Source organism: Gavia stellata, chromosome 2 (assembly GCF_030936135.1).
Source record: "Gavia stellata isolate bGavSte3 chromosome 2, bGavSte3.hap2, whole genome shotgun sequence".
NCBI lineage: Eukaryota > Metazoa > Chordata > Aves > Gaviiformes > Gaviidae > Gavia > Gavia stellata.
This window is the reverse complement of record NC_082595.1, coordinates 106,125,137-106,269,315: the sequence shown is the minus strand read 5'-3', so window position 1 is coordinate 106,269,315 and position 144,179 is coordinate 106,125,137. Positions and strand designations below refer to the sequence as shown.

Genomic DNA, 144,179 nt, shown 5'->3' with positions numbered 1-144,179 from the left:
AAAAACAAGGGTTAAAAGCAAGTAAGAAGAATGTAAAGAAGATACTTCATAACAACTGCACCTGGCACTTAGACATATTAGAGACAAAGACTGTCTTCACTAACTCTCTGCTAACTAGCAATAACGATTAGCACAAGGATGAATCGTAGAAAAATAGAATGGCCTGCCAAAATAGTGCCCTGGAGTTAACTTGTCTCATTATAATCTCATAATACTAAGGAACACACCTCCTAGCTAGAAAAGCCCCAACCCAATTAAGCCCCCTAATCTCTGAGCATGCATGGTGAATTAAAAGAGAACTGTAACTTTAAGATGAAGCAAGAAAAGTATTAACGAATAGTTAATTAAGGGGTAGAACCAGTAGGCGTAACTAACTTTGTTAACTGTTTTAAATGCCTGTCATGATTTTAACCCTGTGTGCAAGCTTTGAGGAGAAATCCCCTTGTACCCAGTGCTGCAATAAACATGCCTGCTTTATAACTCTGTGTGAGTTGTGAGGTTTGTTTCCGCGTGTCACCATGAAGGAGATGACTTTTCTGGAATGGTCTTTGGACCTCTGTTTTCCTTACCACGTGGCCTGTATGCCAATGGATCATCTGCAAGAGATCTCAGAACACTCTAGTCCCGAAAAGCACTTTGTGTACAGCATCAGAGGGGAGTATAGAAAAGGTTTGTAATAACTTGGAATTAAAATCTATACTTGTTATCATTTAGATATTACTTGTTGGATATATCACAGTTTGTTGTTACGAAGTAGCTGACCTTGACACAATTAAAACTGGAACCTCAGAAACATGGCAGAGTTTTGATGACTTTTTCTAGATGAAGAGTTGGTCACATACATTGAATATTCAAGAAAACTATAGTGTGGGACTCTGCTTCTGCTCTTTTCCTTCTTTTTTGTCTTTCCTACAATACAAACCAACACTTACGACTGCCTTTGGGTTTTTTCCATTCCTTTTAATAGCTATTAAAATTTTTCCATGGGAAATAAAAATAGAAAAAGCCTTGCCTTATAATGTAAAAATCTCTTCCTGTTCCCCACAAAGGCTTGTTGATGCAGATATCTACTTTATATATGTATATAATGCCATATATATGGCATTGTGAATAATTACAGAAGACAAGGAAGAAAAATGACTGACTGGCACATGATGCCCAATTTCTGGAGCAGAAAAGCTCCATCTGTGTCAGGGTCCATTTTCTGGTGCAGAAGTCAACTGGCACAATCTGGAGAGATCTATAGTATTAAAATAAGGTATTAAACCACAAAATCATAGGATTGTAGACTAATTTAGCTTGGAAGAGGAAGGTGACTTTTGGAGGTCAGGTAATCCCAACCCCTTCTCAAATAGGGCTATCTTCAAGGTCACTTGGGTTTCAGAGGGCCATTCAATGTCCAGCTGAGTTTGAGTGTCTCCAAGGATGGCAATTCCATGACGTCTCTGAGCAACCCGTTTCAATATTTGACTACCCTTATGCTGAAACTTTTTTTCCTTGTATCTATCTCATCAAAATTTCTCTTATAGTTCTTTGTGCTCATTGTCACTTGTCCTTTCATTGTGCACCTCTGAGAAAACTCTGGCTTTATCTTTATTCCTTAACCCCAATTAGACTGTGGAAGTCTGCTCTGAGATTTGCCATGTAGTTTTCTTTTCAGTAGTCTGAATAAACCCCGCTTCCACAGCCTATCTGTGTATGTCATATGTGTCTTCGGCCCCTGACCATCTTAGTGACCCTCAACTGGAATCTCCCCAGTTTGACCATGTCCTCATTGTACTAGGAGGGGGAGGGATGTAACTGTACACTACGCTGCAAAATTTGGGCCAAAACCATGCCAAAGACTGCTCTAACAGGTTGTTAGTATAGTTAACCAAGTTCTGGTGGCTAGGCCTGGCCCTGGCACTAGGATGACGATATAGGACAAATGAAACCAAAAAGGCAATGGATATGGTGGGACTGTTGATGGAATAAACACTCTCTCTCTCAAGGAGAAGTGTTTTGGTCATAGTGGCCGTTTGTCAGAGAGCTAATATAGCACAGCTTTTGTACTGTATTATTTACAGCTTTATCCACAGTTTTTCAGACTGTGTTCACTACAGAAAGGCAAGGAGCTCAGAACCAGAGCTGAACCAGCATCCACACCTCTGCTCCATGAAAGTACTTCGTACGGAAACTTAAACTTTGTAATGAAATGACAACGTTCTGAGCTATTTTAAGAACGGACAGTTCAGAGAAGAATACATTTTGGAAATTTTGTCCTGAAATGATAGTTGAGAGGCATCACATTATTATCCTTCACTGTGGATAGAAGCCTGAGCCCATCTTATCTATCCCAGAGTCCACAGCCATGTAACTCTCATGCTGCAAATGGCTCAGGCAGTGGGCTCTCCTACTACAGAGAGAAAAAATGTAAATAATTTTCAATCAGAGTTTGGGTCACTGCAGAATGTCAGCAAGTTTGATCCCAGGTTATGAAAAGCATGTGCAGATTTTTCAGGTGAACAGAAAACTTGTGAAATTTATCTTGGGGATGGTTTATATGAAAAACAATGGGTAAATAATAACCAGATTTCTCTGGTTTATCATCTGTGCAGCTCTGTATATTGGGCCACAAGGAAAATGTGTTAGCAAATAAAAAACCCAACAATTTAGAAAGACAGTTTGTCTTCGGAGGAAAAAAAAAAAGCTGGAACAAAAAGAAAACTGGGCACATAAATAAACGATAAAAACAAAGAAATGAAGGTACAAAGTTAGATTTCTAGTTTTTCTTCTTTATCTGGAGCCATTTTCAATGTGGAATCATGGGTAAGTATATCCCCAGGAGACAAGTGGTGTTTTCTGTCCTAAATCCTTCTTTTTGTAAACAACGTAAAATATTGTTGGCTGATTTATCAGTCACCTTCACACTTCGCTACAGAGGATGCTTTGTGCTTAACAAATGCAAAGAGCTCTCTGCTGTTTGGGCTGCCTGTTTTCAATGTAAATGTGAAGACATATGTTTGCTTTTGTTTTTGACCTTTCTTGGTAGCTTCTGCAGCTGATGAATCTAAAATGACAAGAGTCTTTCTTCCCAGTTGATATTTCTGCTAAAACTTTGGCTAATTGTAAAACATGAAGGAAAACAGAAGAGCTCTGTAAAATTGTTGCATTTAGTAACCTCAGTATTAGCCATTGATGTCAAAACAGGATGATCAATTCCTGAAACAAAGATTTAAAAACCTGCTAGAGAAGAATCTGAATTTTTAAGAGTAGAAAGCTATTTCTTTCTAACTCAGGACTATTCTACTACATATACCAGGAGAGGAGTGCATATCTTGATTAGGAATTCATATTTATACATAATGTATAGAAGGAAAGCATGGATTTTAGCATCATTTGGAGATTCCAGAGAGTTTAGTCATCACACAGAAACTGTGCTGAGCAATCTCATTGAAGCAGTTTTTCATTTGCAGCCATTACTACTGAAGACAGTATGATCTGGTATACTAAACCCAAATGCTTTGTATCAATTTTTCTCTGCATTTACTAATACTGACACTAATAAATGCAGAATGCAGAACACTATATGAGGAGAGTATCCCAACCCATTTCAATAGGTGTCTCAGCTGGCAGGGGAGTCTGAGCAATGGCTGCGTACCTCTAGTTAGCCCCTTGGCCTTATGTCAGTCCCAGGTATCTAAAGACAAAGCAGGATTGTAACCACCTCAAAATCCTTCCTCACTTACCGTGATGCAAAGTGACTGACTTAAAAAACTGCAAATGATTAAAATATGACCCTGTTTGGATACTTTTCCCCCCAGTTAAATAAACTAGATGGGAACCAGGTCACTTGACTTAGGGACCAACATAGGGGATTCATCGCACTTAACTTTGCAGGGGGGGCTCATCTCCATATTCAGACCCTTGCCTGGGTGTCTACATGTGAGGAGCTACACCAGAGGCTAACTTCACCCTAGAGTAAGCACATCAGTCATGGCCACAGTTGCCTAAGAAGAGAATTCATCCTCCCCTTTGAGAACTTCTGTTCCCCACAGACAGAAGTCTTCTGGTTACAGTCGCTATAGAGATCCCAGTAAAAATTCTTACTTTTATTCCCAATTTCCAGACAAAAAATAATAAAAGAAAATTGATGACCTTTTTGCAAAACACTGATCCTTTTGAGGTGAAAGCAAAGGCAAGAACACGAAACAGAAAAAATAGGAAGCACTGAAGCTTAAATAATATAAAAATGGTTTAAATAATGCTGATTTTCTAACATTATTTCAAATTTTAGGGCTGCTGTAATTATCTTGTAGGTGTCAATTTGGAGAGGATGTCAGAAAACTGATTTTCAACATTGCAGTGTTATAAACTGTGGCTCAGAAACTATGTCATGACCACTCCTCAGTTATGCTTTTACAGAGATGAGAGATAGTAGGCTTTCCAAAGTGGGGTTAATGGACTATTTGTGTCTGCAAAGAGCTACCTGTCACATGGGGGTGATCCTACATGCTTCAAAAGCAAAGCAAACAACAGAGTATAGAGGAAAGGAAAGTGAAACAAAAAATAGTCAATGTGATAAACCTTTCTTTAAAAGGACAAAAATGCAACTGTACCCAAGACACTTAAAATATATAGGTACTTTCTGAAAATTACTTCTCAGTGTCAGGAGTCACAGTGGCATGAGAATTTTCTATACCTGTGAAAGGGAAGAAAGCAATAGGATTTTTTTTTTTTTTTTAATTAACATGATCCCAGCAAGAGAGGCTGAATTTCTGATATGGGTTGTTAATGCCAGAGCATTAGATCTCTATAAGGGAGAGCATGATAAGAGCGTGCATAGTAATGAATGATTTAGGGGTAGCAAAGAGAAATCTAAAGCACAAGGCTAACGAGATTGCCAACGAAATCAAGTAGTGGCAAATTTTACACTCTGGAATAGGATTTTTTTTTTAGATGATTTATGGTCAGTAGAATTCATGCTCTCAGCAGTACTATGTGGACCATAGTGACCTTCAAAGACGGACTGAGTGATTGCAAGGATAACAGGAATAGCAAGAGAAATTCTAGTAAATAAGAACAAAAAAGGCTTTTGTTAGAGGTTTTGAATCTTGTCTTCCAGAGATTTAATTTTTCTTTAAATAATAAGAGATCAGAAGAGATTTAATCATGGAGATAGTTTACTGCACTTTTGTCTGCTCTGGTGTTGGTGTTCTTTATTTTTGGTGGGGTTTTTTTGCCACCTGCTTCTCAGCAGTCTCATGCCTTGGATGGACAGACAGCTCTGGAGCCTGCCTTAATGCATTTAGCTCCACTCTGGTACTAAAGTGCTCCAAAGTGTTCCTTTGCCTGCGGGTGAATTGCAGAGGGTGTTCAGACCCTCAGCTGGGATCAGATGTATTTTCTCATCCTTTTTGTCCCCTCCATATAGTTTCCAAATTTCTAAAAATCTTTCTAAAAGAATAATTGCCCTTGAGATCTAATCTTAAGTTGTATATCCAGGAGCAATGGTCAGCCTATGGCGCTTGTTAGAACATAATAGCAGATGCTGCAATATTATGTTATGGACTATTGACATCATAAATTGCAGTGGTGAATTCAAAACTATTATTGTCCATTGTATCAACATAGCTAAGGCACTTTATATATTCTTACTTAGTGGGGATTCACATTTTAAAATGGATATAATATTGGGTAGGCATATTAGTGGTCTGATGGTAATGCAGAAATTGAAGGCATTACTGTTGATAAAGAAATACTGGGGACAGGCTTTGCTTGAGCTTAAAAAGATATCAGATGGATTTACAATGTAGTACTTTTTGGCCTGTGTAGTCAAAGGGTCAACTTGTGATCGGTACTGCACCATTTATGAAATGGCATTAATCCATAAACCCATTGTGCTAAATGCTGTACTTATCCAGCACAAAGCCTGCTCAAAGTGCTTATGATCTCAACATGAGGACGAGGGACAAGGGATGAATACAGGCAGGCTGGGAGCAGATGGATGAGGACAAGTGGGCACTAGAAAGTAGTACATAGCTGTTCAGCATGAGAGGCCTGTGTTTCCACACAGTAGCACTCCAGTTACTGCTAAATCTTTTTCATGGGCACTACACCAGGAATGGTTTCCAAAGTAGAGGCAGTGAGGTAGTTTTCAGATTTCTGGGATGTTCTGCAGTTATTTCAAGAGCCCAGAAGAAAACTGCAGCAGGTCAAGACTGTCTCTCAAAGCCAGAAAGAAGGTTGTTGCAGCTAGGAAGAGCCTGGGTCTGGTTTTGGTTGAGTGGAGAAGGAAATAGTATTGCATCATGGAGATAGATGCAAACAAGTCTAAGCAAGTTTGGAGCCTAAAGAAGTATCTATCAGATCCCATGTAAAAGTGGCGGCTGAATTTGTGTTCATAAGTTAAGGGGATCAGGAGAGTGGAGACTATCTTCTCCGTAGAAACCGTACACTTGTAGAAACTGTGTGGGTGTACACAGGAAAAACTTGCCATGTATGGATTCACTTTCTTTTATTCTTTCCATAAATATCTGCCCTGGCCGCTTTTTTAGACGGGGCATGTGGTTAGATGCAACTTTGTTGTAGGCCAGTGCAGCAACCTCATGTTCTTCTGGTGCCGGCAAGAACATACACAAACATAAGGAAGTAACTTTTGCCTTAGACAAGATGTTTTTGTGTTGTAGGCTGAACTATTTTGGTTTCCATGGCATTTGAGAGAAGATAATGTGTTGATTTAGGCCTGGTTTAATACAATTCACAGTAAGGAGTTGAATTCACTTAGTACATGGACACACAGATACTATCCGGTTCATGAGTGAAGAAGCAGTCCCTAGAGAAGAGCCAGGAACAGAACTCTAGTTTTTTTTTGGTTGATCATTTACATCTTAGCAAGGTACTGCACAGTGAATGACCTTAATTCCATTCAGCGAAGGCAGATGACATTTTCGTACAGATTTTGATCAATGTGATGGAAAAAGTTTAATGTTTCTTACCTTCTGCGTGTAATGTCTTGAGGAGGAATGGCAGGATGATTAAAAAAAGATTTTTCATGTTCAAATGAATGGAAAATCTGAGGCCAGAATTTTTGAGAGTTGGGGGAAAAAGGAGAGACTGAGAGTTAAAAATACCATTATCATTCTGTGCATGTTTCTTGTCTCAGCAAGTTCAAAATCTGCTATTTAATTCCATTTACCTTATCACATGCAGCTAATATTCCTCGCTAAAGTGGCCAAGAAGATGTGGAAAGAAAACCATCAGACGTTAATTCTGTATTTCTAACTGATTATATCTGCTGAAATCAAGGCCCATAGAAGCTTTTACTTTGGATGTTAACAGAAGAACAAAATTAGTATTCATATTTCTTTTCTTCATTTTGGTGAGATCCACCCTTGCACTATATCTTTTCCATTTTCCTGCAGGTCTGACAAAGACCTTCTGTTGATTAGGACTGACAGCCTCAAGACTCCAAAGTCCTAAGGCTACAATTTATTCAGCAAATCCCTTTGCCACAACATCTAAGAGGATCTTAGATGCTTAAATCCAAGAGGATCTGATTATACCAGACACCTTATTCCCATCTAGTAACTGCTGGGCATTCACTCTGTCTTGCTGGACTTAACAAGTCCCTCCCATATGAGTTAAGCTTATGTGGCATGTATGTGTTTTGGGTAGGACTTGATAAGGAATTTCCCCTCACTCATGGAAATCCAGAGCCTGGATTCATCTCACCTCATGTAGAGCAAAAATTCAAGCACTTAAGTTAGAAGCCTTGTCTCTCTACTTTCTCTGGGTACTCAGTGGAGAGAGATAAGCATAGGATAATCCCCCTGGCACAGCTATGCTGCTTTCAGAACCTTGGGCACATGCATCTAAAAATGGCTAAATTTGAAATTAATGCCAGGTTAAGCATTCAGAGAGATGACCCTGTTCTCTGTTTTTTACACATGCATCAACAACCATTTTCAGTCCCCAGCTGTTTGAATGGATCTACATAGAGCAATGAAATGCATTGACACGGGACTTTGCAAATGCAGCTTGATCATTTTATTTCACATGACTGTCCCCAAAGAGAGAAAATACATGCACAATTATTTTCTTTATTTGACAAATCTTTAATTAGAAAATCAGTCTTTATTATAAAATTTCACAGGCTGATAAATCTTGGTCGGTTATAGAGAGAATATTTTTTCTATGAACCTAATATAAAAGTTAAAATAAATAACAGCATTCATCAGATTATCTCTCCCTCCCTACTATGTTGCTTATTACAAAAAAAGCCTATAGTCATCAACTTTTATTTAAAAATTATAGATGTATATTGCAGCCTTTTATGACTTGAAGGGATGATATTAATATTTGATGATTTATTAATCATTTTCTGTGACTCTGACTGGCAGGAGTGGAAATGCAGCAGGCTTGGATCTAAACCCATACATGGAATTTTAATGTTCTGAACTCAGCAAAACAACTATCTGCAGGGGAGCACATAGTCAAATTTAATGATTATAACACTGTCTTTTTAAAAAGAAAAATCCAAGTATTGATTAGCATTAAAACATTAAAATTGATTACACAGTAAAGCTTGCAATTTTACATACAGTTTTTGCACCAGAATGCTGCTGACGTTGTGCTGGTGTGTTGTGCTATCTATGAGGTGTGGGCATGCTTATGAACCAGGACTCTCCAGTTGAACACCGTAGGGCTTCCATTCACGTGAGACTGGCATGAAGAGACTTTGACTAAAGGTGCAAGACTGTAACCTCGACATTTTTATAGAACTGCATTAAATGACAAGATCACTACTTAACTCAACCATGCACCAACATGCGAGGGTACTTGAAAAAAGCCCAAAGTTTTTTTACTGTATGTTTACAAAGCAGCTGCTTCCCTGGAAGGAAGTGTCCAAGTGATGAAATGGAATCTCATGTGAAAAATGAATATACAGTATCTACACTAACTTATGCTCCTCAATAAAATTATGAACAGGTTATCATTCATATCTAATTAATAGAACAGAGTCTAAAGTCTGGGATTTTGTATCTATTTTGCATAGTCCATTTAATACCCAGTATTTTCTTGCTTGCATGATCAGTGTCTAAAAGAAACAGTTAAATAAATACACAGTCATTTACATAATGTCATAGTTTATTTAAAGCATTTTGAAGCTGAAATGATTAAAAGAGGACTGGGTAAATTACTTGGCAAACTGCACATAATTTATTATTACACTGAGTAAGTATATTGCACTGGCTAAAATATTCACTGTTAAATTACCAACTTTTAGACACTGTCTAGATAGTTTGCTGTGATTTTGCCTTCCCCGCCCCCCAAAGCTGCAAATAATTATACAGTTTTAAGTCTGGATTTTGATGGAAGCCCTACTGAAAATAAATAATTGTTGTCACCCCAAGGACAGGATCAGCAATGAACATAGCAATAATGCAGCTCTTCTTGTTAGACACTTCATTGCTGATTCCTCTGCACGTATCCATACCTCTTCTGAGGTGCATTTGTCAACACATTCTCAGATTTCTCTCTCAGCAGGCTTGTTCCAAAGCCCACTGATGGTCATAAAAATATTCTTCTTGTTGCTAGGCTTCAGGCAGGTCTTGTATGTGCCTCATCTTGATCGTTGTAGTTTTTCTGCTACTCCCTGGGAATAAGTTATGTTAGGTATTTGGCTGTACCCATTGTTCTGTCTGTTGGCTGCTGTCCTCAGAGGAGACATACTCCAGAGAAATCCCTTCAGAATCCCAGAGGACTGATTCACCTCACTTCACCTCACCTCTGCAATGTCAACATCTATGCCTGAACTAGACCTCCCAAGCTTTCTTCCTCATCAACAGAAAGTAGGTACTTTTAGGGCACACTTCATTTGTCCTGGCTTTTTTTCACCTTTGTTACAATACAATGGATTGTGCCCAATGATTGTGCCAAACATGGACTTTACAAATGTCCTTACTTTGGTCAGAAGAATCCCAGGCTCTCATGTTGGAGTCTTGGTTTGTATTTATATTCTTGTGTTGGAAGTTTTAAAAGCAGTCATCGTTTATTTGTCAACTGATCAAGGTCAGACAAAGTTTACCTGCAGAAGCCAGTGAGGTTGTTTAGCTCAAACATACGGAAAAGTCTGATTTTAACACTTCAGGAAACTGCCACCTTAAAATTGCACATAGGTTCCTAACCACATAATTTGCTGGGGGATGAATTTGTCTTAGCTAAGAAAATACAGGTGGGTAGGAGATTCCGTCAAGAAAATAGACTGAAATTGGGATCACTTTTTTTGCTAACTAATCATCATCAAAAGAATCAACATTATGGTGTGCAGGTGGTTTGGCTAAACATGTGGATGCATTTCAAGCTCTTCCACATGTTTCAAAATGCTGAATGAGAAGTACTGTATACTTAAAAAAAGTAAGACAAATCTTACATATTGGAACTTTTGATGTTAATGAGACTGAAGTTTGGGCTTCATTGTGCTGGTGTTCAATTTCAAACATGAAATTGAAGAGTTTTGCGTTCAGAAGGTAACTTCATGTAATAAATGCAACATAGTCTCCCTTCTTAATTTATGTCCTGAAATTCAAAAAGAACAAGGAAAGGTCAAAATAAAACAGATCAGAAAGCATGGCATTATCTCCTCTTTGTCCTGAAAATATCATTAATAACTGAATGGATATTGGAAAGATTTGGACTCAAAATAGAAGATTGATGGAAGGGACGTTACCCTGGGGATTATGCTAGCATTTGTCCTTGTATTGCTATTCAATCTATCTGCCTCTGTATAACAGGCTATGGTTACTTATATTTCAGTCAAGTAATATCAATAATTTTGGAACTAGCCCACTCTTGTTCCCCCTGTAGCTGATGCAAAAACCTGCTGAAGTCAGAGGGAGTATTTCCAACAGTTTCCGGAGGCTGTGGAGCAGTCCTCAGTGCAAGCAAATGAAATGCAAATTGTGACAGAATGAGCAGAAGTGGGAGCCTGTATCCAAAAGGACTCAAGTCTTAAAAGCTATCAAGTAACTAATCCTCTTATAAGCCTTTGCAGGAGTCAAACTGTTTAATGTATATATATTTTAGCGATGGTCATGTGGTGAAAGTATGCACAGAGCCTCACAAGAGGCTGTTCAGCAAGCACTAGACACACTACCCTTATAAGAGTATAATCTAAACAATTTTACTAAAACACTGGACATTTTAATGCTGAGCGGTAACTAATGTTGGGAAATTTTGGAGCACCAAAACAGAAAACTAAGAGTTCCTCCTTTATGGTGTGCATTACATTCTGTCTGACCGATGCATGAGACGTCACACTTTGCAATGCATGTGCTGAGAAAGCAGAACTGTTTGCTGATTCATACTGTAAATTTTTATCCCCATGGAGCATGAACTAAACTCTGGGTCATGAGCTAGTAGAATCTATAATTTGATTACAAACAGCTGTTTAAATATATATACACACATATAAAATAATCTTTTATTTACACTTGGCAATAAAACATGAGGTTGCTCATCCATTATTTATCCCTGCAGTGGAAAACAGGAATAGGGATGCAAAATGCCACTGGATCTTTTCTTGCTTGTGCTGTTCAACACTATGTTCTGAAATAAAATCCCTGGTGTCCCTCCTCCCTTAAATTTTGATTCAGAGCAATCAGCAAATCTGCTGCCTAGATGGGAAAACACATGGTGCTCCTTGCCCAGGCTTTCAGGCACAGAAGAAATGGTATCTTGCTCCTTTATTTTTGCTATCACCTTTTTTCAGTCTTTCTGTTGAGCATAGTCTAATTCCACTTGTCACAAGAGAAAACCTAAAAAAATTATGAAAGTAAGAGGGAGATCTGAGGGCTGAATTTCTGCTCATTTTTTTTGCCACAAAAAATCCATTGTAAATGTTTTAACTTACATTTTAACAATATTGGAGAGATATCATACAAATAATACAGTGTGGGAGGTTTCATGGGCAGCTATTACCAGCACCATCTCCTTATTTCTTCTGCCCAATTCTGTCTGTCTTCATCCATTTGTCCTCCCCAGGGTTGTAGCTGCCTCGGTGCAATCTTTAGTTTTTTTGTTTCAAGACAGCCCAGAGAGTGGAGTCCTACGAGCTCTGCTCTACAGCTAACGGTTCAGCACAAACCAATTTCTAGTCTTTGGAAATTGTTGTTTTATCAGCACTTGCTTTTCTTGCAAATTGGGGTTAAAGGTTGGATTTTACTGTTACTATTGTTATTTAATATATAGTAATTCTTACTCTTAATTTTATTCTTAAATCCTGGAAGGGATGGATTTAGAAATATTTCATTTTGATGTGTTTGAAATGGGATGGAGCATTTTAATATTTCAGCCTCACAATACTTTGTTTCAGTTTGTTGAACTTAGATTCTTTCAGTTCTTGTCCTTGGGACATTAATCTATAACTCCCTGTCATGGCACACTGCTTCCTCTTAGGTGTTACAGTTTCAGCATCCTGACTGGCTTGGAGCTGGGCTACCTCTCCTGCAATGCCAACGCAAGTCCCCTGGGTTCCAATGCTCCTGTGACCCCTTAAGGGGGACTTATAGATACACCACCTTGGCACTGTTTGACATGTGCCATTTGGCTGTAGGGCCTGACCAATACATGGTGGAGAAATAGACCTTTGTACAATAACTCTTACAAGATACGGAGTATCATGAGCAAATGGGGTTTAACGCTGAGCTGGTGTTGAGGAGGCAGGTACTGCATGTGATTTGGGAAATCTTACCAGCTCTGCTCATGGTTAAAAGCCTTGATGGGAGCAGAAACTCCACTGCTACCTTGAGAGCTTGACAACAGCTCAACCAAGGAGTTTGGTTGAGCTTCCCACCTGTGGCCACTGTATTTAGTATTTGATCTTTGTTCAAACTTTACACAGAGAACACTTCACAGGTTATGTTGCTGAGTGCAGTGTGATGCAAGACTTACCTATAAGAAATGAAAAACTTATCTCTTAGCACCACTTTACACAAAGAACAGGCCTTGGCTGTGTGCAAATACACATGCAGACATTTACACAATCCTCTCAGGGCAAGAGACATTTGCACTGCCAGCACATAAATAATTGTATCCTTTGCAGAAAAAAGTTTTCAAAAGCTACCGGAGCAAACCTGCCTTGTCCAGGAGAACCTTGTTTCAGAATTAGGCAGAGTATTTATACTTTACTTACAGCCATGCAAAAGTGTTCACATGAATATAACTCTATGGGCAATGTGCAAAAGCAGAGATATGCACATTGAGGAGCACGTGAATATCTTTCAAGAAGGCATGATGTCTCACAGGACAAAATAATTCGGTGTACTCACTCAGCACAACTCCTTATAATTCCTCCAAGAAGCTGCTCATGCAGATTAAGAGTCTAACAATGTCCTCTTATTCTGTTGCTATCTACCCTCCTACTCAGTTGCTATCTACTGTATCTTCCTTCACCTCCACAATACACACTTCACTGCGTTATCTGGCATTTCACATTTTATCTCTGATCTGGCTACATCAAGGCATTATGTTTCTAGGACTGTCAGTCCATCAGTTTTCGCAGCTACTAAGATCACATAAAAAGAAAAAAACTTCTGTTACGCTCTTACCCAAGGTCTCAGATCTGGCTCTTCACACACTCTAGAAATTTTGAATTCTTTTGTTCCTATTGATCTTAGAGGAAATAATGGTATCTGGACATAATAACCCAAGAGCAATATGTCATGTTGTAAGTTTTCTCTCTGCCATTCTTGATGACCCTGTGGATGTATTTATTGTGTCGTCAAGTTTCTCAGATCCCTGTGGTCTGCACAGTCCCCTCGTTTTTCGAAGGGTTTAATTTATGATGCTGATTATACCAGAGATGCCCGTAAAAATATATTCTTGATAGTGACTGTTGGTGTAGAACTAATTTTTCTCTTCTGTCTGCTTTACCTAATTAAAAAGTAGGCTCCTGATTTGCTTTGCTCTGCTTAAACTTTATTGAGTTTCAGGGCACAGTGAAAAATTTACTCTTTTTCTTGGCTTATTCGGCTAAAAGGTATTCAGTGACTTGACATTCTTTGTTCTGCTCTTATTGATGTGCTTTTCAGCTTCTGATATCAAGCATTCAGATCCAGTTGTTCCTGAACTACAGAAGTCAGAAGCACAAATCATATGAGGGCACAGTTTTGCACCTAATTTCAAACTCTGTGGTGAGTGAAACCAAATCCCCGGGTCCAGATTGTCTCCATTTGGGAATGACCTAAATGACAGTGTGGATGTGATTTATTTCTCAGATAAGCAACTCTGTAATTTTGAGGTGTAATCCAAAGATTATGGCTGCATGCTGAGTCCTCTTTAGTCATCAGTGAGATCTCTGAAACAATTCCTGATGACCTGAGACGTGTCTGGGCAGTGCAGGGCACCTGCAGAACAGAGGGGAGGAGGGCACTGTGCTACCTGAATATTAGAAAGCTCTCATTTGTACGGGTTGTCTGCCTTAGCTCACATGGGAGGGGCTTTTGTAAAGAGAATTTAATTCTTTCTCAACTATGTCTGCTCCTTGCCTCCACTCCACTTACATGCAATTTCCAGAGACATGTCCTGTCCATTTCCCAAATAATTTTCATTTTGAGCACTTAAACTGTGATGTAATCAGGATTAAATTTTTGCTTGGACTAATCTTCCAGAGTACAGACTTACTGTTTTTCAGTAGCTGATCATGCAAGTGGGTCAGCTTGGGTAGAGCTCTCTGTAATGTGACTGATTTCAGTGAGCCTCTGTCTGGATGTAGGTTTGGGTCTTTGTTTTCTGTTAAGTGAAGGCAGACGGTTGAGACATCAAAAGAATTCTGGCAAGGTTTTAAAAAAAAGCCTCTTTAAGTTGACTTTACCTGCATCAATAGTGGAAACTATACCTTACTTTATTAATAATGAATGAATTTTTAAAAGATTAATGCATTTATAACTGGCTTTGCTTCCCATTTTCTTCTGTAACACACTCTTCAGAAGCAGTGAAATGTAGTTGGTCTATTTCAGTTTTATTTCTAGGCAATTTCAGATTTTTTGGGTTCTCCCATTAACACTAGGATGGCCAGGATATTCAAGCACGGCTAAGTTTTTTTAAATCCTTGATTAGATATCCCTTACGGGGTAAAAAAGTGGTGAAAGTACAAGCTCTGAAAAACTGGCCTCTTGAAGCTCTCAGTCTAGGGAGCTCCACTAACGAGGCAATCTCAAAGGTGCTGTACAGCCAGGCTTTTCAAAGACTTTAGAATGATGAAAGTACATTTCTGCTAGATTTTTAAAAGTATCTAAGCAGTGAGCCTCAATGGGAGTTGAACACCGTCTTTAGGTATCTCTTAAAAAATCTGCCTCATTCCCTGACTTTTGTAGATGTTGGCCACCTTGGATCATTAGCAACCTTTATGGAGGTTGCTTATACTTCTGTCAGTGTTTCAAGGGGGGTTATGTTACATTGGATCTTCTATTTTGGTTTAACCACATCTATTTTTAGCAAGTCAACACATGAATCACATTTCCATGAACCAGCTGTCGAGGGACTGCTTGTTAGACTTTATGAGCAGGAGATCCCTTACACTTCTGCGGTCTTAAGAGAGCTATTCCTCTGGGAATTCCTCAGAAGAATTAAAAATAGAAACTTGGCTAATTGACAACATAAGTGCAAAGTTATGCTGAGGAGATGAGCTATTTATAACAGGATGGCCAAGATGACACAGAAAGACCGTGATGTTTAGAGGCCATTTCTGTAAAACATCCCGATGAAGTCTTAAAGAAAGAAGGGCCGCCTATGTTTGAATGCCAGGGGGTGAATTAAATGCTTGAAAAATGGGAGAATAATAACATACAGAAGTACACAAAAATCATATGCTACCAAGCTGTCAGTTGTTACCAATTATATTCTCTTTAAACTGAGGCTTTTCCATTATAAGGATGACAGAAAAAATATGATAAAGTCACCCTTATTTGTATTCCATCCATGTACAAATTGATTTGGGGAAGAGTTTTAGTGTTACAGTGCATTATACACAGAAATGGATACCTTTTCATTTAGAAAGTTGTCTGTTATCTCTGTGGCTGAATATGGATGGGAAATATGTACCAGTTATAATCTTAATTTACATTGCTGATAGCAGGAAAAAGGATTTCAATGAAAGACTAATTATTTTGCCTTGTGGATGTAGCACGGTACCTCCCAGATGCAACTCTCATCTGAACTGTCTCTAAATATGAAACCTTGAATTTAGCTTCATACAGAGCTCTCAGAGGTCAAGCCCTGCTCCCCGTTGACCTAAAAGCCAAGGACAAGGTTGTGGCTGAGCCTAACCATTACTAGTCATGTCACGTACCGTAAGAGATGCTGTTGGTGGTGCCTTTTTTGCCCCCAGCTATATTTCATAACCGATCACATAGGATATGCCTTGGGGAAAAGTGACAAAGAAGGCTGAGACAGTAAAATGAAGTATGCAGCTCCCCTGCTGAGCCAGGGAGTTGAAACAACCTATGCATTTCCATCCATCACAAGCCTGCGACGTCACCCAGAGGGCACGGGGTCTATGTGGGAAGGGGTGACTTGACTGGTTTGGGGTGTTTGAAGCTCTGTGGAGGAGGGAAAGATAGATAGGGAGGCTGGAGAAGACATCAGGGAAGTGAAGATGTAAAAATAACTAAGACTGCAGTCAGACTGGGCACGTGGTTCTGAAAAATGCCTATGGGAAACTTCTTGGTTTGAACCGGGGGAAAAGAGGAGACTTTCTGTGAACCAGAGAAGCTCCGTTCTCCTGCCTGGAGGCAACGTCTTTCTCATGCCTTATAGGTGAAGGAGGAGAACACTGAAGAAATAGCTGAATTCTTTATTGGTTTCTCCTGCCAACAGAAATGACTGCAACCTCCAAAATTTGGATAATTGCCAGGAAGGAAAAGAAAAAAAAAGTTAAAGCTCTAAAAATAGATTTACTCCTCTCAATGTCTATTAATCTTTTTGTCGGCTGCTGTTAGACGTTATATATGTAGGAAGGGAGTGAATTTTCCCTTGCCTTCTGCAGTTGTAGATTTACTAATATGCTTCAGAGACGCTCTCTTTTAAGATGTACTCTAAGAAAATGATTAGCACAGCGAACTTCCAGCCATTTGTTGAGAAACATTTGCAAGCATCTTTGAAAGAAAATGCTGCATAACTCTGAAACTCTCTATTCTGAAAATGCTAGAGCCTGGAGAGGTTTTCTAGAACGGCATTTCTGTATTGCCACAGGTGCACATTTTGTTGAGTAGTCCTAAGAAAGCAGATGCTTAGCAGTATTTTTCAGGGATTTGGTCAAATCTGTTTCTGCTGACCTCTTCTGACATCATTACCTTCAAACATAAGTATTTATTCCTTAGGTATCATGACTTTGAGCTGACACAAGAAAGCATTGGCTTCCCAAAATCTCGTGGCCCTTTGGCACAGAAGGAACTAGACAAGCCAGGTAAAATTTGAGCTGATCCACACACACACTCAAGGGATTATATTTTGTCAACTACTTAGAACAGAGTGTGATCCGTACAGTACAAGAGAACACAGGCAGAGATATATAAGCCGTATTTACCTTATCTGTGGATAGAAGAAATATGAGCCTGGTGTATACGATCAGTCGTAAGTCATAAGCTTCAAATTTACAGTGATAGTTACTCCATCATTATCTTTGACATTATTTCCTGGGCAATAAAACCCGTTAGATACAAATATTCAAGACTATCTGAAAACCAGGAAAAAAAGGCTCCAGCATCACATGAGCTGAAAAGAAGGGGGTTTAATAAATTCTGATTTGCTCTGAATTGTTTCCCTAATTTTATCATCTGTACCCAGAAACATTTACTCTTCTAACAAGAAGCCAAGAAGAAAAGGCAACATGGTTATAATATGACTGCTTCTTTGCATTGCTAAATTCCATTTTTAGCTTTCTAGGTTTTTTTTCCTCAATCAAGAACAAAGCAAATCCCATTTGCAACTGGTCTTTATTGCTGCCTTAGAAGGAATTAAATATCCAGCTACTTACAGTTCAGTAAACTCCTCAAATCCTGCATGAGCAAAGTGAACAAAGCTCATAAGCACATGCTTCTATCCTACAGATGCTGGTGAGATGTGAGCCTATGCTTGAAAGATATGAGCAAAAGTATGAATATTTGTGCTTGTAAAGCTATGCTGGGTTAGAGATGCCAGTGTTAGTTGTAGAGGATCAGTGTAAAGCCACTAGATCGGTTCTGAAAATGGCATGGTTGTGTTGGTGTGATGTTACTCACACGGTAGCCTTATTTCTGAGCAGGAGTAACTAGCTACAGCACAGTGCCATGTTGACACAGCTTTGCATCTACGCTTGCAAAGCCACATTGGTCTTCTCATCATTGCAACACTGCTCAGTGTAGAAATACTCTCTGTGAGGCTATGGGTTTGTACAGACTTCGAATTCAGTAAATATTTCCCTTGCACTCTGTAGGATGAGTCTGAGTAAACTATGCTTATATTAGTCAGGATGTTTCTTCTACTTTATGCCCCGACTTGGCTATTTCCAGCTTTGTCAAACTTGGATCAAAGACCAAGCAGTTGCAGCTAAAGTGATAAGCAGAAAACCTATCAGCCATGCAGCAAAGAGGATGTTTCAGGACCTTGGCATTGAGTTTTGAGGACTATTAAGATTTACTCCAGGGAAGTGTCAGTGCTGGGAAGTCCCTGAGAGCAGCTGCAGGAGCTTTCACAGAGTGCAGGGGAAAAGCTACTGTAAGCTGTAATACAGCGCTGATTGCAAAAAGGAACAACTGTGTTGTGAAACTGAGTTCCTCTACTTACTCCTTCGGCTCAAGGGGACTGAAGACTTTCCACACCACATCAGTGATTAAGCTCTTAAAATGCCATGGATTTGGAAAGGGAGGAGCAATGATGCAAAGAACATGTTGCCTTGGCTCATTCCTTCCAGTACCCTCAGTACTCTGGTATCCAGTTCTCCCAAATCACACAAAGCAAGAGCATCTATAGGATGAAAGTAAAGGGCTTGTGCCCTGGATCTTGAGCTCAGTATTTTTGTGTTCCTCTGTCAGGAATCAGCTGGGTTTCCAATCTCTTCAGTTGAAGAATAGGAGAGTTTGCAATGGTTCTGAATGAAAATGTAGTAGACGCCTAATATCAGCACAAACTTACACAGTGGATAACATCCAGAATAGAAATGACCTCCTTGTCTATCATAGCTCAAGAAGCGTTATGGGATTCCAATTTAATGTGATAAAATGTCATCACAAACATGAAATTCTAAAGCCATCACGCAATAATAATAACTAGCCCATGGCAAGCTGCTCTGAATACTAAAACAACTATAAAAAGTGAAAATTCTCTTAATTAGCAAAGATGCAGAAAACGTGTGAGACTGACTCACGGCTGGGAAGGCTCCAATTAACCTTGCCCAGATTGAGATGATTAGGAAGGCAGCTCCAATTGTGTAAAGGATGTAAAAACTGCCAGTGTGGTACTAGTCTTGTATTTTTCCATCCCTGGACCTGTTCTTCAGTGCTACCTTCAGGCACATCATCTGTTAACATAAAATTGTTTCCTGAACTGGCTGCCAAAAAACAGACCTAAATCCAGCAAGCCCTGACGATACTCTGCAAACCTTTTCAGATATTAACTCTTTCAGTGAGTATGATCTGTACAGCAATTTTTCTGCCTGGATGTCACACAGTTCTGTTCAAGCTCTTGTTCAATGCTATTGCAGGGAAGTCTAGACTAAAAGGATTGGTGAAATTCCCACCCCAGACTAATAAAAAGGAAGAAACCATTTCCTTCCATACAGTGGCATCTCATGGACACGACACCTTGCACTGGGTCTCTGATCATTGTGTTGTTGTAGTTGAAAAGCTGCCAGTAAGACTGATCTTACTCCTAACGAATTCAGTGGCTGCTTCTCATTGACTTCAGCAAGGGAAGATCACACCACCTCCTTCAGATTCAGACCGCAGGAGTACTGACCTGTCCTGTCCTGCCAGTCACTGTATAAAACCAGAGTGCTGCAATGTGTGTGGAAGCCACAGTTTAATTTAGCTTTAACAGCAATAGCATAGTTACTACTGATAATGGGGCAACAGGGATTTCTGCACAAAACAATCACTCAGGCACTTACTCAGCTTCTCGGAAATGTTTTGTTTGCATCCCATACTCTAAGTCAGATATGTCTGTATGAGCTGCAGTCATATTTCCGCTATGCATCTTAGGAAAGAGTTGTATTCCTTTAAAGGAGAGATGGAGAAATAGCCATCAGCACAACTACAGCATTCCCAAGCAAAATGTAAATTACGGTTAGAAATCCAAAAGTGATCATGAACGAGATGGGCAGAGTAAAATATGCTAAATTTTTTCCCAATCTCTAATGCTTCTACATGCACCCACAATCGACGAGGGTACAAGTCAGTTCATTGCACAGCGGCACCACCAATAATCACAGAATCATTAAGGTTGGAAAAGACCTGTAAGATCATCAAGTCCAACCATCAACCCAACACCATCATGCCCACTAAACCATGTCTTGCAATGCCTCGTCCACATGTTCCCTGAACACTTCCAGTGATGGTGACTCCACCACCTCCCTGAGCAGCCTCTTCCAATGTTTCACCACTCTCTCAGTAAAGACATTTTTCCTAATATCCAGCCTGAACCTCCCCTGGTGCAACTTGAGGCCATTTCTCTTGTCCTGTCACTTGTCACTTGGGAGAAGACATCAGCACCCACCTCACCAGAACCCCCTTTCAGGTAGTTGTAGAGAGCGATGAGGTCTCCCCTCAGCCTCCTCTTCTCCAGACTGAACAACCCCAGCTCCCTCAGCCACTCCTCATCAGACTTGTGCTCCAGACCCCTCACCAGCTTTGTCGCCCTTCTCTGGACACGCTCCAGCACCTCAATGTCCTTCTTGGAGTGAGGGGCCCAAACTGAACACAGGATTCGAGGTGTGGCCTCACCAGCGCTGAGTACAGGGGCACGATCCCCTCCCTACTCCTGCTGGCCACACCATTTCTGATACAGGCCAGGATGGCGTTGGCCTTCTTGGCCAGCTGGGCACACTGCTGGCTCATCTTAACTAGCTGTCAACCAGCATCCCCAGGTCCTTTTCTGCCGTTTCTGAACCAACAGCTCAGAACAGATCTAAGGTCCATCAATCAACACACCACCAAAATCCATACGGATCCAATGTTGAGAGTACAAGGGAGTTATTTTCAGGAATAACAACAATGAAAATGGACATTTTTTTTTGAGAACTAAAACTGAAAAATCAATCTGCACTATAAAAAGGAACTAGTTGAAAATCTTATTAATTGATGACCATTTAACTTTAGTCCGAAATTATGTATTTATGGGTTTTTTCATATTCAAATCCATGTTACCTTTTATTTCTCACAATGAATTGATCTGCATTTCCTTCTAGTTTTTCAAAAATTACAAATAAAAATTACTGGAACTATTTTTATTATTTTTAGACAAGAACTAGCTAAATATCTGGAATGGGAACTGCAGTTTTCAGTAAGAATTGAGCGAAGACTAGAAATAAGCTGCTACAAAAAACTAGAAAACAGATCGGCACAGCTGTCTTTATCACTGGAGGGCAGTATAAGTACCAATATAGGCTAAAATAGCAAAACCCCAGTATCCTTAACTGAGTGACTTTATCTACCAGAACAATAGCTACTGCTTCTTTATGGCAGCCAGCTACAGACAAGACATCCTACAGATAGCAGGTCAGACCTGCTACTGAAAGACAGAAAGACAGTTTTCTTGTCATCAATTTTTCTTTTTTGTTAAAATTTCCCAGACCAGACCTGGGTTGGGAGAGAGAGAAACTCTCCCTGGCCAGAGATCTTCTGGAAGTGAAATTTGTTTGCAAAATTCATATTGAGCTTTTCTCTAATTTTAATAACAAATAGAGTTGCAGAAGCCCTCATCGTGTTATGGCTACTACCAAACATGAATGCAGTCCCAAGACTTTGGGGTATCTCTTTTATAGCCAGGCATACACTACCCTTGTTTTGGAGCTCAGCAGAGTTTAAGGGCTTGCTGGTTGAAATGAGACTCTGGTTGTTTCATTTTCAACATGCGCAGAAAATGTTGTCAAGCTTTTCTACATCCTTGGCAATGAAGAGGAGAACTTCATGCCACAGTTCTGGACTACCTTTTCTTAATCATAACAATCTATGAAGTTTCTGGACTAGGCATTCCTTGGAAAACAATGAAAAGAGCACTTTAATTCTCTGGGGTACCTTTGTTACTTTGGGTCAAATCTGCGTCCTCCCTCCTGAAAGTGAAACTAGCACAGAATCAACACAAGTAGAAACGACAGTACCCAGTTCAGAAATAGTGTTGACGACTTCTGGTTTCATGCAAAGCCAGAGCCTGTGACACAACAGAGCTCTCTGCTTCATTCATCTTGGCTGGTGTGAACATCTAGTCACAAGTAAGACTGTATAAGTAGCTATGACATAATAAAGGAAAAATTCTTTTGTGTTTCCCCTTCAAATAAATCTGACAGAAGAAGAAGAATAGAGAAAACTGTGTACTTTACATCAAATCAGTTAAATCCAATAAAAAGAAAAAATGGAAGAAAAAGAAACTCTTATGGCAATGTTAGTAAATTTGTTGGTTAAACATTTCACATACAACAGTCTTAAATCAGACACAGAAACTTGAGGACAAAGTCCTCAGTAGGTAAGGAAGTGTACGTCACTTGGAGCTATACGATTCAAGCTGACTTATATCAGCTGAGATTCTTGGCTGTATGAACAGGAACCATTCTGATAAGCTAATTAGCTTGATTTCCAGCAGAGCCTGTGCAATGGATTGACAAGAGGGCATCTGACATGGAACCAGCACAGATATGTTGCTACAGCTGAGTGTCTATTGTGTAGGTTGCAGTATTTGGTAGTCCTGAATTTCTAGGCAGAAACTTGGTAAACTGCTGTAGTTTTACTAGTGATTTGCAACATGAGCCGTACAATTTTGATGACAAAAAATATTTCAGCTGAAATAATTTCATGACTTCTTGCAATCCAGCTGAACATCCTCAGTATTATTCTAGTAGCATGTGGTTTTTGCACTCGATGTTATCCATGTTTGGCAGTGGAGATGATTTGCAGCTCAGAAACACAATAAAGTTACCACTTCACCATGTGAGATGACAACTTTCCTTTCACCAAGGAGAGTTTCCTCAGCAAAAACTAGCAGAGGCAGTTTTCTAGCAGAGTCCTTTTTTCAGTGCTTTTTGGGGCCACGAGCTGGAAAACTCACCTGGGGAAATGGTGATTGATTTAGAGATGGAAAATAAGTGTATCTGTGGAAAACAGCCTGTCAAAGAGGGACAGGCCCTCATCCTGGGTCAGGTGCCCTCTCCAATATGACTGACAAGGTCATGTCCTCTGATCCTGCACCATCCCCTCGTTTTCATTTGAAAGGAAACCAGGTCCATGGGTAAGGACAGAGTCTTAGTCCTGTAGGTTCCCTCTAGAGAGGGTACCGAGGACCAGGACTTCAGGGTACAGCCAGACACTTCAAGGAAAAACCCAAAGGTTACCATTTGCACTTGATGGGAGAGGGATTTCTGCGTGTGAAATACATGATTTAATATGTCTTTCTAAGCTTACTATTTACTCAAGCATCTGAGAGATGCTCATGCTGCTACCTTCATTATCAAGAGCAAGAGAAGTGATAGCACAGAGGCAGGGACAGATCTCGTAGCCATGGAGCAGCGTTGAGCACAATGTGGACAGGTTCCTTCAGCCTTCCCAGAGATGGTTAGAGAAAACCTGAGAAAACCATGCCCCAGAGAAAATTTGTGCCTTTGCATTGAAAAGGCTTGAACGCGCAACTCTACCACTGAGGGAAGAGGAGCTGAGAGCTACCAGGGCTCTGGAGGAGGGGGGAGAAGCCTGAATGTGAAAGCAAGAGAGAACTTGGTGAGAAAGGAGCTGTTGGCATCAGCGGTTGGTGAAGAAAGGAACTGGGTTATGTCCTATAGCGGCCATTGTCTAGTCAGCTCTGTCTGGGAAATTTAAACATTTGGTTGCATTTAGCATAGCTTCAGGGCAGCTGCGAATTGTCTATCTGCTGATAGTCTGTGAGGGACCATATGCCAGCTCAGGGTTGCCAATTGCTCTGACCTGTTCTTCCCAAGCCCTGAGATGCCCTGCACCTCTTGTGAGGAAGTAGGTGCCCAGTTCCTGGCACTGCTCAAGGTCTTAGCTCCACATTTGCTCTTAAAAGAAACCCTGTTAATTTACTTTAAAACTAAATGTAACGAAACAGGCACCTGACAAAACGGTCCTGTAATATGCATTAATACTGAGTATCTTTCTATTAAAGAAAGGGAAAATTCTAATATTTAAGAGTCATATATTTTATTGAAGATTTCAGTCTTTCAAAGACATAAGTATTTGGTATAGAATTTCAAAGACTGTTATACAAATATGGTCATGGTATAATCTTGAAAAATATTAACAGTTTCCAGCAACAAGGGAGCTTTATGAGGGAGGAAAACCAATATTGACTTATGGTGTTTATTCGTAGCATAGTAAAGTTGCCTACACCTGAGAAATTCCAGTAGTTAAACACCTAATGCTAAATTCATACAGAGAAAGGTTAAGCAAATTCTTCAACTTAAAGAAAAGCTGACCATTATGGACTAAAAAACAGAACAAGCATTACATGAAATTAGGGGGCAAATGGACATAAATACCAGTTTTAAAAACCGACCTTCATCTTCCCTACAGTACTTGCTTAATTCAGTCCTTTTTGTAGTGACTTTTGGCTTCTCACAAGTGCATTGTTTGCAATGCTCCAGTCACCCAGCTGCCATAATAACCCATCTTAATCCCACAACAAACAAAGTGAACCGTCAAGATGATTATTGCCCATCACCCGAAAATTATTTATCAACATTTTCATTGCAGTTACAATGAACAGAGATGCCTCAGAGAGGTTAGTCTGACCCCACGTTAGACATGCTGTCAGGTATATGAACTGGTTATCCTAGGCTATTCACCAGCTCTGTTAGCTGCCTTCAGATGCGTGCAAAGGCCCCGTTCTCAAGCAGCTATCTGAGCTAGATGAATTGCAGTGCCGATTTCTCTCCTTCGACTACAGCCTAGGAGGGGAGGTCTTTGATATCTCATTCTTACATGTCCCTTTCCATCTGGTTATGTGCTTCCATAAAGTATTGGCTACAGGCATCAGAGGGGAAGACTTATTTCATGAAAAGACACTGTTTGTCATGAGACTCTTAAATGCTTATAGGGCCTGTGTTTCTATCGAGCTCATATTTTAGGGCAAAGTTTTTACACAAGTATTGTTCTTGTAAGAAACAGAGATCAGTTACACTGAACCTTTTTAAGGATGTTGAGGAAATGTCTGCTTTAAGATCCTCTGTCTTCTTTTCAGATCAGAATATCTGCTTATCCCAGTCCTAAGACTGGCAAAGACTTATGGGCATATCTTATATACGTCTGCTGAAGCCAATGGGATTATTCACAATGTTTACAGCTTGGCAGTTGCATCTGTTTTTGCAAGAGTGGGGACTTGATTTCTTTTCCTGGTGTACATAAATGTTCCTCACCAGATGCAGCCCAAGGACATGTGTAGAGTAATTCTTCACTTCTGCCCCATTCATGTCACCATTTACATTTAATTTAATTAAAAAGCAACAGATGATGCCATGGCAAGTTTTATGCTAGGCAGAAAGCCAGCTTTTGTGGGGTTTTTTCTTTATTGGCAAAGCTGGATTTAACTTCATCAAGCAATTCCTCTCTTATCCATAAGAGGCATATGCAGCACTTCTCCAGGGTATCCCTTGAAATAAATAAAGAATTACATTAAATGAAAAGTTGCATTTTTTCTTTTAAAAATGAGCTTTAACATCATAAAATACTGTGTTCTCATTCTGAGTCAAGTATCTTCTTGTTATTTTTCCAGGAAAAGTGCTTAGCAAGGCTTTGTTCTTGCCTGAGTGTTGTATGACTGTAACAAATCAGTAAAATGTCCCTGAGATGTCTCACATCAGGGAAACTGAAACCCTGAAAAATGTATGTGCTTGGCACGGTCTTTCTACGTGTTGTGAAATTGTTACTATAATTGCAGGATTTAGTATGTTATGGGAAAAAGGCCTTTTCTTTTAAGGCCTGTTTTTCTGCAAAGCTCATATTTAACTTGAAGCACAGAGATAAGTGCATCCTTATTTAGCTCAGTACTTAAACACATGTTTAAATTTAAAGAGGTCCCAGTCCATGAGACTGAAGAATTTGATTAAACGAAATAATTTGCTTGAGTGCTTTGGCAGGTTAAGATCTCCAGAAGTAAAATACCAGTATGAATATAAGCTGCATTGGTGTAAAAAGTTATAACTTGGCTAGTAAACCAAACAATGTCAGGGGTTGCTCTCTGGCCAAGAAGGAGGATGTCTGTCAATGTCCATATTATTAAACTCTCTTGTAGTCTAAAAACCAGGTAAATGTAAACAAGCTGTCTGGTTGGAATGGTCCCTGGGCCGTGCCAGCACCCAGACTGTGCCTAGGAATTGCTGGAGAGAGAGCTGGTTTTCCGGACCAAAACTATGCCAGGGACTTCCCTAGGTATCTAATAGTTTTGAAGATTAAATACCAGCACCTGTGTCATGCCATAACCTGGAATCACCTCTGAATGTAACTGCCTTGGTCTTAAGAGGTTGCACCCTAAGTTCTGTACTTCAACTGGCTTTATCAGGCCCAGGACTTACAACAGGTTTCATGGTGCTGTTCAGAAGCAGTTTGTTTTATACTCTGAGGCAGTGAGAAGAGAACAAGTCCTTGTTCAGGGCTCTGAAGTTCTCACACAGGTATAATAACTGCAGCTAGGCTGGCACCTTGGTCACTCTTTGCTCTTCCACCTCACGGTGGAAAGCTGACCTGGCTGCAGAACTGAATTTTCCAACTACCTCTTCTTTTTCTGTAGAGGCAAAATCACACATCCCACAAATACTACATATTTAGTATTTGGGTCTAGACATTGGGAACGAGGGCCTATGGCTAAATAGGTACATACTAACACTTCTGCTGTGCCAGATGCTGCAAAATCTCCCTTGACATGGAGCTGAAACCAATGGGGTTTTCTGTAGGAGATCAGTACGCCAGTGACCTTGAGCTGATAAACACGTCTATAAACTAAGGTCATTGGAAGAAAGCCAGGAGGAAAAAGGGAACTTAACAGGGTAGAGAACAAACAAAGGAGTAAATAGCTTGTGTAGCCACAGCCAATGAAATATTGCGTGATAACAGCTATAAGCCAATTAAAGAAGCAGAAGAGGCGCGTGCATCGCGCGTGCATCACGTATGATCAGTTGAGAAGGTATAAAAGGAAATGTTGCAAAACAATAAATGTCTCCTTTTGCCATCGACTATGGAGTCCGTTTTTCATTCCCTCAGTTTTCTATAGGAGAAAGTCTGCTTCTGGCAGACAGGATGTTTTTGTAGGTCAGGAATTATCTTTGGTGTGATAAGCATGAAAAAAGTTCAGTCCTTATTGATGAAAGGAAATAACATCAAAGAAATATCATGCCAGAATTGCAAGAGAAAGAGAAAAACAAATGTTTTGGACCAAGATTTCTCTATTCGTGGAAGCTTTGACTCTCTATTCAATTGTCATTCCTATTCAAATTCCCATGTAAAAAATTTCTATCCATGACTAAATCTAAAATATTTCATGTCCTATTCTCAAGAGGCTTATTGAAAGAGAAGTGATGCTTTTTGTCCTTTACAGAGGAACTCAGTTCAACATCCAACATACAGCTGGGAAACTGAGAAGCAGTCTTACCCTGGGATATATCCCTTCTCCAGCAAAAGCTGTGCTCATCTCTTCTTGATTCTAGTACATAAGCAGGGTAGACTCTGATGTGTGCTCAGGAGAACTATACAGCTAATACTGCTGGAATAGTGGTGGGGAGACCATTATCAATCTGTGTTAGAAATACTGCCTGGAGTATCCAGCAGGCTGATGCAGAGGGGTTGAAGTTAAGCAGGACACTGCTGAGGTACCATTAATTTTTCTCTAGTTAAAGCTGTATCAGCATTTCCAGTAGAATACTTGTTTCCAGAGGCTTGTATAATTCAGCCTGGAAAATGTGGTCTGAACAGAAACTTGGCACAAAATGTTCCAAGCAGGGGCAATATTTTCTTTTCAAGGGCATGAAGAAATACCCATTTATTTTTGTTTCTGAGACAGAAAAGCAGTGAAAAGCTAGGCATTTCTATGATAAAAGCATGCTGAGAAAAAGAAATGCCTACAGTAACAAGAACTAGAAAGAGCAGAATTTTATGAGATAAAAAGTGCAGAAACATGGAAATTTAGGCTTAATTATTTTCTGAGTTTTCTCACAGACACTTTTCTGTCTGAAGAAAGTTTTTAGCTATTAGGGTGCTGTTGTAAATTAGCTAGTTCTGTACCAGAGTCTGCACTTTGATGCATTCAAGCATCTTCCATTTATTTCAACAGGGTTATGCTCTCAGAGTTTTAAAAAATAAATAGGAAAATTTTGAAGAGGTTGAGAGCACACACAGAAGATTAAAGTACAAAATAAGTTGAGCTGCAAAGGAAAGATAGCCTCAGGGAGCGGGAAAGAGGAACTTTATTTTCTTTAATGAGGAAGCAGGAAGAAAACGAGAATAGTGTTGTGGGTACATCAGAGAGGAAATAAAGAAAGCAAGGAAAGATGAAGTTCAGAACTGCTTCACATTTACTTGTTTTCAGCAGGATTTTGATTACCTGTCTGGGCAAGAAGGCCAGATCCCTGTGTTTGGCCTGAAAACCCACAACCCACCTCAACTTTGTGGTTAAGCAATGGTATTTCACACCAGTATGGGTAGGATGAGCATCCAAGTTTCACATTGGATCCTTTGCTTGTAAGCCATGAAGGAGGTAGAAACATCTGGGGGAAAGAAGGCCTTGAGGATTAAAAGGAAAAGCTTCCAGGAAACTTTCTTCTACCTGACGGATGTGTCAGAAGAAGCAGTGTCACCTCTCCAGTGTTGGGCAGGGGAGGTGATGTGTGGGGCTCTGTAGTGAGAAATGGGGATTTCTCAAAGACCACCCCTAAAAAAGCCCCTAAACTCTTCTTGGTCAAAGGTGTATGCCTGTGAGCTGCTGAGATCACAAATTCCAGATTACTCCTGGGGAAACTATGAATGCTGGCACCCAGCACCAGGTAGGTATATCTGCGTGTCTCCAGGAGATTGTGGTGTTGCTGCTCGGAAGAAGGCAGAGAGCAAACAATGGGGGTGTGCAACACCTGTGCTTGCAGCGTGTTGTGCACCTTTCAGCAATCATTCACAGCTTCCTCAGGTAGGGAAGCGGCTCTGAATCTCCTCCCCAAGGGTGTGTGAAACCCAAGATGGGGATCCCTTCCTTGCTGTGCATGGAAAACAGGTCATGGAGAGGCCCATGCTGAAGTGGGAGAATCTGCACTCACTTGGTCTGTGACGTTGCTTTATACAAGACTACGGTGAAATGAAGCGTTTTAGGGGATGGATGAGCTTCTTCCTGTATTCAGTTTCGTTGCCTGTTTAAATGCCTTCTTGCTTGTGTAAGATAGTATGGAAGAAGAATCAAAGTTTTGACTGTCTATAATTTGCTTACACTACCCTCCAAACAACGTTTCACTTGTTTTCCACTTCATCTTAATCTTCTGAGATAGCCTTAACACAATTTTTTATTTAAAACCTTGTTGGAGCATGCGCTGCCTCTTTGTGAAATATCCTTTTTCCCCAATGCTACAACACGTCTCTTGCTCACTAACTGCCTAACTTTGCTTCCTTTCAGTGTTTCCTAGGACGTCAAATAAGAGCTTGAGGTACTCAAAAACCTAGTGTTGCAATGAAAAAGAACTTATTAAAGTTTATAATTACAGAAAAATTAATAGAAGAGACCTAGCATGGTACTTGTATAGAAAATAAGCCAAGCTTTTGTCATCGTGAAATATGGAATAACTCCATTGAAATAAATCTTAATTATGCTAGAGGCACTACTCAGTGTGACTTAATTAAGAGTAGAGCAGTGAGAGCTTTTAGGGAAAAAAGAACACTGATTACACAACTACTTTACTTCATATTTCTTCCTTCCCCCCTGGTTCTTTTCCTTCCCACTGGAGAAAATTTCAAAATTAAAGTTGTTCAAGTGAACTCGAATAGATATTAGCATGTGTCAGGTTACATCCTAAAGAGGAATTGTTTGAAGTAAAAGATTGAGAACTGTAACCCTGAAGATAATCTCTTTAAATTATAGCTGCAAGATGCCATACACCCAAACCTATCTTGGCCATAAAAAGTATGTTGCTTTGTTAGGCAATAAATTTATGAAACATCAAGCACTGGACTACAGAGGCGAAGACTTAACTCTAACAAAAAAGTCAGTGGAATAGATTAATTAAGGTTAAAATAGCCCACATGGGAAAGTGTAAAGAAAAAATTACAGAAAGAAAATATACCTTCACTGCAGCCTCCTGAATGAGGCATGCACCAATGGCTATAGAGTATAGACAGATACATTGTTCAACAAGCATACCAAGAATGTAAGACGTTCATTTGTCATGATTTCACTTCTCACCGGATAGAAAGCATGCAAAGCCAGATATCATGGCAATAAATCTGTTGACATCAACAGAGTTATCTCAGCAATGAATCCAAACCAATATACTTTGAGGGAATGAAACCAAACCACGTAGGAAATGCACACAGGGTTCTTGGCAGCTTATGTAGACCATATATAAAACCAGACATTAAAGTAATACGTGCAATATCCCAGGGGACTTACGGTATCTGGAAAAAAAAATGTATAATGAAGATCCAATATGCAGCATGTATCAGAGTGTCAAATTGCTTTGCATGGGCTATGGCCTTTCTTCACAGGTACTTATGCAGCTCCAGCTGAGCTGAACAGGTGCTGCAGAAAAGGGTAGAATTTATTGAAAAGGACTGAAAGCAAAATAAGCAAAAAAAGGAGAAGGAATGAAAAAATACGGACTCCCCATCCCCAAATGATTCCAGTGTGAACTGAATTATAGCAGAAAATAATCTTTTTTTTAGCTTGAGATGAAAGTTTTCCTTGTTCCACAGAGACTGACATATCTGCAGGAGTAACAGCTGCAATGGCCTTTCCTGGTGGATCTGGAAAATGGTTGATAAATAAAGTAATAAAACGACACCCATGGAAGATCTGGTTTGTTTCGTGCTCCACTCCTTCATTCACGTAGAAATAAAAAATTTCTAGTCCCAGAGTGTAATCTGTGTATCTTGTGCCTGGTATATAAAAGTGCTACTGCACATGCATGATATTGAGAGAGAAGCTGGTTTGACATCTCATCAAACTCTAGCGCATTTGTGTGAGCCCACCTTCGATATTGACATCTTCTGATTTCTTAGCTCACCACTCTCCGCTAGGGAAATTCCAGTAGCAATTTTTAAAAGATCTGTTCTACATAAAAGCCTCATAAGCCAAACATAAAATTTGAGCTGAGTTATTCCTGGGATTTATCCCTAAAATAGATGCTTGGGAAGCAAGTTCCTAAGGTTTTCTTCTTTTCTCTTTCACTTGATATTTGGTCATTTTAAGTGGGGTTAATCTCATCAAATCTGGATGAGTCTGCATTGCCAATGCCTGCATCTGAATTAATCATGCTGAGCTTCCTTTATCACCAATGGACAGAAATATGCATTTTTAAGGGTTTGCTTGATTTACTCCTAATGCACAGCTGTAAAATGGGTCAGAAGTGCCTGTCCCTCTCCTACAGCCATAAAGGGAGCTCAGATATAAATATCTACAATGTCAATGTCCAAAGTTAGATGAGATGAATCCTGACTTTGATGGCTTTGGAAAATGCTATTTTCTTCAGTACAATGCATGACAGAGATTCCTGGGGTACATCTGGGCAGTACAAGTAAAGATCAGCAACTTCCCCTGTGGCATCTCCAGAAGTGATACCCAAGAGTCACAGCCGTGCTGCAACAATCCAGGTTTTGTACGGAGAGTGAAGGAAATGTAAGAAGGTATGGGAAGCTTGACATTCATAACTGACTGTTCTAAAAAGGATGGATATTGCACAATGTCTTCAAGATGCAAATCAAGGTTGGTAAATACTTCCCAACTAGAGGTGCATCTGAGCCATAACCCAACATTAAAACATCCCCTGCTCCTAAATCTTACTAAACTATTTAGATCTCAGTTTTGCAGCTGGCCCTTGAGTATCTTGGATCAAACCAATAACCTTCATTTAGCTACACCTGAAGTTTAGATCTGGATTCAAACTTTGGAAGCTTTACCTATCTAGAAAGTTTATCTTTCTCTAAAACCTGTTACATGCAAAAGGTCCCTTGAACAATCAAGAGCTTTGACCACTCCTAAAACACAGAGGTCATTTTTTGGCAAACGGTAATGGCAAAGTACAGAAAGTATAGAGAAGAGGTGCGACTGCATTCCTTGGAAACAAGCAGCTAATGAACATCAGAACTGGCGTGCAAATGGCTTTTTGTGCTGCAGGTGAATTTTCTCTGGCTCTCCCTAACCTTGAAACAGTAGGAAGAGGTGAGAGACGTCACAGAACAAAGAATCAACTTCTTGCAGAGGGCTTTTTAGTGAAACATATGTACACACCCCCATCAGCAAACTCTGCAGGTTTGAGGCTGAGTTAACCAGCCGCAAATAGACATGTATACACATTTTGGAAGGCAAACAGCTCCCAGACATCTTTTATAGGTACCCACAAATAATACAAAGTAGACATAAACACTCTATATAGTGATATCTTTACATAGTGTCCTCATGGATACTATATATTCAGGAAGACTTTGCTCATGTAGGTGATGCTATACCATACTCCAGAGAGTAGAAAGCAAGCCCTTTTAAAATACTGAAAGGGGAGATGGACATGGCAAGCTCCAGTGCAGAACTGGGCCAAGAGCAAACTGAAATGGCTAGATCTGTTTTCATCCCTTCTCTTGGGCTACTAAGCTGTATAGTTTACAAAGTGGAGAAAGTAATTCATAGTTCTTTACAGTACAATTTCTAGTAACTGCGGATTTACTGCACTCTCCTGTGAAATTTCAACTGCCATAACAAAGCTTTATGCTGCAGACAATCAACACTCAAATATTTCGGAGTAATAATAATAATAAAGACATTTCGCCCTCTCCTCCCCTTCCCACAGAGGACCAATCTGTCTTTTTACAACTAGGGGTTGATGCAGCCCCATGCAAACCTTAACAAGGTCTTTTTTTTGTGTGTGGCAAGTATTTGACTGACGTTTTGCTTAAAGAAGGGGAAAATCCCACTTTGTGCGGCACATTGCAGGGACTGGCAAGCATAACCCTTCATCCATTGGACCAAATATGTAACGATAATACTGTGCGGGTACTCCAGAGCTGATTCAGCTGTTACACGGTCACATTATGCCTGTGATATGCAATCCATCATTACGTTTAAAGTGCCTGCTTGATTAATATTCAGCATTTAATGTCAACACTGAGTAATTAGAATTTAAAAGTGTTACACTGCAGGAACTGCAAGTACTGCTGCAGTGGTAATGGCCTGGGTTAGTTTTGTGAGATCTGCTAGTTCAAGGGGAATTTAATGATTCAGAAATACCCAAATGTATGTATGGTATTAACTACCAGCTGTGGCCTCTTGGGATAAAGGTCATGTGTCACATTTAAAGAAATTGAATGTTAAATTTCCAAATAGCTATGATTATTTCTTTTCCTATATAAACAGTACCTCTGTCTCTTAGCAGTATAGCTTTGCCATCCATGTTCACAATAACACTCTAATTGTGGTGTCACAGATATACATGGTATACTAGAACTGGGAAGTACTTTGGCTTAAATTTTTTTAAACATCTACTTCCCAAGTGCATAGGTTTTATCTTAACCAACCTGCTCAAGAAAATAAGAAAAAAATACCATGGCATTTTTTCATCTCTCTTGGTCTTGTTCCCTTTTCTCATTTGAAATGCTGTTGGTTTTTTCTTTTCCGTGGACAATTTAATCAAAAAAAATCTGTCTTTTTCCCTACTGTTTACTTAATGGTAACTCTTTTTTTCACCTTTGCTTCAGTCCTACATATCACAGATCAAGCAATTCCCATTAGAGCTACAGGTTGAGATTCAGGAACACTTAATGGCTAACAGACTCTTCCCTGGTGGAGAATGAGAATTCAAAGGAAACAACTGAGATTATTTTTACTTTCATTATTTTTGTTAAAAAAAGTTTGCACCTTGATGTGTCATGAATACCCCTCCTTGATCTTCCTTTGCCTTGTCAGACCTGGCCAGCACAAGCAGCTGAGATCTTTGCTCTATTTTCCCTGCATCTCTGTGCAACACTTTTTAAAAAGAGAATATACTATGATTTTTTCTACGCCTTTCAGACTGCTGTAACATGATCAGGATTCTCCTGAATCTCTATGCATTCGATCTCTTCTCGTTCCTTCCTTTTGGCCCGTTTCTTTTTCTTGTGGTGCTTTTTGGAAGGTGGGAAAAAGGTTAGAAAGACGGGCAAAATAACAAAACAGTGCAGAAGTGTGCAACTGCCGGCAAGCAGCAAGCATTTGAACAGTGTGAAGGTCAAGTTTGAAGGCACAAAGAGAAGGGGAACCAACCCAATAAGAAAAGAAGAAACGTTCTGCAAAATGGCTGTTCCATGCTCTTGGAGGGAGTTCTTTATACACTGAGTTCGTGTGTGCTCAGTAGCTAGTACAAATGTATAAAGCAGGGGTGCACAGTGATCTATGGCAAAATTCAAAGTGTAGATAAGGCACAGTATAGAAATGCAATCCATGTCTACATTCCATAAGGTCATCAAGCCAAGGACACCCAGCTCTATCGAGGTGACACTGAGAATTAACCAGAAATTTCCCAGAGGATGGATAACCAGGAAAAAGGTCAGTATTAACACCAGCAGGATGCCAAAACCAGAAATCAGGACAGGCATAGTTACTGATAAACCATAGTGGTCCATGAAAACAAAGGTAGGATTGAACACAATGAACTTGATGCTCTGTATAAGAGAGAGTGGCCTCAGCTTCTCCAACAATTCTACTGCCTCCCTCTGTGTGTTTTCACTAGTCCTGGCCACCAGGTACAAACGAGAAGCAATTATGTTGTTCTCATCTCCAGCTTTGGAGAAAATGATGTCATTTTTGAAGTGCTGGAATTCTGGCTTTTTTAAAAAGGAGCTCTGGAGGATGCTGATAAAGTCACTTTTGTTGGTTGCACTAATGTTACCCACTCGAAGGTATTGGTAATACTGTTCAATCCAGGACACTGTATTGAACCCCTGGCTTAGAGTTTTTAGGTCTTCTTGAACAGTGCCATTCCAGTACTCCAGAGGTTCATAAATGTAGAAACCTATCACTGGGCTGTAGTTGCTGAAATACTTTTGCTGTATGAGGGCATAGGAGACGCTTGGAGACTCACTGGCAAGAAGGTTGATAATGTTGGCTCCATCATTAATCTGTAAGCACCCCATAAAGGAGAAAGAGGCATAGATGAGATACAGTATCACCACAAATGGCTTGACATAGATATTGGTAATCCACTCATTGTAATGCTCTCGGAGGAAATGCTGGATAAAGTGATGCTGGTATGGGTTGGTCTCATGATGAGAAGTATGCTGATGGCCATCGTTCATCATGGTCTGGAACCACACAGGTTTCCGGTCCAGGTATTCTGCTGAAGGGATTTTACAGCAGAAGATGCTGTGATAACGGTTCTGCTCCAACTGGCCAGCAAAGACCAGGCAGGAGCCAAAGAAGGAGAAGATATAGAAGTAGTTCAACAGGATGGAGACACACATGTTCTGGCAAAAGACTTTTACAGCTTCAATGTTGGTGAAAGGGCTTGCACCCATGCCGAAGGCTATGAAATACAAGGAGCTTGTCATTGTGTAGGAAACCATGACATCTGAGTAGGCATCTGCTACTCTGTCTTTGAATGGCAAATTCTCTCTGGTTCGACGCCATCCTGAAAGAAGTTCAAACACTCCCTTGGTTCCATGACCTGAAATGAGAAAACAGAGTATATACATGTGCATATATAAAGGGGGTCCCATAATTGTCCAGGTTTTTCATCCTCCAGCAGTCAAAAAATTTTGTCAGCTAAGTTTTGTTATGATCTTGCCACCAGTAAAACAAATGGAAAATTATGAAGTGTCTGTCTAAAGCTAGATACCAGAATTCATATGCAGGTGCTTAAATTAACAGCCTGATATTCTGAGAGTCTCCATGCTCAGAAATGCAATGATGAAATACCCTTTAAAAGACACTCATTGACTTTAATAGACATTGAATTAGTTCCCAAATGGACTGCATATATAGGACAATGGAGAACATGAAGTTTAGTTCAAGTCCAGGGTTCATTCTTGAAATTCCTTGTGGCATCCTACTACATCTTTCAAGGTTTAAGGGATTCAGTTTGAAACACTTAAAAATGCAAGTAACAACATTTTCTTCCAGAGAGTATATATTAAAGACGTTATTTGAGAAATGAATAGGTGTGACCAAGAAAGAAAGAAAAATAGGGAAAATAAGAAAGAAATATACTGCCATTAAGTATAAATAACCAGAATAATTTGTATAATGGTTCTTTACCTACTGAGTGAAATTGGAACTTCTCAGTGATAGTTCACAAGTTTCCACACTATATGAAAGTTGACATTCTGGTGATAATGATGGAGAGTACAGTACTGGCTAAATCATTGGTCCACATTAATTGTTTAGAAAATGTATGACGTTTTTTCATGATTATGTCTCCCTCCATCTCTCTTTCTTTCTCTCAGCTACCCAGAGCTCCTCGTGGTGAGAAGGAATTCCCTTAGCTCACATGAGAGGACATTCAGAAAAGTCTCAGACATGGTCAATGCTCCATGACAGGTTCTTACTTTGTATTCTATCCTGAGAAGTATTTTAGGGGTATGATTTTTTAATAAATTAAAGCTTAATACAGACTTACTTTCATTTTACTCGTCACAGTCTGGGAAATCTACAGCTATAAAACTTTGGGACAGAATGCTAAACTTGAAGCTAATCCTACTGGGAAAGTTTTAACCTGTAAAAGTTATTCATTGTGTATACATATTCATATAATTTATATGTTGAATATATGTATATATACACACGCATATTCTTTTATTGCCAGTTAGAGAATTTCAATTTTGGGGAAAATATAAAAACTAAGATTAAAAAACATAGCCAAAAGGGTTTGACTTTCAAATAAAAATTTTGGTCAAGAATTAAAACCACATATTTGGGTTTGGATGAGAAAGAGGAAAGCTCTCTGCTCTTTGGATCTAACCCTGACAAAATTCTGGACAAGGTAAGGAAACACTGCTGAGCAGAGAGAGAAGTAGAAGCAGATTGCAGATGTTCCTGCCTCTGTTTGTGTGCCTTTACTCTCTGCAGTAGAAGAATTGCATGCAGCAAAGCACGCCCAAAGGTAATTTTCTTGTAACAAAACCAGAAATATGACAACAGGAGATTTGCAAATAATGAAGTGTGTAATAGTGAACAAAAAGTCTGTTGAGTTTGTCTTTTGATTTAAATAGTTTGGATTCATATAGCTGCTTATGTTGCTCAAAGCAGACTCCTGACAGCCATTCTAGACAGGGAAAACTACTGCATAAACTGTTGAGTTCTGTGAATGTTACCTGTTTTACTGCAAATCAGTGTCCCCAGTGAAAGATAAACATACAGTATTACAGAAGTCTTGCAGTTAGCAAAAAGCCTGTGTGGAAATGAATCAACATCTTAGTTCAGGAGGGACCTTGAACTCCCTGGTAAGTTTAGGGTTGAGTCTGTTCAAATTCTCAAGGCACGGCTGTTTTACACACTGTTACTTTTGGACCATCAAGCAGAAAGAATTGGCTCCTTGGGCTGAGTAAAGCTGCAGGGTCCAGTGACTTGGATGCAATTTTACATTATGCTTTAAGCAAGGGTGTAAGTAACTGGCAGGGTGTGGACCAGGCTGGCTGGTCACCACTTCCAGTGCCCATGTCCTGGCATGGCTTAATTTAATGGTATAAGAGCTGTGTTTCATTCTCTTTTGGGGACAGGAGAGTACAATGATGTCTCTCAGATGTCTGTGCTCACACCCCCTCCATCTACCGATTGATTTTGAATGGTTCTTTTCCAGACATTCCTGACAAAGGTACCTTTACTGTATGACTTTACCACTTAAAACTTGTTCATATCCCATATGTCTGTAACACCTGTCCTTCTGAGGCAGTTCCTGACCTCATTCTTGCCCCTTCTCTTACAGCTTTAGGCACCCGTCTTCTTTCTCTTTCTTCTTATTTTCCTCTCTTATGAGGAAGGCTGAAGGGATGAGTAGTAGCACAGGATTTCTGCTCCTATTTCTGGTGTCATTCCTCCCATCTCCCCATCCCTTTAAGACTCTTGACTGAAGGCAGAGGTCTTACTGAGCGGAGAGTCTGTTTTCTACCTCAGTTTCCTCTCTTCCCCCCACTCTCCCAGGTACCCTGCCGTGATCTAAGACTAAGGGAATCCTTGGTCTACAGACCTCACATTGGAAACACTAATTTAGGGTGTAGCTGAGACTTTGAGAACATCTTTCCTCTCTAACTTCTCTCTTCTCCCTTTAACAACACGATGGTAGCCACATTGGGTCGAACCACAGGTTGCTCTGCCTGTCTAGTTGACCTGACAAAGTGCAGGGATAGATTTTCAAGAAAAGGATGTTGGAAAAGTATAGAGTAATTCTTTTCCATTTCAGCCTCTGGGATTTTTACATTCAGCCAAAAGGCTTGCCAAAACCAGAGTCTGTATTTGCAACATCATGTTTGGAAGCACTGAGGGACCTATATTCATCTGTCTAATCCATTTCTAAATGCACTCATACTTTGGCCACCACAGCCTCCTGCTACCAGAAGCTTTAGAACTTCATTATTTGCTGAATGAAGGATGCTTGTTTCAAACTCTCAGCCAGTCAAAGTTTACGGCTGAACTAAGCAAAATGTAAAACTGTTGGGCCACAAACAACGTCTTTAATAAAACCTATTCTATGCATGCTTTCTTTGTTCCTGGGATCTCCCATCTGAATAGTCCCAGCATCCCTCACCTTGACCACATGTCCACAGCTAGGCATGTGCTCCCTTGCTGGCTCTCTAAGATGTGTGTACTAATTTGCCATCTTGATGTTACGAATAAAATATAAAATAGCTGAGTTCTGCCGTCCACGCCTTGAGAGGAGGTACTAATCTGGGATTTTTTTCCTCTTTCTAGGTATCAATTTTCACAAAGCTTCTAGGATTGCAGTAGTCTCTCAGATCTCTATCCCTCATCTGGATGTGACTGAAATGGGTCCATTATTTGCAGGCTGTTGTTATGCAAATATATGGGGAGAATAACTACGGGAGTCTCTTGTTAGGAATCAGAGCTAAAACTGACTGGCAAAATCAAAAAATAAAAGATTTTGAAAATGTTTAAACAGTTAGTGTGGATCATTGTAATACTTTTAAATTGGAAATTTATGAGAATAAGTCCTTTTGCAGAAATGGTTTAAGTTATGATGGATTGGCACTTCCCAAAGAAGCCTTAGGTGAAGCAGTGTTCTACCAGCTCTATCAACAATTTACAGTAATATTGACTTTTCTCTGCTTATTCCAAAATCTCACTTATCTGCCCACCTGTAAGGTTATGTTCACAGCTGCATCTTTAACATGTTTTTATTGTTATTAATTTATAAATTCTACTGTATCACATTCTCAGTGATGAGTACCTGGGTGCATTTAATCTTAAGGTAGGTACGTAATGACCAATGGGCAGCGTTTTTATGGTGGAACACACACATATGCAAAGACTACCGGAGTACGCACTAATGCATATGCACTGACTTGTGTTATTATTGAAAATTAAAATACTGTAATTAAACTGTAGACTTTTTTCCTCATAGAACAAGTAGTATCTTAAGGAAATAAAATACTGATATTTGTAACATCTTTGAGGATGAAAATTGGCAATAATTTTCTAATGATTATTATTACACAAATGTAAAATTTCCACTTATCCTCCTTTTACAGATAACTTCTGCTCTATCACATAAATACAGGAATTGGGGAATACAGTGCAGTAATTCCCTTGCTGCCACAAGAAGAAATATTTGCCTGGCTGGTTTTCCCACATCGTTACTCTGATACCAAGTTTTCCAGTGAGCCTCTGTTGTTCTCCCCAGATAAGTGGGTCTATTCCCCCTTCCCACCAAGGACACAAATCCATTTTTTTTTCAGAATTGGACAGAAACCAGTATTTTCTTGACATCTCTGATGATTCAAACACCACAGTCACTCTGTAAAATTCTATTCCTTCAGCTTCATCGCTAATGTCACTGACAACACTGACAGTGGAGTTAAGTTCACTGAGCAGTCCTAGGAAGGTTCACAGGGTCTTTGGCTCTGGGTCAAAACTGCCAAGTTGCTCTAGTACTAACATGACATGAATGAAGTACAGCAATTTTTTATTTGCCAGACAAGCAACGGCCTATGACTACTTAAGAAGAAAGGCTAGAACGGAAATTTTAAGTCCATTACTTGTGAGGTTAGGAGAGCAAGTAAGAGAGGCTGCAGAGAAGGTGGAAATAGGTAATGCTTTTTCTGCCTCAATTTTCAAAACAAAAGGTTAATTATGAGCATATATTTAAAATAAGTTTGAAGAGGATAGGGTTAGAAACAAGAAGAATGAAATAACAGATTAAAGACCACTTGATTCAGTTAAATTTATTCAAGCTGAAAGAGAAATGAGTCAATTAAAAGCTGAGCCAAAGCAATCTCTGAACTATTAGCAGTCACCTTAGAGAATGAATGTATATGGGATGATCCAAGAAGAACGGAGAGGAAAAACATAGTATCTATCTTCAAAAAGGAGAAAGAAGAAGAACTGCAGAAGTTAATGTCCGTCAGCTTAGTTCCTATCTTAAAAGACGATAGAATAGGCAACTGTAAACCAATTTACCACCACTGAGAGGATAGGAAAGTGATCAGAGAAAGCTGATATAGATTTATCAAAACCAAATAATCTCAAGAAAACCTAATTTCTTGCTTTGAAAAGTAACTAGCCTAATGGAAGGAAGGAGAAGGAGGCAGGCTATCTATCTCAATAAGGCGTTTAATATCTTTCTACTGGACTTGGTAAGTTTTTAATACTATTGTACTTAGTATTCCGACAAGCAAATTAAGGGAATACTATCTAGAGGAAAACATGAGAACTATGTATTCAACTGATTGAAAATGTGCACCTATAGAGTCGTTTCCAATGATATACCAATATTTACAGGGACATTGTAAGTTAGATTGCACCAAAGGTCCATCTTGGGCCTGGTTCTTTTTGATATTTTCCACCAATGATATGGAAACTTATGGAATTTGTGTGTGAGGCTAAACTGGGGAAGAGTTCCAACCCTCTGTAGAGCAAGACTTTAAACTTGGAGAAGTGGTCAGAAATCAGTAAGATGAAATTTAAGGAAGATAAATGCAAGGCACTTTGTGTTAGGAAATCAAATGAAAAAATGCATAATAAGGACTAACAGGTGAAGGAGAAGTGAGACAGAGGATTGTTTAGAGCATATGGGGAACTTCAAAGGGAATAAGTAAAAAATATTATGTTATAACATGTAAAAAGCTGAACTAATAGTAATAACACATAAGATTTAGGAGGCAATAATTTTGCTTACTCATTATGATGGAGGCATAAACTGGAGCACTGTTTTGAAATGGGGCATGATGTTTTCATAGAATCATAGAACGGTTTGAGTTGGAAGGGACCTTTAAAGATCATCTAATTCCAGCCCCCCTGCTATGGGCAGGGACATTTAAAAAAAGAAATAGTAAAATTAAGCTGTATGCCTTGGAGAATAAAAAAAGCAAACAATAACCTGTTTGTGAAATATGAAAAGCACAAAGAAAAGCTGAATGAGTTAGCCTTTCCCCCCTATAGACCAGAATACCAACAAGGACTCAATAACATTCAGGAGAAAAAAAGTTATTATGAAGAGTAGAGCAATCAATTCTTTCTCATTTCTGCTGGGAGGGGCACAAGGAATCATTGGCTTCATTTGCAGAAAAAACAATTGGCTTAGATATCAGAAAAAGCAAAACTTTCTTCCGCTATGGTTCATGAAACACTGGAACACACTATCTGAGGAGATTGCAAAGTCCTCTTCATTGCGAGTTTAAAAAAAAAAAGGTTAGCTTAATAAATGTTAATAGAGGTGTTAGGTATGACCTCTCGTAGTGCTGTGAGGTGGATTCTATGAAGATTCTGAGGTCTTTTCCATCTCTACTTTTGTATCATCACACCAAAATTTGACTTAAGATACTTAGGATTACTTAAGCATGAAAACCAGTCTACCTTCCATGTTGACTTAGCCAAAGCATGCCTGTTCAGCATTTATCTGTTGCTTCTGCCACAACCTGTCAGCTTCTTGGGATATTGTGGTGGGTTGACCCTGGCTGGACACCAGGTGCCCACCAAAGCTGTTCTATCACTCCCCTTCCTCAGCTGGACAGGGGAGGGAAAATATAATGGAAGGCTCATGGGTTGAGATAAGGACAGGGAGATCTCTCACCGTTACAGTCATGGGCAAAACAGACTCCACTTGGGGAAATTAGTTTAAGTTATTACTAATCAAATCAGAGTAGGGTAATGAGAAATAAAGCCACATCTTAAAAACACCTTCCCCCCCCCTTTTCTTCCCGGGCTCAACTTCACTCCGGATTTTCTCTACCTTCTCCCCGTGAGCGGCACAGGAGGACGGGGAATGGGGGTTGTGGTCAGTTCATCACACATTGTCTCTGCTGCTCCTTCCTCCTCAGAGGAGGACTTCTCACACTCTTCTTCTGTTTCAGCATGGGGTCCCTCCGATGGGAGACAGTCCTCCATGAACTGCTCCAGCGTGGGTCCCCCGCGGGGTCACAAGTCCTGCCAGCAAACCTGCTCCAGCGTGGGCTCCTCTCTCCACGGGGCCACAGGTCCTGCCAGGAGCCTGCTCCAGCGTGGGCTTCCCATGGATTCACAGCCTCTTTTGGGCATCCCCCTGCTCCAGCGTGGGGTCCTCCATGGGCTGCAGGTGGATATCTGCTCCACCGTGGACCTCCATGGGCTGCAGGGCACAGCCTGCCTCACCATGGTCTTCACCAGGGGCTGCAGGGGAACCTCTGCTCCGGCGCCTGGAGCACCTCCTCCCCTCCTTCTTCACTGACTTTGGTCTCTGCAGGGTTGTTTCTCTCATGTATTCTCACTCCTCTCTTCTCCGGCTGCTGTTGCACAGTTGTTTTTCCCCCTTCTTAAATATGTTATCCCTGAGGTGCTACCACCGTTGCTCCTTGAGGGGGGAATCACAGTTTTTTTTCCCCAGGAAGAGATGAACAAGGCACATGGAGGTTTTTTTCTTCCTTGGCACTAGAGAGACCAATTAATCTGGAAAAACTGGGCTTGTTTTATTTAATCGATGCCCCACCATAGCAGGGGCCATGGCTATTAGTAGCATATTGACATGACTTCTTCTCTGCCTAATTAAATGTTTTAAGACAATATAGTTTATTTGGGTGAAACTTAACAGCCTGTAGTATTCAGAAGGTGAGCCTATGATCTAATATTCTCTACTGGCCTTAAAATTTATGAAACTATGAACTTATCCAGGTCTATTGATTTGAAAATACACCCCATTTTAGATAGTTTAGGCTCGCACAATCACTTTTTCACAGAGGAGGAACTTTCCATCTCAACACAGTGCAATGTAGGATGCATTTGTTCTTCTGCTTAATCACTAATATTAGTATCCCCATTTACATTTAGAAAAATGAAGCACAGATTAAGCATATTGGTCACAGTCACCAAGGATCGTCCACATTTCAGAAGGGAAGAAGTAATAGAAAGAATGATTAAGCTACTTCTTCTTGAAGAGTCAGTAAATCCTTGGGGTCCTTGATGCAGAAGGCAAAAAGGATTTGAAGCTTGGTGATACCTTAGCTAGTATTAGGATATATGAGGAAATGTGTGCCTTAATCTAGATTCTCTTCAATAAAGGTAAACCTCAGGAGAATGTGCGCCGGCAAGAAGTGGACCTTGACCACAAGGCTGAGTAAACAACTTCCCAGCTTGATTAAGGATAAGGAGGAGATAGAGTATGCATTTTTTAACTAATCTAAAATATAGGTGGGAAAAGTGTGGTTTTCATTTTATATCTCTCTATGTACCTCTAAAACAATTGTAATAATTGAATTGTTCACACAGCTGGATTGCTGACCCTATCTTCTTTGTTTAGTTTTCCCTTATCTGTTATGCTGTTTTAGTGGTAACTAGGGTAACTAAGGGCTTCTGATGCGGCAGGTGAGGGACTACACCACTCTCACAGTGGTTAGTGGTTTACTCTTTCTTCAGAACCTCAGTACAAGAAATGAAGTAGGACCTCACCCTACCAGTAAGATGCCTAAGATGGTTCAGACTTTGGGGAGAGAGGGTCTAACTGTGGAAGCAATGCACCACTGACTTGCATTGTCCAAAGGGAGGTGTTTCCTTGAGTCATAGGGATTATCAGTGATATTACAGTATTTATACCTTCTGAATATCACCGAGCTTACAGCAACAAATATGTAAACTCCACTCAAGATCTGCTGATGAATGTCCTGCAGAAATTTTGATTTCACTAAACATATGATTCTTCATCTCATTTGAGACATGGCATTTTGTGATATTACAAAGCGTCTAAACAGAGAAATTAAATCATTCTCCTTGTGATGCCATGGTATACACATTTTTTTCTCTAACCAGATTTATGCAGACATGCTGACAGAGGGGTTTACACTCTGCTGTGCCTTTGAAAAGTATACATGGTAGGACTGTTCTTTCAAGTAACAGATCCCTATCATAATAAACTGGCTAACTTACAGAGCTGGGTTTTATAGCAGAAGTGTTCAAGTGCAGTGAAACCTCAGCCAGTTGAACCATGCGTCTTTAGCAACAAGGACCTCAGGGAAATCTCCAGTGTTACACAGAGATTTTGGTATTGCTGGATTTTAGCACCTTCGACAAACACAGCAAATGCACTTGAAGTTATCACAAATATCATAAATGAAGTCAGTTACACCTAATAGATATTTTGATTTCTTTAAAAATATTTCTGCCAGCCTGTGGCCACTTTGCAGGCTTGAACACATTACTGGCTTGCAGCTCCCAGGTTTTGGTGTGAAGTGCATTAAAAAAATAACAGTGCATCATGGGGCACTTCTAGTAAACACACAGACTATGACTGATGCCTTCATGTGTGCTCCAAGTGATTGCATTTATTCCTGCTCGCATGAGCATTTCTAAAAGCCTTTTAAATAATTCTGGGAATTGCTGATGAGACCAAAACAGTTAGTCTCCTCATGGGCATTTCAGTGGAGCCTGGCAGATAGCAACCCTGTGAGTGTTTGAGGTCGAAAAACAATGTGGAGAGAGGCAAACATTTGATTTTGTCTGGTGTTTGCTATATAACGGCATTTCAGAAGAGCTCAGTATCAGCCAAACACTGCTCCCATAAAATATTGCCATAGCTGTGGTAGCTGATCTCCCTCCAGTGACTACAACAGGAGAGGTTGACTGCTTTAGCCGAAGTTTACCTATTTGTATGACTCTCCCAACAAAATACCTCTCTCTTTTCACCTGTTAAAAAGGGAGCTGAACCAGCTAGTTTAGCCTAGGAGCCTGACTTTTTCAACTTCTAAAATTATGTAAGATTAATCATATCTTCTGTCTCCATCCTGTTTTCTTAATTCCTTCGATTTTAGAAGAAAGTCTATACAGAAACATATGCGTGCAGAAGAAAATGATGTTAACGATGTACCAGTCATTATGGGGTCCCTCTGTTAATTTGCCTTCCAAGATCCTAAGCAACACCTATCTGTAAATTGCATTAATACCAATCTGTTGGAAACACAGATGAAAAGTGACCACTCACTTGCTCTTTTGATCTCCTTTCTTTTACGTGCTCCCTTCAGCTAATCAGCTCCACAGTCCTTCACAGCCCCCTCACTCTACCCTTTCCCATCCACCTCTAAATAAATGTTGTCCCAGACAACATAAAGAAGCCCAGACATGAGCAAGCAGCTATGGGAACTGGGCTAAATCTCATGGCGACTATTTACTTACATGTCACATCCCTTCAGCACATACTCAATTTTTCATCATTTTCTGTTTCTCATATTGCAGACTCTCCAAGGCAAACACTGTTATCCCTGTTTGCACAAACACCAGCACAATGGGACCTTGATCTTGATTTGAATTAAGAATAATTAATGCTAATATGAATTTGGCATCTCTGATTTTGAATCTTATCCAGTTTTGGATCTTTCATATTGACAAGGCCTTTCCAGAGCTTCACCATAAGCAGCCCTGGGTAGAAGCCCAGGGTTGAGCACTGGAGATGAGCCAAAGACCTGCTATTCCAGATGCAAACATGTTTCTAACTGAACCATAGTGACACCACTTTGTATTCAAGGTTTGTTTGCTACAGTTCATTTTAAGGTCAAATTTTACAATTTTTCACGCCTCGAAGCTCCTCTTCTTCTTGTTAGAAGGAACTGAAATATTAAATAGCAACTCCCCTCACCCCATGCATTGAAACAGAGCTGAACATGGAGAACGTTTCAACGGATGTGATTAGTCATCAGGCTGCACACCTCATTATGTGAGATTTACGTTTGAGCTAACGTATACTGCTTGCAAATTGGCTATAGAGTTGGAATCCTGCTTAGTTTTCTGCTGTGCTTAGCAATGAATTAAAACGCTTTTCACTGTTTCTCATCTAAGCCTTTTAATGAACGTTGTAAACAAGGACTGCACATAAGGAAAATGCTATTCACTCATAGGAATTTAAGTGACATATAGAAGACAAGGGAATGAATATAGATCAAGCTATTAATGAATTTATTATATACTCATTTATGCTAAAAGCATAGGATGAATCTGTGACACTCATCAGAACACTTTTTGTATCACCTGCATTTGATAATCCAGTAACATCCGAAATAAAATCAGATGAATAAGGTACTAGTGAGTCTCAAGAAAGGAAAATGCTTTGATCAAGTGTGGATTCTGGCATCCAGAAAAAAAAATCTCTATTTGAATCATTATAGAAATAGTGAGTTTGGTCGTTTGCTACTTTCTGGAAAAGAGAGAGCAATTGTGGATTCTTCAAAGAAAAGCAAAAAAAATGCTTAAATAGTTGGAGAAGCAAAAAAAAGGTGTGAGTGAATATGTGTCCAAAAAATGACCGGTGCATTTCTAAGTTTGAGCAAATAAAGAGAGCGCACGAGTGTTTGAAGAGAGTGGGACAAGTTTCTGGAGTTACTCACGAGGGAAATGTATAATGTTTTCAGTGGTGGGACCCAGTTATGAAAGCGGAAAACTTTTACCTTTCAGTGACAAGATGCATTTGTCTGCAGAATCTGAAGTTTCTGAACTGCAGGATGCCAGAATGTAATGAGCAATAAGCAGGAAAAAGTTCACCCTTCACTTTCCCCAGTGAAATTTGTCATCCAACCAACCGACATCCCCTTGCTTGAACAGCTGGAAACAATCCTGGCCAAAGCTTTGTGGGGTTTTATCTCCCTTTGAAGGGGATATATTCTGTCTGATTGCGGATATTTCTCATACATCCCCAAAGCCTAATGGGGCACCACCTTTTCACACTGGCTGAAGATCTGGTCCTGTGGTTAGCTTGGTTCGTGGGGTTTGTAATACACTAAAGAGCCTGAGTGCTGCACCTTGGCTGAAGTAGCTCATTTTCGATTGCTACCCCAGGGCCAGGTTCTAGCTGGGAAAAGCAGGGCTAACTTCTATCTTGATAGTTAATGCAGGTCAAATCTATTCCTCCTCTAATAATTTCTATCTGGAAATTACTCCAGCCAGTGACACTGTGGTGCAGAGCATAGCACGCCTGCTCTTCACTCGGCTGCTGAGATTTCCATCTAAACTACTTATCTTGATGTAAAAACACACCTTTTCTGCAACGAACAGATAGCTCCAGACCAAAGAGAATGAACCCATCTGCTGACAAGGTGATATTTTTAACAGCACTGTTAGTGCAGGATTTGCTGACATTTGTTTACTTCAGAAAAGGGATGGGAAGGCAGAGCAGGAGGCAACGTTAGCCTTTCGCTTCTGTTTGCTGGGAGTGAAGGAAATACAAGGGACTGACTCAGCCATTTGAAAAATAGGTATTAAATCTCCCTTTCTCTTCCCAAAAAGCCCAGGGTCTGCATTGCACAAGAATGTGAAGGAAGGCTGCTCTGCTGCCCTTGCCAAGCCCGAGATGGCGCTGGGGAAGGAGGCATTCGGTGCACTGCAGTGCCGGGCTGCCCGCGCCCCGCTGCAGCAGCTCTGGCTCAGGTCGTCCCGCCGGTGGGACTGCTCAGCCAGGGAAGTGTCCTCCCGCTCGGAGACATAGGCAGCTGCCAAGCGGCCGATGCAGCGATGTGGCTGCGGCCCTACGTTGCGATACACAAGCTGTGCTGCTCACACAGTAACGCTGTGGGAGAGCAGCAGCCTTCTCCCATATTCCCAGCTTGTCCCTATAAATTTACCCTGGGGATCGCAGGTTGCAGATCCAGGATTTGTAGGTTGCATGTATACCATTTATCAAACAGCAGTGCCAGGGAATGCTGTAGAGGCAGGAAATCATTCAGCCGAGCTGCCAATGGTCCTCAGCATGCCTTTGCGTGGGCAAAACCCCATCCCTGGACCTAAGAGTTTCCTCTCATTAGAGAAAGAATGAAAAGCAAAATGAACCAAAGAGAGAAGAAATGACTTATCCAAATGACTTGAATAAACACCTACTCCTTATGTTTCATTTTGCAGCTCCATTGAGAAATTACAACTGCAACATACTGATGCTGTGCCTGCTGCTCCATGATGCTTAGCTAGACTCATATCAAAATTGTTCAAAAACCTGTAACACTAATATGGACCATTTGGGAGGTTAAGAGGACTTGTATACATTTGTGGAGGAAAACTGCATGGAAAGGGTCATTAAAGTCAGAGACAGCACATTGGGATGCGGAAGCCACTGAACCAAGAAGCAGCTGGAGCCTGGGGGAGTGTTTTAGGAAAGTGTGACTTTACACTTGACCTGTTGACTCATTTTTAAAACACTTGCCATTGGCTACTATCAGAGGTAGGATGCTGAGCTAGATAAATCCTTTGGCGTTTTGGCCTGAATCAGTCTGAATGCTTTTACATCTCCATGTATGCATGGGGCTGACTTAAAATCCATATGCATGTGAAGAATGAATTAAAGCTGTGCAACTCTTCCAGCCCTTAATTCTGGCATTTAAGTTTTTGACTTTACTAATTTCAGTCTCGTAGTAATACCATTTAGAAACCTGTCTTTAAATTGATATAAATACTTGCCTCATTCACTGCATGGTCTCAGGTCCTATTTACCCTCACCATTTGTATACAGCACTGATTACAAATTGATTCCTTTGCTGTGGGTTGATATGGCAGTGCATGCATCAATTCCCACATGCACTACATACATTAATGAATATCATGACTTCTGTGAGATTGTTATGGGTATTACACCAATTTTATGGCAGGGAAATAGAGGCAAAAAGAAATCTAGTTTTAAAATATCACCAGGATCCATCAGCGAGCACTTAGCATTGACCAGGCCTTGCTGTTCTCATGTAACACAGGACTTTTATTGCAATTCATATGCTTAAAGCCTGATATGAACCAATACATGCATATGCCATACTTCGGGGATTCATACCTTGGGTGTTAGATAAGACACAGAAGTAGTAAACTGTGCAAACTAAAGGCATCTGTTAAAATATGTTTCTTTCCCAATTTTGAAGACCGCACCACTGCTGCTTTTTCCGCAAGCCCTAGACTCCTTCCCTTGTTGCTTTTCAGTCTTTTCAAGAGGCAGGGCTGCAACCAGCAAAGGCCTCCTTCCCTGCATGGCTCTGACTCACCCCCCAAATCACTGGCCAGAGGACCCCATGAAGAGCTGGAATTAGACCAGCAAGCTCTTTTCCCGTTTAGTGGTGCATGGCCTCATCTTCAAGCTGCTGCTCATAAAACCTGGTGAAATGGTTGTAAATAAAGCACAAGATGAGCTTTCTTTTCATGGCAAAACTCCCACAGACATCTGATATGCCCAATGCTGGCACTGAAAATACGAGTGGGCTGGCTTGTGCAGGACTTAAGAAAAGCCTTTCCCAGTTAGGAGCATTTAGCAGCTCATTAATGTATCTGAAACCTGACCTTTAGCAGTCTGGCCCAGTGGGGTATAATTAAGCTTTTGACTTAATTATTATGCTGGCTAAATTCACCATAGCTTTAAAGCAATATATAAGAAACATTTCTGTTTTGGGGAGGGGTCCTTTTGCTAAGAATACCATTGAGCCCAGCTGGCTACCCACCCTTTGCCCATTATTATTTTGGATATCCATAATTTCAGATGTGGATGATTTTGAACATGAAATTAGTTTGAATGTGTACTTTCTTAATACTTCAAGGAGGGCTGGAGAGGCAGTGCTTTCTCTGATGAATCTTTCATTGTGCATAGGTCCCTACAGAGGTCATTGGAGATTCCGAATCTGCATCCATTCTAATGAATTAAATATTTCTAGGGTTAATTTTCTGTTATGGAGGCCGGCAGGTGCAATCTAAGCATTGCTATCATATTTTACTTCTTTAGCCTCCAAAATAGAATGACCACATCCAAACCCGAATTTGCAACTGGGAATTATTTGGGACAATGCCATGGACAGGGCAAAATCATGGCAGGGAGCAGGCAAACAATTTAATACCATATAGACAGTCACAGCCCTGGACCTGTTCTGTTTTCTGGTAAAGGCTTTAGCCAAAGGGTCATGCTGTTCTGCCACTGCACGTGCACAAGAATCGCATCGATGCTGAATTTCCTATTTCTGTTGAGGTGCCTAACTTTCATGTTTATATCTATAAACACAGGTGGGGGTGTCTTAGTCCCTTTGTGGACATGGGAGAAAGCACAAGATGCTAATTCAGTGTATCATTCTTTTATACAGATGGCTACACTGGTTGAAAGTACTTAAAGCTGTACTGGTGGAAGGGAAAGGGGCTGCCTTACTTTATTGGATAACTGGCACAACAGTATATCACTAGTGCCAGCTTTAGGACCAAACCCACAGAATCACAGAATCACAGAGAATCATTAAGGTTGGAAAAGACCTGTAAGATCAAGTCCAACCATCAACCCAACACCACCATGCCCACTAAACCATGTCCCACAATGCCATGTCCACACGTTCCTTGGACACCTCCAGTGAGGGTGACTCCACCACCTCCCTGGGCAGCCTCTTCCAATGCTTCACCACTCTCTCTGTAAAGAAGTTTTTCCTAATAACCAGCCTAAACCTCCCCTGGTGCAACTTGAGGCCATTTCCTCTTGTTCTATCACTAATAGCACCTTGGTTGTTCTGAGCCCATCACTCCCACTTGACTTTACCGTGTGCATTCAGCAGAGTTTTTAATGGCAATAGGAACTGGGGAGATGATCTCTGCCTCTCTTTTCATCTGATATGCTGATTCAGCTATCCTTCTTCTCTAAAAGTCTCTCTGATGAACAGGAGATTGCCCCTTATAAGAAGCCCACTGCTGTGAAAGAAAAAAGGAGGAATGAGGAAACTTCTAGATCAAACTCCTTCAAACTCTCTGGTTTTATTGCTTTTGATACACTTTAAAAAGCTGCATTGTCAGTCATTGCAATGGGAGTAAGGCAGAGATAACCTGAGCCCAGGCTACAGACCACATTTAATTGCTTGGTAGCTGTAACTAAGAGATGTAAAAAATCTGGAGAGAAGCGGCCTGTTAGTTTATTACCAAAAGAGGGTTTTGCTTGCTAAGCTCAGAAGAAATAAAATTATAATCTACACCAGAAGCAAAGCACTGACTGTTCTCAATGAATCACTGATCTCATGGCATGCTTCTTTTTATTACTTTTATGTCAGCAAAGCTTTGTGAGTAGCACTTCGCAATGTGCTCTCAGTACATTGAATTTACTCAGAGAGGCAAATATCAATAAATATAAAACGTAAAAACTATATACATAAATCCCTGCGATTTAAATATGGGACAGAATGCAAAGTTATGTTTTGTTTTAAAAAGAGATTTTAAGATTGTTTGCCTCCTACAGGAACCTATATATCAATTTATTTTAGATGATTGCTTCTGAGAATGTTGCCCATTCATCCAAACTATGACATTGCAAATTGCTGTTTCTCTTCAGTTTTAAAGAACTAGAAGTGATTTCAGATATTGTCATGAGTTATCATTATAAGACTGAGCCAGAAATTTGTACAGTTTCAGCCTGTATCTCTCAAGCTGATAAACATTTTATAATGGTGTTTTCATTCATAAGGCTCCAACTGCACTGTACAAACTGAAAGGATTGCTAAATACAAACTAGAGCACTGGGGCAAAAGTTAAAAAAAATATAAGAGTGAGGAATAGTAAAGTTAATTTTCTTGCAGTATCTGGGGTCTGTAAGATGTGCACTGTGTTTTCCAAAGTGTATTTTTCAAGAGATGTAGTAAGTTACCGAAGTTTACCCATAAAAAAAATACTACATAATCTGCATTTTGGAACCTCTTTTTAGATACAATCTTATTCTTACTTCTGTAAATTTAGTATTAAATATTTTTTATTTAAATGGGAAAGTGAAACCTTCACGTAGCCATTCTCTCACCATATGCGGAGTTCTGCTGCTCTAGCACCAGGTTCCTGCAACCCCATGCTGTTTCCTCAGGATTCGCAGCAGCACCTGGGATTCCTCTAACAGCTCCAGTTATTGGTGTCCTGGGACTGTGCAAGGATCCAAACCCTCAGCTGAGCAAAAAGAAGTTTTCTACACTCTTAATTTGCAAAGGAAGTCCCCAAATTCTGACACCAGACTACCAGGAGAGCAGAAAACAGTCACAAATGTTACTTTCTTTTTGATTCTTCTCTTCCCCTTTGCCAGTCTGAGAAATTTAAAGCCAATTTCATGGTGAATTCTGCTACAAAACTTTCACCTTATTGAAACTTTTTCTGGGCAGTTCAACTGATTTGTAAGCGCTTCTCATGCTTCTGGATAAATTCCAGTAAACCAGAATTATCTTCTTTCTAATTAGCAACTCTTTACTGTCTTAAAAGTTATGTATGAAAAGTAAGATATCTCTTTCTTTTAATGTATCTTTTTTTCTGCCTGAATGTTATTTAAGCAGTAAACCAAACCTCGGCTGCTATGATTTCAGCTGGTAATGCCTCAGAGAAACCATATAAAAAGTTTCTTAGTTTTATAGGGTATTATTCTGAATGATGGGGATTTGCCTCACTGAGTAGAGGCTATATGTTTCCTCACTGCCTCCTTCTAGGGAAAGGCAGGAAAGGAGTTTTTCTCTTACTTGCTTTGTCCCACAATGCCTGCGACTGGCCAGCATGCCCATACCAGCTTGACAGTCACACGTGCACTTCTCTACATCAACCACATCTGCCCTTGGTGACTCTCCACATCACAGGAGGAGAGGGAGAGGCCCATGGACTGAAGATGGGCTTTGGAGGAAGAGATTTGGGAGATATTCTGTGGACGAACAATTGCAAAAAAGGTCATTTTCAACCTTTTGGAGTCAACACATCATTGCTAATTTTGCTGCTGCGACCACCCCTGCTGTTGCCAGGGTCATAGGAAAAGAGCTATTGCCAGAGATGACCCTGCCCTGGAAGAGCTGTGATCAGCTCCAGCCTGTGTCACTGTCACAGGCTGCAGGGGTGTAGGTCATCTCCCTGACCATGGGGTGTCAGGGCTGGCTTGCTCTCCTCGCCCAGGCTCCTCATTTCTGCTTCCCTCTTTTCTCTGGGGGTGAGAGAAGACTCACCTGCCCTTGCGGGAGACATGGAGAGTGAATTAAATTGTGACATTTGTGGAAAAATGTATTTGTGAGAAACAAGAATGCGGTTGAAGTTGATGGTATGGAGGCAAATGTAAGGGGTCAGGGAAAGAGCTGGAGGTGTATCAGGGCTTAATGGACCTGGGAAGACTTTGGAGCACTGTGGGAAAAGGTAAAGAAGCGAAAGTACTTGGTGAGGGTGGTACAGGAGGAGGGTTAGGAGTATTGTGAGGAGGTGTGGAGCTGGCAATGCAGGGGGCCACAGTCACAGCTACCTCTGTGTGTGGTGATGTGAAGCTGTTCTGCTGTGCTTCATGCTGGGATCTCCCAGTGCAGTAGTCATCAACCCTTCCTTACTGCAAACTGCTACATAGCAGAGCACATCTTTCCAAACTAGAGTGTATCTGACCTACCTTTCGTCTCTTTAGATTTCCAATTATTTGCAGTCCAGCTTGCTTCAGTCCTCCAAGCGGTCTCCATAGATAGTGCAATCCACAGTGAATGGAGAACTCAATATGATTACATCTACATTCTTAAAGAAATGAAATCAGGGACCATCTCCTGGTCTGGGAGTCAGCTGCAGAAAAGGACCTGGGTGTATTGAACGACAGCCGGCTGAAGATGAGCCAGCAGTGGGCCCAGGTGGCCAAGAAGGCCAACGGCATCCTGGCCTGTATCAGAAATGGTGTGGCCAGCAGGAGTAGGGAGGTGATCGTGCCCCTGTACTCGGCGCTGGTGAGGCCGCACCTCGAATCCTGTGTTCAGTTTTGGGCCCCTCACTGCAAGAAGGACATTGAGGTGCTGGAGTGTGTCCAGAGAAGGGCGATGAAGCTGGTGAGGGGTCTGGAGCACAAGTCTGATGAGGAGCGGCTGAGGGAGCTGGGGTTGTTCAGTCTGGAGAAGAGGAGGCTGAGGGGAGACCTCATCGCTCTCTACAGTTACCTGAAAGGAGGTTGCAGAGAGGTGGGTGTTGGTCTCTTCTCCCAAGTGACTAGCGACAGGACAAGAGGAAATGGCCTCAAGTTGCACCAGGGGAGGTTCAGGCTGGATATTAGGAAAAATTTCTTTACTGAGAGAGTGGTGAAACACTGGAACAGGCTGCCCAGGGAGGTGGTGGAGTCACCCTCCCTGGAGGTGTTCAAAAAAGATGTGGACATGGCATTGTGGGACATGGTTTAGTGGGCATGGTGGTGTTGGGTTGATGGTTGGACTTGATGATTTTACAGGTCTTTTCCAACCTTAATGATTCTGTGTAAAAAGTGGTAACAATAACAAGTAAACTCTGTAACAAGTGGTGTTCCGCAGGGGCCAGTACTGGGTCCAGTCCTGTTCAATATATTCCTCAATGACCTGGATGAAGGGATAGAGTGTGCCCTCAGCAAGTTTGCTGATGATACAAAACTGGGTGGAGTTGTGGACACACGGGAAGGCTGCGCTGCTCTTCAGTGTGACCTGGAGAGGCTGAAGAGTTGGGCAGAGGATCCTGATGAAATTCAACAAAGGCAAGTGCAGGGTACTGCACCTGGGGCAGAATAACCCCATGCATCAGTACAGGTGAGGGGCTGACCTACTGGAGAGCAGCTCTGTGGAAAGGGACCGGGGAGTCCTGGGGGACGACAGGATGACCATGAGCCAGCAATGTGCCCTTGGGGCCAAGAAGGCCAATGGCATCCTGGGGTGCATCAAGAAGAGTGTGGCTAGTAGGTCGAGGGAGGTTATCCTTCCCCTCTACTCTGCCCTGGTGAGGCCGCATATGGAGTGCTGTGTCCAGTTCTGGGCTCCCCAGTTCAAGAAGGACAGGGAGCTGCTGGAGAGGGTACAGCAAAGGGCTACAAAGATGATTAGGGGACTGGAGCATCTTTCTTATGAGGAAAGGCTGAGGGACTTGGGTCTTTTTAGTCTGGAGAAGAGAAGACTGAGGGGGGATCTTATCAATGCTTATAAATACTTCAGGGGTGGGTGCCAGGAGGATGGGGCCAGTCTTTTTTCAGTGGTGCCCAGTGACAGGACAAGAGGTTACGGGCACAAACTTGGTCATAGGAAGCTCCATCTAAATATGAGGAGGAACTTCTTTACTTTGAGGGTGGCAGAGCACTGGAACAGGCTGCCCAGAGAGGCTGTGGAGTCTCCTTCTCAGGAGATATTCAAAACTTGCCCAGACACCTTCCTGTGCAACCTGCTCTAGGTGACCCTGCTCTGGTGGCAGGGTTGGACTAGATGATCTCCAGAGGTCCCTTCCAACCCCTGTCATTCTGTGATTCTGTGATTCTGTGTGTGATTCTGTGAGTCTGTGATCTGGTCATAGCCTTAACACTGAATCTCTTTTCTCAGACTAAATGGCTATGTCTAAATAGTTCTTGACTCCCCAACTATGTCTAATAGTTGGTTAGGAAAATGTGAGTTCGCCCTGACCAAAAGCATGCCAGGGACCCTGTAACTGTACAGAAAACAGGGATCCATTGTCCTGCCCTGCCCGCCCTCTGGCATTGTGATTTTATAGAGGCAGCCTGAAGGTCATCCCAAGGATATTCATTCCACCTAGAGACCCTGAGCAGATCTGTTTATTTCAGTTGATCTATCTTTCTTTCCTGTGTAACTTTAGGTATTTATCTGAGGTGTCTAATCATCCTAAGCTCCCTCTGTAACCAGAGAGACAGACAGAGGACAACCTACCTTGTCTATCCAGAGATCTACAGGTGTTTGTCTCCTTCCATTGACTTAGAGGGAGCTTGAGAAGACAGAGCTTCAGATGTAGACAACTCAGTTATGTCAGGTGGGAAGAGTCCAGGTGTGTGTAAATAAAGACTAAGATTATCTCTTAGGAATTGGCTCATTTGTTGAGGTGGGGATTTCTACCGAAGCCAAGGAGGCAGCTGGCAAAGCTGGATTTCCACACTGTGAAGTGGTCAGGCAGATTGTTGCATTTTGGCTGTTATGTGTTGGTGTTGTTTTCGGGGAGTATTCTGAGACCTTATAAAAATGTGTGCCGATATGAACAGAAAGTTGTTGTGGACTTGAGTTATTACTGTTAGGAGGTCTGCCTTCTCCATGCCAAAAATAGCTAGAAGAGATGCCCTTGCACAGTAAAGAGAGCAATATCTGATTAGCAGGGAATAAAGCCACGGCATCAGCAGATCATACAAATGTTATGGTTGCAAACTGCCAAGAAGCCTGTCATCAATTAATTTTCTTGCAAACCATTCTGCAGAAAACTCTTCTTTGCCTTTGGCATTAGCAGAAAAATGATGGCAGATTTTATTACTTCTGGAACAGCAGAATAGGAGGCGGTGTGTCCAAGAAGAGTTGCCAGCAGCCCAGATGAAGGCAGGGTATGCTCATGTATCTCCTCTCTGTCTGCTTCCTGGGGTTTCAGGTATGAACTGAGTAGAACTGAAAACAAAATGCTTATTCTCACTAGTAGCCCTTTTATCTCTCTTTCTTTTTCTCTCTTTCTTTTGCCATAGGGGATTGAGAGAACTTGTTCAATTGCTTTTCACAGATTTGCTTGTTCAGATCTAACTTTCTTCTTCTCCAGTATCTACTCACTGGTAGCAGGGTGCTCAGTGACACATGCCCTTGTCCTCTGGCACTTGGTGACTCCCACTGCAATGATTCTTGGTGTGGCAGGAAACCCAGTCCCAGCCTTGCTGTGAATGATTGCAATTCTTCTGTGACCCCCATTTTTGTCTGCAAATGCAAAAATCTTAATGCTGGTCAGTTAGCCCTGAGCTTGCCTTAAACAGAAGACAAACTTCTGATGGAAATGACAAGTTCTTGTTCAAAGGAAGTAACAATTAAGTTCTTGGGCTACAAGGGTGAAGCACACAAACTGTAAAATACGAGTATAGAAGTTACTGAAGGCAAGGGTCCTGTTTTGGCTATTGTTTCATGTTTGTTAGCTGGGGAACTTGTTCACACAGTAATTTACCCCATAAATGCTATGCCTTGAAGAAGGACCTTGAAGATATGTTCTAACCTGCACAGGCACAGTTTGGCTTGAATATGTACTCAAAGATACAATTAATCAAAATGAGCTAGCTCCAAACCTTTTTATTGTGGTTATACTTCACAATTTTTATCACTGCTCTTAAAGTATCCCATCATGTCTCAATAATTCTTCTCATCCACCTCTTATTTTGTAATAATGAAGATGAATTACTTTAGCCTTGTTGGTAAATACTCAGCATCCACAAGAGTGCTTTAGGCTTATTTGAGAGTAGATTTGGAACAATGAGGAAACTTGGTGGAAAATTTTTCTATCCTTATTCTTTCAGGTAATTGACTGAATTCTTGCCATTATATTTCACTTTGTTTGCTGTCTTGTACCATAAAGGTTGGTTTTGGTTTGCTATGAATTTATAGAGTATGAATGTAACCAACTAATGTTTTTTTGTAGAAATGCATAGTTCTTTCCTCCCCTGTTCTTAGAAGTTGGCTTTAAAAGTGCCTTTTAAATGCATAAACCAAGTGAAATGAGACAAAGAGAACAGAGAACGACTGCCCTGTTTGGGGATTATGTCACTCATCTGGGACTGAATCCAGTGACATCTCAATTCAATCACTGATTCAACAAATATTGTCAGGGCAGACTAATGGTGCTCAGATATGCACTGTCTCACCCCAGTGCCGCTATTGCATGGTGATGTGGAGATGTGACGGATGCACTCGACCCCTTAAACAAACTAGCAGTAGTTTGGTACAGGGTCCAAAGGAGGTAAAGGCCTGAGCCGTAGCCAGGCCAAGAACTCCTCTAGTTTCAATCTGTTTTCTAAAAACCCACAAAGGAGTAGAGCGACACAGTGAGCATCAGTGCATATGAGCTTGGAACACCTATCATGCGATTAACACGTGAATAGCAGATGGCTTTTCCAAGACACATTTATCAAGGAACAAAGAATGTTGCAGGTACAAGGAGTCTTATGTGTACATTTCTCATCACATGGAATTTGACTATGAGCCAACCACTTTATTCCATAAATATGACAGCCTAAGTGAGCCTTCTTTGAGCTCTCCCTGCTAGGCAGCATGGCTGCACGACGGTGATCTCCTCTTGAGCTGGGATACCTCTCAAGGCTGCTCCTCCAGGCAGAGAGACCTTTAACCAACAGCAGATCTTTGGTAAGCGACTGATACTGTGCATAACCTTGTAGTATGGTAACTTTGATTTTGTCTTGGTATCTTTGATTCTGTTTGGTAATTTTGATTTGTGCCTTGATAGTTTTGAATCACTGTTCAAATGATTGTGCCATACAGTAGTAGAGTGAACCTTGCCATCAAACTTTGTTAAGTTGCACTTTTACAATATCATATTAAAACCACTTTTGCTAATACCTTTGACAGTGGTTATTTAAGCAATCTAAATCACCCATTCATGACAGGAGGCTGTGCTAGACTGTGAACCAAGTTGGCAGTGATGCTCTCAGGCACATTGAATTAACCCTGGATCTGGATCTAAGCTAATGTAGGCACTCTTTCCATTGATCTACTGACAGGAAGGGGACACTTTTCATCATTTGTTAATACAGGCTTTTTTTCCCTTTGCTTTGCTTTTTTTCCCAAGGGTCTAAAAAACTGCTTTTATTCAGGTCGAATTGAACATTTTATGTCAAAGTAATTTTTTTCAGCATTCGGGCAAGAAAAGGATGGAGAGTTAGATGCAAGTTTTTCAGACTAAGACTCCCCACCTTGAACTTGAATTTTACAAATCCATGAAGAAGTTGTCCTATAGAATCCTTAGGTGCTTAAATGTAATTTAATAGACTTCAAAGAAACTTTGAAAAGAACTTCAAAGAAATATTTAGAGGACTGTAAGAAGAACCTAGACATTTCTCTGTCAGAGAACAGCGTCAGTAAACACTAACATTCACATGAATTTTAGATGCTTTAATACATGCAGTCCTACTCTAACACCTTACATGCTCAGCTTGTTTATGTTCATTTTTCAGTCCATAATTAAGTAAAATGGGAAACAACCATCCTGATGTTCCTTCAGTTCCTACCCCCAGCTTTTTTCTCTGCAAGGTTGTACATGGTATGCCCTGATATTTCTTGTTTAGTCTCCAAAGACACCAAGCCAAAGATAGGCACCTGAGCTTCCTCTTTCAAGGAAAAAAAATTATTAACTGGATGTTAAAATAGCTGGGATGGGTTGTCCTCTGGGGACACATTCCTCACATCACTGACTATTAAGGGAGTCTAGAAACCTAATTTTCAGAGTGCTAACTGTGAGATAACATAGAGATTTTAGGCACTCTAACATTAAAAAGGCAATTAAAAATGTATGTAGACATCTAAAGTGACTGATAGACATCTAAGTCATTTCTCCATCTACCTCAAAGGTAATTTTAAAAATCCTGCTATGTATGCACGTGTAGACATCTTAAGATTTGTCAAGTTTTCCCTTAGACACTTTTGAAATTTTATTCATGCTCAACTTCACAAATGTCACCCTACCAATTTTCCTGAGAACTATTTTAAACTAAAAAAGCTGAGAAAATACTGACAATCTATATACCAAGAAAGATCATAGAAACATAGAATCGTTTAGGTTGGAAAAGAATTTCAATATCATGAAGTCCAACCATTACCCTAACACTGCCAAGTCCACCACTAAACCATGTCCCTAAGCGCCTCATTCACATGTCTTTTAAATACCTCCAGGGGTGGTGACTCCACCACCTCCCTGGGCAGCCTGTTCCAGTGTCTGACAACCCTTTCAGTGAAGAAGTTTTCCTAATATCCAATCTAAACCTCCTCTGGCGCAACTTGAGGCCATTTCCTCTTGTCCTGCCGCTAGTCACCTGGGAGAAGAGACCAACACCCACCTCTCTGCAACCCCCTTTCAGGTAGTTGTAGAGAGCGATGAGGTCTCCCCTCAGCCTCCTCTTCTCCAGACTGAACAACCCCAGTTCCCTCAGCCGCTCCTCATCAGACTTGTGCTCCAGACCCCTCACCAGCTTCGTCGCCCTTCTCTGGACACGCTCCAGCACCTCAATGTCCTTCTTGGAGTGAGGGGCCCAAAACTGAAGACAGGATTTGAGGTGCGGCCTCACCATCCCCTCCCTACTCCTGCTGGCCTGATGAGTGCACCAAGCCTGTTTAGTATTTATACATCTTCCTAGCTGCGGAAATCTTTACTGGAAGACAACTTATAATTCAGTGCAGGTCTCATGTAATGAAATATTATGATTAGGAGTCCATGCTGAAAAGTCCACCATGATAATACTGGAGAAAAAAAAAAAAGAAAAGAGAAAAAGAGTTGAACACTGCAGACGTTTAGCTTATAGCATATTTAGCAGAAAAGCATTAAGACTGAAGCCTTAAGCTTTCAAAAATACTAGTCAATAATCTTTGTATTAAATCCTAAGGACTTTGGACCTTCACAAATCATTTTACTGAAGGGTTATTTTTGCTTTAAAAGGGCTTTTGCATTTAGTGTTGTTTCTGTGACTCAAGAGCCTGATCTATATCTCTTTTACATCACTGTAGTTCAATGATCACTGGATTCTGAGTGCCAGTGTGAGTGTTGGGGAAATCAGGCTGATAGCATCAATGCAGAATGTGATTAACTGAGAAATACTGACCATGATAGACATAGATGTAGAAACATGATTCAAGAAGGGGGAATCCCTCAAAGACGTGAGTAATTTCTCATTGTGGCAATACTTCCATCACAAATTCTGGTACATATGCCTCATATAATTCTTACCAAGATATGGTAATTACAGCAGAGTGTCAATTAACAATATGACATTTTCTTAGGAAATGTACCACATATTAAACAGAGGCATTTGCCACATGCAAGACATAAAAAGTGCATGAAGAGAAACTAATGATCTGGCAACCATTATTTATGAGAAAATGAATATAAATACAAGAATCACTAAAATAAATCGCTTTATATGTCTTTAGATTAAACTTTATGCTTCTACTCCATCAGAGAAGGATATTAGATTGGTTGGATGTGACCTGTTCTTGACAAATACATGTTAACTGTTTCTTATCACCTTACTATCCTGCCAGTGGTCGCAAAGTGATTGTTCAACAATCTTCTTTACCTTTGTGACTAACACAGTTAGGTTACCCAGGCTGTAAGTTTCTGGATCTTCCTTTTTTTTGCTGCTATTTAAAGATAAGTATTATGTTTGCCCTACTGCAATTCTCTGGGCCCTGCCCTGGCTTCCACAAATTCTGAGTGAATAATTGCTAAAGTTTACAAGATTATTTCAGATAGTTTCTTGAACCTTTGGAAAATAAATTTCATCAGGCTCTGCTGGCTTGGAGACATTTATCTTACCTGACAATACACGGTTACCCAAAATCACTAGGGAATTGATTCAGATGCCTAAACACAGAGGGCAATGAAGCCGGTGAGGGGTCTGGAGCACAAGTCTGATGAGGGGCGGCTGAGGGAGCTGGGGTTGTTCAGTCTGGAGAAGAGGAGGCTGAGGGGAGTCCTCATCGCTCTCTACAACTACCTGAAAGGGGGTTGTGGTGAGGTGGGTGTTGGTCTCTTCTCCCAAGTGACTAGTGACAGGACAAGAGGAAATGGCCTCAAGTTGCATCAGGGGAGGTTTAGACTGGGTATTAGGAAAAAATTCTTCACTGAAAGGGTTGTCAGACACTGGAACAGGCTGCCCAGGGAGGTGGTGGAGTCACCACCCCTGGAGGTTTTTAAAAGACATGTGAATGAGGCGCTTAGAGACATGGTTTAGTGGTGGACTTGGCAGTGTTAGGGTAATGGTTGGAATTCATGATATTGAAGGTCTTTTCCAACTTAAATGATTCTATGATTCTATGATTCTATGGCTGTCCAGGACTTGAGTATTCAATATATCCAAACACAACTGACAGTATTCATATTATTAGAAAATTGAACTGAGTCTTGAAAGTGGAATTTATTTGTTGATTCAAACATCCACTGAAAGGGGAAGGATTCATATCCAGTTTCAGGTACAGAAATTATAGTATAGGTATGCACCTGGGATGTAAGTATTAATGGTCTCATCATAGTCAGTGGAAGCCCTTTCAATAGTCAGTGAAATCTATAAAAGTGTTCAGCACATCCTGAAGCAGACAAATACATTTTATCAGCTGAAAAGTTCTCTTGACTATATTTGTTTACTAGTGATGAAATCCAGTTGTGCAAATGTAGACACCCACTGACATTTCAGATACCTTTGAGCATCTGACACACAGACAAAGGTAGGGCAGACTGACACAGGGCTTCTTCATGTCCTTTTCATTTGGCAGCTGAAGGCCAGACAGAATATGTCACAGGGCTTTTTAAATAGCACAAGATACCTGCATTTAAGTAGCAGAATCCCACCTGTGACCTCTGTTGATACAATTGGAACCAAGAAAGCCTTATCTTGATTCAGGTGCCCCTGGATAGGCATCTCATGCCATTAAAGATGTCCTAGGGTAGGCAGCCTGGTGGGTTTCTACCTGTGATTCAAGAAAAGCAAGAGTTTCCATAGGTCTCTAAAGTAATGTCCCTTAGCACGATTCAAGCAGCAGTAGACATCATCGTTTAAATAACTGAATCAACTTCTGTTGCACAACATATATAAACATCGACTATCCCTACGTAAAATTCTTTCCTCTCTTTTTTTTCATTTTCAAATATCTCCTCAATAAAGCTTATGTTCTGCAATAATCCTATTCTACCACTGACTTAAAATTATGGTGATGCTAGGGAAACCCTTGTGGTAACCATCCAGGTCTTGTCTGTTGTTCCCCAAGAGCCTAAGCTGGCTTTTAATCACCTTGGCACTCTCTTTGAAAGTCTTTATTTTCAGATTGATCTAGATATTTTGTTAGTGTTATCACAGAATCACAGAATCACATCCAGTCCAACCATCAACCCAACACCACCATGCCCAATAAACTATGTCCCGCAATGCCTCGTCCACACGTTCCTTGAACACCTCCAGTGATGGTGACTCCACCACCTCCCTGGGCAGCCTGTTCCAATGCGTCACCACTCTCTCAGTAAAGACTTTTTTCCTAATATCCAGCCTAAACCTCCCCTGGCTCAACTTGAGGCCATTTCCTCTTGTCCTGTCGCTAGTCACTTGGGAGAAGAGACCAACACCCGCCTCTCTGCAACCTCCTTTCAGGTAGTTGTAGAGAGCGATGAGGTCCCCCCTCAGCCTCCTCTTCTCCAGACTGAACAACCCCAGTTCCCTCAGTTGCTCCTCATAAGACTTGTGCTCCAGACCCCTCACTAGGTGAAGTTATGGTGGATGGCATTCTTATTCCACCTATTCCCGCTGAGATCAAGTGTGAGTTGTCAGGACATACCCATTGTTAGACTGGACCACTCACTACTCATCTACCAATGTGTAACATCGTGGAACTCCAGATTTATGCTCTTCTTGTCTTAAAAGAAAAGCCGTAAGCTTAGCTCTATGTTGTTGTGATTGCTTCATGGCGTTATATAAAGTGATCAGATATAAACCATGTAGTCATTTGCTCTTCTTTTGGACTGCTCCGACTTCAGTTATTTGCCAGTGATTTCTTTAATGCCTGTTTCCCATTGATCGTATCTCCTATATTCATATCTACTCAGGTTACCCAGGAAATATTCTCCTTTATCAGCGCCAGCTGTCATTCATTCTCACGATATTATCACCTTCTTTTGTAGCTTCCAGATCTCTTTATATTGTATTGAAAATGGAGACAAGAGAACTTGGAGCTGGATCCAACATGCACTGAGGTATTTTTTTGCCACTGTCTCTACTGAAGTGTGCTACAGGTTATTGAAGCCTGAATTCTTAAAGGTGTGCTGTAAAGTAATTTTCAGTGGGTACTGCTGTATCAGTACATTAAACAACACCCTGGAACGGGCACTGCAAATCTATTATTTGCCTTATTTCTGATTGCTGAAGAGGTCCCTGGCACAGATTTGGTCTGGGCCAAGTAGTGTTCTCACAAATAGTTCCCAGGCACAGTTTAGGATATTTTATAGGCCAGGAACCATTCCCAATAGGAAATTTGGATATGGCCACTCTGTTTTGAAGGCTAGTAGAACTGAAACATATGGATGATGTTAGATAATGCCAGCTGGCCTCCAGGATAAAAAATAAACAGTGGCACAGTCGTGGTAACTGGTATGGATACAGCCATTGCTTCCAGCGGTTATTATTGCATAAATACTTAAGAAAATGGGAATCCAAGCTACAAATTATTATTTTTTTTCTTCCTTGCTACATATAGATTCTACTTAGAATCAAATAGACTTTATTTCCTTATTTGGAATTTCATGCATTTATAAAACATCTGGGAAGAGATTCATCTGAACACATGTAACTCTGAGGTAGCTGTTTAGACACTCTTTTTAGTCCATGAAAGAGGACTGTTTTTAGGGGACAATTCATTTCAGTCTAGGAGGGTTTCTAAATCAGGACAGATGAATTATGACCCAACAGTGCATATTTCATCCCACTGATTACAAAGAGAACCTACGATGACTTGCTCAGGGAACCAGCTCAGACAGCTATACTGTGGACGGCTAAAGTTATGACAGATGAAGACCACCCTTTATTTCTCCTGGCTTCTGTGAGTTTCAGGATTTCAATTTTGCTTTCTAATTTAGTTTTTACAAAGCTTTTACTGCTCAGCAAGAGTTAGTTGGCATCATAACACTGAAACCAAGAGACTTAAACTAAATAAAACAAGCTCAAGATCTGTCTGTTGTCTTTATGGTTTTCTGTGATAATAAATGTTTTATTCTGTGTAATTCCTTTTTAGTCTTCATTAAAAAAAACCCAAAGTCCTTCATATAGTTACCTTATTTCTTTCCTGTTTTTCTGGTTTACACTTTGCATAGGACTGATGATCGATGTACATCTTATCTGTTCTCCTTCAGGGTTTTCCCTCTAACTTTTTACTGTCTTAATGTTTTTATGTTTCAGAGTTTGCCTAACAATTCTAAAGCCTTTCCTAATTATCCTTTTCTGTAGATCAAGACCAAAGAGCTATAACATACTAATAGACTTCTTCTTGAAGTAGTAAATTCAATCGTATTAATAAACATTCACTCTCAATTCACTCCTTGCCTTTAAGCTCTTGAATATTTCTCCCCTATTAGTCAACAGAGACTCCCAAACTGTCTGAATTCAATTGCTTGTTCAGACTGTCAGAGTAAATAATTAACTCAGTTCAGTAACTTTATGGTAACTTTTTTCTCCCTGTAACTGATTGGTAGAGAACCTCTCCAGTTCTCCACCAGGTACTCCTCTATGGCAGAAGCCCCATATAAAGTTCTCTCCCTGTCAGGTGAAACTTTCCAACTCATACATCATTTATTCCAACATTTATCAGATTGGCATTAAAAGTCCTGTTACGTTTTCAGTCCCAGACCTGGAACCAGACTGAATTGTTTCAACAGTTGTTGAATTGTTGGGATTGTTTGGCCTTGAGGAAGCATTAACAGAAGTAAAAGCCTTCTTCTTGGAAGATCCCACTTGGAATATTAGCTTCCTTAACAGGACTACCATGACAGACTTGACATTGGAGAGGGACTTGTAATCTCCATGTGTCAATTTAATACTTAGAAAGAGGAAAATATGTAAGATGAATGTATGACAATGACTAGAGAAAGCGCCAAGAGCGAAAGTAGACCAAGTAGATAAGAAGTTAATATTGATAGTAGTAGTTGTCAAGTAGGAAACACAAGTAAATGTGGGGTTTTTTTATCTTGTCATGCTCTGTTTTATGGCATATTATACAACTGTGGAGGCAAGAACCAGATCTTTTGTTTCCAGAAGACTGGAATGATCCAAAGGCTCACTGGGTTATGGGGATTATCTGAACATGTTTGAAAGTCACTCTCAACAGCACTAGCAGGTATCAGGTTTTGTAAGTGATGTTTCTTTAGCCAGTCAACTTATAGGTAACGTTCTCCACTACTACCTGCTTTTCTCTACCATTGCACCTCAAGGAAAATGTAAGTTAAGTTAAGAAAGAATTTCTTCCTCCACTTTTTTTCCCCTGGATCTTGCCTTTCAGCTTGTGTAATTAATTTTCTTACTGCAGTACATTCTTAGAAAAAATTGAACAAGGATAAGCTGTCAGTGCAAGAATAAGTTCTTAGTGCAATATGACAATCTCCCAGGGTGACTTTTTTAAAAAAAATATTGTATACCTTATAATAAAAACAGCATCTATCTTAACTAAGATGTATGGAAGTCAAGTTTTTCAATCAATGTTCAGCAAGCATTTTCTGTGAGGTCAGCAAACATTGGCAGAGTCTTGCACACATCAAGAACAAAAAGAGTAAATATAAATGGAAAACTTTAATTCAGAAAACTCAGGCTTTGCTTGATTTGTAACTGGAAAAGAAGAGATCAAAGAATGTTATTTTTCTCCTTCCTATCTTTCCAAAGATGAGGTGGAGATATGAAGGAACATAATTTTTCACATCTTCTGCAAGCATTTACTTTGATTTAAACCTCTAGTTCAGCTTGGAGACAAATTTACAGCATCTTATAGTGGTTGTGTTCTTTAACATGAGTTCAAATCACAAAAGGTCACAAATTTACTAGAGGGGTTGGAGTTTGAGAGAAGGAGAGGTGACAAAGGATGTCCTGCCAATACCATGGTACAACCCACTGTATGTGCTGTGTCACAGGAGGCAGGCAAAGCTTTGCAGCCTCTCTTATGCTTTTCCCTTTTCCCACTCTATTGGATTGGATTGCCAACTTTTTTTTTTTTAAAAGAGGGGATAAGGAAGCCCCGAAGCATTTCTCTTTCAGATATAATGCCAGCAAAACATATTGCAAGCTTTAATAAAAATGGGTTTGGAAAACACACTTTTTGGATTTAAACAGCTTTTTATTTCGCTGTGTGTTTCTCCTGCAAAACAGATCTAGCTGTACTGGGCAAGAAGGTGTAAATTGGAAACTAAAGCAGGATACCACCCATATAAATTCATTTTTCTTTCTGATGAGGTTACATTCTTGCACAGTGAAGTGTCCTAAATTCAGAAAGAACTCAAATTACCATGAGATACCATTTTTAACAACGGACCATTAACTTTGAAAAGCCATTTGGCAGTAAATATATTTTACTAAAATATTGTCCAGATACATCTGTCAGGTTTAGAAATGCAGTAGCATAGGTTCTTTATAGCTCAAAGACTATAATATATGTTATTTATTTGAAGAGATTCAAATGCGGGAGAATGAAGATGTTTTCTTCTATGACATTAATCTAAAGAAAAAACTAATTGCAAAAATAACCAGGAGTATTCAGCTGCAGGGTTGTGGTAGTGGCACCAGTAATGCTATCAGTTCAGAAATGTGAGGGTGTAGAGAACACGAAGAGCCTGAAGGATGAAGAAATATCAGCCCACCTTCTTTTCTTACGCAAGATATCTAAACAGGTGTAGGTGAACACAGTAGATATGTTTCCACAAAATTAGCTGCACACCCACAGCAAATCTCATTCAGAGTAAAACTGCACAGTATTTCAAGAAGCTGTGCTTATAAAGAACAGTTCAGAATATCAGAGTCAGTGAGAAAAACAAGTTATTTTCTATCAGAAAGCTCATCTTTTGGTTAAGTTTTTCAAGGGATGTCTTAACTTTCTTACTGTTTCCAGTTTCAGGTCGCTGGAACTTTTAACCAAGTCCACATAACTAGAAACCACCAGATGTCTAGCAGTCAAACTGTGTTGCTTTTTGCCTAAAAACAAGTGTTTGCTGAAAAGCAGAGTCAATGGTTTTCTTTTGTTTTTGTCAAACAAGCTTTACCCCAGGAGGGAAAGCATGTGCTTTCATGCAGAAATTCTTTAGCTGAGAATGCTTTCAACAAATTATTTTCTGATCAGCTACGCTTTAGAAAGAAAAAGTGAAGAAACATAAATGCAAATCCCCAAAACTGGCTTGCATAAATGCCATAATGAAGCATAACTTTATGTCACACTTCCTCACCTACTGCCTTGTGGTCTCAGAGAATCTAGAAGTGTCTTGAAATGGAGATGCCTCTATTGCAGTAATGGATCAGTCCATAGCGAAGATAATGTTATGCACACCAAGGGTGGTTGGGAGTCATCGTCCCTATCTTCAGCCAAGGGGAAAGGAACGTAATCCAAAATGATCACCTCTGCTCCCTCTTTGGTCACTGGAGAGAGAAAGATCCTCCAGGTACCTAAGATAGGTACCTCTTCTTACTGAGGAATATTAAGAAGTGATTTGATGATAATAATTACAGCTTATTTATTTTAAAATAGTATCCAAAGACTTAATCATGCTAGACAATACACAGGATATAAAGAGATTTTTCTCTCTCAACTTCCCCATCCTCTTCCCTGTAATGACTAATCTTCTTAAAGAGATTAATCTCTCAAAAAAGTCTTTATGAAGACTGATGTGTGGGCGAGATCTGAAATTTTTAAGTATCACAAATCTTGCAGTTCAGAGTCTGAGAAAAATTAAATAGACATAGTGCGTGTTTAAAGAGAGAGCTATGTAAATGCTTGGATGTGAAACAAGAGTGGCTATCTCAATAGTTAACATTTTTGACTTGACAAGGTATTTCAACAAGCTTTAAAATTCCACGTACATTATTCATCATATAGCATATATCACCTGATTTTCCTCACCGTCTTTCATGGAGCTGTCCAGACCTACTGACTAAGAGTTCAAAACATAATGGTGAAGTAACTGAAGCTCTCTGGAAAAAAATAGGGAATTTAAATTATTTTTTGAGTAGAAAAAGAAGTCAACACAGCCTTAAACACAGAGCCACAAGCCAAGTCTGCATAATAAACAGTTAAGGTTGTTCTAAAACATCACTACCACTTTAAGTTTCCCATTCTGAGTGCCTGTGAAGTATGACATTATCTAAATATACTGCGCATGATAAAAAGTGAACGTCACTCCAGACTCTAGGCTGTGATTCAGGAAAGCATCCCATTCAGGAAAATACTTAAGCATGTACTTAAGTGATTGGATTTAAATGCATGTTTAAAGCTAAGCATGAACAGAAATGGAGTAATGTCTGTGCTTAAATACTTTTCTGAATTGCCATCTCGATTATACAGTCTTAAAACCAAGTACATCTGCTAAAATTTCTTAAATTACTTTAGATTAACTACTGTATAAATGAGCTCCGTTGGTTCAGCTTCATTTTATTCAAAGTAGATCTCTAGTCATCTAAGAAGGTACACCAAGGATGAGGCTGTCCTGATGGAAATTAGGGAAGGAATGACTTTTTTCTGTCACAGCCCTTAGGAAATATAAATACATTGTCACTTTCAGTAATTCTCTACAGAATTCTTTGAGCATGCTTACGGTGGAAACCGGAGGTAGAACATTCATAAGAAACATCCTAGAGGAGTCCGAAATGATTTTCAAGCACATTTAAAATGGTTGGGGTTTGTTTTGTTTTAAAGACCCCTGAGAATAAAAACATTCAGTATATAGACTGGCTACTGGAAAAAAGTCTTCTTTTGTTTTTTAAATATATTGGATTTAGCTTGCTTATGAAATGTTTGTTATGTTCCCTGTTCTTCTCTTGAGCCCATAGGGATTTTTCAACCTCGTTAAAATGTACCATCTGCTAGAGACATTCTTTATAAAACTACAACAACATAAATTTATATGCTTTCTTTATTCTTAGGAGAAACACCAACACCTTGAAGTTTAAAGAAAGTGGCATGCTTTTACAGAGCAGCTGTCTTAAATTTTCTTTCCTCAATTATCAAAATATACAAATAAGACAAGTTCTCACTGGTACTAAATAGAGAGAAAATAATTTCCCTTGTGATCCAGCTAAGTTTATATGATTACTCCCATCCCACTTTCCAGTCCAGAAAAAGTGAACTTTTTGCTTGACCCCTCAAAGTATCCCATATGGAATAAATGAAAAAAAAAAAAAAAAAAAAGAAAAAAAAGCAGATCTAGATATTCTCAACTGCATAAAAGATTACCTTTACTAATATTGTTATTTGATTATATGTGTATTGGGTTTGCATGGCAGCGCTTTGGTAGCAGGGGGGGCTACAGGGGTGGCTTCTGTGAGAAGCTGCTAGAAGCTTCCCCTATGTCTGATAGAGCCAATGCCAGCCGGCTCCAAGACGGATCTGCCACTGGCCAAGGCCGAGCTAATCAGCAACAGTGGTAGCGCCTCTGTGATAACATATTTAAGAAGGGGGGAAAAAACCGGGAAGCGGCAGCTGGAGAAGAGAGGAGTGAGAATATGTGAGAGAAACAACCCTGCAGACACCAAGGTCAGTGAAGAAGGAGGGGAGGAGGTGCTCCAGGCGCCGGAGCAGAGGTTCCCCTGCAGCCTGTGGTGAAGACCATGGTGAGGCAGGCTGTGCCCTGCAGCCCATGGAGGTCCATGGTGGAGCAGATATCCACCTGCAGCCCATGGAGGACCCCACGCCGGAGCAGGTGGGTGCCCGAAGGAGGCTGTGATCCTGTGGGAAGCCCATGCTGGAGCAGGCTCCTGGCAGGACCTGTGGAGTCGTGGAGAGAGGAGCCCACGCTGGAGCAGGTTTGCTGGCAGGACTTGTGACCCCGTGGGGGACCCACGCTGGAGCAGTCTGTTCCTGAAGGACTGCACCCCGTGGAAAGGACCCATGCTGGAGCAGTTCGTGAAGAACTGCAGCCCGTGGGAAGAACCCACGTTGGAGAAGTTCGTGGAGAACTGTCTCCTGTGGGAGGGACCCCACGCTGGAGCAGGGGAAGAGTGTGAGGAGGAAGGAGCGGCAGAAACAACGTGTGATGAACTGACCGCAACCCCCATTCCCCGTCCCCCTGAGCTGCTCGGGGGGGGGAAGAGGTTCGGGAGTGAAGTTGAGCCCGGGAAGAAGGGAGGGGTGGGGGGAAGGTGTTGTGTTTTTTAAGATTTGGTTTTACTTCTCATTATCCTACTCTGATTTTGATTGGTAATAAATTAAACTAATTTCCCCAAGTCAAGTCTATTTTGCCCATGATGGTAGTTGGTGAGTGATCTCCCTATGTCCTTATCTCGACCTACGAGCCTTTTCCTCATATTTTCTCTCTCCTGTCCAGCTGAGGAAGGGGAGTGAGTGAGCAGCTGTGTGGTGATTAGTCCAGCTGGGCTTAAACCACGACATATGATAGTCAAAGGCTTGTGCTATTTTGCACTAAGGAAGACATTTTGCAGAAGTGTGGCTCTTGCAGGACCACAGATGTCTCAAGGTATACTTTATTCCTTTGCATTTATACATTCTTCCACGAGAGATAAATAACACCAGATCCACCACAGCGTGTTAGAGAACATAAGCCTACAGAGTTAACTGGAAGTATTCCTATTCAATTCAGTCAGATAGCTAATCCATAGATTTTTTTTTCCTTTTGGCAAAAACTGGCAACAAATAAATAGATTAAAATGATAAATCATGGAATATTCCCTGGTGGTGGTGAATGATGCTGGATGCAATTATCACAGAAGTCTACTGCAAAGATAAGATGAGATTTTGCTCTCATATTTTAGCCTCCCAGGCTCCAACTTCATTGCTCACAGTTGTACACATGATTCAGTAATTCAAAAATAAAGCAAATGAAGTTTTGGAGAGACTGAAGAATAAGAAATCACCTTCAGTTTACCAAGAGCGGTGGAGGCTCTGTCTCTTTGTAAAGGACATCATCCCTTTTCAACCTGTTTTCTTGTAGCCTGAACTGACCGTCTCTTAAAAATGCCATCAGAGAAACTCCACAGAATTATTTTCATGGAGAGAAGAAATCACAATGAAAATTGTTATGAAAATAACAATCTAATAACAAAAAGGAAGACAAGATCCAGATATGCATGTAACTAGTGATGGAGTAACTGGTGATGGTTAAAGCTGAAAAAGACCAGATCGAGCAGGTGGTTTTTTGTATTGCATGGTTGCAAAGAAAGGCTCATCCAGTTTAGGTCAGCAATAGCCTAAGGGGTGGGAAGGGTACAATGTCTGTACAGCTTCTACACGGAATATCGCATTCAGTTTTAGATGCTGCCGCCTGGCTTCATCCCACCTAATTTTAGGCAATTAAGTGGTACCTACAGTAGTAGTTAGTTGCACCAGGTTTCCTCATAACCACTGGGAAGAGATAGGTTACTGAGATCAGAAATACCTGCTGGAGATCCCTCTTTCCCTTCGGCTATAGAGAGCGCCTTGCGCAAGCAGGCATCTCAGCTGAGTGCCTGATGTTAGGAGAGAGCAGGGGGAGCCTCAGGGTGCATCAGAGAAAGGTGTCGAATAGATCATAGGATGCATTTCCAGGAAACTAACCATGAGTTGAAGAAAGGTGTCTAATTCAGAGGCAGTTTGTGATAACTTTCTGTCTTCAAAACCCTGACAAGGAGGAAGTTTCTATATCATGCTCTGAGAAAAATAAAAAATGAGGCAAAGGGAATGCAATAATCAACATCAGAAGAGTATGTACACCAGGGAAGGAGCAATATCTGGTCATATCAACTTCACCCTGGTGAATTAACCTCACAATTTTTTTTCCCTGTGCTACGATGGAATATTTGTTTTAAGAGGTGCTTTTCTGTTTGAGTAAGGACTGTCCAATCATTAGAGGAGCAAGGTGTAAACTGTCTAAGTAGGAATGAATGAGAAATGAATTTACAACAGAAAGAAGAAATGCACGTCCTGGCAATGACTACAATGTCACGCAGCCTCAGCCACACTCTCTACAGCCCAAATAGTGCAGGGGAGATGCTTGTACCAACAGGTGCTGGAAGCGGGGAAACATGCATGCAGTGATGACAGCCGTGGCTTTTTTCAGCACGTGGCTGTTGGTTGCCAGTGTTACAGGCTATGAGGTGGTTGAGGAGTCTGGAACAAGTATTGCCAGTTGTCATCACCTCCATCTCATTAGAAAATGTTTCCATCTCTATCTGTTTGAGCATCATGTCCAGTCCTTAAACAAACTAACTTTTCCTTTCCCTTTGGCCTAGTCCTTTTCCTCTTTATGCGAGTTCCTTCTCTATTTTGTTTTGTTTGGGGTTTTTTTCCCCCTTTGAAAGGGCCAGGTTTCCTTTGGGCTGCCATTACTGGCAAACTCACAGGAACTGTACCTGCTGCCAAGGGCTTCCCCCTGCTCCTATACCTTCCTCATGAGTGTTTTTATTCTCCATGGGAATATTGCTTCCCAGCTATTCTCTGCCTATTGCCTGTTTTCCTTCTGTCTGATCCAATGCAGTGGACTTGGGGAATAATAAGCTTCCAGCCTACATTTTCAGAATTTTTCACTCACTTTGGGATGCCATCTTGAAAAACCTCTATCTGTGCTTTTCACAAGGGCCGTGAATCTAGGGCTCACACCAAATTCAGTGGAGTTAAGGTGAGTAACAAAACAAGTAGGATGAGAGTATCTTCTTTTTCACAGAATCACAGAATCACTAAGGTTGGAAAAGACCTATAAGATCATCAAGTCCAACCATCAACAAAAAAACACCCCCATGCCCATTAAACCATGTCCCACAATGCCACATCCACACGTTCCTTGAATACCTCCAGGGAGGGTGACTCCACCACCATCTCCCTGGGCAGTTTATTCCAGTGTCTCACCACTCTCTCAGTAAAGAAATTTTTCCTAATATCCAGTCTGAATGTCCCCTGGCGCAACTTGAGGCCATTTCCTCTTGTCCTGTCACTCATCACTTGTGAGAAGAGGCCAACACCCACCTCTCTGCAACCTCCTTTCAGATAATTGTAGAGAGCAATTTTTTTGCTTTATGCAGTTGATTCCAGAAATGCAAGAATTTTTATTGTCAGTCCTGAAAGGGAGGTCACATCAGAAAATCATGATGGTCTCTTTTGTTATTCTGTCCTACAAAGAATTTTACTTGAAAACTGCCAGTGTCAGCTGCTTTTCCTCATGGAGGAAGGCTCTCTTAGCACAGACCAACGCAATGTGGCAATAAACCCTTCGTAAAAACCCCAGCCCTCAGCAAACCTGAAATAACGCTCTCCCACCTCCTGGGAGTGGAGTGTGCACCATTACTGTGTCAGGAGACTTTCAACCCTAATCTGCCAAGGCTGTGAAATTCACTTGCTGTAATCAGTCCAGAGAACAAGCTCCTACTTTGTCAGACCTCAGATTCAGCTGCAGAAAAAATTGCAAGGATCTCACAAATGCAACAAGACACTTTAATTATGTCCTTAGAAATACAAACATATTTATACACTTACTTCTATTTTAAGATCATTTTCCAATCTCATTGGATAGAGTAACTAAATGCCAGCCTGATTAGGGAATTTAAAATTTTGACATCTAGTTGCACTAAGTGTGCTAAGTTTATGGCAATTAGAGAGGAATCACATTATTTTGCTCTCAAGCGCAGCTTAAGCTCAGGGATGCCTGGGCTATTATTCCCAGAGGTGACTTTTACAGTGATTTTAAAATGCCAGAGAAAGATGTTCTGAAAAAAAAGAGAGAAGAGAAGGGAGGAGAAGAGAGGAGAGGAGACATGTATTGGGTTTGCATGGCAAGGTTTTGGTAGCAGGGGGCTACAGGGGTGGCTTCTGTGAGAAGCTGCTAGAAGATTCCCCTATGTCCGATAGAGCCAATGCCAGCCGACTCCAAGACGGATCTGCCACTGGCCAAGGCTGAGCTAATCAGCAACAGTGGTAGCACCTCGGGGATAACGTATTTAAGAAAGGAGAAAAAAACCCTGTGCAACGGGAGATGTAGAAGAGAGGATTGAGAACATGTGAGAGAAACAACCCTGCAGACCCCAAGGTCAGTGAAGAAGGAGGGGAGGAGGTGCTCCAGGCGCCGGAGCAGAGGTTCCCCTGCAGCCCCTGGTGAAGACCATGGTGAGGCAGGCTGTGCCCTGCACCCATGGAGGTCCACGGTGGAGCAGATATCCACCTGCAGCCCATGGAGGACCCCACGCTGGAGCAGGTGGATGCCCAAAGGAGGCTGTGACCCCATGGGAAGCCCATGCTGGAGCAGGCTCCTGGCAGGACCTGTGGCCCCGTGGAGAGAGGAGCCCACGCTGGAGCAGGTTTGCTGGCAGGACCTGTGGACCCGTGGGGGACCCACGCTGGAGCAGTCTGTTCCTGAAGGACTGCAGCCCGTGGGAAGGACCCACGTTGGAGAAGTTTGTGGAGAACTGTCTCCCGTGGGAGGGACCCCACACTGGAGCAGGGGAAGAGTGTGAGGAGGAAGGAGCGGCAGAGACAATGTGTGATGAACTGACCACAACCCCCATTCCCCGTCCCCCTCTGCCACTCACGGGGAGAAGGTAGAGAAAATCGGGAGTGAAGTTGAGCCCGGGAAGAAGGGAGGGGTGGGGGGAAGGTGTTTTTAAGATGTGGCTTTATTTCTCATTACCCTACTCTGATATTACTTGGCAATAAATTAAACTAATTTCCCCAAGTGGAGTCTGTTTTGCCCATGACTGTAATTGCTGAGGGATCTCCCTGTCCTTACCTCGACCCACAAACCTTTCATTATATTTTCCCTCCCCCGTCCGGCTGAGGAAGGGGACTGATAGAAGGGCTTTGGGGGGTACCTGGAGTCCAGCTAGGGTCAGCCCACCACAAGAAGAGAGGAGAGGAGAGGAGAGGAGAGGAGAGGAGAGGAGAGGAGAGGAGAGGAGAGGAGAGGAGAGGAGAGGAGAGGAGAGGAGAGGAGAGGAGAGGAGAGGAGAGGAGAGGAGAGGAGAGGAGAGGAGAGGAGAGGAGAGGAGAGGAGAGGAGAGGAGAGGAGAGGAGAGGAGAGGAGAGGATTTAAGGGGTGAGCTTCCTTTCTTTTTTGTTCTCATGCATCAGTTTCTTAAAAGTAAGTTTCTTAAGTTACCAGCTGGTTCCTTATTAAATTCCGTAAGCAACTGTTTTTCTACTACCTGTTTTTTCTGTAATTTTCCAGCATTGTGGTTACAAAATAGAGCCCACTGATACTTGGTAGTGATGCCACCCTAATTCAAATATGGACACAGTGCTGATATACATGCTTGTGTCTGCGAGCCTGTGCTGTGTGAAGCAATGGGCTCCATTGATGCATCAACCAGGGCTGAAAATAATGGTCGGGGAAAAATGTTTGGGGAAAAAAGCAGAGCTCAATTCATTGCAAGCTTCATTGGACTGAGACTGATTTATGCTAGCTCTGCCTCACATTTCTGTGCTACTTTAAGATGGAAATTTTAGCCTAATCAAACTGGAAATATTTATATCATTCCTGAAGAGCATCAGAATTTAAAATAGGAAGGAGAGTAAGAACAAGTTGCTGCAGAATTTTGGGTCCCAGTGTTGTACTATGTTTTCTATGTTATGATAATAATAGTTAGGATAATACTGAAATCCGTTGGGTTACATTTTCTTTTTTGTCATGATCTAGCCCTGCTTCGTTATCTTTCTGGCAACTAGGCAATTCAGATCAAGATCTCAAAAGTGCCCACAGGCAATTATTGGACTAAGCTCAGGGAGTCATTTAGAAAGCAGAGAATGTTGGTGATTACCCTTAAAATTGAGTTGAGACTTTTATCATCTTGTTTTCTTTCTGTATTATCAGATGGCCTTTGTCCTCCCTTGCACAATACTAGGGAAACCGAGGCTGACGGGACATTTTTCAATGAAGCCAAGTACTTTTTAAAGCCTGTATTTGGATGTCTCCTTATCTCTTATGAATTATGTGCTATCAGGTTTCTGTGGCATGCCATGAGAGGATTATCTCATGAGAATGAGAGCTCTACAGATCTCACATTAGTCTCAGAGAAGTCGCAGAGGAACAATGGCTTGGTACACACCAGCTTATTTAGCCCACACTCTGCCAGAGTTAAAACTCAGAAAAGAAGCCCAGGTAAAAATATTGAGGGAGGATCTCTCCATCCAAACAGGAAAGCATGGTCAGATGTTTATGGTACGGATGTTATCACAAGTACTTGGCACTGGAGGTGGCCTTTCTATGCTCTGATTTAGGGCATAAGACTAACTTTTGAGTAGTTAAGAAGATACACAGAGTGAATTTTCATGTAGGCATCTCTCCACTGCATCCAGAGACAGCCACCATCTTTCTGCCCTGGATTATAAAGAGCTTGAATTGCTCTTTGAGCTTCAATATAATGTTAGTTGTTAAAATTAATCATCTTAGACACAAAGGTAAATAATCTGAATAAAACTCCAAATATATTAAAAATGGTGGATTAAAATCAAGCACAATTGCATTGATTAGATCAAAAGCCCATGTGGTTTTATTTATCTTATTCCCAACAATGGTTTTAAAAACAGGAAACACAGGCTTCACCAATTTTGTTTTATAGCAGAAACTTTTTCCTCAGCACTCTTCGTGACTCAGCAGTCAAATTACCATAGTTCAATATATGACCCAGTGTAATTAGGACAATATTTTTTTTAGCTGGTTGTTACTTTTATGCTGTAGCTGAGTCTCCAGAACTAGTAATTTATCTCTAATAATGAGAGTCTGCCCTCTTTTCAGTATTAAATGGCTCAGACGTTGTAGCTGTTACTTGAAGCAGCTGAGATTGGAAGACTATGGACTGTTCTTTGGAGAGCTCTTTCCTGCCAAATCCCCTCATTTCTGCAATGGCAGATGTTTGCATTTTAAGACCTAGTTTGTTTCCTGAGTTTTTGTATTTAATGGCACTTTTTCTGTGCTTTCATAGAGCGTGCAGGAGTTTTTCAGAAGACCCGAAGGATGAAATTAATCTCTCCTAACTTTAGCCAGGTAGAGTTTTGTGTATAATCTAAATTTGTTGTCCTTGGCTCCCTCTCTTGTCAACACAGAGAGAGGAGAACATCAAAGAGGGGATTCAAACCTATTTCCAATTCCTACCTTGGGATGGGAAGAAGCACTCCCTGGAGGCACTGCTCTGTCTGGACACGGCAGGCTCAGCCTGGACAACTAACTGGCTTAGACTGGATGCCTTGGTTTTAAATAGCTAATGTTAGGGAAGATGCATTCTTGCACAAATTATCTTTGCATGGCAAATCAGAGCCTCTGCTGCACAGGGCTTGGGAAGACCTCATGGAACATTGTGTAAGTCTTTTTTTCCTTGAGGCAGTTATGTCTTGCCTCTCTCCTGACAGATACATGGGGTGCAGGAACGTCAAGCAGACACTGATGGATTGAGAAAAGGCACCCCAAGACAAGGGGACAGAGGAGTGACAGACGAAGACTGGGAAGAAACACCATGGAGCACAGAAGGCGTGATGTAAAAAGGAAGCAAAAGCAGCAGTAGACCTACCACCTTCTGCTTTGACATTACTGACCCAGCTCTGGCTGGCAGTTTTCAAGGTTATGTCCTGCCTCAGGACAATGGTACAATGGAGCAGGAAGGGAAGAAGGTGAGAGGTAGGAAGCTACAATATCCTCCTTACTTCTTCCACTCAAGACCATGGGACAATAATTTGGGACGTCAAGCAGGTTGCCGATTTGCAGCTCCAGTACAGTAGCAGGACCCTGGCAGTGGAAGAGGAAAGGTCTTGCCTTCCCCAGGTCACAAGCTTGTTTGATCTGTACATTGATTTACAAGTTCTCAGTCCAACAGGAGAAAAACATGCAATGGTTTGATCTGCAGAGTTAGCCCAGCCAACTTCATTAGCTCATAAAAAATGGATTGATGAAAAACCTCTCCCCGGTGCTCATCCCAGCATCTATGTGGATGCAAAATATCATGCAAATTAGGTAATTAACTAGGTTTTGCTTCATTAATAGATAAATCAGAGCAATAAGAGTCTTCCTAAATACTAGCTATGCATTTCTCCAAAAATAGGACATCTAATGCAATTATTTTTATTAGATCTTTTGTATGTGATCACAGAGCATAAAAATGAATTAAAGTTCCATGTTTGTTATTATTAAAGAATCCCCCTAGTCTCTTTATTTCATTTGGCTCAAAATAGAGAGCAATGCTGCTATTGTAATTCATTAATTATCAGACTCACATTTTAATTCTTACTTTCAGTTTGTTCCTAGTCATACTGGAGTTACGGGGATGTTGGAAGGACAGAAAGCTAAAGCTGAAATTATATTAAAATATTCAGATGAGCAAAGAGGCCATATACTGTATGCTAATCTGTATTTTTGAATATTCTATTTAAAACAAATAGGGATGAGTGAACTGCAGCTTTTGAGCATAGACCATTCCACAGAACTGATAGGCCAGCTGAAGGAAGATCTACAAATACTTTTTAACACACAGGTCTTCAGTTTCCTACCAGATCTACCACTATAGTATCTGATCACTTCAAAAGTTACCAGTTATACATTCATGGTTGTACGTTTCATTACATAAAAACTGCTTGTAGAGGGTAGTAGCATTTCAATTATGCTGTAATTTTGAAGTTGTTTCTGTATAATTATATTTTAGGCTAAAATGCTTTTGTTACTACTTCTATGCCACAAACTGTGCTTATTAAGCATGAAAGAAATAGAGAAAAAAATCAGTAACTCCATCACGTAGATGAACTGTCAGTTATGTGAAAAATGGGCATGGAAAGTATCTCAAAGTTAACTGAATGTAGCTATGTTATCGTCTCATTATAACTACAGTGTAATTGTAGAAGCTGTTCCTGAGAATATGTCACTTATGCCTTTTCTTTTGTCAGAGTAGAAATTCTTTTTTATAGAAAGATATTAAAAATATTTTAACTAACACAAAGAAGAAACTTAAGTCATTCAGACTTCATCAGAATAGATAAAAGATTCAAGATGTGTTGTTGTTTCTTTTGGGATTTTTTTTTCTTTCTTTTTAGTTTTTTTTTTTTCTCTCCTGAGCCTCATCTTGAATCTCTTCACTCATCCAAAGACATCCTTTTACCCTTTTGCTTGTTCTTTTCCAGGCTTGGTTCTAAGATCAAACACCTGGTCAGTAATTTTCCAAGTTTTAACCTTCTTACCTACTCAAGAAGACATGTTTAAAGGAGAAAATCTGGCTTTAATTAATCCATATTAAAGTGGTAAGTTTGGGGCTTTTGCTTACCTAGATACATTGCAGTGCTGGAGGATGAAGCAGGATAAATCCTTATCAACCGTCTTTCAAGGACGGCTGTTGTTTGCCCATCCCAGATAGGGTGGCGGTCACTAAGACAAAAAAATGTGTGTCTCTTCATAAAATGACTACACAACATGGGAACAGCTGTGTAAAACTGCCTGCTGGTGTTTTCTGAGGAGGTAGTGTTGTCTTCTCTGGTGTGAAAGCACGTGACAGCTGAACTGTGTACTAAGGAAGAACACACCAAATCAATAGTACTTTGATAACGATAGTTAGTTACGTAGTACAATAGTACATTGGTAACCATGAAAGTATGTGCCTGAGCCTTGTCCTGTTTGTGACTCTGGATCACACTTAACTTCTGAGATGTAAAAAAAGTTCTCTTACAAACTGATGCTCAGGCCTTATATCTCACTTTCAACGTATTTCATTTCTATAAACGCTCATATTTAGCTGTGAAATTCCATATGCAAAATTTCCTCTAAGATTTTTATACTATTTTCCTACTCACATATGTGACAGTATATATTCTTTCAGTGCAAGTCTCTTCAGGATGTTGTTGATCTTATAACACAGCCAAGGTTAATTATGCTGCGACTTCAGCTAGATACTTGAACAGAAGGATGCTGATATCAGCTAGGGATTATTAAAATTATTTGCCATTGCTGTTGCTACTTCTTCTACAGGCTGGCACCTGTAGCAATTCTGTGGGCACTGTGGCAGATACTCTTGTTCATTTATCTTTTCATTCAGCAAAAGAGTTTTTCTCTTTTCTCCTTTATCAGCCAATGTCTAATATGTCTATTGTATTTCCACCAAGACTCTGACCTTCCCAATATCATTATGGCTCTCCTAAGAGGATATGGTTGTTCTTACTTGCTTGTAGCTCTTTGGGTGGGCATGTCTGGGTGCAGACCAGCAGATGAGCAAGCTGCTTCCCTTCTTTATCCGCTTTCACCTCAAATGCTAATCTGCACTTGAATGGAGGTCCCAGAGTGCATAGCATAGACATATATATAGCATTAGAGCAGCTGTCTCAGCCCTCTCGACAGAGTTTTGGTGGTGGCTTATGACCAAACATGAAGCAAACAGCTCTACCCCAGTGATGCAATGCACCTCCACCTCTGCAGCATTACTCTCCTTAGCCAGGTAACTCATGGCCTGATTCCAACTGAGTTCAGCTGCACCTATCACAAATAAATGCTTTGTAGTGAGATAAAATATTTCAATCACAAGTATCAAATTAGAAAGTAGCCTGAGTGGCTTGTTCTACTCTCTCTTCACGTGGTGACGGCAAGCCCTGGACACATCCCCAAGCAGACATCTGGCCTCCTCCATGGTTAGTCCCATATGTGTTTTAGCAGTTGGGTGGCATGGTCCAAAATCAGACCACGCAAGGAAGACACGAGGGCCACGCTAAATTTCTAAAGCCAGGTCCTCTCTGTGACACTGGTCAAATCTTTCTGTTTTCCCTTCTCTCAGTCTCTGGAGTGAGTTTGTGTTGCAGGGTCCTCAGGACCTGGAATGGATCTCACACAACAGAGCCATGCCACAAGCACAGAAATAATAAAAGCAGAAACCAACAGTACATCTGTTGCAAGCTATCCCAGACAAATTAATTTCTGAGGCAATTCCATTGACTTTGATAGATTCATCCTGTGAATTCAGCCATGACAATGAGAAGCCAGGGAGAAAAGGGCATGATTTCTGTCATTTGCACACTGATTTATTGACTTTTGGGAAGGGGGAAGATTGATGGAGGGTGAAGTAGAGAAGCCCCCTCTCTGACACACCACATACATATTTTGTCTCACTACAAAGCCAAAAAATATTTTTTTTCCTAACAGAAAAACACAAACACATCTTAGTCAAGCATTCAGAAGTATCTGGTACAAGGAGCAATCCTGTTTCATGATGGTCCTGTTTCTCTGCTCATATCAGGACCAAACCAAGTCCTTCCCGACACAGGCATCGCGGGGCTCTTCAGAGCTCCCTCCAGTCAGTGGAGGTCCTTACTGGAGGGACTTGACTGCCTGTGATCGGATAAGGTGGGGGTCTGAGAGACAAGTAAAACCTAAGAGCTGGACTCTCCCTGAAGGAGCACAAACAGACCCCACTTAGGCAATTAGCAACACAGCTACTGCAGCCCATGGCAAATTTTCACCCATTTCACCTTTCCTAGGAAACGGTGCCAGGATGCTGAGAGCCAAGTACCTTCTAGTTAGTCAGGTCCTTCAGTGCTCCTCAACATGGTCCTGCTCCCAGCCCCCACAAGAAGCTGTGTTTTTCCAGACCAAGGAGCTGTGTGGGGATCCACTGCAAACCAGCACCTGGGAGAGCAGGCAGCACATACTGCAGCGCTGCTGGGATGGGGCTGGAAGCAAATTCCCCTTCTAGCTTTACCTGCTGCTTGGATCCTCTGCCACTCCATAGATAAACTGAGGCCTTAGTTGTCACTTGGAAGATTATTGTGTTTGACTATTAAACGAACAGAGTTAGCAAATACGAAGAGGCAGCAAGGAGGCTACGGATTATGATTCGACAATGTCACCTCATCTAGGGATTATCGGCACATGCAGCATGCAACTGGCACAGAGGGATTTACGAGGATGCTGCCTCTAAGAAGAATATATAGTGGGGAAACGTTGTTATCCTGAATTCTTTAGGAACCAAAGAAGAGATTTGCAAAGCGATTAGAGGAGGTTCATGGTCACATGTCATATGCTTGACGCAAATAGGAATCAAATGCTATAACTGGAAACAGCAAAACAAGAAAGCCCACAGTTTGATGCTGAAGAGCCAAGGGCATATAAGGTTGTGGGAAGGAAGGATGAAGAAAGAGCATTTGATGAACTACATGGACCACAGGAAGCCTGGAGTATAGGAGGCAAAAATAGAGTGGAAGAAAAATGTATGATTAGATGAATCTGTAGAAGCAGGGAAATGATATGGCAATATCTGTAGGAGATAGTCAGCAGCAAGTAAAACTGCCATAATAGGGGTAAAAAGGAAAAAGCAATATAACTGCTTTATTTCCACTTCCCTTAAAAATTGCTCCCTCCTGCTAGTAATTCTAAACATAGATTGAATAAAGCAGCAGTTTCTGATTTCCAGAAAGTGCTAGGTTCCCAAACGATTTGGATGTTGCCTTAATCTGTTATACCGAAAATTCAGTATCAAGCAGTGATCTGAGGAATGCAAACTACTAAAAGAAAGCCATAAAGGGATAGCTGTGATGAGAGAAAATTTTAAGTAGTCTGTTTCTGCCCCGTGTTACAATCTGAGACACTGCGTATGGGCTTTACGCTGTTGTGAAATCCAGGTTGTGATTATCACAGAACCAGTGAGTGTGTTAAGAAGCAAGTGCTACAACTCGGATCAAGAAGAGCTTGAATTTCAGCTGTTCCTGAGACGACTTCTTTCACTGTGTTTCATAAAGCCAAAATACTCAGCCTTCTCATCTACTGTACCAGTGTGAAGGGAATGATGGTTGCAACCAGCTTCACTGAATTGCTGTCAATTTATATTGGAAAGACATAAAAAGGGTTGTCAAAGGACTGAAGACGCAAAGAACTAATCATGATGCTGATCTTCAGAGACAGAGTACAGCAATTGCTAACCACTGAAACTAGCTTTCATGTCTAGGCAAAAGAAAAGATAAGTATTAAAGAGGAGTACCATAAACAAGGTACCAGATAAGGGAACTAGGTGAAATTAATCTCTGTGCTGAGAGGCAGCACAGGGTTTAATAGATCTATGAGAATTTCACTGTCTCTCTGTTGGGACTCCGCACTAGCCACAAGGTAGAAACACTGGATGGGTTTATTGAACAGCAATGCTGTTAAGACTAATATGTAGCTGGAAGTAATATGAAAATAGAAAATAACAGAAGAGATGCAGTACATCTTGGTTAGAGAAAAATCCTTGTGATGCAACATCTCACGCAGTTCTATCGTTACATGAGTTCAAGCAAAATGTGATCAAAAGCCAGTGAGCCATACAAACAATAATAGCTTTCCAGAATTTTTCACATACATTACATTTACATGAGTAAAAAGACATGTAGGCCTGGAAGAGTTTGCCAGATGAGTCACAGCTGCTCTGAAGAGCCTAAAAGCTAGAAATGTTCTAGAACCAATGAAGCAAAACAGCAAAACCTTTGTGTATATCAAATGGGTCAGTGGAGCTCGGGCACTTATCAAAATGTACTAAGAAGAAAGTGTTTTGAAGTGATTTTGGACTTCTGGTATGTTGGTTGCAATGTGACAGTCTTACAAAATACCATTAAATAACAGAGTGGTTTTTATTATCAAAGTCTTGCAAAATACAAGATATGTAACATAGAGATATGGACATAAGATTATACTGTAGGAATATTTGTAGGAGTCTGGTGAGTAAGGACAATTATCTGAAGTTCCTTAAAGGTAGGCATAAAATAGGAATTAGTGGGATAAAACTGGTAAGATGAAAATTTAGGATGAGCAAAAGCAAAGCTGATTTGTCACACAGACAGAAAACAAAATTTCTGTTCTTCCATAACAGAAACTTCACAGGTTTTAAGACTAGGGAAAACTACTATGATCACATGCCAAAACATTGTAACCTATCATTTCTGCATCAAAATCATAGTTTTTGAAGTATAGTCTGTAAGTTAAGAAATGCAGTCTTAGTCTGAAAGTTTTCCGTCATACAGAGTCCATCAAGCCCTGAAAAATTGTCCCAGCAGTTAATGACTTTTGATGTAAAAGAATTGCACCTTATTCTGGTATGAAGTGGTTTAACCGCAGCTTCCAGACACTGGATCTTGTTAGGTCATCTCCACCTGCCCTATACAAATGCCTGCTGTTGAAAACAAGATGAGCATGGTATTCACAGAATCACAGAATCACTAAGGTTGGAAAAGACCTGTAAGATCATCAAGTCCAACCTAAAAAAAAAAAAAAAAAAAAAACAAAAACCACAACACACCAAAAACCAACCCACCCAACACCACAGCACCATGCCCATCAAGCTACATCCCACAATGCCACATCCACATGCTCCTTGAATACCTCCAGGGAGGGTGACTCTACCACCTCCCTGGGCAGCCTGTTCCAATGTTTCACTACTCTCTCAGTAAAGAACTTTTTCCTAATATCCAGCCTGAACCTCCCCTGGCGCAACTTGAGGCCATTTCCTCTCGTCCTATTCCTCCCAGTGAAGGACTCCAGTTTTGCAGTCTATTTTGAAACATACTCTAGGAAGGGCTCAACAGTGCCACAGAGATAGTGCGTACATGATAGACATCTACATTTTATCAGGTGATTCCCACTCAAAATGCCAGTTAGCATCTTCCTGAACTTGTTCACAACTGATGTCACTTTCTCATTCTTTCTCTAACACACATTTGCAATTTCATCTGCCCATGTTAACAACAGCAGCACACTAGGAATTCATATCCGATCCATTATCTACTGTGATCTCATTGGTTTTGCTTTCAGGGGATGCAATTGCTCATCTTGCAAATGTGAATATATTCTTTGTTTCTAGATGCATAATCTAGCACTTAACTGTGATGAAGCATGTGTTGACAAAATGAGCCTGCCTGACGATGTGCTTGGGCTGCATTTTCATTAGTTTTATCTGCCAAACCTGGCATTATCTGAGAATTTTACTACTATTGATTTCTTTTTCACTCCAGAACATAGGGAAAGCTGTTGAATAGCATAGAAGAAATTGGTTTTGTCCTGATTATTTATGTCTTCCCAGAAGGAAGAGTACACATTTAAAAATTATTATTTTATTATTACATTTAATATAAGCTACAGTGATTTAATGTAGTACAAATACATGCATGTATCAAAATGTTGTGCAGTAGGAAATCAAATTGCCATTATCTGAATATACTACACCAGCATGGTTTCTTTTCTTCTGTAAACTTGGAGGTTAATTCAAAAAAATCAGGCTCATCTAATAAGACCTATTTTCCATCATATCATGGAAATAATTATTGCACCATTTAAAGTCATTTTATGGGATAATACTTACTGATTTTTTCCCAGACAAATATTTCATCTAGGGTGTTAAAACATCTGTTGCCATCTTATTTAACATTAAGATTTTAGAAGATAAAGTTGTTGGAACTTTTGTACTTAAATCTTTTATTTACTAAAATGTGTTCTTTTCTTTCCTGCAAATTTACAATTTAAAAAGCAAAATGAACTCATGGATGTTTTCCTTTCTTCATTTCCTCACACCCTGATTTTTTCTTCCCCTTTTTCTTTATTTCCCTTTTTCCCAGAGGAAAAATAAAGGAGAAATGAGGTTTTAGAGTAGAAAGTAAAGAACTTGAAAATTATGAAAACTAGAAACAGTTATCAGCTTTTTTTCCCTAGGAAATAAAAAGTTTCCTACACTTGGACCAATTAAATAATTTTTGAGAATTTGTTTTTAAAGGAATTTAAGAAAGATAACAGCCTAACTTTGCTAACTTTTGGTGAAACTTGAATTGAAAACTTGAAGGTACTTGAATGCGTCGAGAGGAGGGCAACAAAGCTGGTGAAAGGGCTGGAAGGCACATCCGATGAGAGCGGCTAAGGACTCTGGGTTTGCCTAGATTGGAGGAAGGAGGCTGAGGGACAACCTTATTGCTCCCTACAGCTTCTTGAGGAGGGGAAGTGGAGAGGGAGGTGCTGAGCTCTTCTCTCTGGGATCCTGAGGCAGGATGCATTTGAACGATTCAAAGCTGCATCAGGGGAGGTTTAGACTTGGCATTAGGAAGCATTTCTTTACTGAGAGAGTGGTCAAACACTGGAACAGGCTTACAAGAGAGGTGGTCAATGCCCCAAGCTTGTCACTGTTCAAGAGGCATTTGGACAATGCCCTTAATAACACACTTTAACTTTTGGTCAGCCCTGAAGTGGTCAGGCAGTTGGGCCAGATGATCGTTGTAGGTCCCTTCCAACTGAAAATTATTCTATTCTACTCTATTCTACTCTATTCTATTCCATTCGGTTCCATTCCGTTCCGTTCCGTTCCGTTCCGTTCCGTTCTATTCTATTCTATTCTATTCTATTCTATTCTATTCTATTCTATTCTAATTCTCTGGGGACTCTTTGAAATGTAAACCCCAAATTCTTGGGAGAGTCACAAAATGATAGAGGAATATTTTTAATTTTTATTTGTCCCCTCCCAGCAATCTAGAGTGGATAAAGCTCATGTAACTCTCAGTAACTTTGTACTAATCCAGATCCCGACAACAAGGGTCAGTCTGGATTTTCTGACTACACAGGTTAATCAGGGACTACAAAATCTAACTAAGGACTTCGAAAGACTTGTGATGCTCCGTGATGCCTTTGGCTACCTGGTGATTGGGAAACAACTTTTATGTTGGCTATAACAATTTAGGTTCCAGCTACATTTCTAGATTACAGTGACAGTTTGTCTATTGTTCTGTGAACTTCCTTTTCTTTTTAATGAACTCCAAGAGAGAAATTGATATTTCTCTGTACATTGTTGGATACCAAAACCATGAGCTGGGTGCTATGGCTTTGATCAGATTTATCTTTCCCTAAACTGTAAATTCTTTAGGCTAGTGTTCTTTTCTTTGATGAACTTGGTATTCTTGCAAGTATTTGGGTTTGGCTTTTCAAAGAGTTTTCAGAGAATTTGAGTTCCAAGTGTCATTAAAAGGGAATCTAGCATGGCCAAACCCATATAGAGTGGCTTCATATGACAGATGTTTAAACAGATAGGACCTCATCAGCCTTATGGAGGAGACAATTATAAAATCGTGAATGATATGGGGAAGATCTCTAGAGAAGACCTGTACACTGTCTCTTCCAACACAAGAACCAAGGTCATCAGTGAAACTACCTGGTGATATAGTTATGGCAATCTCAAAGAGTTAACTCTTTACACAACATGGAGTTAAGATGAACTTGTGGATGCTACAAGTTTACATGGCAAAAAAGCAAATCAACAAAATCCTAGAACAAAAATCTATTGAGAGCTGCTAAGTGCAGAGGCATTGTCTATGGCTCCCTAAACTGAGGGACAGTCTAGGAACTGTGCACTTGCCCTGTCCTGCTGTTCTTTCCAAGGCATCTGTTACCAGGCACTGCCAGAGATAAGGTTATTCAATTAGATGAAACCTTGTCTTAACCCGGCAGATTCATTCTTAGATTCTTTGTCCTTATGACATGAGAAATCATCTTCAAGTTTAGAACAGATGCCCAACTTTTAGAAGATTAAAGTTAGCTGAGATGATACTTGTCTACTGAGCTTTAGATCTAAGACATCCTAAGATGAAGACTTTGCAGTCACAAGAAGTTGGATTCAATGACCTAAAGCTTCCTTTGAATTTCACCCATTACTCAATATACCAAACTCAATAGAGGGATATTAGGCTAAAATTTTTCATCCTGAGGCATGTCATCTTTGTTTTGTCATGTAAAGTTAAACTAATCCTCTCTATGAGAAAACAAAAATAATTCCTAACAAATTCATCTTAAATGTATTGATAAGGGACCTGTAATATGACCTGTGTACTCCATTTGCCTATTCAAGTTATCAGTGGGTCAGTGACCCAGTTACACACACTGTTAAGGGAAAAGACATGGAAGAACCTGATCTGCAGGTAAAAAAACCCCCTCTCTATTTTTCAATAGGTTTTGTAATGCTTTCACTTTTCCTCACTAATGGCAGGTCAAACAATCCCCTCTAATAGTTAAAAACCTTGCCATGTGTTCCAGTAAAAGATATTAAATGGGACATTTGTGTCACTGACTAATGAAACTAAAGATATTCCCATCTTTTAAAATAAACATTGAATAAACTCCAAGGAAAATTTACCAATAGCTAAACCAAAAAGCTTCATAAGGAATGCATTGTTTGATGTGTGTTTTGCAATACAGTGTCAGGTCCTCGGGAAGTGGTACGCAAACGTGACAGGGTCGGGTAAAAGAAGTCACAAAAGACAAGCAAAGGTATCCTGGAGTGCTGACAATATTCTTACAATTTAAAAGTGGACAGAATATCTTTTCCAACTTGTGAACAAAACTCCCAAGTGGATCAGGTTTAATGATTTCATTGCTGTGAAAGCTGAATCATGACTGTTTACTGCATATACAGTTTTTACTTTTTCTTTTTTACTGTATGTAAGGAAAACAGATTGACATTTTTGCCCTGTTTTGCCCAATGTTCTATGTTTGTATATGCATTTGGGTTTGTTTGTCTGTCTTTGATCACCAGTTACTTTCGTACCTCCTGACCAACTTCAAAAATTGTGGCAGAGCAGAAGAGATTTCAATCATAATAAATATCTACAATTTTTGGAAATATTTTGTAAAGACATTCTATTACTTTCCCCTCAGGGAAAAGAATAAGTATATTAGAGGTCAAAATCCATGTAAGAGATATCTTTTGAGACTTGCTTCATTACCTGCATTGTTCAGAGCTTGACTTCAAATAACCTAAGAAAGAGGTAGAACATCTGTATCTATGATTAGTAAAGCCTTCTTTCCCTCAATATCCTACCAAGGTTATTAATTTAAAAGCAGGCTAACTGCATGGTAAAGTCCTTACTGTTTCTTGTCTCTGATGGGAGAGTTGTTGAAAGCCCATGTAAAGGATTACAAAAGGCACTGAGCTGTGCTTCTGCAGAGAGCCGAGGACTCGGTGAGTCCAGTAGCTCTCACTCCTAAAAGTGGTGCCTTGAAGTTGACTGCAAGTCTGATGGAAGGGATATTTGCACCATTTTTTTGCCTAATATATACAACTCTTGCATGGGCCCTACATAGCACTTTCTGGTAACTCTTTCAGTAGTGTAGTTAGCACCTCTCCTGGGGGGTCGTCTTCTCTTTCAGCTGCTCCCAGGAGAAGATAGTGCATTAGAAGTATTTTTGGTTTTGCTCTTTGCATAGTTTCTTTTTGCTGTGGCATCTACTCTAAACACAAACATCCTTTTTGTTCCCAGGGCTCTCAGTCTAGTTTCAGAAGGTTTAAATTGCATTAACCAAAAACTTCATGCTAAACTGTTTTAAGTTACTGTAGAAGGTCAAAAGGTTTCAGTGCTCTACACTCAATATGCAGAACACCCCTCCACCTTCAGCTTCTGCAACTCTGTATCCTCCCTGGAGGATAATAATTTCTCAACAGTAATAGTAAAAATATCAACTAGAAACTTAAAGAAACACAGAGAATTTCACCCACTAGGGTCTCACTGGGTGTGCAGTAATCTGCCGTTTGGTCCTCTTTATAAAGCAATGCAAGTGCTCCCTCTAGTAGATGATACCTGCAGTTTCCGAATTTATGTAAAGTTTGCAAAATGATATAGTACTAATTGGTTTCATGGCTATGCTAGCAAAATGGTTTTCTTGCAGGATATCAACAGCAATGGAGTTCATAACACCAGGAAAAGCTACAGCATTTAAAATTTCTGTGGCAAATTTGCATTTGAATATGGGTTGGGATGTATGGGTTGGGCAGGTCTAAGTGTTGTATCAGGCTGTAAAGAAACGCTTTTCTTCCTTGGACTTTAAGAATATAGAGTATGAGCAAAAAATTCTCTACTGCTGAAATACACAGATTACTGCAGGAAAATGCAATGACAACATGCCAAGACACAGTTACGTATTCTCAGGGAACGCAGAATGATTTTAGAGACTCTTGAGCCACATAATGTGGCCATTGCATTCACCGGTGAAATACAGTCCCATGTCTGGGTGAAAACCAGCATCTGCTTAACAGAGCACCACCTGCACAGTGTTTTGGGCCAGGCAGTGCTCACCAATACCATATCTGACCTGCACAGCAGGGCGAGTTTGAAGAAGATAGAAATGCAATTATCCACACTGAAATTCAGCCAAGACACTGAGGACAGTATACCCACTCTTGCAGAACAAAAATTAAAGAGCATCTTTAGTGATCCAAAGCTGCAAAGGCCTGAGGTTTTCATCTCATTCAGCTGGTGGTACCATTTGCAGCCCTGTGCCTACATCTATTGCTGGTGCAGCTCTCACTACCACTTTGAGCATCCAAAATAGCATCCTCATCTTGCAGTCAGAGAAGTGTGGATGAAACACGACCTGCTTCACCACATCCAGCAGGACTAACACATGGAAAGTCACAGCTGTAACACCTGAGTATACCTTTGTCTGAAGGCTGGCAGCATGGAGTTATGCCAATGACATGGAAGATGATACTTGTTGAATAACATAGGCTGCTGCGATCATCTGTTACCGCTCCTGGAGCAGTGAGCCTGGAGCCACGGTGGCTTCTACATGCTGTCTGTTACTGCAGGCAGTTAGCTCACCAGAGAGGAGATGTCACTTCGTGGGAAAGAAATGGACTGAAAAAAAGGATTGGAAATGGAAGGGTGAAACAGAGCTATTAAAACCTCAGCTGGCTAGTGGTTGCACAAGGGAAGACATAATAAATGATACAATATCGAGTAAGGTCTTTTTAGTTGGTTTTGTATTTGCGATAGACTCTTTAAGCTTTTAATTCTATGCAAAGTTTTTGACACTGCAGATTAATATAGCAGATAAATATTGATTTAGAACATTTGGCAAATGTTCTATTGAGTTCTGCATCCTTTTCCTAACTCTTCAGGGGAAAATTATCAGACTGAAAGAGCGCAGCGATGGGAAAATTTCTTCGCAAGTTAAATTTCTTTGCGCCCATTTTTGAACTGGGCTTTTGAACACGGTCATTAATTTTTATACTTTTTCCTTACTATTATGTTTTAAGGTTGCAATGTTATTCAAAACCATGAAAATGTTTTAGCTAGCTGTGTAAAAATCCAACCCTTTCTGAAACAGGCTGAATTTTGAGCCACAACCGTATCTCGCAAGAGTGAGTTCCAGGGGCTATTTGCACATAACATGTATTCCTGGAGAAAGTAAATGCATTTGCTGTCTTTCATTTTTGCTTAAAAAACAGAGGCATAACTTTGGATTTCCCTACAGAGAAACAAGATACCTAAGGCGAGCAGACAATGTGCTTGACAGAGCACAGGACCTTTCACTCTATACTTCCACTCAGAAAAGAAAGGACAATACAAGATCGCATTTTCCCTCCGTGCACCAAAGAACACAGGACACATCCTCAGCCTGTCCCACATCTGCTCTTTCCTGCAGATCCACAGTGCTCCCACAGAGACCAGAAGCCACCATCAATCTTCCTGTATGGATGGATGGAGCTCATAGGAAAGCATGAACTACAGTAAAATATCAGCTAAAAAAACATCTGGTAGGAAATTATAGCCAAGCTGAAGTATGCACAGCCCTACATATAAAATATGCTAAAAGTATTTCCAAATATATAGATACTGTGAAAAATTACACTCCACAGTCAGGCCAGACAGTCTCTGAAGTTATAGGCATAAACTGCAGCAGTGAAAATGTTAAGAAATACCTTTATAAATGTATGGCTGTTTAAGCACTGGAACAAGCTGTCGAGGCAGTTTATGGAATTGCTAGCAATGATGCTATTCAAGGCTGGATTTGACATTGCCTTATTAGGGATGATATACGTGGAGCTAAATCATTTCTGCCATGATGCAGCTCCTTTCCAGCCCAAATGAGCCAAATGTAAATGTGATGTGCATCAATACATACTAAGTACAAGGAACGAAACTCCTGCTTAATGAGATCAACATGCAGAAAAGGTACATCCAATAAAGAACCTTAAATAACCCAGTCATAGGAATGAGCATTGCCATGAAAGGGTAGAAAAATGAAAACAAGAGGTGTTCAGACAAATGCGTGAGGCATCTGAAAAGGAAACAACCTTTACGATCTGAACAGAATTTGTGTATTGATTAAGAGTACTAAACATGCATTTTTAAGTGCAAAAGGAAACCATTCCTTTTAGCCTTTGACTTTTTAGCTCAAAACCTGCTCTCTTATCAAACCACTTTTTTCTAAGGATTGTAGAAATGCTTGCAGAAAATTGGAAACAGCTCAAATGACAGCTACTGGTCTGTTAGCTGCAGATGGAGAGCTGAGGAAGCTGTTTTCATAATAATAACAAAAAAAAAGACAACTGCATTTGGAGACTTCACTTTGGACAAACGGGTTAACTGAGTTCCCACTAGAGTCAGGAGGAAGAGTTTAGCTGGCTGTTCTCAAGCAGGTTATGGGGGAGTCAGCCTTACAAAAATGGAGAATGTCTAAACCCATTCATATGAATTATCTGTCATGTCCCCATCCAAATAGGTAATTTTAAACATTTTTGTATCTTTCCATCTTTTTCTCCTGCTGCCCTGTGGTTTTTTGTTATTCCCATTTCCTACTGTAAAAGTAAATAATGGACATTTTTTAATTAAGGACAAGGTATTTCGAAATCCTTAATGATCCACACGTTCCTTGAATGTTTCCAGTGATGGTAACTCCACCTCTTCCCTGGGCAGTTTATTCCAGTGTCTCACCACTCTCTCAGTAAAGAAATTTTTCCTAATATCCATCCTGAGCCTCCCCTGGCACAACTTGAGGCTGTTTCTTCTTGTCCTGTTGCTAGTCACTTGGGAGAAGAGACCAACACCCACCTCTCTGCAACCTCCTTTCAGGTAGTTGTAGAGTCTTTTCCAACATTAATGATTCTGTGATCTGCTGAGTGGGTGGGGACATGAACTGCCATAACATCTAAAATGATTCACTGTATTTCTAAGGCATGGAGTGGTGGGGGTTTATGTCAGTAGGTCTCTTTGCTCTCAAGGGTCATTCTCTTGCTCCTCATACAGATAGGAGATGATCATATAACAGGAAATTCATATAGGATTTGCTTTACTGCTGCATCAAAAGGACAAAACCAAAGTCAGAGTCACTCTTGAAATATTTCTAATCAGAAAGTCCATTGCTTGAAGCAAAGGTTAGAAATACTGTGATACTTCATGTGCAGGTATAATAGCAATAGCATGCACTTTAGCACTCACATTTGTCTTTGGAGGTTTAAAAAAAATAATTTCCTCATTTGCACTAGGACTTTCTTCTGTAATTTCCCACAACTCTACCACTAGTGGTAATACTGTGACATCTCAAATTTACTTAACTAGTGGTAACACTGTGACATCTCAAATTTACTTAAAGCTGATCACCAGACATTATGTTAACAACTGCCATCTGAAAGAGGTTAGACGGCTTCTGTCTGAAATGCTAATAACTCCCTGGAGTCTTGTCTGCCTTTGCCTTGCTTCCACCTTCCATTTGAATAACACAGGGGAAGAAATAACTGGGAATTTTACCACAAAAGTCTGCACTGTAAGTACAATCTCTGCCATCCATCTTCCACTCTTACATCAGGCATGGGGTTACTGCTGGAAACAGGTAGCCTATTGCTTCCTAAAGTTTTTGTATTTCTTTGCTAACTGCTAGGAACAGTATTGTTACTGGTAGTAGTAGTGATAATATTGCAATGTGTTGTAGGACATCCATTGAGCTGAGTGTTCTCTAAAGACTCAATGAGAAATAGCCATTCCCATTAAGATCTTATGGTCTTCATGGTCTGGACTTACAAATGGTGGGAAATATTTTTTACATGCACTGTGAATCCAGCCTTCTAAGAAACACATACACTTTATAATACAAAAAGCATAATTACACTCTAATTACACTGTAGTAACATCTTTAACCTAAGATTTCCAGTAATCTATATAACAAGGTACTTCATGGACTGGCCAAAATAATTATAGAGTAAAATTACGTAATTAATATACCTACATTTAAAAATATACTGTTAGATCCTCAACTGAGTTAAATCATTATCTCTCTGATGGTATCAGTCTGGTTCCTGTGCATTAAAAAGCAAATCATGGAAGCAATAATATCTCAATTATGTAGTTAACCTTCTGGTTATATTAATTAGTGATGATTAGGCGTGGGAAACCATAATTATGTCATGTACATAACATCCCTTTGAAACTGCGTCGTGAATCCAAACACAAAAGGCAGATGTGAACGTCTAACCAGGTTCATTTCTGATGCCTAGAACAAATCTGAAACTCAATGATTTGACCCTCTATCTCCTATCTGAAACACATTCAATGGTGATAGCTCTGCTGGTGTCAAACTTGCAGAAGAAACTGCAGTTTGTGTTAGTCCCAGAAGAGAAATGCAAGGTAGAACTGTTCCATATTCTGATTTCACATGGTGGTTACTAAAACCTGACTTAAAAAAAAAAAAAGACAAGCAAAACATCTAGATCCAGTTCAGTTCCTAAAGGAGGAAGCCCTGAAACTAAAGAAGCACCTTTTCTCCAACTCACCACATCTAGCCACTTGTCTGGGGTATGAACAGTAAAAAATCAGCACCTCTTACTTTTTTTTTCTAGAGATCCTGGCAGCCAGAGCATTATTTGCACAGGACCTTTCTGAAGATCTGCTCCTCACTGACTCCAAAAACTCAGTGGTAGACACTGTACTGGGGAAACTGGTTTTCCTGAGGCATCCGTCTGAGAACACCATGGTATTGGGAAGAGAGAGGCAGAGCAAGCAGGATTTTCCACTGCTGTCCTCATGCCTAACTTAAGACTGAAGTTTCTCACCTTCAAAGATAAAAAGAAAAGCCAATCTGAGCTAACACTCTTCTCCCAGTATATCAGAGATATGCTTCATCCCAGCAGATCATTCCTGCACAGCAGGACTACAGCAAATTAGTGTGTAGGTCATTCAGTCCAAATTTAGAAAAATATTAAACATTTCACTTTTATATAGGCTTCTATCACCTACTGAAACCCACAGAAGCTCTGCATTGGAATAGGAATTATGGAGCTCAACATTTGTACAAGTCCAGGGTTATTCCTGTCATTCAGATGGCAGCATCCTGCCATCTCTGCAGGAAAAAAGACAAATGCAGAAGAACATCACAGAATTTCCATTAAAATTAATCCTTTGAAAAGTGACTGTCATAAGAAAGTGCATATTTTTGAGCAAACAAATATACTTTAAATGGACATTTAGCAAATGTCTTATTGAAACATTCCAAAATCAGGAGCTGCCAGAATTAAGGTTGCCTGTATATTCTCTAGCATTGCACTTGCAGGCACTTTGCGGCTATTATTGCCTGGTTTTTGCTTTTATTTTTTAAATCTAAGTAACTTTGAAAGGTTGACTTACAAATCTGGCATTTGCAATTCTGGGAAACCCCACTTCGCACACTTTTTCATCTGTATTCACTCAATTATTATTTGATGTGTTCTTTTCTTTCTGCTGTGCTAGCAGCAAGGGACACTGGTACAACATGGGCCACAGTTACGTATTGCCCCACAGAATTGACAGCCTTGGGGTCTTCAGTGGATCTACGCTAAGGTCTCAGGACACATCATGGTCAACCAGATTCAACAGAAAACCCCTCTTTGTGAGGAACCGAGGTCTGTGAGGCCCTGGGTATATCATGGGCACAGCAAGGTGTTGTTAGCTGGCATCGTCATTTAAGGGACTAAAGGCACATGGCACTTTGCAAGACGTAACCCAGTATGACTTTGGTAAGACATTCTTCCTGTCTTTTAGTTCACCAAACTGTAAAACTGTTGCCTAATATTCACCAGCAGCAGTTCCCAGGCATTGCAAGCTGTTCTCTGATGATATTTCCAATTCAGTCCGAGATTCCTGAATGAGATTTCTGTAGAAGGATTACTTAAATGTTTTCTTTTTCACCCTGAAGTTCATCCAATATAATGTTATAGAAGTAATCCTTGTAAATATCTCACTTGAAGGGAGGATTTTTTCTTTTCTTTTGCTCTTGGCAGTGGCTGTGACAAGGATGACAGCACAAAACACAACAGAAAGTTATAAACGTTACTTTTCCTCAGACAGCAAACGAAATCCCAGGTTACCACCATCCTAGATGGAAAACTGAGCCTCTCTGCTTTCAGAAACTCACACCCTTGTCTCATCCTGGGGCTGCAGCGTATGTATAAATTGAGCACAATGCTACTGCCATTTCAGTTGATGCTCCTGGCCTGTATGGAGGCTGATGCTTTTGAGGTCAGCCTGAAGATGAGCTTCACCTACAGGTGTTGTTTGGGACTCCTTGGGAGTGACAAATTTCGGACCTGTCAAGCAAAGACGGGTCACCCTTCTCTACAGCTCTCTAAAAAGGGGCACCAGCAGAGCAATAAACAATTGAATCACAGAATCACTAAGGTTGGAAAAGACTTGTAAGATCATCAAGTCCAACCATCAACCAACACCACCATGCCCATTAAACCATGTCCCACAATGCCTCGTCCACACGTTCCTTGAACACCTCCAGTGATGGTGACTCCACCACCTCCCTGGGCAGCCTCTTCCAATGCTTCACCGCTCTCTCAGTAAAGAAATTTTTCCTTATATCCAATCTGAACGTCCCCTGGTGCAACTTGAGGCCATTTCCTCTTGTCCTGTCGCTAGTCACTTGGGAGAAGAGACCAACACCCACCTCACCACAACCCCCTTTCAGGGAGTTGTAGAGAGCGATGAGGTCTCCCCTCAGCCTCCTCTTCTCCAGACTGAACAACCCCAGCTCCCTCAGCCGCTCCTCATCAGACTTGTGCTCCAGACCCCTCACCAGCTTCGTCGCCCTTCTCTGGACACGCTCCAGCACCTCAATGTCCTTCTTGGAGTGAGGGGCCCAAAACTGAACACAGCATTTGAGGTGCGGCCTCACCAGCGCCGAGTACAGGGGCACGATCCCCTCCCTACTCCTGCTGGCCACACTCTTTCTGATACAGGCCATCACTTTCATCACTTCAGTGTTTTCTTGCCTTCACTTCAACTTGCAGCACAAGCAAGGCAGTGCCGTTTAGCCCCACTCTTTGATACGCACCTCCTGACGCCCAGCAAAAAGATTGCCATAATCTCACAACAAGCATGAACCCCCCCTTCCCCGCTGTCATCCTTTTCTCCATCCTGCCACACAGATCGCTTTTTCCTAAGCCCACACACCTCACTCAGTTTGGGATCCATCCCTGTCACAACCTGGCACGTTCTCTCCTCCTCCTGCTGGTCTCTTCCCACTCTCAGCACTTTCTTTCCTGCAGACCCTCTTACACTGCAGAGCTGTGCACAGCAGCTGAAGACCTGGCACAGGTCAGACCATGCCAGGGGCCATTGTCACAATTTAACAGTGCAGATGATTGAATTAGAGGCTTTGGCATGGCTTTGTTTATCAGTATTAATGAGACTGAACCAATGATGCAATTCCTTGGGGTCTTTTGCCTCATTCCTTCCTTTCCCTTCTGGAATCTTGACCATCTACTCCATCCCACTCCTTCCCACCTTGGCCAGCTGCTCCGGAGATGCTGGGTGCAGGACTGGTGAGGGCATGGCTTGGTCCCCTTGGTTAGTGACACGGATGCATTTTCAGGAGACAGACAAAACAGGCGGCAGGGGGTTGGAGGATACATACACCTACAGGACTTTTCTTGAGGGGTAGAGCAAGAAAATGTAGGGGTTTGGGGTGTTGAGGTTTTTAGGAAAAGTGTAAGACCCTTCTACAAGCCTTGACTGTAGCTTGTGGATTGCATACTTAGTTATCTCTCACTGTAGCAGAAGACTGGGATTGAGTACTACAAGCATGAATGGAATTTAAGAAATTAACTGTAAAGATGCAGAGTTCTGCCCACAGGTAAGATTTCCTGCCAGCAAAAGGCCAGCATGAGGGTTTTTGGGTCTGGACTGCCACTGCTGAGGTTTTGCATAGAGAGTCATCACTGGGGTTCAGACTCATGATACGGTGAAACTCTGACAAACTTGAGTGTGATTGCAGTGAACAACGCTGCCTCAGCAAGCTGGTTTGGGTATGCTTCCCTCTCCCTTTCCAAGATACCTTCCCAGCAAACTCATTAACCACACAGATGCACTGAAAGTGCTTGGAACAGAAATGAGAACAGAAGCAACGAAAACAATTCTTCTGCTAAAAGAGCTGGGTTTTATATTTGTTCCTCATCTGCACCTCCCCCTGCCCGGGTGCAACACACAGGAAATCTCTGCAGCTGACTCAGGACTTCACAAACCAAGGGATTATGTGCTACAGATACTGACAGGCCCCTTTGCTTACAGCCAGGCAAACACCACAACAGTAATCTCCTCTCTGAGATAAAGTCCATCAATCTTATTCTTACACCAACCTGTTTCCCTCTGCACCTCAAACAAAGCTGGAAGAGCAGCCCTCCTTGGGAAGGATGCTGAAATCTGTCCTTCCTTGGCACCCTCCTATTTCAGCTTACTCTTTCAGCTGGACTCCCATCAAAGTCAGGTCAACGCATATCCATTTTCCGTGCTGAGCTGACTAGTTTTCAATAACAATTTCTCCTTCGTTTTGTAACAGAGATCAATAACACTGCCCCTCTCTCATATTGGCCGAGATTCCAGCAACGTCATTTGCTCTTTATTGTTGCTACTGCTTTGTTTTGTTTCCCTTTTTCTTTTCTTTTTTTTTTTTTTTTTTTTTTTTTGGCAAGGCACAGATCAATTTAACAAGATGAAAACAACTTAGACTTTCACTCAAGGTAAAATCTCCACTTTATAACCCAGGATGTAATTTACAATCCTGTCATTAAGCTCTGTTAATCCTATTATTATGAAGATAAATAATTACCCATAGCGAAGAAAGGGATTCCCAACAGAGTAGAATTATATTTTCCATCAGTAATGAAAAATATCCCTGCCGCAGTGACACTGGAAATACAGATAGTGAGTACTCCCAAGAGTCCCAGGAAAGGTTTGCTACGCAGGCAGTCCTTCATGGAGCTCGAGAGGGTAGCAGTCAGGAGAATCAGCATCAGGCTCACCAAAATCTTGCCTCTGGCCAAGAGGCTGGTCTGGTGGAAGTCCTTCCAGAGGCTAAAGGACGCTAGTGAGTAGAGCTGCAGATCTTGGTGATCCAGCTGCATCGTGTGCATCAGTTTACAGAATTCACTCTCCCACTTCTCCCCAATGAGGTCCTGGGTGACAGAGCCATATGTTTGGAGGTAGTAAGTGATTTGGATGGCTCTGGCTGATTTGACTCTCTGGTCCTTGCTGTTTGGTACTTCCATGACCCCTCCGAGCTGGTGGCCAATAAAACTGCTCCTTCCATCCTGAGAGGGAAAGTAAAAAAGATGAGCATGTGGTTATCCTGCGTAAGATGTGATACAGTGATATCGTTTGACTCTACCTTCCTTTCACAGACATGCCAAGAGCTCGACTCAAAGGCCACTGCAGTCAACAGCAGTCGTGCCATTCACTTCAGTGGGCTTTGGGACGCATCCCTGCTCCCTGCCGTAACTCTGTTCCTTACTCATTATAGACTCATTTGCAATTCTGTGCTGCAGTTCAGGGACTGCTCAGACACTCATTGCTGTCCCAGATGTTCAGAGACTGAAATGTAGCATGCAAGCTCCTCACCCCACAGGAGAGGATCGCTTTCCTACATTTTAACTGTGACAGAAAACAACAAATCTCCAATTATTGAAGAACGAAACATTTGAAACGAAGATCAATTTCTGGAAGATTTGTGATTTTCTGACACTTTCGAAATGCTTTTTAAAAGTTGGAAATGTACAGAAAATGAGACCTGGTTCCTCAGTACACAGATGTAAATGCAGACGGATCCACTTTAACAGCTACTCTGCCTCTAGAACAGTATAATTAAAACCAGACTTTTGGAATTGTTTATTTGAAATTTCATGGATTTCTATCAGTGGCACAGAGATAGGAATCTACCTTAAACCTTGATTTAGCCAGGATTTGTTTTTTTATATTTCACGTATATAAACCTTACTCTGGTCTCACTTAATTCGGTATGTGCTAGGACATAAAAACTCCATGGCAATCAGTAAAGGACACATCAGGTGCACTCAGAATCAGCCCCCGTCTATTTACAAGACCCGACTACTTTCTTGTAGAGTTATCTGGTCCCATTTAGATGGTTTTTTTTCTTTTTTTAAGAAAAGTTTTGTAAGAAAGTCCTTGCTTTTTAGTCACTGGTCATTCTAGTTCTCCAGATTAACTGTGATGTGCCCCTTTCAAGACAGGAGAAGCTTGCACAGATTCAGAAGATCAAACTCAGTTGCAAACTGAAGAAGACGACTTAGTAGATTGGATAAAAATGTCCTAGCACAAGTAATCTCTGATCAAATACTCTAAAACCAGGGATTAAATGTCTGTTGCACACCAAAACCCAACATTTTGGGGTTTTTTGTGTAAATGGGATTAAAAGTTTTCAGATTTCTTTCCTCTTGTATTTAATAAAAACATAAAATTATCAAGCCAGTTAATATATAAAACATCGTGCAGCAGTGAGTTCACATGAGATAATACTCTTTGCCTAGATGTGTTACGGGAATGAGCTGACTGACAGCCTGAATCTGGGAGCTGCTCTGCCCTACACACACACATAGAAGCAGTCATCTGCAAAAGGTCACGAGCATTTGGGGGAGACACTTTTAACATCTATTACATCCAACATTAACCATTTCTAGAAACACCTCTGCTGCATGCAGGTCATTATCTGAAATTGCCAGACCTGCTCGTTGTAATGATTCCCATCCTAAGGAAAAATCAATGAAGCAGGGTACCAAGCTTTATGAAACATAGATGTCTTCTGGGGTGTCTGATCGTAGCAAATAAATATCAGAAGTTGAGAGACAGTGCTGAAAATGTTTTATATACTCACCTTGCCTTGTCTCTGGTATGTAAAGGAGGCAATCCTCCCACTGAGAAATTCCTGCCTATGCCTGCTTTCATTGCAGGAGCTCACTGTTTTCAGCATTTGCCTGCCACAGCCCAGGGAATGTGACAAAGTGCTTTTCAGAAGTTCATTTTTTCCCTATTCCCAGCTGTTATTTCCCATTGAAATAATGGCTTCTGACGAGGTATCCTGGCACAAGCTGACATGGAAGGTGATTTGCACTCTAATGCCAGCTTCTCAAATCACCTGAAGGCTCATTGCAGATGTCATATAAGCAGAGACAGCTAGCACAGAAGGGCAGCTGGTGCTGTTTGGACTCCAAAAAATCCTCATCTCTGGCATTTCGTGTTAGAATCCTGTTTTGATTAATTATTTCTATTTTTTTCCTAAAGAGGGGTCACACCTACCACTCACAAAAGGTACATTTCCAAGCAGGTAATTAAGGTTTAAGCAATGCAGTCCCTGCTCACATCAGATGCAACTTCGCAGTTGAAAATCCCCTTTGGCACTGCTTTGAAATTTTAGGGAAAAATGTCATATTTCCTCAGTATATACGCAGTCTTGACATTCAAACATTTTCAGGCACTGCAGGATACTTTAGCAGCACAGCTCCAAACTCAGACAATGGACTGTAATTCAGATTTCATTGATTCACTATGCAGCACGCACGGCAAGGTTATGGGAAAGTTTGCGATGACCATCTGCCTTCCTCTGTGAAAGGTGCACCGAACAATGGCAACATTTCAAAAGAGGCAACAGAGCAGGCACAAATAAATCATGTTCTGCTGTATCTCCCATGAAACAGAAGATAACGGCCATTTGTTACACTGATGTACAATAGGGCACCCAGCTCATATGGCAGCAAAATAGAGAGTGAGCTTTCAGATGGAATCGAGGAAATCACAGATGCTGAATTGCTTTGAGGTCGTTTTGTCCGTCCCTTTCCTTCCGAAGGCGGATTGCTTCCTATCTACGCAAGGGTTTTGCCTTTGCTGTTTTTATAGCATGCAAACACGAACCTGACACCACGGCATTTGCGAAAATGGGGCCCTTTTCTAATACAGCTCACATGCTAGCTTTGCCAAATGCTTCAAGTGAGATCAAGGTCCTGTTGTGCTAGGCAGGGCTGTCACATCAATGGTTACAATTCCTCAGCAAGGAAGACAGAAGAAAGATGGGAAAAAATATTGCCTTTCATCCCATTTTACAGATGAAGACTGAAGTGTGGCAAAACGAAGACCCAGCTGCCAACGTGACTTTCAGCGTTTCTTAGAGGCATCCAAGCCAGGGACCTAACTACATCTTGGTGTCTCATGGGCACCTCAGGGGAGTTATTCACCATCCCAAGTTCTCTGTTGTGCTCTAGGACCACCTTGGTGAAAGAAGGAGACATGAATGGCTAAGCTCCTGGGCTAAGCCTAAAGTTTGGGAAACAAAATGAGGTCCCAGTGACTTGTATAAACAAGGCCTGAAGACCGGGCAGGTTTCAAACAAGATCCCTCATTCTGCCTAGTTCCTCAATGAAAAAAACCACTTTCTCCTGCTAATTAGCACATCCTTCCTGGTATATGCCTACATGATGCTATTTTTAATTTCATAACAATAATCTAATGTTTCAGATTCCAGATCCCTTATACATCTTACCTACATAAGTTACTACTCTCTGATCTTATACACAGAAAAGCAAGCTCAAAAAATAGAGTAATAATAATACTTATTGGTCATACACCATTTTACACTCATGTGTCTCCAGAGGATCTACAACACAAGGTGATAACTGTCTTTAGCAAGGTCACTAGCATGGCTGTGTCTATGTGTCTTTCTCTTTCTTTTTTTGGTTTTTTTTTGATGCCTAGTGAATACTCACAGTGTCTGTTTTCCCAGAGGACAAAAAGGGCCATCGTCCACTCTGATGGCAGCTAATTCTCTCCAGATCTGAGCATCTTTAAAAAGGGCATGAAATATCGATTACTTGCTGGGGCAGGTGATATTTGATCTTAAACCAGGGCCAAGGAAAAATCTTTGCTTTGATGGATACTATTAAATTGGGTTTTGTGTACTCCCTTCTCTTTTTCTAGATGCCCCAAAGCCATTTGGTAGATTTAGATTCTGAAAGAGAGGAGAATGAGAACTAAGGACTTTCAGAGGAGTGAGAGATGACAGACATCAACAGCATCATCCACCTTTTCCCCCAGGATGATGTATTTTGCCACTTGTATTTATGCAGACCTGGCCTTGCACGTGGTTGAAAATCCAAACTCCTTGTCCATTCAGCAGTAAAAATCACTAATGGTGAATGGATGGATGCAGAATAAACGCCTACCATATTTCACGGTGGAAACTTCTCTGTAAAGGGTGTTTGGACCCTTAATATCCTAAAAAGATGAGTAAATGGGGATGTTTGGCTTGCTCCAGAGCTGAGTGTGGCTGCTGCAGCCCTGACTCCCATTGTGGGGTTTGGTGTGGTCACTGCCCGCTGCCACACCAGCCCTGGGCAGATCGCCTTCTCTTCCCCACTCTGAACGGCACCAGCCTCCGCTGACTTCCTTCTCATGGGAAAAACAGAGCATTTAAGGTATTTTTGGGATGGCATGGCTCCTGCCTTCCCAGCGCCCTGCTCAGTGGAGGATAGGGCTGGTGAGAGGTTTAAAAGTCATTTCAGATGCCTGGCAAGGAGGAGAGGAGCCCTTGTACCCTACTGCCAGATCACTCTCACTCAAGTACATTCGCAGAACCTTTGCCAGCAAATTTATCTCTATTTTTATTTTTCTTTAACTGCTACCTCCTATCAACTGGACTGATGGATCATTATCAAGCTACATTCTAGAAATGTTAGGGTAAAGCATACAATCCGGGTTAAACTCTGTTTTATCTTAAAAGCTTAAAAAAGTTCAACAGAGGGCAACCAGGAATGACTGTCAAAATACATTGCGTGATAAACTTCCTAATGAGATCAATGCAGTTGTTTCTCCCCATAAGGACATTCTTCCTCTAGCAAACGCAGGTCATTGAAAGTATTACACTAAAATCCACAGAGGTTAGGATGAAGTCAGTTGCTTTAGTTCACCTAAAATTTTCAAGATAAAACAGAATAAAAATCCCCTTTCTTTGAGACATTATTTAAGGTTTAACATATTTGGTTGCTCCTACCTCCCTCTAGCTCACTGTAAAACTTTGGAGGGAGTTTTTTTCTCCCCAACCGAACTGATTTCTTTGTTCCTGTCCCTAGTATAGTTATCAATGGAGACCTTACACCAGTCGATCCCTATTACACAACCACCAATTAACAATTCCTGAAGCATCCCTTTCAAATCGTCGCACATAACACTGATTTATGTCAGTGCAACAGTTTTCTTGCCTTCAGAGCTGTGTAGGTGCTCTTGCTCAACCACCAAACTGCTATGCTGTTCTACTCCCTGTGCAGCTATTCTGTACGGCTCAGTGATGGAGAGAGAGTCCAGGGCAAGTGAGCCCTGAGGCCAATGCATTCGAGGTAAAACTGCACCTCGGCTGACTGGGAACAGGGCCGCAGCAATGGCCATGTGGTCTGTTCACTCAGCAAAAATAAAATGTATTAAAGTGGCCATGAGAATCTAGCCAGGAAATAATCCTCTAGGTCTTTACTGTAATAAAAAGCAATTCAATTATTTCCAGCTATCCGGCAATGATGAGGTTCAGCTCACCAGCTAGTCAAGCAAATTTGTTTTATAGTCACTGGGAAGAGTCAGGCACACCCAAAGGATGATCTGCTCCATCCTAAGGCACAAGTGAAAACCAGCCTTGCCCTCTGCAGTTGGCTGTCTCTCTCCATTTACAGCAGAGGCACCAGATATTACTTAAGACTTGAGCCTAGTTTTTATCAGGGGAAAAAGTTAAGAGAGATTATATCACCCTCAGTGGCAGATGCAAACACAGAACTAGCTGACCTGTCTTGTCATCCCTGGCTCATTTTGGCCTCTTCACAGGCATGTCCTGCACATTAACAAACATACAGACCTTGAGCCCCCTCCCAGGGAAATCAAGGATCACCAGCGTGATTTTTAAGTGAAGGGAATGTGTACCCAGAACATCCAAAAGGCAACCAGAACCGTCTGGCACCTCTTTCTAATGAGTCTGGGCTCTCATGCTCCTTTTCTTTACTGCTTTGGGTTTCTAGTTTTTGATCAGGTAATTTGAAAAGAGACAAGAACAGGAGAAAAGTATTTCAAGAGACTTATATACTCCAGGATCAATAACAGAGAATAAGAGAACTGTTCCTAATACAGATCTACACCTTCCAAGTAAATTGAATTGTGGAGGAATTGATAAGGGTGCAATAGCAGAGTGTGATTGCTACCGGAGACCTCTTCTGTGTGGAGGACCTTCTGGTACTGGACACGCTGTATTTCTGAGTGGTCCTCCCCACTTTGCTCCTTCAGTATCACCCTATCAGGTCTTCAGCTGTCAAGAGAGAGGAAGGCCGGAGGGAAAGCAGAAAAGGCTGTCCCTCCACCTTTGCTTCCCCTGCACATCCCTCAGGAATGAAAACACAAGATAAGCCCTCTCCCTTCCAGAGCAGCTCACTCCACACCAAAACTTCCCTCCTAGACTGTATTTCACCTTTACACCCTTTTCAAGCCTCCTGTATTCTTTGTCCTACCATCAAGCACTTCACCGCTCAACTGACTCCTGCAGTCTCAAGGTCAGATTCCCATTCGGTCCACCTCAGATCCCATCCCAGTTCTTCTGGGAAAAGAGGGGTGGATTTACTGCCCAGCTCACTCCCAGCACAGCTTTGTCCCTGGTTGTCCTAAACTGCACCCATGCACCCAGGAACACAGTGGTGTCCTTGAAGCTGCTGAGTAATACCCATGTTGGCTGTGACTACACACCTCCCCTATGTGGGGAAGGGTATTGCTGGAAGATGGGGGGTTATAGACAGCACAAAGAGGACCGCAAGCACTGGGAGGTAATTTCGGGGCACAGCTGGCCTATCTGCCTTTTTCCTTCTTCCCCTCTCCAGGAGCAGGATCACAGGCAGAGCAGTGAAATAGCTTTGGCACTGACAGTTCAGGCAGTGGCAGGTGAATTGGTGGCTGCACCCCAGCCCTGTGAGATGGATCCAAGGGTGAAGGGCGCAGATGGCTTTGGGTGCCCAGTGGCCTGGGGATGGGTGAGATAGCAGGAGAGGAAGCCCTGCAGTGGGTGGCACAGCAAAACTTGCTCTCGGTGATATCAGTTCACCTTCCACAGGAGATTCATGTCACAGAGTCACAGAATCACTAAGGTTGGAAAAGACCTATAAGATCATCAAGTCCAACCATTAACCCAACACCACCATGCCCACTAAACAGGACCTCTCAAGTTGTAGGTCGGCCTGGGTGTGTAAATCTACCAGGTCAGGTCTTAAAATACCGCTGTCCTCTTGTTTCCAGCAGGCACAGAGCCACAGCTCCCTCCGCACTTTTTATTGCCCTTTGAGTTTGTGCTCTGCCCTGTCTGGGACCAAAAGCCCTCTAGGCAGTCCCCAGTCCCCTTGGGCTCAGCCCTCTGCTTTTCACCGCCTGTCCCTGCCAGTGGAGCTTCCCTGGTATCACAGAGAAACAGGTCAGGCTGCACCTAGCCCCTAAATCCCCCAGGATGAAGGACGATGGTAAAAATAATCACGCAGACCAGCACAGTTTCCCCTGCCCATCCATGAATGGGTTCCTGTCTGAGGGATGGCTCTGGACAAAATAAGCAAATGGGAAGTGTGCTTTGTGGGGGGATTTATGTAGCAAGAAAGTGGTCAATGCAAAAGAAGTGGAGTTTGTTGTGACTGTGAAATAAAGGTGGGGCTATGGAGTGGGGTGCCCTAAAGAGACTGGAGACGTGAAAAAGAGGGAGGCAGGAAGGAGAAATCACGGGATGAGGGGTAACGAAGCAGCAGTTCTCATTGCACCCTGACCACCCAGAAAGAGGGCAGGAGAAGGCAGGTAGGAGCAAAGCTGCTTTGGCATCCTCCTGCAAACAGCAGAGCTGTGTCTCCTGTGCCCTGGGCTGCCGTGCCAGTGGCAGCAGACGAGCCCAGCCCTGCACTGCAGTCCCTGCTTCAGCTCTTGACACCTTCATTCCCTCCAGACTCCCTCTTTCCCACCTCCCCACAGGCACCCAGACCACACGGTAGCATCGAGCAGAGTGGCAGTAACTCAGGGTTGGGTTTAGCTACCCTAAACTGATCCCCCACCCCAACAAAAGAATAGGAAATTTCACAAGCATTTCCACCCCAAAAGTCACACTCCAGGCTGGGTAGCACATGTGTTATTTCTTCCTGCTGGCATCTATCTGCGCCCGGGCATCTGGTTTGCAAGCGCTGCACGGCTATATTGTGGTGCCCTAGACCTGTGTGTAGGGACCAGTATAACCGAGGAGGATTCAAACCCCATCCCCAGCTCTGGGCGCCTTCCCAATGGCCTCTAACAGGTCAACATGCAAAGGATGAGCAGTGGGGGAAGAGGGAGTCGGTGGCATGAAAAACTCCGGCGCTGTCTCTGGTCTAGAAAGAAGCAGGGACTTGGTTTATGGATCAGTGGCTTCCTCTCACCATGCACAGTACCATGCCCTCATTACTGGAGATTTTTGGCAGCATTCCCCCTCCTGCACTGTTTGCAGGCCAGCTCCAGATCGCGGCGGGTTGATTCAGCTAACCAGGAGCTTTGCACTGAGGTGTGGGAATTTCCTCAAAAACTGTTTTTCTACCCCAGGACCTCCATGCTTCTTCACATCACCAAGCAGGACAGCGCTCATATTTTTCATATATTCAAACCCTGCTTTATGACAGACTTTTGCAAGGAGGTGCCACATGGCTTTAGGAGGGGAAATCCAAGCTCCTGCATTGCATGGTACAGTTGTGGTTCTCCACCTATGCAAACTCTGCCAGATGTTAAGCCATGAAGAATACCCAGGTCCAATTAAAAAAAGTTGTTTGTCTCCCTAGCAGTCGGTGTCCATCCCAAAGGATTTTGATTGTGTCAAGGAGAAACGTAGGAATGAATCACCAAGGAGACAGCAGTGCTTAAAGGGACATGCGCAAAACACCTATATTTGGATATACACAGTTAAACAGGCATGTGTGCAATAAGCACTTTTACCATCTCTCATATTTGGCAAATTCTAGGAATCTATATCACGAATACTTTGTATTAAATATTCCATGGTGTCATCCACAGCTCAAACTCAATGTTAAAAATGTTCAGAGGAAGGAAGAAAATTAGAAAGAGAGTAAGAAGACAAGAAATGCTTTTTCAGTGGGGCCAGTGGTCCACCTAGCCCAATTTTCAATCTCTGTGCATTTCTAAAGCATGACACACCAAGATAGAGTTTTCTATAACATGGCTGGAAGATGCCTTTGGGAGTCTCATAGTCATTGAGGACTTTCCAGCTCTTTAACCAACAAAAAAGTGAAATGAGCTACTGGAAAGGGGGAAAAAGAATGCAACTGTTCATTTTTTAACAAAGAAATGCTTCTCCCACATGCAGGGATTTGAATGAATTTGGCAATAAAAAGAAAGCAAGATTAATGAATTAAAGCTATCTTGTACCCCAGTGAAATGCAAGAGAGTTTTGTTATCTGAAGAGGGTCATTGCTTTCTCCAAATGGGAGTAAATAGGACAATATTCCACCAGAATGCTTTCTGTCTCTTGTGAAGGTGTAATCTTAAAGCCTTCTTGAAGTCCATGGAGTTATAGGCTAAACAAGAACCTAATTCCTAAAGGAAAAAGAAAAGAAAAGCAATAGAAAACACTAAAAATCAAGAAAACCTCCTTTCTTGTCGTCTTTCCATATCAACAAAAGCAAAACGGCACAAAACTGTTCGCAAAACTTCACCACGCACTTCATATGCCCAAGCTGAAGGGTTTTGGGGGGGTGAGAATGAGATCCAATAATTGTCCCTAAAAGGAGATCCTAAAAAGGGGTCACATGTTTTCACTGACAGGTTTGTAGGCCTTCTTGCTTTGTGTGCATCCCACTGTGTACCTCTTCTAATTGTTTTCCCTACACCGCTTGAAGTCCAATACACACAAGAAATAGGAAGAAAAGCTGCCAGGAAGCAAAAGGAATTGGATTTGCCTGGTTTTATTACTCCATCAAAAGGAAATGTTAAAAAAATAAACAGCAGAGAATAAAAGGTGAGGAGTAAAGCAGATCCACAGGAATCGTTTAAGCTCTTACAATCTGAAGTTCCAATAATGACACAGAAAAGGGTGCTTTTTTCTTTTTAAATTATGTTTTATGTTGGCAAACATCTTTTTAATTTTCTCTTGTCTCTGCTCTTCCTGGTTTCTCTGGGGACCAGCAGCCAAAGTGCTGAAATGCTGTGATAATGTTTTATCAAAGGCAAGAAGAAAAGAAATAATTGAGAATCAGACAAAGCTGAGCGTGATGTGGCAACATTTTGGGGCTAGCATGGTTTTGAGGTTAACTTCCAGCTAAGCAGTTTGCAAGCTTGACTAAGTCCAGCCTTCAAATGCAAGACGCTGCTATGCTCTTTCCCAAGCCCTATCAGGAGCTCCCACTCTCTCAGTGTTCAGTAAGATATAACAAGGCACTACACAAAGCAGATACAGTTAAGGACACTTAACACTTCCAGCTGAAAATTCCTCCTTTTTAAGAGATAATTAATCAGTTTTTCTCTCTTTTTTTTTAATCTCAAATTTGGCATTGTGAAGCAATTTCTCTACCCTGAAGCATCCCCCCGCTCCCTCCAGCACACACTGGTTTTTAATGACTGTGGCCATTTGTTAGCTGGAGAGAGCCAAAAAAATGTCTAGTTTCAGATGTTTTTCCTTTTTTTCTCCATAATGTTGGACCAGAATCTGGAAAGGGGGAGTGGGAATAAAGCATTTAAGTAGGCCTGTATTTATGCATTAAAATATAATTGAAGCTGGGGTTCTGGATCTGCATATGAGATAGCTGACTCCCACCCAAGGTACTTTTGAATTCAGTATGTTCAAAGAGATTTTTCACCCCCACATATGAACATCAGCAGGTAGTTTTTATATTTGTAAAATGTCTCAAGATTACCTTGTAATGTGTGCCCTTCATGATAAAATCTTATGTTCTTAGTAGCCCATAGAGATGAAGGTGCTGTCATGTGTGATTCTCTAACATGTTTTCTTTAATTCTTGCTCCAGTCAAAAAAGTAAAGCTCACAGCGTCATCTCCACTTTGGGCTTCTCGTTGCCTCCCATCACTAGAGAGCTCTCCCACTGGCAGTTTGCTGACATTATGAGGGCCAGCTTTTCTTTATTCTTTTCAGCCATACTCCATGGGAGGGGATGTCTCGTGCTGTCTCAGATGGCACAGAGCACATTTGCAATGATAAACAAGTGTTAAACAACAGCATGTAACAACCTGAAAATCTTACATCAGCCCAAAATCTTCATTTAGAGATTGCAGGAGTTGCTAACAACTGCTGCTGATCAAGCTCCACATGCTGGGAGCAATTCATCCCGATGCAGCCTTTGCGCTGCTGAGGCCTGGGAGGACCCGCGCGAGGTACAGCAGATGCTGAGGTCTCGGTTCAGACCTTACTCACTGGTCACCAGTGAGGTTCTGGCACGTTCCAGGACCTTGCTGCGCAAGGTGCTATGCAAATGCACAGCTGGAGAAGCTGCCTATCCTCCAAAGACCTTCCCATCTGATGCTGGTGTTTGCTCAGCCGCTGTATTTCACGGTACGAACTGGTGATGCTGCCAAAGGGGGGGTCCCTTCCCTCTCCATCCTGAGCCTGCACCTCCTCCCTGCCAATCTGGGGAGCAGCAGTTCGCGTGGCATGTGGTGAGCTGGACTGGAGAACTAATCCAGGTTTATGCAAACTCAATGGGAAGGAAAAAAGAAAAAGAAAAAAAGTTTTAATTCCCTCCTTGCTGCCAGCTGGCTCAGGCTTGCTTTAATTCCTGTGCTCAAACCCCGTAGTCTGGTGGTGGTGTCAGCTATGTGACACCTGAATAGCTTCATCCTCAAGGTGGCTGTATTTCATGGCTGCGTATTTGTCCTTTCGTGCAAGTACACATTAGCTATTAACTTCAAGCAGAGCTTCTGACTTGGATGAGCCTCTTCAGCCAGAACAGAACTCAAGACATGAAAAGTCAGAATTTAGACGCTGAGGCCCTGAGTCAGGCTGCCTAACCAAACCTGCCAGGTTAGAAATGCCAGGGCTGCCGGGCTGCTTGCGCAAGGAGAAGAGAAAAAAGGGGCACCTTTGGAGGGCAATCTTGATCTTAAATGGACTGAGTCTCATTCTTAGGGTTTTTAGTCCTCCTAAAGCCTGCAATGTCCCAAAACCTAATTTAAGTACCTTCATTAAATGCTTAAGGTTAGCTTATATGTGTTCCTAGATTTATATGTTAATGTAGCGGTTTTGTTAAGCACGAGTTCAAGATACCAAGTAAGATGAACATTTAGTTACTGTGGACAAGCACTTCTGAAGAAATGTAGTATATTCATTGTAAATATAAATAATAGCCACCACCTTTTAAACTTATCTGAGACGTTTCCCTGCAAGACAGCAAAATGTTTTTCCCCAAATAGACATTTCCAGTTACTTCAATGTAATACATGCTTTAAAAAAAAGGCTTTTAAAAAAAGTCCCTTGGAGCACAAAGTGATTTTTCAATTTGTATTTGTATAATCTATTTGGAAAGGGTTTTTTCTGGCAGAACAGGAAGGATTGGACTTTTAATTTTAAAACAAAAGTGCTGCAGATGGTGGAACCTTGTGGTATCTAGCCACCTTTGGATTTCAAACAAATAAATATGTAGGGAAAAATTCTGATAAAGTAGGCCAAGGAATAATCAGATGGTAAAGCACTTCCAGATGATAGAACCTCAGCATTTGTCTTCTGAGTACTCTGCAAAATCTTGGTCTTCCTGCTGCAATAAACTGCCAATATCTGGCAATCTGTTTTGCAGGAGGATGGCATTTAATTCTGGTTCCTTCAGTGGAAGCTAATTCCTTATTCAGATTAATATATTTTAGTTCTTTGGAAACTGTCTAATAATAATTTCCAAAAACAGTCTTTCAAAACCCTGTCAGAGATTTGGTGTGAGACAAAGCTGCAATGGGCTTGAGAAGAAGCCTTGATTTTCCCATGAAATTATTCTAGGAATTTTTTTCTTATGTCAGTGCAAATGCAGATTATTCCCTAGGTCATTCGGAAATGCTTTGCCTGACGTAAGTCTTTTCTATGAAGATCTCCAGATTTAGCATATTCCCATGTTTATGGAAATTTCATGGAACTTTTTCTTTTGTGATTTGAAATAAATGTATGGTGGGGTTCAGCTCACCTAATTTTTACCATCTGAATGCATAATATGAACATTCTTTCCCTGGTCCATGAAGTCTCTGAAGGGTGAGTTCATCCCCTCCTAATGTAGCTGTTTAGAAAATGTGAAGTGCATTGCTTCTGGAGGTTCACACTTTTCTCCTCTGAGTGCACATTGGGCGCAGTTTAGATTAGATGTTGAACATAAAAGGGCTCAAATTAGAAGAAATATATCCCATCTTTGGGATGAGTATTCCCATCATGTCTCTCTGTATGAACATCCGCAAACTGCTACGTCATGGCCCCTCAGTTTCAGGGCAGGGTCACAGCCTGACTCTGCCGACCAGACCAGGTACCATCCGCTGCAGCAAATGCCCTGACGTTGTGGGGTTTTGTCAAGAAGAGGAGAAGAAATGGCCTGACTCCACAATCCATTTCACAAACATCACCAACCTGTTCCTAGAGACTTGGTCTGACATCACACTCAAGTTGGACAAAAAATAGTAGAAATGATCCAGCTGAATATTTTGTAACTATCCTGCTCAACTGGGTTTTAAGACTGCCTGCTACCAGAATTTTTCCCTGGCGCAACAGAATGTAATTAATGAATGACAAAATTAAACAGGGACAAAATGGAGCCAATTTGTGGCATTAGGGGTATGAGGATATTCGAATTTGAAGTGCTGGGGAACAATCAGATGATGCACAACATGGCAAAATAACTCCAAGGTTGGGCCATCCAAAATCCACACAGTCAGCACAAACTCCAGAAGAAAACCGATTTCATTCTAGAAAGATAACAAAAGGACCAAGGCAAAGCAACAATCTATCAAGGCTTCATTGATTATTTAACACATCATCTACAGCCTCCAAAGCACCGTTCAAACTCAACATAGGGAGCTGTCTGTCCTGCAGAACTTAATCTGCAAGAAGGTGAAGGATGAAGGATGATACCGAGTAGTGAAATGTCCATACTTGCAGTGTGAGAGTCAGAAGTAAAACTAAGCGCCCTTTCAGTGGGGGCTGCAAAATCCCAACTTCAACAGCAACTTTGTCTTTGACCTTGGTCGTATCATTTAAGCACTGCATCTTCAATTTGGCATTTGCAAAACTCAGCTAACAGGAATCTGTTCCAAGGGAGGACCCTAGATTGCCCTTTGGGGACCAGAATGCAACCAAAACTCTTCAGAAAATTGTTTTATTTTCCGTTTGGGTTTCTAACTGCTCTGGTTCTGTCTGTGTAAATTCTCTGACTCAGCTGCTGCTGGCATGTCCTTCTTGTTTAATAGTATCTCTGAATTTCATTCCTGTGCAATTCAATTCCACTTCCTGATAATTAATAGAGATGTTAGATGAGACCAGACCTAACACAAATTCTCCAGATACCCTGCAAGATACCTTCCATAAACTTGTTACATTATCATTTATCATGATTCTTCGTTTACAGTCTTTCAGCCAGTTTCCAACCCACATGACTGATTTCCCATCCAAGCCAGTATGAATTAATTTTTCTGTTAGGATTTCCTCATGATCCTGCACAGGCCAGGGAATGGACTAGACTGACCTTATAAACATTTTACTTCTTTGACCTCTTGATGTTACACGGAAGAGGCATGAGATTGCTCATAAAACTCCACCAGCTCTCTGACTGAATTTCTCCAGCAGCACCACAACACTCCTTTATAATGGGAAAATCAATGCAAGGGAGAGAAGGATCTGAGTCGCAGCAGAATATGAATTCTTGAATACATGGTCCTGCACCAAAATCACCATCCCACACCCCAAACTGCTCCTTCACAAAACAGCATCTGAACTGTTGTCATTTCTGTCCACTGCATCCTCATTGAAGAGGCTATAGGAAAGACCCAGTTCAAATGGTTTAAGGGTGCACTTCAGTTTCTTTGAGTTTCATTCTGGGCTATTCTCTATCCTGGTTACCTTTTATTTAGCTGCTCTAAAGGAAGTAATAATAATGTCCTATTCTGCCTTCTTTTTCCTTGTCATTTTTGCTACTTCAAAGAATAATTGGGTTTTCCACAAGAAAAGTATCAGAATCATTCCTAAAGGAGTTTTGTTCAGATCTGTTAAATAGTGACTATTCTGATAAAAAGACCACTGAACATACACAGTTACAGTATTTGGCATTTATATAACACAAATTTCCTTTCAGGGATGTCCTCCTCTTTCTGCCACCTCCAAAATCTTATACTAGAGGCAAGAAGATGGTAAAAGTTGTAAGGATACAAGCTTTATTCTTTTAGGAGAACAAAGCACCTTTTCTTTAAAACTAAATTCTTCTCAAAAACAAAACATCAAATAATTCGTGAAAGCAGGGGAGCTCTTAAGCTTGTCAAGTTTGTGAAATTTATTTTGGGTTATATACCTAAAGCCTAATACTTGTGCTAGTCTTGAAGCCTGGGGAAAGAAAGGATTGGAGAGACATTCGTAAATATTCAGAAATGTTCATGTTTCCTTGCTGGTGTCCCAACTTTCTACACAATTCACAGTGATAAATCTGTTGTGCATCAACTGTGTGACCAGTGTCTTTTACGTGCAGATGGAAAACCAGTTATGGACAGGAAAATTAACCTTAGTTAACAAAGAAACACCACTGGTAGAACATTTATTACCACACCTTCCAGCCACTCCTGAAGAGAAGTGGGTTTGTCATCTGGATCCAAAAGTCTATGTGGTGCAATCACTATTGGTGGATGTTTTATACTTATCTGTGAATAAAGCCTCACTCAGTAGGACAGGAGTCAAGAACACGAGCAAACTGAAGTGTGGATTTGAAGGAGAAAAATGCACATGAATATTTCCATGTTGCATCTGCTCAGAACTGAATTTGTTAATGCATTTAGTTAACGGATCAAAATCCACTCTAAAAAACCATCCTGGAAAACGGTTACGAAAAGGGTGATTTATATTTGAGTCACAGGCCCAGTCAAACAAGAGATTGCGTTGCATAATGAAGTACCGCTAACAGCATCTCTCTTCTTAATGAACTGAAAATTGTTTTGCAAACTAAACCTGCTTCAGAAACGGGAAGCGAGAATCACTTGGCCCATCAATACAGTGCTTTGGTCTCCGGTGAAAAATGGCATTAAAAGAGCCAAAGCACCTTTTTGGGGGATACATTTGTGTCCACGGGGACTGGGCTGTGTCCTCAGCCACGCAGAGATCCTGCCAGGCAGAGCTGGTGGCGTGACTTCATTTCTCTGGGATTTTCAAACTAGAGGGACCTCTCCTTCCCCAAAGTTTGAACATGGGAAAACATGTCCTTTTAAAGTAATTTTTTTTTCCACCTTTATTTTCTAATCTACAGTATAATGTGAGAGCAAAATATTTTTGAAAGAATTTTGAAAGTATATTTTGAAAGAAACATTTCAACACAAGAAAATAGAAACATTTTGTTGGGGACACATCAAAATGAAACTGTGGGAACTGGCCCTTCTCTTTTCTTCCTCCAAGACAAAATTAAGGGCAAGGTAGACATTGTTTCAGAGATGCTTTTGATTTCAAGAGTACTGTAACTTCTGATAGAAAAAGATTCAGCTGAAATTTTATGGGCCTGCCCTACATGCAGCACAGGTAACAGGCGATTTAGCACAAGTGAGTTATTTAGCACAGAAGCAGCAAAACACTCCATGGCCACTTCTAAATCGTAGCACCTTTTACAAAGGTGTTGACACACGTGCAAAAATACACCATGTATGCAGTAAGAATAACACCTCTCCGTCAGACTGACAGCACTTGTGTAACACTGGTGGAAACAATTATGCAAGGTATAAGAAAAGCGAGACCCTGTCTCACACAAGGGCAAATGTTCTGTCTTGCTTAGATACCAAACTTGGGCACAAGTTTTAGGTGCCCACTGAACCAGTCGATGTTTATGTTGCCTATATATTGCAAGAGGATACTCGTTAGGTGTTTGGGTTTCCCTGTGGAGGTATTCAATGGCACGTCCCAGGTCTCCCACCAACTGCACAAGGAAATCAATTGTGGCGGACTGGCCCATTAAGAGCTTGATCTTTAATCCCAAATTGCGTACCCTAGGTAGGAGGGCTGCATTACACTTAAAGCCTCTGCAATGTGCATTGCCTTCAAAGGCATGGGACGGGTAGGCAGGACTGCCCTTTCCTTTCTCGGGTGCCCTCCGAGCAGACAAGCAGGCTTTAGGGCTTGTGCAATTGGGATTTTTAGAGAAGAATTATCCTGAGAGATGCTGAAACATTTACCATCATACGTATTCAGGAAATACCTGTGGTGTCAACTGACTTCTTCTGTTTTAATTATAGTTCGTTATCAAACCCAAACCTTTCTGCAATATTAGTCAGGTAGTGACACGCCAGTCTCACAACCCGCGGTCCCCGCGGCAGCTCCCTGGCTGTGGTACCAGTTTCCTAGCAAGAGTGGACTGGAGAAGGGCATGTTCGGTGCCAAAACACAAAACGAGGGAGAAAAGCTGATCTGGCCACCTCATGGCTGTGGGAGGGCTGTCCGTCGTCTCGCAGAGCCGCTGCCGGGCATGCAGAACTGGCATTGTGCAGGAATTACTCACCAACGTGTGAGCGGGGTTAAGGAGAAAAAAAGGCTTCAGCAAAATTTCTGTGCCATACCAGAGCTGCTCAACAAATTATTCCCAGTTTGCCCTTGAACAGGTTCCACAGTAATTCTTTTTAGCTGGAAATCCTCCCGCTGCCACCAGATCACACTTACAATGATCTCCAAGCACTTCACCCAAAGCTCCTGCTCCCAAATGCCCTAACCAGTGTAAAAGTGAAGATAATTCATCCCCAGTGAATCCAGAGCTAGGACAATGACAAGTGCCACTGCATGTGATCATCTCTGCAATGCTCAGGAGCTCTGTCACTGTTCTCTCCCTTTGTAGGATCCTTCACAGCCCCACTACCAAGAACTTCCTTTACTATCTATTCTCCACGTGAGCATCTTGCGCTTTGGTAGGTAGGAAAACAGAGAACAGGACTAACATAGTGAGCAACAGAGGTATAGAAGACTTTATAGCTTGCCCTTTTTGCCTGCCGTTGTCTTCCCCTCTCTTTTCCATCACACGCAGCACCTGCTTTCCTACGTTGTTGAAGACTTTGTTTCATCTGTGTTTAAAGCCTCTTTTCAGCTCAAGTCCCAGCCGTGCGCAGCATGTCTCACTGTTTGCACTAGGAGTGTGCAATGGATGTGGGGTCTGCATAAATTAAAGGCTTTCTGTAGAAATGCAAGATCATGATTTTAATAACTCAATTCACTCCTCTCGGAAAACCAGTCAGCAGGTTTTTTCACCATGACTTCTGTAATAACAACTGTGCAGAGCTCTGCAAAGGGGTCTTTTATCTCTTAATGGTTGAAAAGGTTTAACACAGGTTTTATTCGTAGATGACTATTTTAAAAATGTCTAGCACAACCTTACCTACATCACTGTTTACAGACTAAGAAAGATATGTATGTAATACGCAGACCCACATATACATAAAGGACATTAAACTTTTTTTGACATATTTATTAATCTAATTTTCTCCTTACATAGTTCCTCCCACTTCTACCACAGAACATATATTTAATCAATTAATGTTGGCTTAAGGATCTCCTCTCTGTTAAAGCACCTTTCTCTGTCTGGGAAGATGACGCATCTTCTTTACTAAGGCTCATCAACTGTATTCTCATCAATTGCTAGCATGGTGGTATCTGAGTTTGTTTTAAATCTTGTTTCAGATAGCAAGAATATCCATCCATTGTAAACTTGGAGGAAGAAGTTCAGAGCCCCCCAACAGCTCACACAGCCACTACAGTAAGGGGCTTGAAAGACATTTTGGAAAGGCATAGGGATGGATGAGATTAGAAGATATTATGTCAGCGTAGAAACACTGCCAAGAGTTAACTGAATATTTAGCAAAGGAAATAATTGGTTTTGATCGGTCCACAGAGGAGTAGCTATTGTAGGAAGATGGCAAAGTGCTACTGGACTTTCTACCTTTGGCAAGTGGTTGACATCCATCCCACATCCACAGTGATGAGCAGTCGTTACTAACTGAAGGAGCTTGCAATCGCATCTTCCTTTTCTCTCTACCCAAACAACCTTCCAATTGCTGCTTTATTATTATTCACATCACGGCAAGGTCTCCAGAAGGCCTGGCACTGCATAAAAGGCCATGTCTCCCAGCAAGTGCTGACAAAACTGAAGAGTGGAATAGCTGGGAGGGAAAGGCATGAAGCAGCTGACCAAGGTCATCTGAGAGGTCAATGGAGAATATTTTCTTTGCAGTCTTTGACATGGCTACTGTTCTCAGCTGCTTGATGGGAGGGAATGAGCCCAACACCCAATGAACCCGTTGTCTACAGCCCTGGTGGGGTGAAGGTGGAATTTACCCCAAGGACTAATAAAGAAAGTTAAGTTCATATCTGAAGAACGGCAATGCGAAAAGAGCACCTTAAACCCCATCCTTGCTTTGATAGGTTTCTGCTGCCTTTCTGCTGTTTACGTTGGGAGGGCTTGTCCTGGTACAGGTTAACCTGGTTTCATGTCCCTGCTGCAGTCAGGGCTCACAGTCTGGCCTTCCTTTTAGGCAAGAGGGTTGTCTTAACACCTGGTCTAGCAGAGCTAGGAAAGAGACTGTTCCTAATGTACTAAGCAGAGGAAGGAGTGGAGAATTTTCCCAAAACTGCAAGGAAATGCTTCATTTCTTTTTTACGCAGAGCAGGCAGGCTGTCTGATCATGTCCTCAAGAGCTGATAGCTTCAGGGACATGTCCCAGCAAGGGCACAGCTAACCCGCTGCAGACACCAGCTCCACCAGCCCCTCCAGGTCAGGTGGGTGAGGATCACAGAATCACAGAATCACTAAGGTTGGAAAAGACCTGCAAGATCACCAAGTCCAACCATCAACTAACACCACCATGCCCATTAAACCATGTCCCACAATGCCTCGTCCACACTTCCTTGAACACCTCGATCCTTTCCTAGTCCTGCCGGACAGTACAGAAACACAGTTGGAGGAACAAGAGAGTCTGTCTTTTTTTTTTTCCCCCAACTTGTGAGCCAGAAGAGGCTACTTGCCTTCAAACATTATCAGCTTGCTTTCATGCTATTGAGCAGCTACTCAAGCTCAGCCTGCCCAATCCTGTCTTGATCCCAGAGGCTGAGATGAAAACTATCTGCAGCCTCCAGCCTTCCTCTTCTGATCCTCTCCCTGCTTATGTTTTATTATTTTGCTTTGACTTAGCAACTTTTGCCAGCCACAGAGTACTTCACAGGATCCTGAGCCACAGGCTTGGATTGGGACGGGTGGTATCCCAAATGGGTACAGAGCCACATTGCCTCCGAGGAAGCATCTGGTCCTTGGAGTCAGAGTAATCTTATACTTGAACCAACTTTACTGAAGGAATAAACAGTTTGTGAATATTATTGACAGGCAGATGCCTACTCTGATGTAGATGGGCTCTGGTTTTATATCCTCTCTGCCCCATGGAGGTGGTCGGTGCCTCAGGGTCATGTAAGGAGGAATTAATCTTAGAGCAGTAGGAAAGACTTCACAAATGGAAAGGGAGCAAGGCTTATTTAAAAGTACGGCTGTTAGAGTGAGAAAAATTGAGCATCTGGCCAGTAGCAAGTCTGCAATTACAGGTTTCAAGATGCTAAGTGAATGCAAGTAACTTTTCTGCTTAAGCAATAAAGAATTCAATATCCAGCTGATGTGCTTATCACAAATGTGGTAATAGAGATGTCTGTTTTATTGGCTGCTGTTTAGGCTAGTGTTCATAAATGACTGATAATTAATTGAAAGCAGTATTACAAAAGCCAATCCTCTTACAAAGGCTCCTTTTAACCAGCAGTTGTCATATTTGTTCTGATCTCAGAGAGATAAATTCTAAGTTGTTACGTTTTCTCAGACAAACTAGCAAATAAATATGAAAAGAAACAGTAAAGGTGAAATACCTGAAAAAATGCTTTCATGCTTTTTTTTTTTTCCCCCTCCAGGTATAGATTGTGTTCAGAAATCATTCTCATTCTCTGTAGTGATTTTTTTTTTCCTTTTTTCCTGATAAGGACAGCAAATTTGCTGGGGTTATTGGCAAATCAGGGTCATAAACGAATTCTCATATCTGATAATACACAAGAAGTAATCCCCATGTAATCAATAATTCTGTCTATACTGATAAATAAAATGTGCCTCAGATCATGCTCTGGCCCTGTGGGCAGGGGCACAACATATCAAAGCAGATACTCACTGTTATACCCAGAATGGAGTATAGAGTCCAACCAGGAATAGACCCTTTCCCATGCTAACTCCCAAGCCATGCCCAGGCCCTGTCCTGGAAGTCTTAATTGACAAAAATGATGCCAGGATTTGTTAAAACTTGCTATTTAACAGTTTGATGTCTGAGGGTCAGTGCTCAGGGTAGACTTTCCCAGTCTATGTGGTTAGGGCACAATCCACACCCCAAGCACAGGAACATTGGTTTTTTGTCCTGGGCTGGGGAAAGCATGAGTAATCTTGCTCCAGGACATATCTCAAAAGTTTTCATCAAGACTGCATACATCCAGCTTTGTTTTCCTGCTCCGCCACGGTCTGTCTGCATGACCTTGGGCAAGTCACTCTTCTGGCTGGGCTGCAGACTGCAGCGTAGCGTAGCAATAACTGTGAATGGGCTAGAGAGTGTTCCCAAAGCAACGGGAGCAGGCATTTTCATACAGACTGGCTCACCTGGCATTTCAGAAGAGTAAACTAGCCTACAATGACCCCTGTGTTGCCAGAGTGGATTTTAAACCCATCTCAGGCACTCGAAACCACACTGCAGTCTGCACTCTGGATGTGAATGCCATCTCTCTGCTCCTCCTCTGGCAAGTGGAGAGACCGAGACTTCCTGACTTACCAAGGGGCACTGAAGATAGATGTGTTCAAGGCTATAAGCTCTTTCAACAGTACAACAGGTAACAATTCATTACCATTCACAGCCAGATTTTCTTAGGAAAAGCCAAGCAATTTCATTAGATTTTGTAGCTCAATAACAGCTGTTTCAAAACCAGAGCAGTTTGCTGAAACCTGTTCATAGAGCTCCCACAAAGTTCCCGTGAAAAACCTGGCAAGAGTTTACCCACAGCCAGCCCTCAGCCAGCCTCACCTGAGAGAATCGAACCAATTTGGGCTCCAGCACGAGACAAGAAGACGGACAAAGTGAGAGCTGCTCACAAGACTTGAGGGAAAGAAAAACCTACAGGATGTTTTTGCAGCTCCCAGACGGAGCAGAAGAGCGGTTGGAACAGCTCAACATTGCCATTGTGGTTCCCAAACCAGTACAGGTTGACACTTGACCCATGGCAGCTGCAGTCTAAACACATCTGGGACACCGTGGTTTATAAACCCACCGTATTGTTCTTACAAGAATTTCATTCAATCTGAAGCCATTATTAAAAGAACAAGACAGAGCAAAATCTACCAGTGTGAACGAAGCAGCATGTCCTCTGAGAAAGTGAGGCAAACTAGAAGATCCTGGTGGGTTCTTATGATACTGGAATGTTTAGCTGAGAAAGCTTCCAAGGACATGGACCGGTGAGTGGGATGAACACTGGTCCACACTGAATAAGGGCAGCTACATTTGACCCTCTTTTTTGCATTCCTGTAAGGTCTAGCCACAACTGCTCCTTCATGTCACGACTTAAGTAAAAAGAAATAAAAAAACCTCATAGCTACAGCCACAGGGGTTGTTCCCTTTGCTGAACATCCAGAGACTGATCTACCCTAGCAGGTGCAGCATCAGAGGTATTTCTGGTTAAACACATCTAGACACATCTAGACACCCCAAAACAAGCAACTACAGTCTTTGCTGAGAGGTGCAGAGAGAAGGAGGTCAGTAAACAGCCTGGGAGCCTAGATGAAATCAATATTTTGGCCATGGCTTGAAGGAGAGCAAGAGATGTTTGCCCACAACTTCCTAACCCTGTAGCTTGGTAGATGGGACAACAGATATGACAGAGAGGGGGCTCACCTAGTGAATTAATCTATACCAAGGAGTAATTTATTCCCAGCAGCTGGAGCCAAAGAGACCAGAGGAGGTGAGTCTCTGAGGACACGCCATGGCTGAAGGCCAGTCCAGGTTCAGGACTGACCGCGGTTCCACAACATAGTCCTTACCATACCAGAAAAAAGAAAAACTGTGGCCAAGTGTGTTTTTCTTTCTCAGTAACACCAGGGACTCTCCCCATCCACAGAAACAGGTTGTAATCATTAGCTTTTCTCTAAAGTGCAGTCACAGATTTTGGCGGCTTTACCTCCCCTCACCGAGAAGTGGGTAGAAAGCTGCCTGCTCTGTCCAACTTTAAACCTGGGTACTTAAGGGCATTTGTTCCTTCATCCGGAAGATGATATGCAACACCTACTTGGGGGATTGGAGGTGCCGGGCTGGTATTCAGCAGTGCTCAGTCAGATATCTATGCTTCGGGAAAACCTTTCTCTGTGTGAATTATCTACTGATCCCTTATTCTGATAAATCTCTAATCCGGACCAGGTTATTTTTTCCTTTGCTGTTATCTTTAAAAAAGGAGGAGCTGTAGGCACTCTCCTAGTAAAAAAACACATTGCAAGTGACCCCATCCCAGTTCTGCCAAGCTCAGTTAAGGTTTCTCTACACAAGAAAATTCATCTGGATTGAGAGAGTAGAATGACTATTTCTGTATAAAGCTGGTTTATAATTATGTTAGTCCAGATTATCAGTGTTCTCCACTGAACTAGCTTAATCTTGACTTTAAAAATAAGCAAAATGGAAAGAAAACACTTTAATTCTGCAATAGCAGGATTGTCTTCACAGCGAACTAAAAGATAGAATTTGTTCAGCGATATTTAATCCAGAGTAACTCCTCTTTCTGAGCACTCCTTGCACTCAGGACTTTCCAGCAGCAGCAAGGACACCTTCTCATTCCACAATCTCAACTCACACAGTCACAACTCTGCACAAAGCAATTACTGTCACATCTAGAGCAACGGGACCAAATCCCCACTGTCCCACCTGGCCCTTTTACCGAAGCAAAAAGGCCAATAAAAATCAACTTGTGTCTCTGCTTCAATTTTTGGGGCAGGGACTGGCTTTAATTTTTTCCTGTTAAATGAACAGTAAGAAACAAACGATAACTTCAGGATCTGGCCAGTACTTGCAAGAACACTACCTCCCTCATCCCTGAGGATCTCTTCAAAAAAAGGGGTACAGGTAAACCCGAAGAGCCTCTCTGGTTTACAAGAAGGACCATATCCTCTTCCCTATGACCTGACCCATGAGTAACTAGTGTGCTAGGGAGTTTGTTACAGTCTATTAAATAAATCCTGCCTCTGGTGCAATGCCTGGGGGAGCATGCAGATATACTGTAATATGCAGAAACTTCTTTCAGCAGCCACCTGCAAACTTTGCACCTTATTTGCTCAGAGCAGGTTAGTTCTGGTGAACTGGATTGCTCCGGAGGAGAGGGAAAGCAGATGGGTGCTTGTGTGCCAGGGAAATATTCCTGAGATCATTTGTGCTGAATTGTTGAGTCTTTTAACTGGAAGGACTGAAACTTCTTTCACCTTTTACCTTGTTTTGCCTTTGCTGGAAACCTCTAGCTGATGGGATTCGTCCCAAAACTCCAGCTCATCCATCAGCAGCAGAGTTAATTATTTTCACACCGAGAGAAAAAATTCCACCTCCCTTCTCCTTCTTTGCATGCAGGTAAAAAAAAAGAAGGCAGGACACCTGGAATCGCTTCTGGCCCAAACCTCCCGCTGCTCTTACGGCACTCGCAGAGGCAGGGAGATACAGGAGCTCACTGTGCGTTTGAGGAAAGCCTTTTCTGGCCATATTAAAGATAAATTATCCCACCAGGGTGGTGGGGCTGGAGAAGGTGAGAGTGAAACCCCAGCTCTCAACACCCCACCGACCTCCTGTCCCTTTTCCCCCAGGTATTAACCCTTCAAGGCATTGCAAGGTCTCCCAGTCCCGAGGCTGTTCTTCGCTCCCTGCTTCTCCTGGTGCGTTAGCGTACAGTCCCCCCACCCTCCCTCCTCGTACAGAACAATAGCAAGGCAGCGGTTTCAGCTGCTTCCCGAGGAAAGCCCAGATCACACACATTCAGCTATAGAGAGATAGATATGATTATATTTCTCTTTGCTGTTTAGGACAAGAAATGAAGTGCTGCCTCTTTAATTGGCAAAAGCATGCAGTAAGAGCATACCTTTAATTTAGTGTTGGGATAGCTCACTTGCACCCTGGCTGTTGTCTTATTGGAGAGGGCAGCCTGCCTCAGATCCTCTAGCACTGAAATAATATCATCCAGCACGCATTTCTTATCCTGATTTCTCAACACACACAGATGGGAAAAAGTATAATTATAGCCTTTGTAGTTCACCTTCATTTCCAGCACGGCTCGGTGGATCTGCAGGATCACATCAGCCTGATGCAAAATATTGCCTCCGGGTTTGGAGAGGAGAATCACCCTGCCATACCTCCCCGGGGTGTGCAAGTCCGAATACAGCTGGCTTTTGGATTGATCGAGGGAGAAAAGGCTGCTGGCTAAGCTCCTCTCGATCTTGGCCAGGCTGTGGCTGGGGGCTACCAGGCTCTCCAGGTCAGTGTCAGGCTGGAAGCGGTTGAGCAGGCTGAAGCCGAAGATGATGGTCAGGACTGCGGGCACAGTGAGGAAGAACACCGGATGCCTGCTCACGAATAAGCCCAGCTTGTAGAAAAACGACTGGAGCCCTCTGTGTATCACCTGCCGCAGCATCCTCCACCAGATCCAGCCTGCAGATGCTCCTGGCCGTCTTAGAAAGCACATGTGACATGTGTAGCTCCTTACCCCTTCCTGTCAGTTTCCCTTTCTCTCTCCCTCTCTCTCTACTACTCCTTTAAAAGACTGCAGCAAGTTGCAGCAAGACAGCCAAATATTGATCAATGGGGTGTGTGTGAGCGCGCGTGTGTGTGTGTGTGTCGGGGGTGGAAGGGACCGGGCAGAGGAGGGAGGGGAGGGGAGGGGAGGGGAGGGGGGTCCTTGCTTTTTTTTTTCTTTCTCTTTTTTTTTCTTCCTCTTTTTTTTTCTTCCTCTTTTTTTTTCTTCCCTCTCTCCTCCCTCCCCCCCAGCCAACTAGCATCACACACCCCCCCACCCCCCGCCGGGGTGCCCCCCTCTCGCCGGCGAGGCTCAGGCGTTGCACCGGGAGCGCTGCCGGCTCTGCAGTGCCCGCTCCGCGCCCGCCGCCGCTCCGCGCAGCCCCGCGGCGGGCACCGCTTCTCCGGGGCGGTGCGGCGAGCGCCGGCAGCGGGGCCCCCCCCACCGCTGCAAAGCACCGCTGCTCGCTTTCCTGCCTCCAGCCCCTACGCACACACACGGAATTTGCCGGGGCGGGAGGATGATTCTGCATTTTAAGGTCCCCCGACCCCACCGCGTCCCTCCCTCGCCGCCCCCCCCGCGCGGCCGCAGCCGCGGGGTCTCCCCGGGCGCCCCCCGCTCCCCGCCGGCTGCCGGAGGAGGGAGAGCTTTGCCCGGGGACTTTGCGAAGCGCTCTCCCACAGCAGCAGCAGCAGCAGCCGCGCTCCGCTCCGTCCCCCGGGTCCCACGGCTGCTGCATCCCCCCCGCCGCACCCAGCCCTGCCCCAGCCGCGCTGTGGCCTTTGGTGGGGGGACACCCACCACCCAAAGCTCCCAGCCCCAATTGCCACCTCTCCTCTTTCCCCCATTTGCAGCCCGAGGTCGCCCAGGCGGCTCTGACCCCCCGTGCTCCTACGAGGGGGAGAGGGACTCCGGCAAGGGCTTGGGGCGAGGGGAGGAAGGGGGGGTGAGCTGCTCCCTTCTGCTGCCCGACAGCCGGACACCGCTCCCCCCGGCCAGCAGCTCCCTGAGCAGTGACCCGAGAGAGCTAAGACGGGGCTCCTGACACCCTCCAGCTGAATAAGAGGTTTTCCAAGCAAAGCCACCAGCAGACCATTACATAAGAGGAGAAAAATTCTGCAGCTCCCCGGAGCAAAGGAGAGCAGCAGAGAAATGCATGCGTTTGCAGCAGGAGGGCTGCCCACCAACTCTCCGGGCGGCAAGCTCTGCTCCTCCAGGAGCTCCAGCCAGGACTGCTTGGGACAGCAGACCCAGCCCTAGCAGACCTGACAGCCCCTTGCAGGCAAGGCAGGAGACAAGGCAGGCTTGCTTTGCAGGAGCTTTATACTTCACTCCTAAGTCTAAATCACAGAAATGTAATTAAAAAACAAAACCCCCAAAATGCAGATCGCTGCTCGGTGTCTCCCCCTCTACCAAATTCCCGCTGTATTTTAGCTAGTTTTGTGAAGCAGAAATTGATTTATTTTGGGACGGGACCAAGGACATTGCGCAAAGCCCGAAAGAGCAAGGTTCTTCCATAATAAACCCTTACTGACACAGAACGAGGGAGAGTGGAAACTGGGGAGCCCGAGACTGTCAGTTAGCAGGCTCTGCCCAATCCAGGACTAGACAAACAGCACAGGCTATGCTCAGCTCGAAGTAATTATCAGTGTTTTGGAGAAAAACAGCATATTCAGCAATCCCTTTCATGCTGACACCCCCCCACACACTTCTGTGTGGATGAACAGGACATACAAAGACGGAGCCCATCTTTGAGGGCTTTGGAGGGCTTGTGCTAGGTTGCAGAGACAGTGATTCAGATTGGGAGCCTGAGGTCCTGCAGAAATGCGGAAACGTGAAATTCTTCAAAGGGATGCAACAGAGAGGCTGGAACCATTGGATTGGAAACCTACCTGACTGAAATCAGTGGTTAAGATTCACAACTGCCTTGGTAAAACTGGCTTAATTTTTAGATATTTGAATAGGTGCTGCAAGCACATCATGCCTTTCAAATTCAGGCTGTTTTTATTTAGTGGCCTAGATACTGCTGATCTGGAGGCACTTGCAAATGTGGGCTGGAGTTCTTACAGGTAACAAGAAGGAGAGGTCAGAGGTGGGAAATTCTGTGGAAAAGACCCTATCAGCCTCCTATTTGCTCATCTTACAGCATTGCCTGTGATGGAAATCTGCCTCAACAACACCAGGAAATGCTAAGCTCCATTGGTACAAATTACAGCTCTTTGTCTATTTTATGATACACTTACGGTGACGGTTGAGTGCTCCCAGTGAATAAAGTCTAAATGCAAAGGCTTTATTGAGCCTTTGTACTTACACACATCAGTGAGACCTTGAGTGGGAAGTCAGAACCTGATTCCTCATTTCTCTACATGCAGGTTTATAATAGCCTTTGACAGAGTATGTCACCATATCTAAGCTATGGCCGTTACTGGCAGAGATATTTTAGCACTGTGGGCTTCAGCACACACTGCAGATGCTCTGCCTGGAGCCTTTGGGTCCTTGGTACTCGTTGCTTCTGTGGCTTATGTGGTGTCGGTACCTGGTCTGGCAGGGAGAAAGCTGCAATCACTTCTCTTGGTTGCCCAGTAAGCCCTCCACAGAGCTGATCATTGCTCAGGAGGTTGGCCAGATCTCTCTGTTGACCACAGAAAGAGTTCAGGAACATAGTGCAAGCAGTCTGGACCACCCCAGGAGGAGCAGGTCCCTCTAGTGCCTAAATAAGATATGCAAAGGATGTTTTCTTCTGCAGCTTCTCCCAGTCTTGGGCAACTTCTGTTTGGTGGGTTGCTGCAGTGGAGCGTTCAGACATGGCATTGCTAAGTGCAGACCATGCAAAGAGAGGGCAAAGAAATATGTACAATGAAATGTGTGACCGAGCACACACTGCTTCCTTCCTGAACAGGAAAATACAGCAATATTGCCAAAGGGCACTGGCAGTCGGTCTTGTCTGTCCCTTGGAGTTCACAATAACAAAGCGTGATCCGGCATTAGTGCTCCCACAGGTAACGTGGATGATAAAGTCAAATGACAAAATCCATGGAGAATCTAAAAAGTCAGTTTGAAGTACGTCTCAGAAACCAGCAGGGCATCAGCACCTTTTCTGAGAACAGTGTTGGGATACAGTGATATTTATATCCTCCCTGGTGTCATCCAATGAGTCCTCTTTAAAGGGGAATAACTGACATGTCAGGGGCGTTAGCTGGGGGAACTGAATGGTGGTTCACAGAGTCTGGACCCCAGACAAATAACAAACCACAGAGAGATTTGAAACACTCAGAAATATTTGAAACAAGATTCAGCTGGGAAAAAATCCAGCTGTATCTGGGGAAAATAATTGGAGTTGCCTACTCCCAGAAAGGAGACAACTTCGGGACAAAATGATTTGGCACAAAAAAAATGGGATTACAGCACAGGGCAAGGTAGACACGGTTTTGGAAAAAAACATTACATAGCAGAAAGTCAAAGCAATACAAATTTACTTGCAGAGATACCCTAAAGTAGGGAGGGAACAGTCCCTCTGTGTTACCCTGATGTGGCTGCACTGGGTGGCTACGTTCAGCTTGGAGGGTTACTGAGACACAGTAAACTTGTCGGTAGTTTAAATAAGAATTATCAACGGGCTCGAGGGGTTGGCATAGGTGCGCTGATTAGGTACTGAAGAACGTAGAGTTGGGTGCCGGAGAGACAGATTGCCGTACGTTGATTCACAAGCAAGTAAAGCTACGAAAAGTCCTATTGATATAGTGATTTTAAGTTGTTACAGTTTAGTAGCTGAGTGGATATAGTAAAAACTAATGGTACAAAAAGACATTAAATAGTGAAAAAACAGAGGAATAATTTAGAATAGCCACAGAGGCTGTGTATATAAGAGTAAATAAAACAGAGTTCAGACCGGCTAGCAGTTCATGTTCATACACTTCTATGGTTTTCTACCTCAAACTGGGAAAGAAAAACGCTAGTGTGACAGTGAATTTAGTTTTAGAAATGTGGATTTTAAGAGAAAATCCCTTAGCAATTCTCAGTTAAGTTCTGAACTTCCTCGAGCTGCAGGGCTGGCACGACACAGGAGAAAGGCAGGGAGGGCAGGGGTGGAAAGGGGGAGGCAGAGGGGGTCTGTGCATAGTGCTGGGGGATGAGAGCACTGGAGAAAGGATGTAAGAGCTGGGGAGACCCTTCAGGGGAAAAACCAAACAAACTGTGGTTATTGTGGTTGAATTTGCTGTTTTGTTTTTGTGCTATGTGGGGGTTTTGCAAAGGGTTGGAAAACCCTGCCAGCTGCAGGAATGGAGGGTATGAAGCACTGAGGTGCTTCGTGGGGAGGATGTCAGGCCCTGTAGGACCAGAAACCTTCACCCACAGGCTCTGGAGAGTTTAAACAGAAACACCTGAGACTGATGAAAAGCATGGACAGTCCAGCCATTAGTAAAGATACAGGAGGCTGTAGTGGCAATAATAAAAGGAATAGGTGCTAACGAGTCTTTGCAACTCTTGTGTGGGAGGAAGCAAGTATCAGTTCCTTTATGTATTGATATATTTTCAAATGTTCTGCTTTATTACAAAAGTTTTAATCCCAAATAGGTGTTATTTCCTAAGTAACTGCAGGGCAGTTGGTGAAGTTGATAAAATGCTACTCACCTAAGTCAAGATTGCCAAGCCAGGGTTTTCAAAGGGTTAACGTTTGTTGAATGAAATTGGTCAGGACTTAGACAGATGGAAAACAGATTTTGAAAAATATTGGGCATAAAACTACTGTTTTAGTGTACATTTAGTGGATTGTTTTGTCTTTCCTACAACATGCAATTTCTTTCAGTTTTGAAAATTAAAAATGTCAATTCAAAGATTAAGCTTTTGGGAACAGGTTTCAAATACATTTTTTTTCTGATTAATTGTCCAAACCTTTTTATACTTCAGTTTTTCTCCAAAAATTGGAAGCTTTCTTGGAAATTTCTTAGAAAGAAAGAAAGAAGCCGGTTTTCCTCCCCGTTAGGTTTTTTTTTGGTTGCAAAAATATACTTGCCATTTTCTAAGCAACTGTAGCTAATTCACACTGTTACCTGATAAAAGCCTCCGGTGTTAGGAAGGAGCTGCGAGATCTGTGACAAGCAAGAGCATCATAAAATGCATAATGCTAATGTATTATATTTCTTGATAGGACTCAAAAATTAAAATGCTGAAAGAAGACAGCTTGCAAAGATAGCTGGGAGCAGCAGGCAGTTAAGTAATATATTTCATGTGGGTGGGGAGGGAGGTTAAGTTGTGGTTTTGTTTTCTTTTGTGAGAGAGAAAATATTGATTCAGCTGGAGAAAATGGAAATGACTGAGGAAGCTACCTCAGATGAGTGAAAAAAAATCAAACCAATACGCTCCCACATGTGTTTCTCCTTATCACTTCTACAAAAATTGTGCCCCATCTTTTCAGCTCTTGTTACTGTGCTTCCTACTATCATACAAGGCTAACAATGAATATTAATTTCTTCCATCACCATAAGTCTTTATTTTCACATCTCTGCCTATTTGGAAAAGTACTTTGAAAACCAAGTTGTCTGCTACAACCCATCTCTACCTGGAGATCTGTGGAACCGTAAATTATACTTGCTATCTGCGTCCTCCTTAAGGGCCTTATACAGAGACTGTATCTATCCTGTGTGTTTTCAAGCTGATTGGGGAAGATACTGCAATGTATTTTTAATGCTACAGATCCAAAGGAAGCTGGAAAGACACTCCTAAGCACAGGAATCCCAGTAAGAAAATAGATGGTATTAATCCTCTGTCTGACAGCATCTTGGAGACCTGCCTTGCATTGTTTTACCTCCTCACTGAGAATGGAGGGTAGTGTTGTTATTTAGCCCAAATCAGAGGGTGGTGCCACATGGCAGTGTTATTTTCTGTTTAGAGAGGTGGGTTCCGAAGGGAAAGACAATACTATAGGTCTTGTAGAAGAGACCACCTTCATAAAACATCCTCCTACAAGGCTTCCTGCTTCTCCTTTATTGCAGGCTACCTCTGCTAATTTTGTCAGCCTTTGTCTGTTTTTTTGGAGATGGCCTGAGATGGCCTTTGTTGTGAGTCCTGTGAGGACAGCGCTGAATGCAGTAAGGGAAGCTGCTACAGAAACTGATGGGAAGGAGCAAAGTGCAGTCAACATCAGGACTTTATTTCTTTAGATTGACATGAATCAAGAGATATGCAATAAATCTCACCTAGTGGTGCTGTTGGCTGTTAATGGTGGGCATGGTGTTAAAGGGCATGGTCGTTTCAACAAGAGTTAAAAAGGAACATGAAAACTAATTAATTTATTACCTAGGAAAAGAGTCTCAAGATAAAGTATTTTATTATTCCTAAAAGCTGCATTGCCTTAAGATATTTGTAACAGGGAACCAGAGAACATGTTTCAGGAAGAACAAACCTACATGGTCATGAGCCCATGCAAAATGTCTCAGTCCAGCTTCTTTCTTTGTCTCTTAAAGAGTAATGCAGAATTTAAGAAAACCCCAAAAACAAACAAAAAAACCCAAATCAAAACCAGTGGGACAGTGGCTGCAGGAGTGTGAAGCATTTGAATGCTGCTTGGAGGGGATCTGGTCCTGTTCCTGAGTCTGCCACAGAGTTCCTATGGGATGCTACTCAAATGGCTTAGATCCAGCAGGGCTGTAAGTCTCCTGTCGACTTGGGATCACCAGGTCTATTGTGGCAAACCACTGAGCATTCCCAGCCACAGCTGTGATGGGTGTTGAGCTGTGGATACAGCTATCCTAGTAAACTAAGCAGTGCCAGGGCACATTTTTCTAGCCGTGGGGCCAGCTGGCACAGCCTGGCTGTGTCTATAGCATTAAAGTATCCCAGCCTCCGGAAAAAGGTAGCTGCATCCAAACCGACAGTTCAGAATGGTCCCTGGCTGGTGCTGGATCCTGACTCACACTCAGGAGTATGTTGGGAAAGTGCTGGTTGTTTTGGGCCAAAACCATTCCAGGCACCATTCTAAAAATTGAAGAATATAGACAATTGCATTCCAGTGCTTGGGAATGTTCCCTGGCACCATTCAGTCTACTGACAGAGGTAATTATAGGATGGAATTTGCCTAATCAAATATAGATGCCTACAACTGAGACAGTTGTCTGGGTCTACCCCAGGCAATATATAGTCAATGAAAAGAAACACTTGGGCATAATTTCTGTCATCATATGAGATCTACTTATCATTAAGTGGACATCTAATAACAGTCACATGCATTGCACCATAAAAGCTGTTATTAGATAGCACTAAGAGGAGCCCAGAAAGACTAGGTCACTACATTGTGGACAACGTAGACCAATATAGACAACACAGGGTAATTATACTCCAAATGTAGGTGCTGTAGACAGTGCTAGAAGCAAAACTGGGCAAAAGTCTGTGGCAGAACAAAGATTCAGTCTTAAACTTGTAACCAATCCCTGAACCATCTTTTCCTATATTTTATTAAACTTCTATCTTCCTACGCTTCCTCAGGTTTTATCTTCTGGCTGCTTTGACAAGATGTGACTAAGTCTGTGTATATCTGAATATATGGGGGCCTGATTCTGTTTGCAGGTCCCTTGGCAGCAGTGTAAGAGCAATTGTAACAATTTGCATTTATACACTTCCTTCCACCTGATAGCCTCAGAGTGCTTTACAAATACTGATTGATTATGTTTCACATTACTCCTGTGGGATGGCTATAAAATAGAAAAATAGAAGAGTGGATTATGAATGGCTGGAACTGAGAGATAGGCAAAAAGAAAAGGAAAGTGTACCATTAGAAAAAGGAAGGACCATTACTTCTCCATCAAACCAGGAACTCAGTGATTTTGTCCCCATTTACACCAGCTGGAAATTCAATTTTCATGCCCTAAATTCCTGGCAAAGCATGAATTTAATTCAGGACATATCTTGGCCTTAATGAAAACTCTGGATGCTCTTAACTTTTGACACAGTATATGCACTATATAGAGTAAAGGTGATTCTCATGTGTGGTATCAGGTTTCTGTTGCACTGGACTAATTTAATGGACTTAATAGCAAGAAAGGCTGCTTAGCCAATACCTGTGAGTGAACAATACAGATTCCCCTATCAGTAGAGACTATAGATTTATGTAGGCCAAGTGGCTTCACAGGGGATGTGATCCAATTTATCTGGCTCAGTCTCAAGTTCCTCCCAAAAGAAGAGCTGAAATTCCCAGCATGGTCAGTGGAGATAGGCAGGGTGCTCTGGAGGCCTCCAAGGAGAGATCTTGCCTGCCTAAATTTGATCACCTAAATTAGATAAAGTGGATCTTCCTTTCAAGGCCTTCAGGGTATCTGTCATCACTGCTTGCCTGGGAACTTAGGTACTTACTGTAGGATTGCTCTGATAGGAGCCAAAAACACAGGTGTTGCTTAAAGAGTCAACCCAGGCAAACTGGATCCCTCCTAAGGAAAAGATACATTACAAAAATCACATGCGAGCGTTGGGGTGGCAGAGAAAGGAAGAAAGCGTGTCCTTCAACAAAGACTCACCTCCCTGCCCCATTTGCTAGGTTGCTCTCTGCCGAGGTTGTGGTCCCTTTCCTGACACACCACCGCTCATGTTGAGTGATTCACGTGCTAAGCCCTAAGAATCCTCCTCCCCACTCCTTGTCATTGGCTATATAACCTTGTTCGGGATCAGCTCACTGAGTGATGTGCATTGCTGTGCACTGTTGCTCCATTCTCTGCATTATTTAGCATGCTGACAGCCTTTGTGTTATCTGCAAATATTACCAACGGTGATTGCAAACTGCCTTCCAGAAATATGGGATAGCAACAGTCTATGCAGAGCCCTACTAAGAGCACCCTCTCTCCCTCACGGTTTCCCATTGGCAAATCCTTTTGCAGATTTGTGAGTTAGCCTGTTCTTAATCTCCTTAACATGTCCCTTATTGATATTATGTGGAGCTACTTTTTTAATCAAAATGTTATGCAGCAAGAAGTCAAACACCATACAGAAGTCTAAACAGATTACGTCTTTGTTGTTACCTTAATTAGCCAGCCTTGAAAAATCATCAAATATTTAAATAGCATTTGTTTTATGAGACATGTTTTCTGTAAAATTTTGGTGACTAGTATTAATTAATTATATTCCCTATTACTTATTTATTCTCTATTAATTCTGTATTAATTTTGCCTTTTTTTCCTGTATCGGTTCTGTTACTGATGTGACACTGGCTTTCCCAGAGATCTCATTCATCATTTGTTATTATTGACACACATCAGCAGGTTTCCCACTCTTTGGAACATCCCCTGGATTCCGTTCTTTTGAAAAATGCTTTTCTAGAAACTGTCAGGCATGAAAGTTGCCTCAGCCTGCAAATTTCCCTGTGTTTTGATACATAGCCTCTCTAGTTTTTTGTGATTGTGTTGAGTAGCTGTGTCAAAAGCAGGGGTGTCATTTCAGACAATGTCTCGGGGAGGTGAGGAATACAGAGGAAAGGAGAGAGGTAGCAACTGCAGGAAAAACACTCCGGTTCCAAATGAACCTGGTAGTTTTGAAATATGAGAATGAGTACAGAGAGCTAGAATAGTGAGAAGATCGATAGGCAATTATGACCTGGCATGAACTGGACCTATCCACGGAAAATTTAACAGTCACTTCAGTCCCAGCCCACCCTGCTACAAAAATGCTTCCCCGCCTCCTTCTTCCCCTCCCTTCTGCATGTGCATTTAGTGGTTCTCTAAAACTGTCTACTTTAACCAGCTGCTTCTGCCTCTGATGGATCCTAGTCCTTGCCAAAGACCTCAAGTTTCTGAGAGCTGTTGTATATGAAGACCTTCCTTTCTCTCAGCCCACATCCACTGTTGCAAGAATCTGGTACTATTCTTGGCCAGGAGGAAGGAAATCTCTGATGGTTTAGATCATCCCTTGAGGTAATGGACATTGCTATACATCAGACTCATTAACATTTTCTTAGACTGGATCCTCCTGATCCTTCAGCAAGATGGGTATTTTAAGAAACAGCTTTTCTCCCTTACTCGTTAGCCTTAAGAAGATTTAAATATTTGATAACATTTTTGCTTCTATTTTCAGCAAGAGGGTCAGGTGTAATCAAATCAGATGGCTAAAAAAGTGAAAGCTAGAAACAAAGGAATAAAAATCAAAGTAGAACAAAAATAGAAGAGGATGTAGAGAACACTTACATGAATTTAAATTGGATTCTCAGATAATTTATGGAAAAATATTTTAGTGTTATTGTCAAGTGTCTGCGAACTCCTGGAAGTCAGATGAGGTCCCATAAGATAGGAAAAAGCAAACGCAGCAGACTTTTTTAAAAAGGAAGAGGAGAAATAGAAGGCCAAAGGATACTGACCAGCCAGCCAACCGGGCGTAATTGAACATTAATGATCTGAAAGCACAGAGGGAGAAATGAGCAGTAATGTGGTTTTGTTAAGAAAATAAAAGTGTCAAATGAATCTAATTTCCTTCTATGGCAGCCTTCAGGATAGGTAAGAAGCAGTAGTTAAATACTCGATTTTTGGACGTCTACTGACATTGTTTCGTATTATTTTCTCATAAACAAACTGGAGAAAGATAGTCCCGATAAAACCAAAGTAAGGTGGGTGAAAAAATGGTTAGAAAATGACTGCCTGAAAGTAATTCTGGTTGGTTCATTTTCTAAATGGATGTACTGTGAAAAATTTCTCAAGACTCTTTCTTTGGTCAGGTATTACCAAATATTTTGAGTTATCCCTTGGGTGATCAAACAGGGAGTGTGTGTATTACACTTGCAAATGGGATCAAATGGGGTGAGCGCTGAAAGGAGTGGAGAACGGAACAGAAATCAAAACAGGGTGGAAGAAATGCACGCAATTCAACTAAATGCATATGTTTCCACTCAGATAATAATCACTTTAAGACAGGATATGGAATATCTGGATTAAAATGTATTTTTGAATAAAAGTGGGGTTTTACTGCATCACAATCTGGACATATTTCAACAAAATCAGGCAGTTTCCAAAATGGCCAAACATCATATTGGATGTGTCTGTAAGACATGTCACATAATCTTTCTGCTTGCACTTCAAGGCCTGATACAGTTTAGCCCCAGTGTTGTTGGAGGTTATAGAGAGATGAACCAGAAATATACTTGATTTGGCCAGTGTAAAGGGTGGTCCAGACTTGAAGTTTTAATTCTGAGGACACAACTCAAAGACCAGACGCTGTTTGGAAGATCCTATCTCAATGCTGTTTCATGATAGCGAGTCTACTCTAAGCTTTAATTTCTACCTATTGGCCAAAAAAGGCCACCTCTGTTTCATTTGTTGAGGACTGTTTTCATCATTTACACTTTAGAAGCCATAAGGAGACAACGATAAGTTGGGTGTTTAGCCAATGTGACTGTTACTCTTCTCCCACCTCAAAGGGGACATAAAGCATCACTGTCTCTGTACTTTCCTCATGTTGCAGAAACTTCTATCATTGCGATAGTGCCCTTTTCTTCTCTCCCTTGCAAATTCATGTCTTTACGACAGCAAGTTTCAGGAATTAGTGCCCAGTTCTGCCATACCATTTACCCAAGAAACTGCTGCAAAATACATCAGACTAACTTCACTACAAGCAGGTTCCACTGCAAGGCATGAGATATCATACCTCAACAAACCATGAATAGATGCTTCAGTCAATATTTTTCCTCTGATGTTCTTTGCTGAATTTAATTATTGGGTTTGACTTCAAGATTCTGTCATCATCAGCATGAAAATTATTGCCTGAGTAACTTACTGCAGCAGAAACCTCATCATTTGATATCAATGGCTTTTAATTAAATTTCAATAAAAGATAAACAAAACTTTTCAAAAGCAAATTTATCTCTATTTAAATATTTCTGGTTCTATCTCCTGTGAAGTCAAGTTGCCCAGCTGAAATGTCAGTGGCTATGAAACCCATTCGGTGCTTCTTTCACCTTTGCTGAGCTGATTCCAGTTACACACGGTCCCATGGTGAGGGAATCTGAGTAGAATTTCAGTAAATTAATTGCACAGGGCTCTGCTATAAGCTGACCTGATTGCCCTCTCTGTGCTGTGAATGGCTCCATCTTGCCAAAAGGAGAAAATTAGGTTATCTTTTAGGAATGCCATGCCAAGATCATGAAGTACTTCGCATATTAGGACCGACTTATCAAATATGATGTGATACTCTCAGAATATCACACTCCTTCCCAATTATGACATTTCTCCCTAATCCTAAACCTTCTTCCCTCTGCAAAGTGCTCAGTTCTTCATGCTTTACCTATCTACTTTCCTCTTGAGACAGTACTGCTCCCTTTAAGAAAAATATCCCTTGCAGTATGCATATGCAAAGGCAAAGAACAAAGGGGACATGATAGTCTTTTTCAAATATATGGAAAGCAGATATAAAAGTAGGGAGAATTAATGTGTTTTGTATGTCCTTGGTAACTAGATTAACATGTAATAAACTTCAGCAAACAGGTTGTTGGATATTGCACCAAAACCTTCTAACACAGAGAACGGGTAAGGACTAGCACTGACTGCCCAGAGAAGTGGTCCAATCCCCCACACTGGAAGGTTTTATGAGTCTGCTACGAGTTTCCTAGTAGTCCCTGTCTTGACGTTCCTCCTAATGGAGGGGTATGGGTGCAAAGCTCATCAGCTGTGGAGGGATCTCGCCCTCCTCAGGGATAAAAAAAATGAAAGCCTGGGTGGTACTTTTTTCCCTAAAACAAGAAGAGAAAAAAACCCATTCATTTTATATATATATATATATATATATATATGTTCTTGTGTTCACCTTCAGTGGTCAGCAGAATCTAGGACTTACTTTCGCAAATATTGGATATTCTCTATCTAGATGCATTTACATAAGAAAATACACAGAGTAACCCAGAATAACCTCTTTTAGGTTCTTTATTTTTTCATTTCTGTTTTGCTGAAAAAGTGTGAATGACAAATTTAATTTCTTATTTTCTAAAGATGTAATTAACTTCCCCTTCCCCCCGCATAGTAAGTGCCAAATAGCTTTCCAAATGGATCCAGGAATTTAATTAAAGTACAGAAATCAAGGTTTTTAAAAATCATTTTTATTAGTTAAATAAAATTATCTTAAATGTCCTAGATGCATAAGCAAGGTTGGAGAGCTTTTATTGACATGTTTTGCATCTAGGATGAAGTTAAACTATAATGTGTACAAAGAAATTGAACAGATGGTTTCAGAACTCCACAAGATTTTACCATAACGTTACAGTAGCAGATCTCATCCTTCCAGATGGGAATAAAGAATTTTCCCACTTTTTTGATTCCCAGTTGATTTCTTTACTTTGAACATGCTAGCATCTAAACAAGTTGACTAAATCAGTGTTATAAACAGAAAATACTCTGCACTGAGGCAGATCTTAGTGACCTCAGCATTAATTTAGCTCTTTAACAAATTCCACTTCCTGCTACTTGCTCAGTGCTTTTCACAGGTTAAATGGTTTCACATTTTTATAACTTTGGTAAGAACCCTGAACTGCTTGAAATTGTTTTAATTTAAATGATTTATATAAATGGCAGTAACTATATATCTCAGTTCTAGCTTATTCTAAGTAGATTAACAGAGGTGTCGGAATTTAAAATGAAATATTAAGGACACTTATTATTGAAATAAAAACATAATTGAAAATCCCATCATTTCGTCTGATATAATTGATTTTTAGCATTTTATTATCTATCCATTCTGCCTGTGATTTCAGTTTACACAGTGTATTTTGTATTGCAGTATTGAAATAATATACAATAAGAAGTCATGAAGTTCATTAATGGGACGGGTTACAACTCACCTAACAATAGCTGTTTAAAAATTATGTGCCTAGTCTCATCTAGTTAGGTAGGTCCCTTAATAATCATCAAAAAGACATCTTCACCAGGAGATTCATCTTAGACTTATCTTAGAACTTTTTGTTAGATGGGGATGAAATAGCCTTTGGACATGACTGTTTCCAGGGACTATTGGTGGCTCCTTGATGGTTAGTTCAGACCAGATACCTAACCTTCAGATGGCTGAAGTCAGGTAAGATGAATGTACTCTTAGACACTGTGAAGGTCATTTGCATTGTCAGCTACCATCATTCATCCAGGTGGTCTACCAAAGATATCACTCCTTGCACTGGGGCTGAAAAACCCAGTCAGAAAGGGCATGGAAGGTTCTTTCTGGGCAGAAGTTGTGGCATCTTTCAGTAAGTCTGTCCCTCTTCTGTATTGATGTCAACATGGCTCTGTGAACAGATGCAATTACAATTCACAGCAAACACAAAGGACTGCATCTATCTACCATGAGATAATCCTGAAACTGCCTCATCATGACATGCTGGCACTTCCCCTTGGTGCCCAGATCAGTTTTCCCCTTGGAAGTGCATTTTTCTCTCCAGATGAGTGCTCCTTTGTGGAGGGTTTTTATTGTGGGTGTTTTTCTTTCAGTCATAAAGTAAGAAGGAGAGTAAAAAATGTTAATGTAATACCATTCCCCCAAGAGAAGGTGAAGCAGCCTCAGGAAAACCACCAAAGGAGGAGAAAGGGACCAGCAGGAAGTCTGAAGGTTAATACCGTGCCCTTGGCATTCCCTGCACAGAAAAGCTGCCAACAGTTTCCTTTGTCATGCTGCTTTTTCTGGAGGCCTTTTGACTTCACTTAGTTGGTGAATGGAAAGCTGCACAGAAATAAATAAAGTTTGTGAGACCAAATGTCACCACAGCATTCTGCTCACATGATGGTCTTTCCTTCTCAGTGTGTTTTCCTTTGGAAACACCCTTTTCATCCCATTCCAGATACTCCTACTTGCTTCCCTTTAGATCCATTCTCCAGACCCATGCCAGCATGGCCTGTTCATGATACCTTACCCACTACAGCAGCTCTGAATTTTCTTGCAGCAGCAAGTAAAAGATACAACCAGCTCCTTTTTCCCTTCCCTTTTCTGTTCAGCAACATACAAGATTTCTTTTGGGCGTGATATTATTCTTTCCACTCCATTCCATAAAACACATACTTATTGTTAAATAATATTAATAATAATAGTAACAACAAAAGATGAGTGAATGATGCAAAATGCTCATCTGAGGAAACATATGTCAAGATAAGATCTGACATTGGATTTACTCAACCCACATCTACTAGCAGTGTGGACATAAATAAAGGTACCCATAATCCTCTTCTAGAAACTCATGGCCATTGTAGCTTCACAAATATATGTTTGTCTCTGACCACAACCCTCATCTACCCCCTCTAAAGACCCATTTCATGCTCATCTCTGCCAAGCTAATACAGATGCCAGTAGTATAATGAAGGGACAAATGTCTTCTTGTTTTCTCCACATGTCCCCCCCTTACTGAAATGAAGATGGTTTAACAGCACCAAGAACTTTATGGTTGGCAGGTAAACACCTCCTGGAAGAGACGGTGGGATTTCTGTTCGTCTGAAGCTCATGTGTCAGTGATCCATAGGAATGCAGCTCCTCAAGAAAGACGTACTTTGACGTGAGCTAATCCCTTGCTGGAGCTTTCGGGCTGAACGGGCTTGTGATTGGCCTGCGGGATATCTCATTCCTTACTGTTCTTTATTCATTTAGTACAATGGAAATAAAGAAATTGAAACAGGAGGGTCTGACAGCATAATAGGCTTGCGATGCTCTGAAAATAAACATCTACCTCCATCTTGACATTTATTATCTATAAACTGCTTGGCTTCTTTTTGGCAGTTTTAATGTGTCAGGAGACCATTATCCTGTCACAGCACTGTGCTGCACTGACATTATCTCTTAAGCAAATTTTCGTATTGAATTTACAGTTTTGTGGATATTTCCAGGCTTACACTGCTCAAGGCTCAAAGCAAGGTAGGGCAGGTCTTTGAACACACAGGTTCACAGGTGATGGGATTGCACCAAGGTTCATGGGACGGACCAGCTCAGGTACCTGGTAAAGAAGAATGGGTGCTAGTGGGAAAAGCCCTGGCAATTGGATAGACAGGAGACCTATTTCCTTCCTTGCACTGGAGCGGGGCTTGCTACAGGCACAAAGAGCCTAGGACAAGCTGTCACAGCAGAATCACAGCCTCTCAGTGGATGCTAATAATTCTTTTACTGAGCCTGGAAACAAAGTAAGAGAATAATTTGGTAATACCATGCATCTTATGGGGCATTATCACCCTATGCATGTGCCCAGCAATGAAATTTTAAAATAGCATGTAAACAAAACCCATGGTTAATTTGCATCAATTTACTTCTGTGTGAAGATAAAATTCTAAGACAGGCCAGATACGATTACTGACAAAACCAACCCAATGTAACATGAAAATGATGTTCATTCTGCCATAGGGTTTTGTAGTGTTTCCAATGCCAAACAAAAAGCATCTTTTAGAATCACAGAAACATAGAATCATTTAGATTGGAAAAGACCTTTAAGATCATCAAGTCCAACCATTTTGAATGGACTTTTTAAATTGTGGATGCAGTGAAAAGCCACCGTTTATAGTCTGCTAACAGCTCAAGAAATTTGTGCTTCCTGGAAGAAACTACAGGGACAGTTCCTCAATATCTCAGAGATGTATTGTTTTAGGGGAACTGGTAACTCCTCCATCCAGAGACCCATAAGAACCATCCCTTTTATTAGCCTAACTAGTGATTTCTCATGTTGTAATAAAAAGAAATCCATGAAAAGCAGTGACCATAGCTTTTGCAGCCAATTCATAAAATTCACAGAGTTCATTCCCAGGGTAGAGAGATGATCAAAATCTTCTAGTGCTGAGAGTCTGTAGCAGCATTTTGACCATCTAGTTCAATTTCATTTATAAAATGCACCATAGCTCCTATACAGCAACTCCTACCTCCTTCATAATCTGACATTTAGCTTTGCAAGGCTGTGCCCTCTCTAGTTTGACCATTTTTATTTATGCTTTACCTGCAGCCTAGGTTTCCTGCTTCTGTTACTCTTCGTAATCTAAGCATAGAGGCTTCTTGTGAGCTTTCACCTGGAGTACATATGCCTTACCTTTGGGATTTTGATGTTCGTTTGAAGCAGAGGCAATATTTTTTGTTTTATTAAGAAAGCTTCACTTCCTACGGAGGGACTGAATTTCTAGTGTATGATGTGCAACCATGGTAAGGAGGCTATAGGTATTAATGTGGCAGCTTTATAGTCTCTTCTCTTTAGTTTCATGCTATTTCCTACCTGCAAAGATAGCAATCTTGCCATGCTTGCCTCCATCATATCTAGTTTCTGATACCTTAGGTTTTGTTTGACCACCTCCAGATTGCTTATCTGTAGCTCCAGAAGGGGAACGTTTGGCACGAAGGGCTTTGTGGTACTGCCTAGCTCTGACAAATATGCACAGTTCTTGATGGATGTCAGATAACATGTGTAGCCAACATAACAGACATAAAAATCCGTCCTGTTTTTCAATGACAAGGTAAGCATTATCCAATTTCCATTTTTTCCTTATCTCCAATTCTAAGTGCATAACCTTTCTAAGCTACATTCCTGTTGTTTCCTAAGTTTGGGATTGGAAGAGC

General features: G+C 41.6%; 1 protein-coding gene across 2 annotated transcripts; it reads right to left on the bottom strand.

Annotated features, from left to right (window-relative positions):
• Positions 1-34,415: 34,415 nt before the first annotated feature.
• Positions 34,416-126,614, bottom strand: PTCHD4 (patched domain containing 4). 2 transcript variants are annotated; one of them, XM_059835709.1, is made up of 3 exons: positions 126,015-126,614; positions 100,447-100,927; positions 34,416-36,049 (listed from the first exon to the last, which is right to left on the bottom strand). In XM_059835709.1, the coding sequence occupies exons 1-3, from the start codon at positions 126,612-126,614 to the stop codon at positions 34,416-34,418; spliced, it is 2,715 nt and encodes a 904-aa protein (XP_059691692.1). The 2 variants fall into 2 exon arrangements, with proteins under 2 accessions (XP_059691692.1, XP_059691693.1); XM_059835710.1 differs by having other exon boundaries at positions 126,189-126,614.
• Positions 126,615-144,179: the final 17,565 nt, after the last annotated feature.

What these genes read in the sequence shown, in the direction of transcription:
- PTCHD4 (XM_059835709.1), bottom strand. Translation starts at nt 126,614, where the DNA reads ATGTGCTTTCTAAGACGGCCAGGAGCATCTGCAGGCTGGATCTGGTGG. An exon ending in ATCCCAACACTAAATTAAAG is followed by an intron (nt 100,928 to 126,014) that starts GTATGCTCTTAC and finishes TTTCCCTCTCAG; the next exon opens with GATGGAAGGAGCAGTTTTAT. An exon ending in AATCCCTTTCTTCGCTATGG is followed by an intron (nt 36,050 to 100,446) that starts GTAATTATTTAT and finishes TTCTCATTTCAG; the next exon opens with GTCATGGAACCAAGGGAGTG.